The sequence below is a fragment of the Eublepharis macularius genome, chromosome 4 (assembly GCF_028583425.1).
Source record: "Eublepharis macularius isolate TG4126 chromosome 4, MPM_Emac_v1.0, whole genome shotgun sequence".
Classification (NCBI taxonomy): Eukaryota; Metazoa; Chordata; class Lepidosauria; order Squamata; family Eublepharidae; genus Eublepharis; species Eublepharis macularius.
In genome coordinates, this window is record NC_072793.1 from 139618184 (window position 1) to 139762362 (window position 144179).

Genomic DNA, 144179 nt, shown 5'->3' on the forward strand with positions numbered 1-144179 from the left:
AGGCCAAGCCTGTGAGCGGTGCTGGCCTCTGGGCCAAGTCCCACCTATTCTGCAACGGCAAGTGGACTGGCTTCCTGCGCACTAAACGGCTCCCTCCCCTTCTTCACCTTTCCCTTCCTTCCCTACTGCTCTCTCTCTCTCTCTTTCCCCTCCCTCCCTTTCTTCCCTGGGCAGTAAGAGCTGCAGCAGCTAGAGCAGAGCCCAGATTCCCTGAGCCATGTCTGTGGGAGACCAGCAGGCCAGAGCTGAGAAGAGATTTGTGTGCCCGGTCTTCAGTGGTGGAACAGCCAGCTTCCTAAGACTAGATTACTTACAGTGCCGTTCCAAGGAGAGCCACACACTTCTAAGTCAATGGATGGCACAGCTAGCAGGCTGCAGTCTCTCCTTGCCCTCTCCAATTTGTGGGGTCTTATTATCCAGAAGATCACACTCTTAACAAGCAAATGCCTTAATGCAAAATTCAAGAATGCCAGCACTAGAAGGAGCATCTTTCTACAACTTCCCCCAGTGACTGCTAGTAATAAGGAAAACCAGCTCCTGAATATATTGTCACATGTAGTTTAGACTAACATTTCATAAAAAATGCCCCTGCCACGTTAGAAGATAGAAATGATTCCTCATGAGCAATTAAAAAGAAGGCATTGTCTAAGAACGCATACTCGTCTTAGAAAAACTTCAGGGGTGGGGGGAATAGTACATTTGCCAAGGAAGCAAAAAGGCTTGGGTGAACGTTTATGGTTGTGTCAAACTCTGTGCACAAATACTGGCATTGATTCCTTATGTTTCATAGGAGTTTAAAATAGTCTATATAGATGGTCCAGGTGCAGGTAAATAATCCTGGGCTCTCGGTAGCCCCATGCTGGTGAGAATCCAGACACAACACAGAAGCAATTAGCTTCGTGTTTGCTTTGAGGAAACCACGTTTTGGAGGCAAAGAGAAACCCCCTGCCAGCTGCACTTTCCTGAGCCACAGACATTAGACTTGGGCAGGAGCCCATTTACTGAGCTGAAGCAGAGATGCCAGAGCAACTGTAGTTGTTATAGAGAATGAGGGAGAACATGCAAAGCATGTCTACATGCAGGCTTTGTTTGAGGGGAGGAATAGGAAGAGTTTTGGTGTTTCCTATTCCCACAATCTGCAAGGGACCTTGGCATAACGAGGCCCAAATAAATTGTATGCCTTGTTCACATGGCAACATTACCATGTGTAAATGAATTATATATGTGTTAGATTTTGCTTTCCTGAATTGGAACATTTTAAAAGAATGTAAGTTATTTAAGTATAACTACATAGTGATTAAAAGAAAACTTGGATTCTTTGCAAACTGTTACATGCACACAGAAAATTAACCACCTAGTAAACATGTGCCTGCCAGTAAAAAATGTGACCAATCAGTTGTTTGTATCATTTTCTTTGCTAACAAGTCACTAGATTCTCTAATTTATTCATTTAATTTGATTTTATAGCCCACCCACCCCAAGAGGTTAATTGATGTAATTAACATATTGTTAATTACCAAACCTCTTATTACATTAATTAAATCCCAGCCAATTTCCCTATCCCATCCTATCCCTAGCCACCAAAAATCTTGCATCACTTCCTGAATATGAGTTGAGGTAGCCACACAAAGTGCCTTTCACCATGTTATTTTGATCCAGACTTAACACAAATGTAGCAATCTTTAGACTCAACAGGGCAATACCCTCTTATCAGACAAACCAAACTATCATTATTTAATCACCACTACTTTTCAAGTTCTTTAGAAGTCTTCATCCAGACTGGATACCAAGCACAAAAAGAGCAGGGGAAGGGGAGATATTTCAAGGCATGTTGACAGAGTCCAGAAGTTTACAACTTGTACCTTTCTTAAAAAGGAAACTAGGGGATGTCATACCTACTTTTCACAGTAGGATTAAAGAGTATTGAGGTGGCTGGTGGGGAGTATCTATGAAGTGCAAATTGTTCATCCCAAGAGATTTTAGGAATTTCTTGAAATCTCATTTGCCACCAGTACTGTGTAATGAAATTAAGTCTGTGGCATCTCCTGGTCTCCATTTTAAGTAAGCTACAAACTACAGGCTTTTGGTGGTGTTGCCAGCTGCCTGCTGGTGGTGGAAGATGTCCTACCACCACCATTACCCACTACCACCACTCTGCTACCTGCTGCTGTTCAGCTGGGTGGTGGAAAAAAATTGGCAGGTGAAGTGAAGAGGTGTTGCTTGGCACAATGATGCTGTTTCCAGCATGACCTGGAAGTGATGTCATCATGCTGGCTGGTGCTCTAGTATTTACCCAAAACTCTATGGTTAAACCATAACGTTTTTGATCAGTGTTAGATTATCACTCCCAGTGCAATTATATCATTTCAGGTTCACACCAAAAGTGGCATCATCCCACCAGGTGACACCAATCCCCCCCCTCACTATATCCCCTCATTCCTCATCTCCTGCCAGTGACTGTGCCTAGCAACTCTTCTTTTAGGACTTTGCAACATCTCTCTGTCCCCTGCCCAATTTTTTGTACTTAACCTGAGGAATAATTAAAAGGTTTTTGCTTGTTAATTGTACTGGTGATTTTGGATTTTTTTTCACTGATCATTATGCCTGCCTATAACATTTGTCTATCTCAAGCGACTGTTCCCAGAAAATCTTAATGGTCACTATGGATTATAGGCAGTAGGAGATGTGGTCTCTTGGATATGCTGGGCCTTGGCTTTTTGGAGCTTTGCAAGTCATCACCAGCACTCAAACTTGAACAGAGAGACAATGGATAGAGAAGTGTGTGTGCATAAGAAAACAGGCAAATTCAGATACAGTACAAAGGCCAATGAGCATTTTTGTGAAGCTTGAGAAAGCACAGCTGCAGGGGCAGACTGGCCATTTTGGACTCTGGACTTTCCCTATGGGCTATGGTTGCAAGATACAGCCTGCAAAACTGTGAGAGAAGGGGGAGGTGGGGACTTCTGGTCTGAATGGGGTTTGATCTGCATCCTAGGCATGAAGTCACTTCCACTATGACCTGGAAATGCTTCATTGTTCTAAGGGTGACAGTCCAGCATTCACCTAAAACTCTATAGTTTCATCATAGAATTTTGGGTGAATGCTAGAGGTTCACCTAGCTTAATGACATCCCTTCTGGATTGTGACAGAAGCAACATAATGGCACCAGAGACATAAATTTTGCCCCGCTTTTTCCTGGCTTTTGTTCCTGCTACCTAGTAGAGCAGTGGCAGGCAATGGTAACTCTACTGTGGACCTATGGCCTTCCTCCATCTGCCCAGTGGCAGAAGGGTGGTGTCTGACCTGCCCGAGTCTCACATAGCAAGGACAGGAGGCATCTGGCCTTCAGACAGTAAGGTTGCCTCTCCCATCCTCTTTTGGGGTGGGCAGGCCCAGGCCAGAACCCTTTTCCAGGTCCATTTTTCCTTCTCGGCCCTTCCGATGTCCAGATAAACTCTAAAATATTATTAAAAAATATCTGCATCAAAACCATTCTCTTACGTGCCAGTGAACTTTGGGGTCAGTGATGTTGTGCCATTTGCCCTGAATATCACACATGAAGCTGCCTTATACTGGATCAGACCCTTGGTCTATCAAAGTCAGTATTTGTCTGCTCAGACTGGCAGTGGCTCTCCAGGATTTTAGGCAGAGTTCTTTCACAGATGGAGATGGCAGGGATTGCACACGGGATGTTCTGCATGATAAGCAGATGCTCTGCCACCAAGCCACAACCCCTCCTCTAGTGCCCTGGAAATGGCACTATGAGCTGACCGACTGTAATGTGGATAGTCTTGCTCACAATCACTGTTTTGATTTCACATAAAGTTATTGCACGGGTTGGAAAAGTTGTAGAGTAGCAGTTACAAGAAATGGTTCAGTTTTGTGTATTTTGACAACATTTTGGTGAACTCATTACCAGGAATCTGCTAGTAATCAAGAGTCCTGTGCCATTAGCCTAGCAAGTGATAGGCATCACAGCAGGATGGACTTGCTGCATATCCCAGGCACTGCAATCAGAAGCAATATTAGTACATATGCTTATGAACTGTGATGTCCAATCAAGATCTTGCCATTCCAAACCTATGCACTTACCTTCAGACATTGCTAGTATCTTACTGCCAAAAAACCTACGAAACTAGACTACTCTCTCACAGGTAAGAGGAAACAATTGTATGAACTTTGGCAGTATGAAGAGAAGGGGTTTAAAAGGTCAGAATAAATCAACAAGAATGACAATACTTTATAGTATCCCGTGGTAACTGAAAACGACTGATGCAGAACTGTGACCTTTGATAACGGACACATGAGATCAGACAGCGGATCCTACCAAATATGTCTCTAATGGCTGTTCTGACTATTGGAGTAAAAAAAATCAAAACTCCTGATGGATTTAAAGGTGCATGATTAAGTTGGCAGCTAAGAAAACCTATATTGAGTCCTCTGATGACTTGTTAAAGGAATATTTTATAAACGACATAATTACGATATGTAAGTGTGTGGCATTACATGAAAATCACACTGTGGCTGAATGAGTTGGCAAACTTTCAGTGTCTGCTCTTAACATTTGCTAAGAAACAAAGAAGTCCAAGGAAGCTACATAATTCATCTTGCAGATTTGAAGGAGAAAAGAGAAAACTGTGAATTTTGCTGAGGAAAACATTAACTTTGAGGGAATAAATTGTTCTTCTCACAGTCTGCCCAGGCAGCCTAGTGCTTCTCACAGTTATGCCATGTTTGTACAGATTGTCATTTAATATAGAGGAGGCTGTGAACTGTATTTTTAGCTAACTTCCACCTTCACCCAAATAAATAACTTTACGTTTTTATTGTTACAATAAGCTTGCCCAAATCAATTACTGGATGTACATTCACATTAGAGTTTCCTCTATACTGTTTTGTTCTTTCTTCACTGAGTGGTGGGAAAGTCAAGAGACTTTTCAGGAACAGTATTTTCAAAATGTTAGAACTGAGAGTCTCAGGCTACTTTGTAAAGAACAATTACCTTCCTTATTTACAGGCTTATTGGATGTTAAAAATAAATGGGTGGATAACCAACCAAAGAAGTGGGGTAGCCACATCAGGCACAACTAGAATTCCAAAAACAAATGAATTATTTTTCAGGGTCAGCTCCAAGTCCATCAAGGCCTGCATTCTGTTTCCAGCAGGGGCTGCCGCAAACACAGCATGGTCAGCCATCTCTTACTGGTTGTACAAGGTACAACCTAATGGAAAGGATGATTCCTCTTAATGCCTCAAATAATTTGGTACAATCTGCACATGTGGTTCATGTGCTGTTCATTCTGCCTCCAGATTATGTACAAATGAATTAAAGAGCACCAGTCCTGATGCAGAGTCTCTGTTTACCTCCCTTAATTGTGAAACTGTCCACGAATTTGGGTTCTCGACTTCTTTTGGTGACATTGTCAGAAGCTTTTTGAAAATCCCATATATTCTGTAGTGGAACAATATAGTTCAAGATTGTTCCTTATGCGAATCTGGGAAACATATAAATTCTAGGACTTGTTTACGTAAAATAGAGTTATAGGTTGTTCTGGTAAATGTATTGTATTATAGATATTATATTGACTGGATGGAACTATTGTCAGTTTTCAAATTGTATTGTAGTTGTAATTTTTCTAACTATAAAAAACACTTTAGAAATAGAATCCCATATAACTAACATCAACCATATCATTCTTATCTCTGGTTATTCTCAAGGTCAAGATTGTGTTGACATTTTTGCAGTATGGTTCTCCTTTAGCCAGGATTTTTTTATATTCATCTCTACCAAAGCTGCTGTAGCATACTGGTTAAGTTGCTGGGCTGTGAATCAGCACTCTGCTAGTTCAACTCCTGCTACTGCCATGAACTCTGCAGGTGACCTTGGGTAAGCCACTTCTCTCAGTCCCAGCTCCCTGGCTGTATTGTGGTTATAATCAGGGTGTTTTTTTTCCCTAAGAGGTGGTGGAACTCAAGTGGTGGAACTCAGGGCTGCACAATGACGCCACTTTGGGTCAGCTGGAACAAGGGGGGAATTTTTTTAAAGTTTAAATCACCCTCGGCGAAAATGGTCATATGGCTGGTGGCCCCAAACCCTGATCTCCAGACAGAAGGGAGTTTAGATTGCCCTCCGTGCCACCAGTGGCGTGGAGGGCAATCTAAACTCCCCTCTGTCTGGAGATCAGCGGGGGAAGCCACCGGCCATGTGACCATTTTCAAAAGGTGCCAGAACTCTGTTCCACCATGTTCCAGCTGAAAAAAAGCCCTGGTTATAATAACAACATTGACTTTATCATTCTGAGTGTGGCACTAATTTGTCCAGAAGGGTGGTATATAAGCATACTGTTGTTGTTGTTACTACAATTCCCTGCTCCTCGTCTCCACTTCATTCTCAATCTAACTTATTCCTTTATTTCTTATCAGCCTATATGAGGACACGATGCTGATACTTACTTACATGGGTTCTGGTGGGCCATTTGTCCTACAAGAACAATTCCTTCACTTGCCTGCACATGTCTGCAGAACAAATGCAGTGGGAGACTGAGCAGGCTCTACTCCTTTCCATCCTCACTTTTTTCTGTCCATCTTCCTCTGCCTCTCTCAACAGTTTAAAGGTACTATTTGGGTGATGCCTGCAAGGGAATTATCAGGACACAAAGCCTGTAAAATTCAGACCTATGCCATGTCACATGCACCATAAGTATGGAGATGAGACAAATGCGAATGAAACAATAGGTGCACTTCATGAACAGAATTCTAGACCATTTCTCTACCACGTGCTGAAGACTAGGGAAGGGATTTGGTGCCACTAGTTCACTCACATACACTTGCACTAATGGCTTGATGACAGCCATATCTCCTCTCCCTTCTTTTACAACAACCTTGATTTCTAGCTTTCCTGTACATAAATACGAGAATCAATTATACCTTGCAGATGAGGGAAATCCATCCACTGTGAAAATGGTCTTAGCTGTCTAACAGAAATTTGCACCACCCAACATTTTTCCCAAGAGGCAAATCATTTTGGTATCACAGCTGCACACAATCAAACTGCCTATCTCTTCCATACTCTCCTTCCTATTTCAATGAAAGTATGTAAGATATAGGTTACTTTGTTGTGGCAAGCCAACGCAGCTGAAAAATTTGGTTTTGGAACTGTCTTTCCTTCTTTACTGGCTGCATTCACTTTTGTGTTCACGAGGGAAAGAATATAGGATGCCCCCTCCCCTCAAAGATGTTATTGAAACATTACTTTTCTTATTTCCAGCTTGTCATGAGGTACTTACACATCTTTCACAAGAGACACTTAAGGCTGCAATCCTACACATATTTGGAGGTGCAAAGATATTTACTTGGATGTAAATTGACCTCAGAGTGGAGCCCTTCACAGGAAGTCATATGCCCCACTGTTATTCTTCTCTTCCCCTGGAGTGAATGCATGGAACACATCCTGGTGTGCAGGTAGAAATATATTCCTCAGACAGTTACTATGTCCAAGAACCAGTGGACACAACTGTTCTGTTTTTTGTGACTGCTTTTCTCTGCTGTTCATGATAGATCCTTTTACCTGAACAGCTGGATTCTGAAATGAGGATTAAACAATGATGTAAAAGACTGTGGGTTTTGCTTGTGGTGACTGAGTCAACCTATACTGTGAACAGAGGGTAATAGCAACTCCCACTAGCAGAGCAACTATGCACTTCAGCCCTCATTGCTTTTTGTTAAAGGAGAAAACAAGGTTAGTCAGTGCACATATTTCTTGCTGATTCAGGATCTAAAGAGGAATATGGTGTTTATGAAACACAAATATTCCCTCTTGAGTGTGGGTGCCTCAGAGCGCACTTACTGAGAGAACATTTTCTGAGGATAAGTAGCCAATTAAGAGGCACATTGGTGATGTCAGCCTTCCATTGGGCACCTGATAGATTTGCAAATACATTTGACTGGCAGCAGGAGACTTAGGGCCTAAGTACACATTCTGTTTTCCCTGGAGATATTCCTAGGTCAAGTTAACAGACATGTTCTGAAGTTTTGTGTTTCCATGGGCCTAATTAAGAAAGGGAAAGAGCATATGTGTGCGCGCATGTGTGCACACATGGATGGTTGTCAGTCCGCCTTTCCACACCACTTTGCTAACATGAAATAGCTTCAGGAAACCATTATATGCTCCATTGGGAGTCCCATATGTTCTGCTAGGCAATGTATTACATTTTCTCCAAAGGGTAAATAGCTCTCCAGAACCATTTCAGGTCAAGAAAAACCCCACCCCTTTGGTCCCAATCCAAATTGGGCCTACATACACTTGGGAAGCACAGTACTTCAAAACACATCTTTTGACACAGCCCAAGGAGAAACACACTGTGTAGCTAGGCCTTAAGTGGAACCATTTTACTGCTCTGAGCTAGTAACTTGACAACATATTTCACTTTTTATAGCGCTTTGTGAGGGTTAATCGGATAGGACAAATAAAACTAAGCAATTAAAAAAATCTCCCCTCAGACACACTATTATAAGAAGAATGCCTTGTTTCCTCCAGAGGAGTTAGCCGTGTTAGTCTGTAGTAGCAAAATAAAAGATTCCAGTAGCACCTTTAAGACTACCCAATTTTATTGTAGCATAAGCTTTCGAGAATCACGTTCTCTTCGTCAGATGCATGGAGGGCAGAAGGAAACTGGTCAAATATAGAGGAGGAGAGGGGAGGGGAGGGGGAGGAGGAGGAGAGGGGGGATGTAAACAACTCCTTTGATATGGAGATGCAGACAGCTCCTTTTGGTGTGGGGATCAGTTTGCTTGTGTAAAGGTTCAAAGGAATTTGCCTTGTTAGTCTGTAGTAGCAAAATCAAAAAGAGTTCAGCAGCACCACCTAGACTATCCAATTCCACTGCAGCACAAGCCTTCGATAACCACAGTCCTCCCCGCCAGATGCATCTGACAAAGAGAACTGTGGTCCTCGAAAGCCCACGCCAGGTTATTTGACCAGTTTCCTTCTGCCCTCCATGCATCTGACAAAGAGAACGTGATTCTCGAAAGCTTATGCTACAATAAAATTGGTTAGTCTTAAAGGTGCTACTGGTCTCTTTTTTATTTTGTTTCCTCCATTTACCCATATTTTAGTTATACCCTGATATCTTGGGTTATACTAGGCAAAGGACAGAAAAACACCAAAACCAATACATAAATGGTTTATTTCAGAATATTTAAAAGCATAATACATGTTTGTATGGATGGACATTTGTTATACAGATATACCATCTTATCACTTTCTTCAATATTTCTATAAGTTAAAGTAATAATTCCTATGCTACTTCTGTCAAATAGATTTCACATAACTGATTTCTCATTCTGCTGCACAGAGCCCTGAAGTCTTCCTTCTGTCCACACTCTTTTTAAACCCATTCTTTATCTTGAAAACAGCAGCAGAGCGGACACATGAAGCAAGCTGTTCCCTCAGGACCACTTGCTAAAGACACTGGAACGTGGACAAAAAGGCACAAAACCTAGAAAACTACACCTCTTCTTCAGGCAGCCCTCTCAGGCTTCTGTTCATCAAGCCTCCTTCTTCACTTCAGTCTCCCCTACCAGCTGCTTCTTTCAGAAAACCCTACTTCTGTTACCAACCCTTCCCATAGTCCAAGACTGAACTTTTATTTACGCCTGCTACAGCTTTCAATCAGGTAAAATTGACTAACTCTCAGGCTTCTTCTTATTGGTTCCAAGCTAAAGACCAATGAAAAGAGTTAAACCACCCATAAACTTGACCAAAGGCGATAGTTTGAAACCTTCCGTTCCACATAAAAATCAAAGAGGCTTACTTAAAGCCACTCCCTTAGTAACAGCTTAGTAACACACCAGTGGCACAGTTAAGCCTGTGTACTTTGTGGTTTTACTTCCTTCACAAAAGTAAAGTTCCCTTACCTTTACAGTATAATTTGGAATTTCTTAATACAAAATATTTCCTTTTTATTAGGGTGACCAACTTGAGGTTGGGAAATTCCTGGAGATTTTGGGGTAGAGCCTGGAGAGTTTAGAGTATGGGGAAGGAAGGAACTTCAGCCAGGTATAATGCCATAGAATCTACCCTCTAATGCAGCCATTTTCTCCAGGAGAACTGATCTCTGTTGTCTGGAGAGCAGTTGTAATTTTGGAAGATCTCCAGGCGTCACCTGAAGGTGGATAACCCTACTTTTTATACAGAATTATTAATTACAGTATATATGTATGATAGCTATTATGTAGTTCAATTGATTTCCAATAACTCTTATTGAAAGGAACATCACCACTGAAATGCACAAAACATCAAACGGCAGTTATAGAACACTCAACTCTGCCCCCCCAAGACACGCCCCCGCCCCCAAGACAGAATTAACCAGTAGCAGACATTCGGTATTCAGAAAGCCCATTGGCTAGTCCTCAGTCCAAAGGCGTGTCCTGATTGGCCAACTCCATGAATCCAGCCAATCTGATTGCAGCTTCCAGAAGCCTCTCTGCAAAGGCTTGTTCGCTTGAAGCTCTTGAAGCTCCCAATACACAATAGCTTTCTGCAAAATTTTTTAAATTGCTTTCATACAGGCCCCAGGGCATGGTTGAATGGCAAATGTGGCTATGAGATTATCAGTATCTGGACTGGGGTGGTGATGTCATCCTGGAAATCTCATGCAAACTGCTTTGAGTTCTATAATGGAAGAAATGTGGGATGCACACTTTCCACCCAGTAGGTGATAAGTGAATTCTTGACTTGGTGTGTATGACTTTTCCCATGTGTATACAGCCATAGTATTGTAGGCTAAGTGACTACTGCCTGCTTCCACGTTCACAACAGCTACTCCAAATTAGAATCCACTTTGCATTCAACCGTTGTTGAAGCAGTTCACACTGATGCGTAAACCTGAAGGTTCAGCTCAGGAGATGTCCACAGGCAAACAGCTTCTGCTGGCAGAACAATCTCCAAGCTAGACAGTTATGTGCACTTGCCCTGAAAGGATGGAAGGCCTGTTATTGCTCTTTAATGTATACTGTGAGTGTGACAAGATGCTCTGTTTTGAGAGGATAACTGATCCACATTAAGTAAACTTGAGAATCTGGCTAGATGACTGGCATGCTCCCCTCTTTTAGTCTGCGTTGAGAAACACAACTTCAATGATGTGGTGACTGACAGTGGGTGGCTATGCTGCCTTTGTGTCTACACGTGTCTACACATTCCCTTCTTTTTTTGTGGATGACGGTGTGAGGGTTTGTATTTCTTACAACATAGGAGGACAGCAGGCTAATGCAGGAGGGCATGTGCTGATTTCCATAGCTGGCAATCAGAAGCCTTGTACACATTACAGTGCTTTTACTTTAAAACCAGTACCTGGATGTGAAGTTTAAATCATGCACTCAACTACACATGTTGACTTCCATGGAGATAGATCAAGAAGGGTCGCCGTGTTTGTCTGTAGCCGCAGAAAAGAGCAAGCGTACAGTAGCACCTATAAGACTAACAAAATTTGTGGTAGGGTATGAGCTTTAGTGACTCACAAAAGCTCATAGCCTACCACAAATGTCGTTAGTCTTATAGGTGCTACTGGACTCTTGCTCTTTTTTACATGTTGACTGTAACACAAGAATGGGACAATGCACATATAAAAGATCATCATAGCCCATTGCAGTTGTTAGTTTTGAGGGTATTATTGCATGTGCCTGGACAGCAAGCTGCATACAATCCTATCATTACATGTGTGTGCCATTTTGTTTGAATGAGACTATGCACATATTTTCCTGCTTCGGTACTCATGAATGGGTACCTCAATAAATTGTGTTTCCGACTGTGCACCGAAGCTGGAAAATACTAACGTGCCCTATTCACACAAAAAGGGTGACCACGCATGTGGGGAGAGTGCTCTCCAGGTATGTGAGTTGGGAGCACCAAAATCGCAGCGACTGATGGGTACACGGGTGGACACAGACTGTATGCGTATTGACCGCAACTTGTGTACAGATCCTAGGCTGGGGACTTGTGAAGGAGAAGGGGAGGGCGGGATCCTGCGGGTGGGCCCATTCTTTACTTCAGTGAGGGTGACGTAGCTGCCCGCTGAAGAGGGAGCGGGTGACTAGGCGGGAAGGCGTCTCCGTGCGCGATTAACCGGCTGTGCGGGTCGCGAGGGGGACTCGAGGGTGACAGTTTGACGCGCGTTCTCCACTTGACGCGAGCGGCCGAACTTAGGCAGCGCCTCACGCCCTTTCCCTCCACGCGTGACTAACCCGCTCCTTTCTGCTTCTGGGGAAGGGGGGAGAGGGAAAAGCGCCCGTCCCCTGCTCCATCGGCGGGTGACCGTCGGAAGGGGGGAGGGGGAGTCGCTTCACGCTCGACGCGGGCTGCGGTGGGCGACTCCACTGAGGCAGGGTCACATGCTGGCCTTGTGGGTGGCCAGGCACCGCCCAACGGCGGCGGCGGCGGCGACGACGACGACACGCTCCTGCTCGCTCTCCTCTCGCGCGGCGCCCGAGGAAGCGGCGTCCCCCGTGCGCCCTGCTCGCCGAGGGACCCCCGTCCTTCCTCCGCCCCCGACCGGCGGGGCGGTGTGTGCGAGTGTGGGGGGTGCACGTCCCCCTTCCTTCGCCCCAGCGGAGCCCGAGGCCCGGCTGCCTGGATTGGCCGGGGAGGGCCGCGAGCTCCGCCCGCTGTAGCCGTGCTGCCTGGCTGGGAGGGGAAGAGGAGCGGGGCTGCGCTCCCTGCGCTGCCTAGTCTGGAGCGGGAGAGCCTGGCAGCGGCGGCGGCTGAGGAGCAGCCGGAGCCTGCTGGTCTGAGGCGTCAGCCCCGTAGCCTCTTCGCTCCCGGTGCGCAAGGCAAGGGGGCGCCCCCTCCACCGATCCATGACCATGGGCGACAAGAAGAGCCCGACCAGGTAAAGTGGCTGGCGGAAAAGCGAGCGAGGAGGAAGGGGAAGTCGGCGGTGTTCGGTGGAGCAGGCGAGGAAGAGAGCGGAGCTCTTTCCTAAGATGGAGGGAGCGTGCATAGGGGAGCAGAGAGGAGCGCGTGTGCCAGTCGGGGCCTTCCTCCCGCCCGCTTTATGCTCCGGGGCGGCGCAGAATGTGGAGCCTGGGCCCAGGGGGTAGGGGGTGCAGGAGTGGTGGTTAGAGGAGGGGGCTTTTAAGATGGAGGAAGTGGGTAAGGACGAGGGTTTGTTTGTCTGTCTCCTTCCCTCCCTCCCAGCCAGGTACAGAAAACTCCTTGTTTTCAATTGTGCTTGGAGGAGGAGTAACCCGGTTGGGGGGGGGGGGGGTCGGTGGGGTAGAAAAGCTGGGGCGCCTTGTGTGGCAAGCTGTAGTGGAGGGAAGGGGCGGGGGGCCCGTTGCTCTGTTTTGTGCCCGGAGTGGCTCTTAAGATGGAGGGAGTGTGTGAAGGCAAAGAGGAGGAGGGTGAAGTGTTTGTGTGTTTCTCTCTCTGTTGGTGCCAGGGCTAATCTGGTGTTGGAGCAGCCATGGCGGCTCCTCTCTTTCTCACACGCACGCATACATACTCCTCATCTCCTCACACTGACTTCTTCCAGACAAAGGGAGATTTAACAAGGTAAAGGAGACAGACAGACAGACGGAGGGGGCGCATGGAAGGACACGCCTACAATCCTTTAAAGTACAATCAACACTCCCCCCCCCCCCCCCGGGAGGGTAACAAGCCCTCTCAGATGTCTTCCACCAACCTCCTTTTCACTGCCCTTCTACATTCGGTGTGGGTGGTAGTCAATCGTCGTCGTTTTTGTGTGAAATCGATTGTCTTGGGATTGAAGACTGAGGGGAAACATACCCCTTTCCTTCTTTTACTAGGGGGCATGGTGTTGGGGAGGTTGGAAAGGCAGGATAGATTTTTTTTGGTGGCAAGGGATAAAGTGAGTATTTAGCTCCCCCCCCCACCTCTCCCTCCTCTATATCACCCCATCCCAAAATGTGATTACTTTTTTTTTGGTTAGGTGCAGAAAAAGAGGCAGGGAAAAGCAGAGCGGTGAACAGCATAAAACAGGCTTGCTTCATGATCTGGTTTCTAACGTGTGTTTTTCTTTCTTCTCTCTCCCGCCCCCATGCTTCTCAAGGCCAAAAAGGCAAGCAAAACCTGCAGCCGATGAAGGCTTTTGGGATTGTAGTGTCTGCACCTTTAGGAACAGTGCTGAAGCCTTTAAATGCAGCATATGTGATGTCAGGAAAGGCACCTCCACAAGGTACATTGGCATATTAAATATGAATATTTGTGTTCTCTCCTCCTTTCCTTCATTGTAATGATGCTGACTTGTTGATTTATCATGGTTGTTGAAGCAATGCTTTCCCATAAGAAGTAATAACTCCCTTTGAATACTTAAACCTGTGTTTGTGTTATGATCCTGTGTGCACGATAACATCAGATGGTTTGAAGACATATAGTAATGGCATGCATCAAGCAGCATGTTTATAAAAGATTGCTGGTTGTCTTTGCTCATTTATTTTGATTGCAAGTGGGGCACTTTTCTGTGACATTTTGGTATAGATTATTTTTCAAAGGTGGGTGGGGGTGGCTTTTCCCCCTAAAGGCTGAAGGCATGTAGAGAGCCACAATACAGAAAAGTCTTCAAAAATCCTATGTTCTTATTGCTCTGCAAATGCCTTGTTTGAAATGGAAGAGATTTGTAGAAATAGTGGAGATTTCTGAGAACTTGATGTCTTTTCTTTCAAATTATTAAATAAACAGAAATGTAATAGAAATCCTTTAAAAATGTTGACACTGTCATGAATGAGTTAGATACAGCTTTCTAAGGTATTAAGTTGACAAGTTGTCCTTAAGTATGCATTGGATTGTTTATATTGTATTTTCTCCACTATCTGGTTTCAAATTATCTTTGTATATGTGAGCACTTTGAAATGTCGTAATTGTTCCAAGTTTGTGATTTTTTTATGTTGATGAAATAGTGTGTGGTTTTTTGTATGAATTATCTTGTTTATATGAAGACTCTCTAGTATGTCAGGTAATGGCTTTATGTGGAGTGACTGGGAGCAATTGAGAGGACCCCTTTCCCTTTAAGCAAGTGAAGGGCTCTAACAAAGAGCTCTAAAAGATGTATATTTTTAAATCAGGAAAATCATAGGGGTTTTCTTTGACATGATTGCACCAATTAAGTGGCATATGGCAGCACTCCTGAAGGAAACTTGTATGTCTTTGCAAGTATGTGTATGGTTTAGGCTATTCCGAAGGACACTAACTAAGTGTAACTGTCTAATACAAAACACATAATTTGGGTGAAGAACAATTGTGTTCCTTTAGCCTGCAGTACTGACAGTTGTTTCAGTTGTGGCTCCTTGCTCTTGGATACAAACCTGTTGATTTCTTTAGGGACCATGATAATTTGTTAGAGCGCACTTGCAGGATAAGCATTCATGTAGATGGTGTATGACAGGGATAGACAACTGACAGATCATGGTTTTGATCTGGTATGTAGCCAGTTTTTATATGACCCATGCTGGTCCTACTGAACTTTAATTTGGGCAAGGTAAATGTCTCTTGCCCCATTTTACTCCTGTAGAAAGGTTATACTAAATAATGTTCATATCTCAATGTTGGGTTTTGGTATAGAACATATAAAATGTATGTATCAGTGTATAATATTCTGTGAGAACATGCATCCTCAATAGCTAGGGAGCCTTTACTGTGCCAGTTTTATCATGGATCCTCACTACTCATGAGGGGCTCAGTTTGAGAGGAAAGATAAATCCTTCCAGCTTGTGTATTATTATTGGGAGAATAGAGCCTTCACAGTGAATACAGAAGTTAGCTATCCCTGGCATACGAGCTAACTTTTTTGGAATCTTCACTTGTTAAACATCATTTTCTTGATTCCTTCCCCCCAAAGTTGTATCAATTCTGTAAAATGAAAAGATAAAATATAAGAAAGAATTTCAATAAATGAGTCTCAGTAAATGTGTATATTTAACTTTGTACTACATTAATTGAAAACTAATTTAGACATGGGTATATATGAACATATATGAAGTTGCCTTGTATTGAATCAGACCACAGGTCCATCAGTGTCACTATTGTCTATTCAGACTGGCAGTGGCTCTCCAGAGTTTTGGGTAGAGGTCTTTCACATTACCTTACTGCCTTGTCCTTTTAACAGGAGATGCCAGGAATTGAACTTGGGACCTTCTGCATTCAAAGCAGTGGCTCTTCCACTGACCCACAGCCCCTCCCCACATATATTATTTTGCAAGTGATTGTTAGCAATCTTTAAAGCAGAATTTTACATATTGTAGCTAAAATTATATTTATTAGATCTTATCACAAAGATGCATATTTATCTTTTATAAACTTAAATGGAGGATGTGTCTAATTTGTAAATGACTAAAATGGCAAGAACTGATGTGAAGTTTAGGTTGTGTTCTTGGTTAGAGTTTGAGCTTGAAAGTTACTGTATATGATGTATGTTAGTACCCAGGAGACGCGCTTTTTCTAAGATGCTTACTGAATGGAAATAACTATGGTTTATGGTTTGTTTTTCCCTGGAATATTTGTGAGATGACATAGTTCAACTGTTTCTATTACACAAAACCTATTTTGATAAAGCCTACCATGATAGACTAAAATCCATAGTTTAGTCCTCTAGAACATCAGAAGTAAGCTAGCATCTTCTGACTAATGTTTCTGAGATTGTAGGCAGGATGTGCAGTGCCTGACAATTGAATCTTTTCAGATTTGTTTAGTTACTATCTAAATGGAACAGGGAACGTAAAGGAATGTGTGAATAGGGGTAATATAACTTCTTGGTTTTAAAAAAAAGAGAGATTAACCCCACCTGGTTTGCAGGTTATTCAAATGCTCCTAATAGTGAATTGTAGGATGAAAGAATTCTTCATCTTGCATTATGTCCTGTTGTACTTCTCACTCTCCTTTATTATTCATAGGAGATTAGTGGCAGGTCATCTCATTGCTTAGCATTTGTCTAGGAGGTTCTGGTCAGGAGCTTAAAATAGGTCTTGAGCACTTATTAGTGGATTTTATGTGGTTTGTGCTTTAAATTAGGCAGACATTAAACTTTGTTATTGGGATGTATGACTGAAAGTAAACATCTCACTTTAGTTTACATCCTCTATAACTCCTCTTTCAGAATACCAAATAATATTTGTACAAAACAGTGATCCATTAACTGCTTACAACTGATACATTATAAAATTTAGACCCTTGCAAATTCAGACCCTTAAGAAATCAGTATAACAACTTTATACACATCAGTTCAGGAATTGCCTTTTTATTTAGAGTTTTTAAAAATTATATGTTAAGAACATATGATGAAACAGCTGTGACCCAATGAATAGAATAATAGAATCATAGGGTTGGAAGGGACCTCCAGGATCATCTAGTCTAACCCCCTGCACAATGCAGGAAATTCACAACTGCCTCCCCCCCACACACCCCTGCTCCATGCTCAGCATACATGCTCCATACAACATTGAGATGTCGTCCATAACCCTTATCATGTTGATTGCTATCACCTGTCCCTCCCTTGATATGCCATGTTTGTAGCTCCACTGATCAGGGAAAGAGATGGAAAAGAAAATCACGAAGAAGCCAGAGAAACATTATTGGTATAGGTTGGCTAAAAGGGAGTTGTGTGGGCTGTGGAGGTGTAAGGTGTTGCTTGTTACTTTAGACTTTCACCTTTGTATTACAGAAAATACAAAGCTTGCCATGCTATAAAAATATTTGACATTTTAAAGAACTGCTGTCAATGTTTAAAGAGACAGTCATGCACAGCATTTCTGATTCTGAAATTTCCAAGGGAAAAATTTCAGGCACCTGAGATTTCGCCCCACTTTGCTATTTTAATATTGAACAGTTTAGTCAAAACTTAACATCAAAGCTGTGGTGCATATAATAAGCTTCTTCATTGGAGCAACAGTCTGCATCATACAAAAAGAAATTGGGCCATCTATTTGTTATTTGCGTGTAGTTCCAGTCTGGAAAAGTTAAGTGCTGCTGCTATCCATGCAGTGGCAAGACAGTGTAAATTTGCTTTGATCACATTTCTATTGTTGCTAACAAATATTGCAAGTTATTGGTTTTAGAAGGGTTTGCTCTCTTTTTTGTGCTTTGCACGTGTTACTGTATTTTCCTACTACTTTTTCCCTTTCCAATTCATCTCTCATAAGTGAATCCTGTTCTGTGATATTTTCTTGACACCACCAGTATATAACTGAATAAGATCCTTGTGTTAATAATTAGTTTTAAATTACTGTTAGCACTCTAAGAAAAGTGGAATTTATAATTATATTAACTCTGTGAGATTTTTTCTTTCTTTGTTGAGGGCAAAACTAGATGTTTAAACCTGATTCTGCATAATGTTAATATAAATTGAGGGGTTGGGGGCCTGAAAGCACAACAGTAGTGTATGTGTACATGCACACACACACATGTACATTCCTCCCCTGCCTATGGCTTATCACCTCAGCTTAGCTGTTGTATTGGAAGTCCTCTCAGCTGGTAGATAACAACTTGAGGGAGGAAAGGCTGAGGTGAACAGCTAGCATTGGGAAATTTCAGCTCCCCTCACTAGTTCAAAACATTGGATCCCTGAGCTTCATGTAAAATTGAGGTTGAACTTTTAAAATGCTTCTGCTGCCCTTGTATTCAGTTTATTAGCTATGACTGTGGGACAGTTGGAAGGGACATGGAAGAACACAATATGACTGGTTTTCTGGTATTAATGTATCCTTTTATGAAGACTAGAAAAAATAATCTGCCTCTAATATTTCTCATATATGAATATGTGGCTCTTTATTCATGAATGGAATGAACTTCCTTCAAGTTGGCTATACCAGCAGCTCTACTGAATATGTCTAAGCTGAATTAGTAAATTTAGACTGTGATTAGGGCTGTGCACGGGTGGGGATATTTAGTATTCCTGCTTCGGAATACCCCCAGATCCGAAGTGGCAAGCTGCTTCAGATTTGGGGTTCGGGAATTACTTCGGTATGCTCTGTAAAGATTCGGGGGATACTGAAGCGAGGGGGGAACTCCCCACCACCACCACCCACCCTCCCTGGGGCAACCCCTCTACCCCCCCCACCCCCTAGGGAGACCCCTCCAACCCCCACCGACTTACCTGGTGGCGGGAGGGGCATCAGCTGGGCAGCGGGCCGCCACCGCCATGCTGGCGGCAGCGGCAGCACAAGGCAGCGCAGCCTGGAGCCAGCCAGCTCCTCTGCCGCCGCTGTGCCACCGCCCGAGCCTGCGGGGTGGTGGGGAAGGCTGGAGCCGCCGCCTCCAGCTCTTCCTGCCCCTCAAATGGCTGCGACATGCTGGTGGCTGGTGGCCATTTGAGGGGCAGGAAGGGCCAAAGGAGGCAGAGTAAGCCCTTCCTGCCCCTCAAATGGCTGCCAGCCACCAGCACGCCGCGGCCATTTGAGGGGCAGGAAGGGCTTACTCTGCCTCCTTTGGCCCTTCCTGCCCCTCAAATGGCCGCGGCGTGCTGGTGGCTGGCAGCCATTTGAGGGGCAGGAAGGGCTTACTCTGCCTCCTTTGGCCCTTCCTGCCCCTCAAATGGCCACCAGCCACCAGCATGTCGCAGCCATTTGAGGGGCAGGAAGAGCTGGAGGCGGCGGCTCCGGCCTTCCCCACCACCCCGCAGGCTCGGGCGGCGGCGCGGTGGCAGCGGCAGAGGAGCCAGCTCAGAGCCACCGCAAGGGAGGTGGGGGGGAGGTGGGGGGGGTTGATGTTTAAAGGGCCCTGCCGCTGCTTTCAAGCAGCGGTGGGGCCCTTTAAACAAGCCCCAAAGCTTTCCGAAGCATCAGAAAGCTTTGCTTCGGTATTCCAAAGCGGGGCATGCTGGTCCCGCTTCGGGAATACTGAAGCTTTCTGAATTGGGTCCGCTTCGGGTATCTTTACCCAAAGTGAAACCCGAATAGCACAGCCTGAACTATGATCTTTGGTATATCTAGTCAGGGCTTAGCCTTTTGTGCGTGTTGGAGAGATGTGCTTGTGGATTTGGATGGGGGTGGGCAATTGGTATCATTATTTCACTGTGGTCACTGTAGATAGATAATAATAATATAATAATATATTTTAATATAATATAGCGAATATTATTATTAATATTATTAACTTAACTGCTTTGAGTGTGTGTTAAGTTATCCTGAAGGGCGGTATATAAATAAAATATTATTATTGTTATAGGCATGTGGTAGAAAGTGGATGAGCTGGAATATAAGAAGGGGGCTAGGCTTGTATAGGCTTGTCTCCTTTCTAGTCTTCTGCATAATTTTATATTTATAAGGTTTTAAATTATGTGAATTGTATTTTGTATTTTGTAGCTCATGTATTTCTCCATGAGCTACCCTAAGTTCTATGGCATTGCCGCAGTTAGTATCTGTTCTCACATATATGATAGGACAAATGCTTGATCTAGTTTGCTGTGCTCAGTGTGAAGGTGAATGAAGAAAGTAAAATGGTGGTGCAGTGCAGTGAGTATTTTGTTAAGGGGTGGTTCCTGTGATCTTACATCTGTTTTTTGCTTTTGGTAAGATGGGTCAGTTCCAGGTGTTTGTATAGGAGAAAAATTATCTGAATCCCTTAATTTCTGAATTGGATAGAAAATGCCTCTGAATGTATCCTGTTGATGTTCTTAAACCTCTCAATTGCTGGGATGAGGATGGTGGATTATTTTTTTTTGCAGGGGTTCTAGTTATTGTTTGTTTGACAAACTGAGAAACTAATGATGTGAGACTCCTACTTGACCTGTGGTTATTGGCCTATGACGTTTCTCAGCATTCTTTTTTGCCTTTTATTATTATGAAATAATAATAAGTGTTATCATGTAGATAACACTGAGTTTTCAGTCAGATTCTGGAAGGCAGTTGGAACCATAAATTGTTGTCTAAAATCAGTGATGTGTTGAATATGGACACCTAAGTGGTGTTAGATTTGGATATCAGAAGGATATGAATGTACCTGTGATCTTATGCTGAGGTCCTGCTTTCCATGTCTGTCTGTGTTGACTGAGAGTAGTAGCCATTAGGGATGTGTGCTTTGGGTTTCAGCAACCCGAAGCAAACCCAGATCTGTGTTTCCCGAATCAACCCCAGCAGAGCTGCCCCAATTTGGGAAACCCGAAGCTGAGCAACCCAAAGCGATTCGGGTTGCTTTGGGTTGCTCTGTGTTGCCTTTTCCCCTTGCCGCGCCAAGGAAAAAGGCTTTAAACGGCTCTTCCATTCCCTCTTTCCTCCCCTGTGGTCAGGAGAGGGAGGGGGACATCAGGGAAGGGACTTGAGATTGGATGACATAACAAGCCAATCACCACAGCAGCCAGCAGCTCTTTATTTCCTGACTGGTGATTCTCTGGGAGGACATTGTTTTTTTTGAATTTTTTTTTTAATGCTGCTGCAGTGAGTGGCTGGTTTGAATTGGGGGCTTGTGCAACTTAAGCCATAAATTGGCCAGCTTGCCCTGCTTAAGCCATGTGCTTGCCTCTCTCTGGGCTGGGTGTGCTGCTACTGAGTGACCTGCTGCTTCTGCTGCTTGACCAACTGGATTTTACAGGGCTACCCTGGTGGACCTAGACTGGACTGTCTGCAGCAGGTTTGAGAGTCACTAATTCACTTTTTTTTTCTATTTGGGGGGAGAGGGTGGTGGTTGGCAGCTTGAAGGAGGGGAAATTGTGGGTAAATCTTCTGTTTGATTATTGCTTCTTATTGCTTCCTAAATATTGCTTCTGTTTAATCATTGCTGTGTGTGTGCTGGAGAGGGGGGGCTGACTTTTGGCCTTGTTCTGTGCCTTGATTCTCCTGTTGCTGCATTTTAATCCAACTTTGCTGGGCAACTGGGAGGGAAGCACACTGTTTTACTGCTGCTGTGCTGATTTTGGTGCTGCCTTTGTTGTGTGTGGGCTGGAGAGGGTGGCTGAGTTTTGGGCTTGTTCTGTGCCTTGATTCTTCTGTTGCTGCATTTTAATCCAGCTTTGCTGAGCAACTAGGGAAGCACACTTTTTACTGCTGCTGTGAGGAATTTGGTGCTGCCTTTAGTGTGTGGGCTTCTTTGGTGCAGTTTTGCTTCTGGGGTCCACTGAGACTGACTGCAGGAAATGACAGTGGTTCTGCTGGACTAAGTTGCAGGAGTGTCCCCGGGTTGACTTTGGTTTGGATGGAATGCACTATGGTGCAGTTCTTGTTGAGCCATTTCAGTTCTATTAGGTGAGGGTATAATAAATGTTGTACTGATGCTGTTGTTGTATGCTGTTACCCGCGCTCAGCCCACTTGTGGGGAGGGTGGGGCAGAAATCCAAGAAATAAAATTTTAAAAAATTATTTTTGGTGTATTTTTGGTTGTGTTTTTGGTGGGTTTTTGATTCTCTGGTGTGATGGTGGGGGTTGGTTTAATCTAGGACTGTAGATTGTGATTAAACATTGATATGATGTTTTTAATGAAACTTGGGAGGCTGTGGGAGGAGGGTTGGGAGAGGGTCCCCTGAAGGTTTGGTGATTTTTGCTTCCAAAATGCCACCCCCAGCCTCCCAGAATTGCCCATTTGGTTTAGGCTGAATTCAGTGGATGATTCTCTGGAGTGAAGTTGATCCCCTTTCATCAGTTTGGCTGTATCGAGGGAGGCTGATCATTTGTTCACTTCTAGCTGCTCACTCACTTGCTTCATGTGGTTTTGTGTAGTTTTAATCAATTTTTTCTTATTGTGATTCTCTGGTGTGAAGTTAGTCCTCATAGGGAATAATGCGGCTGGGAGGACTTTCTTTGGGGGGCCATAACTTGGCCCCCCAAGTCCAATCTCCCTGAAACTTGGGAGGCCATGGGAGGAGGGTTGGGAGAGGGTTCCCTGAAGGTTTGGTGCATTTTGCTTCCAAAATGCCACCCCCAGCCTCCTGGGAACCTTCCCCTGGTTTTTCCCATAGGAAACAATGGAGATAGGCGGTGGCTGGGGGGGACCATCTTTGGGGGGCATAACATGGTCCCCCAAAGTCCAATCTCCCTGAAACTCGGGTGGCCATGAGAGGAGGGTTGGGAGAGGGTCCTCTGAAAATTTGGTGCAAATAGGGAAGAAAATGCCCCCTCCAGGTGCACAGGGAGCAGTGTTTCCCATTGGAAACAATGGCCAAATCTTTCCTAATAAACCCGAATCTGCTTGAATACCTGAACCCAAAGCAGCTTGCTGCTTCGGGTTTCAGGTTTACCCAAATTTTTTTCCTGCTCTGGGTAACCAGAAGCAGGAAACCCAAATCTTTTGGGGGTGCACACCCATAGTAGCCATGTGAGATCGACTTTTCAGATGTTGCACCCAGATGGTACAACTGATAGCTTATAGCTCCAGTGGGTGTGCAGGGCCCTCTTTTGTAGCTTTTTTCTTCTGTCTCAGAAAGGATTTGGGTAAGGTGTATTTATTTTCCTGCTCTTTTTTTTTTTTTTAAAAACCCTGGTTTTGTTCTGCTTTTAGTATAAGCATTGCATTTTGATGCAATATTTATCAATTTTTAACCATCTTTTAGAGGGCTTGGTGTTATACATATAGCAATAAGGCAAGATATAAATATTTCCAAGTGACCTGCCAGTTTCATGGTTCTAATAGACTAGTCAGGAAACTATAAAATAGAGAACTGTTACCCACACTTTTTTTTTTACACAAGTCCTTTAAAAGAAAGGGAACCCTGCCATTCTGTTTGAAAGACAAAAGTTTTATGCTATGCTGTGTGGTTAGAGAACAGCAAGATCATGGCATGTGGTGATCTCTGTAACCTATTTTTTTTGTACTGTGTGATGTGTGGTTTGTCTTTAAACTTAGTCATAATGTCACACTGTAAGAGTGTAATGCTTGAAAACAGTGAAACCCAGTGACCTACTTTGTGAGCTTTCAAATCGTTCTGTAGGTCAGTGGGTCTCTTTCCTAGAATGTAGGTCATTTGAAAAGGTATGCATTTCTTTCATAACGAGTAGCTTTTGACTTACTGTGGAATTTGCCTTGGTTACCTATGTACTGACCATTTTCTCCTCCCCCAAACAGCTAGATCTTGATATTTTCTGATGTACATCAAATAGTTTGAACATCAGGTAATTATTTTTTTAAATGCATATTTTAAAAAGTAGGCATATTCTAAACAAAAAAGGACAGCCTTTTCTTATTGCTGACATGTCTGAATGATAAGCTGAAAAAAATCAGTTTATTTCTTATGCAGTATCCTAAGCGACTTTCCAATATATCTGAAGGAAAACACCTTGTGAGGTTTGGGACTTGTCACATTTACTGTTGTATGACTGTGTGCTTTCTATGTTTGTCATATTTCCTGAGCAAGCAAAATGTTTGTACTTTATATTCACATATACCCAAAAGTCTACTTGTATTGCTTCGCAACATTTTTAACCAAATACAAATGTTTCAGTTAGTTCCCTTAGCAGCTGCAAACTTGATATGCAGTTAATAAACTTATGCTGATAAGTTTAGGGACGAACAAGATGAAAAGCCAGGAGACCCACGATTGGTTCTTCTGTAACTGCTAGGGAAGGATGAGTTAAGTTTTTTCTTTGCACGGCTGAATTTGATCTCAGCCATGCCTCCCAAAGATGCTATTTGCCTGCCTCTGCCCCAGCATGGTTGCTTTTAAATCTGTAGGTGATCTCATAATAGACTGTTTGTCATATTGTGTAGTTTGGTACTAATTTTTTTTAGTATTAATTACATTTTTAATCTTCTTTCCTTTAAGTTGGAGTACCTAATTCTCTCTTTATCTCCACAATCCTGGGGTATTTGAACTGAGAGAGAATGGCTGGCCTAAGGTCATTAAGGAGTCATGGAGGTTTAAGGATTTGAATCTGAATCTCCCTGTCATAGTTCAAATTCTAACTACTACACTGATTTTCTTTCCATTGGAAACTTTTTAGTCCCCAACCCGTAGTCTAGAGGTTTAAAAGAAGAAATAAGATATTGTGCATTTGCTTGGCTTTCTCTTCCCCGACTGCTGAATCTGACATTGTATCTGTTTGGAATGTCATTGTACCTATTGTGAAATGTTAGAATTCAATTATTGTCGAAGGAAATCTTGTACTGAAGCAGTCCCTGTTTGTCTGCTGTGTGTCTCTGCGTGATTGGGCTACGCATTATTTTTATAAATTGCAGGATAATATTTAATGCGAAGGATCACTCTAAGAAGACTGCATTTAGTCTAATTTTTCCACCACTGTTACCTTTATACTGCTAGAGCTTGAACTAGAAACTTACTTTGTTTATATTCCACTTTTCTCCCTAATGGGGCCTCCCTAATAGGGGCCCTCATGACACCCTTGTGAGGTAGGTTAGGCTGAGAGTGTGTGATTGGTCCAGAGTCACCCAGCAAGCTTCCATGGCAGAGTAGGATTCAAACAATTTACTGTTGTAGATTCTGTTGTTCCATTCTGGCTGCAGGCTTGGTCCAACAGGAGGCACTAACATTAGCTACATGTATAAGTTGCATGGCTCTGTCCCAAAGCAGGTCATTGTTTCTTGCTGTGACTTTGTGGCATATAATACTTTGACGTCTCTTGCCTGATGCATTCATAAGCTTTGCTGTTCAAGCATTACTGAATTCTTGCCTGAACCGCTTCCTACGTCCACTGAACCTTGCCGTTCTGCATCCATTTCAGTCTATCATCTACTTAGATTTTGTTATCTGTGTTTGCACCCATACCTTTGGTTTATCCCATGCCACTTTGGTCAGTTTTTGCTTATTCACCAACGTTTTCCCTAATAATGGGATGGATCCCACCTGAAATTTCCATGTGCCTGGGGATGGTGGTGATGATTTTTATCAGTTCCTCCCTACTAAAATAGATGTCTGATATCCCCCTCCCAGCTGTTTCTGGGGGGCTCCCTGCTCCTCAGACCATTTCAGGCTATAGGAAGGAGGGACAGAGGAGTTGTGCTTCTTTGAATAGAAATTGTTCCATCCATGGACATTTTAGGTGGAATCCAAGCCAATACTTGCTCCAAGCCCCAGTGCAGCCTTGCTCCATCCCTCCACCGTCTGAAATCCTGGTTTGGATGGCAAGTGTAAACTGTAGTTCACACTTTTGTCATAATGGGGAAAAAGCTTTATTATATGAACCTTTCAGTAATACATTTATTAAAACAAAATATAGGAATTGTATCTTCCTTCAACATCCAGGATCTAGTTGCATTGATACATTAAAAAAGAGACGCTTTTTTAGGTGATAAGGAAAACTGTGGCTTTCTACACAAATGGAAATAGTTCACTGCACATAAACAAATTTATTTGAATTCTGTCTTTTATCACTGGAAAAGGCCTTTAGGATGCTGACCCATAACTGCACAGGTCATACCTTGCACCTTTTCTCAGATGGGTTAATGCCCCTAAGAAAAAAAGAAAACTGTTTTCAGATTTTATTGGTGCATATAAGAGGTTTAAGTTGTGCTCAGTGCCATGGAGTTCCTCCATAACATGACTCCCTATGGTGAAATGCATTACACCCCTGGATTTCTTCCAATGTTCACCACTCAAAAGTGTAATAATTGGATCCATATTCTGTACAAGAGTTTATAAAATACCTTTTGTTGGCTGGCAGAGGGGAAAGAGAAAGGGGGATGAGGATGACTCCCCTCCCAAGTGCAGAGCTGTTCACTACTATAGAAATGTAGATGATTCTAGCCAGGAGAAAACTATTAGGCAGCCAGTGTCCCATCCAAAGTCATATGTGATGGTGAATACGTGACCACTGCACCGTTATTGTCACTATTTTAAAATGTTCTTTAAATGCATGGCACAGAGCTCTTTCCTTCCCCCGCTGTGCCTTTTATGGCGCTGAAACACCTTAAGCTGTTTTGGCACTTTAAGCTGTTTTGGCAGCTTAAAGATGTGGAATGAACGGGGGAGGTTCTGATCACAACATTTGGAACCACTTTTAAATGGTGACCATGCGTTTACTGTCACGCTTAGTTTGGCTTATAGTCCCAACTAAGTGGTAGAGCTTTGGAAGGACAAGAGAGATAGTGGACACAAATGCAAACAGGAAAAGATGGAGATTCTGCCAGGGTGAGGACCAGTAAACCCCCTGAGCACATTGAGGAAGTTCTCTTAGATGTCTTAACCTTTTAGCCCTTTTTACCCCTGAACTCCGTATTAACTTCAGAGCATGGCTATGTGTAAATATTATTGCCAAGACCACACCCGGGGTGGGGGTGGGCGCGGGCGCAAAAATCTGAAAAAGGTAATGGGTGATTTCTAAATGCTTGCAACTTCAAGAATTAAACAGCATATCCTTATTTACTGTTTGAGGTGATATGTACAGAGGTAGAATTGGAAGACGGAAATGTATTCACATTTCTTACCTTTCAGTCTATGCTTACATAGTCTTTGTGCATTTTTTATTTTATTAAATGTCTTGCCATATTTAGTGCACCTAGTGTGATTTCTTTGACCCACGGTACCAAGAGCTGAAGGGTTAGGGGCCAGGGATTAACTCTGCATACGAAAAGTATTCAGCTAAGCATGTTATTCCCCTCTTCAGGCAATATGAAAGGAGGAGAATCCAAAATACAAATGGGGCAGGGCCTTTAATGTCAGAGCAGCAGAGAGTGCCTGAGCTTAAGCCCTCAGGTGAAATGCTCCTTAATAATTGGCTTGATAGGGCTAGTGATACAGAGAGGGAGAGAGAATTCTGTAGTGGAAAAAGAGAAGCCTTGATGGGCAGAAGACCCGGGTTAGCTAAGTGATTTTCCACATCCTCCACCTCGTTTCCTTCTGTACCTTATTTCTGTATACTCAAGTAAAACAGTATTTTGTAATCATGTAATATGTTCTTTAAGAAGTCTCAATTTCCTAGGAGCCATGCTCGGACACTTCTGAGCTTTTTCAGCCAAGTGCTTGAGATTGTTTCAAGCCTGATGTAATTCTGGCTGGCAATATCCTTTGCATCCCACATAAAGACAAGTCCTGTTTAATGGTTAGATTGCTATCCTCTATTTACATTTTCCTCCAGTATTTAAGATTGGAGGTGTTGTAGTTGAATTAAATAAATTTTGCCCATGATACTTACTGCTTTCTTGGATTTTTAAAGGTTTAAAAATGATAATGTAGTAAAATCTATACTAATAAAAGTAAGCACTTATTCATTTGTCATCTGTGGCACACGTATTTCATCAAAACATTAAGGTAGGAGTCTCTGTTATGGTTATGCCAATAAAGGTTCTGCCTGCCTGAGTCTCAAAATTGGCCATTGGCTTCACGGTGATTCTGGGAGTTGCAGTATCAAACATAAAGGGAATTAGAATGTCCCAGCCCACCTCAAACCACCCCCCTGCTTTTTGCATTGGAAGCTATGGCTGTCTCTTGCAGGCATAATTCATCAGAAAATGAAGGTAGGCATTTGAAAACTGGCCACTGCCTTGAGGATGTAGTGGGAGTTGCAGTGGCAAACATGAAGGGAATCAGAACCTCTTGGCTCACATCACAGCAAACTCTGTCCCCTTTGCTATTTGCTATGGAGGGTAAGGTACTCTGTGGCAGGCATCACTCATCAGAAAATAAAGCTACAAGTCTCAGAATTGGCCACTAGCTTTAGGGTGGTGGTGGGACTTGCAGTGCCAAAAATGGTATTGAAACATCCTAGTGCAGATTAGCTCCTTCTGATATTTGCAAGGGAAGTAAAGATCTCCTCATGACAAGCCAGAAAAATGCAAGCAGCAGACCCAGGGAGGATGAAAAATATCCCCTCTGTGAAAAAACAAAGGGAGTTAACCAGTTTCCCTGACCTAGCAGAGCCTGTGTGGTGGATCTAAGAGACTCAGGTTGCAATCTTGTTTCTTCCCCACCGGGTGATCTCAAGCCAGTCACACCCTCTCACATGACATACCTTGCAGGCGATGGATGTCATGATAAAATGACAGGAGAACGATGTGCCACTTTGGGTCCATATTGAGAAGAAAGGAAATACTGACTGGAAGGGGAGCTGTGTCTGCTCTTTTAAAAAAGAAAGAGCGTTTAAGAATCTTCATGAGCTATTGGACCTAGTGTGGTATAATGGTTAGAAGTGATTTATATTCTGTTACAGTAATTTGGGGCTGGGGCTGGAAGAGAAAGGGACAAATATTTTGTAGTTGGATATGTGGGCATCAAAATTAGAGTTACCACATGTTGGCTGCTAAACACACAAGTGGTACTAACCAGTTCCTCCCAATTTCTGTGAGAAAATTCCCACCAAATTTGAGTGTAGGATGAATTCTGTTTTTATTACATTCTTGGTGGCAATTAAAAATGGAGATGAAAGATTTAATCAGCCTTTTGGGTTGTAAAAAAAGAACATAGCTTTTAAAAAAAATGCCAAGAGACCAACTGCCCTTCCACAATTATTCTTAAATTGCTTTTACCTGATCAACTAAGCTATGCTGTTAAAGAGGAACATGAAATTACATATGAAGCTGTGTTATACTCAGACCATCGGTCTGTCAAGGTCAGTGCTGTCTCCTCTGATTGACAGCAACTGTCCAGGATCTCAGGATCTTTTGCATCATCTAGTAACTGATCCTTTTAATTAGAGAGCCTGAGGATTGACCTTCTGCATATATAGCAGATGCTCCACTACTGGGCCAAAATGCCATCCCACCTCAAGGGGATCAGTCTGTCAGCACTGTAGCACAGTGCTGTATAGATGGATAGTTTGCTTCCCATGCACAGTTGTATATTTGTAATTATATGAAATCCAAATGTCAACTTTGTAATAATCACTTCTTGGTCTTTAAGTATGTGACTTCTGCACGTGACCATGAGAGGTATGCTTTCAGGCACTGCTTTTTATTTTCTCCTTGTTATTTGACCCAGCTGTACTGAAGAACTCAATTGTGAAAGTGCTTGCTATGCTGAGCACTTTCTCTTCCTGAGATTTCAATAGAAGAGGCGATAGTTGATGGACGATGGCCCCATGATGGAGTCAATCAGCCAGCAAAGTCATTTGTCTCCTGGGGTTACTCAAATGGAGCACATCATTAGCTCAGAAAGGGAGACTTTCCGACTTTCCTCTGTAATGTTAATATAGCTCTCTTGCCCTTGTGCTACTCATACTGAGTCATTAGAGGTGCTTTGGGGGTGGGGATGGAAAGCAAGTAAATAACTTTTCTCTGGAGTCTTATTCATTTGGGTGTTGCTGTATAATTGTACTTAACAAACCATATGTAAGTTGCCATTATATTCCATACTCAGAAGTGGAATGAAAGTGGAAAACATTAGTAGTTATGATTAATCTATTTGTTAATTGTCAGCTTTTGATAGGATATTAATTGGTGCAAACAGTGCAGATTTCTTGGTTTGGACAGTGCATTTAAGGTTATAGACATTGGATTTGTACAGACTCTGCAGGTGAATAAGTGTCAGCTTTTGATAGGATATTAATTGGTGCTATTGCATTGTGGTATGCAAACAGTACAGATTTCTTCGTTTGGGCAGTGCATTTAAGGTCATATTCTAGAGATTAGATTTGCACAAACTCTGCAGGTGAATAAAATTGTTTTCAGTACACGTATGCATCAGAGGTTGCTTGAGAGATGTTTTGGCAAGCTCTTTGTCTGTAAGGAGTTGCTGCATGTTTAATAAGTTGGCAAGGGGCTAACTGCAAGACTAGGCTTGACTGGTTTTTAGGAGTAGTCACCGTTTTTAAGTCATCTGTATTCAAAGTATTCTCTGTAGTAACTCATAACAGTTTGACATTGTAAGTCCAGGAGACTTTTAAAGAGTTGAAAGTTCTAAAAGTAAAGGGCTAAATGTCTGTTTTACTGTGCAGAAGTGCTTCAGTTCCCAACTAACTCATATGTTTATAGACTGAGGATTCATATTTTATTTTTTTATTAAAAAGTTCTCTCTCTTTTTCATCCACAAGAGACCAGCAAAGTTGGTTTAGTGTTTAAAATATTATTACAGAAAATTCATTGTATGACAAAATGTGATATGAAATATTCTTTGTGTACCATGCTTTTAAGAACTGTGTGAAATATATAGTTTTTTATTTTATTTTTTTTAAACTATTTATTGGTGCAACCCCCCCCCCCCCCAAGAAAAACAATGCTGGGAACAAAAATGAAAACGCTGCCGGCAAAACTATACATATGCTGCTATAAAAGGTTTCCAAATATCAAAAAACAAGTCCATACGCAATTGCTGCGTAAATGCGATTATGTTCAAATAGATATAATAGTTTTGTTCTGAATAGCATTGGATTTCTATATAACATCTTAGTTAGCAATTGAAAACTAAGAATTTCAGTGTCAATTGTAGTTTATATGCTGTTTTCAGTGAAACATCCATCTACTAAATTTATAATATCAATAAAATTTTAAAGTCTAAGAGGAAACAGTTACAAGTTGCATTTTGTCATTGAACAATTCTTCGTTGCATTACTCTGCTAATCTATAGTCAGTAGTTTCTCACTGGACCATAGCATGTTCTAGTTAAACAAAATTTGACATACTCTATTAAGTAATAAAGTTACATTCCTGAAACATCTCCCTTTTTCACTAGTAATTGTTGGAGTATTGTATATAATCTGTGGATTTTAATTGATACTATGTCATAAATTGAGAAATCTATAAGATATTTTTTTATAAGAAGTTTTAGGTTTTGTGCTGCAGTTTGCAGTTTTAACTTAAAGAAAGACATCTCTGCTGACATGGACCAGGAAGAGACTTCGGCTTATTGAACGTTAGTGCAGATAGAGAAGTGAGAGCCAGAATTTTTGCTGAATTCTAACATGTCCTTAGAGAACAATGCAGACAGTGGTGGAATAAATGGACATGATTTGGTGAATGACAACTGCGTGGAAGATTTGAGAACAGGGTCTCCATCATATTTCCATATTGCTTCTTTATACATTAGATCAGTGATTCAACATTATCTGGTGAGAAAACTATTACTTGGAAGCAAATACTGCTTAATCCTTAGGTATTTATTTATGTAAGAACTTGCTAGATACAATGTCAATAGGTTTAGCAATTTTTCTGAGAGTAAACTAAGTCTCAGACATTAATGTATGCCACTTTTCAGTTTTTGTTTGGAATATATATTTTTTAAAAATCACACCGAACTGCTGTTTTGGTGACTTGAAGTATGCAATTAATACTTTCCTGAGCTGGAGATGCTCATAAAAATTGAGAAATAGGCTTCGTCATTTTACCATATCATAAATGACATTTTATTGTAGAAGCTCGTATTGCCATTTAGATCTGGAGTAGAATTTACTTTGCTTAATAGGTCAAGATTGGACCTTTGTAGTATTGTTGGTGGTTGATAGAATTTAATGTTTGATTTGGATTTGTAATCAAATTGAAGAATCCGAAAACTTAAAATACTAGTAATCTTCGTGGTTTCATTCAACTGTGATGAATCTTGCTCTTATTCCTAGCTTGCAAATACAGGTCAAAAGTTGCTGCTCATCCCTACTTCATTTATTTCTATTCTGTGCTCCTCTCTGCATCACCTTTCCCTCCCATTCACAGAAGAAGGCAATGCTGGCAGCCTCTTATCTATCCTGTAAAGAGCCTCCAGAATGCAGCTTTGTGTTGTGAAGGCCCACTGTGGACAAGGTTCTTTAATCTTTAAAACTCGGATCTGTGCTAGGGTTGTGACAATTCCAAACAAAGAATCCATGATGCTTTTTAACCTAGGAGAGTTTGCTGGTGATCTTTATTGCTTAATTCCAGAATTGGAGCTCGTTAAACTTTTGGGATGGAGGGCTACAAACACCTTAAATTACTTTAGGGCTTCATTTCCCAATAACTTTAGAATCAATACACTTTTGTTGTGGGTTTCTGCTCGGGTGCTGTTTTTATTCATGAGTGACTGACTTGCCTTGAAGTATTTATTTAACGTGAGTAGTCTTTATCCTCCCCATTTTAAAGATGAGCAGCTAGGACTGAGAGTATATATCTTGCTGAAGACCACATAGTGATGGCTACAAAGAGATGGGATTTTGTAACAGGTGTCTAAACTCTCGGCTGTATTGCACTGGCTGGCTCTTACTGTAGTTTTATTTTACTTTTTTAATATTTAGGATATCATTGAACATATCAAGAGTCTTTAACTAGGGCTAATTTCCTTTTTCCCCAACGTAATAGAAATCTCCTCCATAAAAGCTATTCTGAACCTTAGTGTCAAGGTTATATAAGCTACAAACAGAAAGTTGCTTATTTATAACTAATATCAATAATAATTGTTATTGTGTTTAAAGTGGAGCCATACACAATTCAGAATTAATCTTTCATTGAGCTGAGTGAGGTTCCTGAGAGCTGCTGCCAAAGCAGTTAAGCTGGATCTTTGTCCCAATTGTGTGATACGTTGAAGGACTAACTCTGTAGTTGAGTATAGCAGTAGTCTTGTCAGCTTCTTTCAACAAAGTCAGGTATCCCAGCATGACATGAAGTTTTCATGTCACATAGTATGAACCTTTATACTACCAGGTTTATGATGAAACATCAACTAAAGGTCTGAGCAACCTATATCCCACAGCAATTCCCTCCTCGTAGCACTTCAAAGTAAGTCTCAAAATCTTTTTGCTTGTTCTGCAAGTAGCTCAGGGTGGTATACATTGACCTGCCATTTTATCCTCACAATGAATCTGTGAGGTTTATTAGGCTGAGAGAAAAAGTGGCTAGTCCAAGATCACTGAGATAGCTTCATGGCACAGTGACATTTGAATATGGATCTCTTCAGAACAGTATTCTATCTACTATCCTGCCCTGAACTTCTGAGTTATATTTAATTCTTTTTCTAAATATTCTCAAGCAATTTGGAAATTGATAACAACAATGATTTCTTCTCAGTGTTGCTTTGCTGCTAAGTGGTAATTCTAGTCATTAAGAAATTTGTTGTTTGGCCCACTTCCGGTGTCCTGTTCCTACAGCTCTGTCGCCATGATGCTGCGGGGGCTCCTGGCTTCCCTGGGTCTCGTCTCCGCCCTCCTCAGTGGCCGTTTCCTGGCCTTGCCGCTCTCGACCACACCGGCATGCGTCCACAAATCCCACACAGATCCCCCCCAGCCAAGTTCAAGGCTGGCCAGATTAAAGCACTGCCGCCCATCGACCTGGTCGAACTGCTGGTGGTGCGGGCACGGTACCAGCAGTATGGGTGCCTCATGAAAGCGATATGGCCTGCATTCAAACAGGAGCTGATGCAGCAGCGCTACGACAAAAAGTTTGGTGAGATGGGCAGGTAGAGGCAGGAAGTGATGGCCAATGAGCATCAGCAGCTCATGACCTGGAATGACGCAGAGAACCAGCATCTCTGGCAACAGAGGGAGGAGCATCTTAAAGGAAGAAGCTAAAGAGGAGCAACGCCAGCTTCTTAGAGCCCAGAAAGAGGCTGCCCTTCCACAGGAATTTCTCAAGGAGAAGGAGAGAGAGGTGCTCTGGCTACAGGAGGAAGCCAAAAGCTTCGTCATGCCTGACAACCCGGACCAGCGGATCGAGGTATATTTGAACAATCCATGCAACTATAATTTTGCCATTGACAAGGACAGGTGGATTGCCAAGCGGAGTGTTTTGCCTTAGAAGGATATCTTGGAGAGGCCTCTCCAGAGTGTTGGTGCAGTCCCTTCTGCCCAGGCTCGGTGAACAACGAAAAGCGTTTCCTCAACCAAATTAATAAGCCTGTCTTCGGATCACCAGATGGGTTGGTGTTGATTTTGGACTTTGTGCCGAGAGAACTTTGTGGCTCCTCTTGATAAAGAGCTGCTACTTTGCAGGAATAAAGGAAGGAGTTTTGCTTAAAAGAAAAGAAATTGGTTGTTTGTATGCCATATAGGTTGTGTGGGTGTTACTCAAAAATTGTAGAAATTAACCAAACTGTTGTTTTCGCAGTATAGTTTTCTACGCTACATACATGATCACAAGATTCATAAATATGGAAAAGCTTGTCACTTAATATTTGTAACATACCTTATTCTCTAATTTACAGACGTGTTGCTCCCAACTTCAGCATTTATTTAGATAATTTATTTGCTGCTTTTTGAGAAACTTGCTGAACTTCAACATAAACTGTAGGTAGTTAACCTGCTTTGAGAGTTAATTTGACACTCTTACAAGCAATTTAGCTGTTGTCATTCTGCACACTTTTAGCACACAAATTTGTATAAATTATTAGAGGTCTTTAGACTGTCCTCTGATCTAAAAGCTTATTGTTCTTCTCTTTTCCCACTCTCAAAAAATTGACAGTGCATCAGTGATTTTATCTTCTAATTCTATAACGCTAGTGTAATAATTTTCTCTTTTTTTTGCTTTTAAACCAAGGTGGATTTGATTTAAATAGAATTGATTTAAATCACTAGTCAGTAAGACTATATTTAAATCATTGTTTTCTACATAAAGACTCATTCTTTTCTTCATAATGATTCCTCATACCTAGCTTCTTGTGCAGATCGGTTCTACTCCCAACAGTCTTCGATTCATTGAATTTTTTGAAACTTAGCACTTACAAGGTAAGGGGTTGGTTCTGTGTACAAAGATTTGCAAAGGAACAATGGAATTAAGGTCTTTTCTTCAACTGTGTATGTTTATTTTATAACCTTTTTGCTGTGAAGAAGAGATGTGATCTCTGCAGACACAAATTCACAGTTTTGAGAACTGTAAAACCAAGCATCTGTACTAATATCTTCTAGATAGAAAAACTGCCCAATAATCTTACAGAAACCTCTGGAAAAGTATGACATTATGAATGGATTAATTTAATTCATTTACCGAAAAATTTAAACATTGCATGAATATACAGTCTCATGCTACATAATTAAAAACTAATCCTTATTTCATGATGATAACCTTTGGACTATGATGTATCTTAAATAGAAAACTATCTTTAGATAGATTTTTTCCCTCAAAACACATTTTATTTTTAAAAAATCTAATTTAAATTTTTAAAAATCCTATTTTTTTTTAAATCATTGATTTTTATCCACCCTGTTTTAAACCTTTTTAATTCAGCTCTTTATGTTACCTTAAACTTGTACCTCAGGAAGGCTCTGATTACAACCAACACTCTTTTTTCCCACACAAACAGAGCTTCAGATGTTCACAACTTTACCCAGTCTTTTACTCTGAGAACACCTTCCCTTTGTTTTTGTTTGTGTGACCTTTATGTTGCTGCCTCCCTGACTTTATCCTCCCTCTTTTAAAGATGGGCCTCCATCTGTTTAAAGACCTTATCTATTCAACTGGTGTTGTAGGAAGGCTTTATTATAGTTGGTAGCATGAAGGTGGTTGTGAGGTAAAAAAGTGTAAGTACATAAGTGTGATGGAGAGTGTTTTTTTATATATATATATATATTTATTCTTTTTAACATCTAAAAACAATAGACTACAAAAAACTACAATAATACAAGGAAAGGGAAAGAAGGGAGAATAAAAAAGGGGGGAAGGAGGGAGTGGAAAAAAGGGGAAGGCAACTTACAAACACTAAACACTACACTTCAATGCTTTCCCTTCATACTGCCATAATTTAAAAAATAGCTTAATAAAGTAATGATGGAATGGTTGATCTTACAAAATACAAATTATAATTCAAATTAAATCTTTTCCCCCCCTCTGGGCCTCGGACGCAGTTCTCTCTGAGCAGCTACAGCCACAGCGCTCGTTTCCTCCCCCCTCCCTTCAGGCTTCGAATCTTCTTCTTTTTGCTTGATGTCTGGCCCAAATTCTGGATTTTTGTCCACAAAATCCCTTAGCTGATCTTCCGAATTAATCTTGTAAGCTTGATCTTTGTAACTAAACCCGATTCCTTCCGGAAGTAGCCATTTGTACTTTATGTCACGTTCCCTCAAAAGAGCGGCCAGCTTTTTATATTTAAATCTTCTCTTCCGAACTAAAAATGGAACGTCCTTCAGTATCTTGACTTTATTTCCCAGAAAGTCCAACTCCGCATTATATGAGTTATATAGGATATTGTCCCGGACCCTCCTGGATGAGAACTCAATAACGATTTCGCGAGGCAGCTGCCGCTTCATTGCATATTTTGAAGATGCCCGACGGACTCCCAAAATGGCGCTTCTTTCTTCTTCTTTAGTTGCCCTCGCGGGTGATGCTAAAAGTTCCGAGGCAAGATCCCACAAATCCTCGTTTTCCTCCTCTTTAACATTCTGGAGACGCAAAATGGTCTGTGTTCGTTCCACTTGCAGCCCAATCAGCTGATTTTCCACCAACTTTAGGTCCTTGTTCGTTGCTCTCGTAAGTCACGCATTTTCCCGAGCAGACTTCTCTGCCCCACCCACTACTTCCTTAATGGCTTTCACATCGCTTTCAATTAAGCCCACCCTTTGATCTGTTTCATTCAGCTTGTCAACAAAGGGTTTTATGGCCTCAGTAACCGATCTTTTCACCAGTTCCTCGAGCGACTCGGCTCTTCCCTGCAGGGCAGCCGAAACTGACTTGCCCAAAGCAGGGCTCTGTTTTTTTGCTGCCATTTTAGGGGGGGGGGACCGCAAATCTTCCGAGACTCTGCGAGGGGGGAAAAATCCGAATCTTCTAAGCTTCAGATCCCACCACTCCTTCACATGCGCTTGTAGTAACAGAAGGGATTCGCTTACTTACAGGCTTCCGCCTAATCCTGTTCTTTGCTGTTTTCCATAGCTCGGCAGCACACAAGGTGCTGCGCACGTCTGCCAGCCTCCATAGGGACAAACGGGCAATTTACCCTCTGCCTCGATCTGCCAGAGGGCTCTTCCCGTCGCGTCCCGGACCCAAACTCCCTCCCTGGGAGCCCTGGGGGCTAACCTTTGCAGATCAGCCGCCCGGTCAGGGTGCTCGGCCGCTTCTTCTCGGACCTGCCGAGAGGAGCGTCCGACATGGCTGCGAAAACGAAAACGAATCAGTGTGATGGAGAGTGTTGATAAGTGTATTGGTTTCAGAATAGCTCTTAAATTTGGTGGTTTCAAAAACAGTTACATATTCACAGACCCAGGAACAAAGACTGATTTTTCACATAGGCCTTCACTACCAAAAGAAACACTACTCTCATCCACACAGATACAGATTCACTCAGGCTTTTCCACACAGTTTGCATGACTTAGAATGAATAATTTCTCTGAGATACATGCAGGCCAGCTCAGGCGCCACACAAATTTCCTGACTTAACCAGAATCTCCTGGGTGGTTAATGTTCTCTAAGAAATTCACAAACGTAGAGACTCTCTCAGGCGCCACATGGTTTGCCTTACTCAACTAGGATGAATACTTTCTCTCAGCACATTGACTAAAAACTGCAGTTCACTCCACCCCTTAGGATACAGCTGCTATCCAATTGGAGCAGACTCTGTTCACCTATCCAGCCCTGCTCCTTTCCTCATAGGCCTATGTTTAAATAAACTGTAACAAATAATAAAAACCCCACATTAACCAGCAGAAATAAAATACTCAAACTTAATTACATGCAGAACATTACAGTTAGCCATATAGTTCGTGCAAACACCATTAACTGATTAACAGTGGAATCCTAGCAGAGTTGCACAATTCTAAACCCACTGATAATTTAGGACTGCTCTGTAAGTAAATTGGGAAGCCTAAAAAATGGTGTAAGGATTGTAATTTGATTTATAAGTAGACTTTCAACAATGTCTATAAATGATCATTGCAATTCCAATAGATTCTGCCTCTGATAGTATTTGAAATATATGGTTCTCAAACACTAGCCCTCCATGGTGTATAACAGTTTATATTTGATACTAGGTAGTTTCAAAAAGCACTTTGTTATATGAAATTACAAGTCTTCTGTTGAAATAAATTTTTACAAAATTCAGCTACTTTAGAGAGGCTTTTCAGAATCCTGGTTTACATCACCCTTGTTTTTCCTTTGAATTATAAGGTTCCCACTTTCTTTTGCATTTGTATATTTAAAGTCTAAATCACCTATCTTGCAATTTTACTTAAACCTTTTAATTTGAAATAACGGAGCTAGAATATTCACAACATACATAGTCTCTTCCACAGTATAACTTGCAGTTTGATTTAGAAATTTAACCTAAATATTGGCCGATAATCAAAGAGCAGAAAAATAGAAAACAGTATACAGAACTAAATCAATTCTTTTCATTTATTTCTAGTACTCTGTTGTGCCATCACTCAGCTTAATCCCAAGGATGATGATGCTATTTTTAGCATGCTTAAATCTAAAGACTGAAAGCCCACTAGCTTTCTTGCTTGACTCCCAGTAATTCTCAACATGAAGTAAATCAAGAATAGTTTTAAGCATATAGTATTAAGTATATACCTTTCATGACTGAACTTTGCAGTAATATTTAAATACTGTCTATTAGACTTCTCTGCAGTCCTTTTCTAGTTACGTTTATTTTCTTTAACTGCCAAATAAGCATGTAAACAGTAATTTTTCCCATGAATAGGAAATAAGTACAGCCTTATGGCATTGTCTGTGATAAAACTGTCAAGCAGACTCTTCTGATTAAAAATACATTGAAAATGCTACAGGATTGGCAAATATAACATGGTAAGTTTTCAAAACAAACCGTAATGTAGGTAGAAGAAAACAACTGCAGAAATGAAATGAAATCACCAGAAATGAATGAAATCTAGCCCTCAAGTCATAGTTGACTTATAGCGATCCCTGGTGGGTTTTTCATGGTATGCCATCAGAGCATGATCTGGGCAGGGTCAACTAATAGCATATTACATTATGAAAATGAAACCAGAAAAAAGTCTAACTGACCACTGCTCTGGTATAGTATCATCATCAATATACCTAATTCCTCACAGGCCCCATTTGTGGATACTTAAATCCAAAGATTGGAGCCATGAACAAACAAGACATACTTGTCTTGAGGAAACCTGAGGAAAAACGTCAACTTTGCAGAAAAATCTGAAAAAAGTGAGGAGGGGACCCCACCTAAATAATAGAAGCATTGCCTCGCTTAGATTAAAAAAATAAAGAAATAAATGACCTGAAACCTCAGTAGCCGTTGTGGGGGTTGCTATACAACCACAACAATATTGCCAGACTACCTTCTCTCAATAAAAGGTGCGGGGAGGGCTCTTTCCAGGGCTATTTTGGCCTCCCAGTGCACCCCTCCTCCCTGCCCCAGAGGAAGGACTCATCAAAGCAAGGGCCAGCAGCAACCATTGGGCTACTTGCTGTCATGTCAATTGTGTGACTCATTCAGGTGTAGCAGTGGCTGCCAGACTAGCTGATGCCATGCAGTTCAAGAGAAGAGAATGTTGTAAGCTGGTTTGGGTTTCCCACTGGGGAGAAAGGTGGGGTATAAATGAAGTAAACAAATAAAGCTGGAGGGAGCAGATAAAATAAAGGTTGGTTGGTGAGTTGCAAGGACAGAAGGAAGCAGGGATAGGGGAGAGGATATGCGGGCTGCCAGGAGGAGAGCAAGAAGAAATATAGTGGGAAATGAAGAGAAACCCACAAGACAGATATTTCTACAAACCTGAGAAAAGCCCGAGGTTTGCAACATCCCTCCCCCGGAATCTAAAGAGAAATACAATGGGTAGTTAAACCAACCTCCAGCAGATGGAAGGAGCACCTGCTGTGGTTTGAGAAACAAAAAGCTGTTGCTAGGAAACCACAATAGTATTGCCAATCTTCAAGCCTTGGTTTCTGTCAGGAGAGGGGGAAGGGAGCTTTCCAAGGCTGTTTTGGCCTTAAATGGAAGATCCTTTAACGCCAGGCCTGCTAGCAACCACTGGGTAACTTGCTACCAAGGTTGGTTGGTTGACAGCTGTGAAGGCGAAAAGCAGGCAGGAAAAGGTGAGAATATGGGGGTTGTCAGGAGGAGGGAAAGAAGAAATGATGTAGGGAGGGGCTGCAGGGAAAAGTAAGCCCCCCCCCCAGTTCATGCGGATTCACTATTGCACAAGTGGGACTAGAATGGTGCAACTCGACCAGATTTCTCCCAGGGAGAGGCTGTTATAATGAGGGAAGGAGGGAAAGCTGAAGATGAGGGCGGTGTGGGGGATAAAGTCATGTTGGCTAGTGGAGTGAAGGAGATACAGAAGAGGGAGATGGGGAAGGGCCATGGGGGCTTTCATGGAATGGGAAGAAGAAATAGGGGAGGGGAAAATGAGATGCCCCTCACAAGTTCTTGTGGGCCCTCTTGTAGAGTATTAATATTGTGGGACCATTTGTGAATAATGGCTGTAGGCAAACTGCAGTGAGAAAAGGACAAATCTCACCCTCCTCCTTCCATCAGTGTTGTTCCTTGCATGAGCACATCGATGGTTTCAGCTCTTCACATGTATTACTTGGTCTTGACTGGTAATATGAGACAGCAGTAGTGTTAGTTAATCTGAATTCATTTAAGTTGCTAAAATCTTAATAATGATCTATTGGCCGTTTTCAGAACCTCCATTGTTTCTGAATTGGTTTGCTTAAAGCATGGCAATCGCAAAAATGACCAAAATATGTATTTTGAGAGAATTTTATAATGCATCAACTATGGAAGCCATTTGTTTGACTATATGCTACAATATGGATTAAAGTGTGTTTTAGTTAGCATCTTTTTGAAGTGTTACTTGTGTAAACAAATTTTTGTCACCATTTTCCCCTTTAGTTTTGTATCATTAAAAAACGAAAGTTTAAGTAAAATGCTTATGTAATATGTACATAATCTGTGCAGTTAGGACTTGGAATGGCGGTACTTCTGCAGGACCACAGCTGAAAAGATCCCGACACAAGTTCTAATCATAGATCCAGAGGAGTTAGCTATGTTAGTCTGTAGTCGCAAAATAGTAAAGAGTCCAGTAGTACCTTTAAGACTAACCAACTTTATTGTAGCATAAGCTTTCGAGAACCACAGTTCTCCTTGTCTGTGGTTCTCAAAAGCTTATGCTACAATAAAGTTGGTTAGTCTTAAAGGAGCTACTGGACTCTTTACAAGTTCTAATCAGTCTTTCTCCTTGATTGGAAAGGTCTTTGAAGATGGCAAGAAATTTACTTAATGGTGAATAACACCTAGCCTAGAGGTCAGTGGTGGAAAAGCTTTCAAACTGCTCGCAGAAATATAAAAAGTCAGTGTCGCACAACCCCTAAACCGGTTGTGTGTGTGTTATGTGCCATCTTGTTGCCTCTGACCTATGGTGACCCTATGAATGAAAGACCTCTGAAATGTCCTATCATTATCAGACTTGCTCAGATCCTGCAGACTGGAGGATGTGGCTTTTATTGAGTCAAGCCATCTCCTTCTAGGTCTTCCTCTTTTCCTATTGCCTCCCGCTTTTCCTAGCATTATTGACTTTTCCAGAGAATCTTGTCTTATGATGTGACCAAAATACGATAGCCTCAGTTTTGTCATTTTAGCTTCTAGGGAGAATTCAGGCTTGAAATGATCGAACCTGTCATATTCAGCTGGAAACTGCAATTGGCTGTTACTGGCTAAGAATGCAGAGTGGCATCTTTCCCTAGGTTGAAATAATTCTGCAATAGAAAATAAAATGAGAAGCCGTTAAATTTTATATTACAAGTAACTATGATGAGGACTGCAACGATTGTGTCTCATTGTGCCACTCAACCAATTAGGGCTTCTAGGATTGAGCTATTGGTTCCTGGCCTTTAATCAGTGTGTTCTATGGCAGGTGCTGTGAGGTAATCTTGAAGCTAGGTGATTGTGGGTAGTAGAAGTTATCTGAGGTCTTGCTCTTTTAACGTGGGTAAAGTCAATTCTGTCACCATCTTTCCTAATGCAGACAGTCCCTGTTCCCATTCCGAGAAAATTGAGAAGGTCCCATCTCCTTGTTAGTCGCATGTAGTCCCTTTTTCCTTAAAACTTGTGGACCTTTCAGGGGTTCTTGGTCTTTAAACTGAGAAATGTTAATGTAAGACATTTCTGGTTTTGAAATATTTTAATAACAGAGGCAGTCACAGTTTGGGAGGACATACAGTACAGTGAGAGGGAACATGAATGGTGTACTTAAGGTCTCATATTTTATATGTAGCACCTCTAGTTTGAAGGACCTCTGGCAGCAGGCCATAGAAAGATCGCTGCCTATGAGATGCTGTCATACAGATGATATACTAGATTAGAGTTCAAATGTTCATAATTTGTCTTGAAAAGACTTAGACCATTAAACCAGTAGGGCCTATCCTGTCTTAACAGGAGCTCTCCAAGGTGTTAGGCAGATGTTCTATTTGCTGCCTAAGAACTCTGTTGGAGATATCAGGAATTGAAATTGATAGTTTGCGTACAGAAGGAATGTGCTCTATCACATATCCATGTTGAACTTCAGTGGGTTTTCTATCATAGCCTCATTAAAATTTTGTTGACAAAATATGTCAGAATAAACATGCTAAATCAGATCATGCTATATTTAGGGCACTGGACAAGTTTCCAGAAATTTTTGCAATTCATGTTTTTCAGCCAAACCCGCATCACCAGTGTATTACCAAAAAAGAGAGTTCCCAGTGTTCAATAAAATTCTTTTACATCACTAATCTAGAAAAAGAAATTGTTTGAAATCTTACCTTGCAGAATAAATAAAATACAGCGCCTTACGTCCTGAGGCATATATAACTTTCACTCTGTGTAGGTTTCTGGAACTGTTGCCAACCGTTATGTGTATTAACACACAATAGCTGAGAAAGTAATCTGCCACCTTCTTGTGTATACCAAAAATTGTACTTCCACTTGCTTAGGACATAGTTTACGGGACCTATGTTCTGTGCTTTATTATCAATGAGATATATGTGGCCATCCATGGACTTCATTGGGGTGGATCCTGAAATCTGCAGAGATAAGGACGGTGGCTTTTTCCTGAGTTCCCTTTTCCCGGTAGCCTTTTCCAACCTTGGCTGTTACACTGCGTAGGTCTGGAGTCTGCAGTGAGGCAGGTGAAGGGGATTGTGCCATTCTTTCGATTCACAGAGCAGCACGCAGGGAAGAGACACAGGGATTTCATCCCCACTGCTGTCTCCCAATCTATATTGCTGTTATTCCATGTGGGTCATGATTCCATGGGAATAAACTTTCACAGGGTCAGAAAGAACTGCTGGGGGGAGGGGGATGTGAAAAAGATTTGTAAACATCAGCAACTTCCACTGATGGATCGTGGGACCCCATCTGTGGAATTAAACTTGCCTTCATTCCCCTCCTGCTGCTGCCCACTGAGACCCTTGAAATTTTGTTGAGGTGGGGCTCAGTGAACCCTGAAGAATGGGATAAGGAACAAAGTGGGTCTGCAGCAGGAGGAGGAATTGGTAGGCATCGCCACGACCTTTTCTGCCCTTCTGTTGGAGCAACTACATGGTTGGATATATTCCAGTGGATATATTCACTTGTCAAACTGAGACATAGGCTGCATTCAGTTCTCAGAGCAGACCTGTTTGTGATGGGCACAAACACCACCCCTTTATTGTGAAGAGGATGCAAATTCCACTTTGCTCAGTCAGCTGCACCCAGATGTCAAGGCATGTTGGAATTTGATTAAAGGATGGCAAAGAAGTCTTTAGATGCACTCCCATGTATGAGTGGAGGGGCAGAGAAATTTGGCAGCACAAGAGCATGGTGGTAAAGATGAGTTTAGACTAGTCCTAAACAAACAGATTTGTTTTAATGTCTGTATGCAGCCATGATGACACCATAACTTCACATTACTAACTTTAGTTTTAAGCAGAAACTGTCACAACAATTAGAGGAGGTTAATTTGTTCATATAGTTGATGTGTGCCTAGAACATACCTGCTGTTTTTATTGTTACTTGCTTTGTAGATATAAAGTCTTAAGCTGCAAGATTAATAGAGCACAGCAAATAAACCTGGAAAGACTGCAATCCTGTGCACATTTACTTAGGAATAAATGCCACTGAACTTTGGGGGGCTTGCTTCTGAGTAAACATGACTAGGATCATCTGGTGCACTTAACTAACTCATCTGTCTAAACATCCCATTGTGATTTGCTATAAAAAGTTAGATCCTTTTGTAAAGGTTATTTATCATCTGTGTGGCTGGGGTGGGTGTGTCAAATTTGAAGTCTGATCCTGCTTTAAAAACCTGAATTTGATTCTTTAATATCAAGAAAATAAAGCTGGTTTTAATAGGAAATCATATTGATAAGCATTAGTGTATATGAGTGATGCTGCCCAACTGAAAAACTTCCTAATGAGCAGAATACTTCCATCTTGTTTTGGCTAAACTGTGAAGGGTAGCACTTGATTTGGATGAAAAATACTGCTTGGCACTTTAACAAAAAGGAGGTATTCTGGTTTGGCTGTTGTTCAGGAACAGGGGGGTGGGGGGCGGGGAGTGAATGAACAGAGCACATGTGGAATAAAAGGGGAACAAAGCAGTAATTTTGGAGTTGCAGTTTTTATTTCATCTTACCCCTACTGTTGTGCTGTATGGTTTTCTTTAAAATATTTATAATTTTACCTTTATTAAATGTAAATTACTAAGCTATGAACATGTGATAATCTGCAGTGTAGACTTGCAGCAATATACAACGTAAATATAGTTAAACAGATTTATAAACTACCTTAAAATTTCTAAGCTAGTTATAAGGAATTTCAAAAGAAGTTGACTTGTAACAAGACTTTCTGTGTATATTGAAGTTAACTTCTACAAACAGATACATACACATGTTGACGTAGAAAGCTGTATTTTTGTTAAGTTTAAGCAACTATATTCTTTAGGTATTTTTAATAACTTTTAATGTGTTGTGCATAGTAACATCTTGTATGTAGCAATACATTGTGTGGTTGAAAATTATCTGCATAAATCCTTTTAGTAGATTTACTAAAGGAAATTATGTTTGTTGTTCTAACCTGAACCTTTATATAAGGGTGGATACATGCAAGTATCAAAATAAATGAATCCCAGTTTAGTTAACAGTTCTTCACACTTACAAATGTTTGTTTGTTTGTTTGTTTGATAGATAGATAGATAGATAGATAGATAGATAGATAGATAGATAGATAGATAGATAGATAGATAGATAGATAGATAGATAGATAGATAGATAGATAGATAGATAGATATGGGAAATCATAATTCATTGCGCAGCTGCTGGGGGAAAAGTTGTGTTTGATTGCTGATAGTGGAAAGTGCTGTCAAGTCATAGCTGACTTATGGAGACCTTCTAGGGTTTTCAAGGCAAGAGACCTTCAGAGGTGGTTTGCTGTTGTGTGCTGCTGCATAGTAACCCCAGTCTTCTTAGAACGACTTCTATCCAGGTAATAGCCAGGTCTGACCCTGCTTAGCTTCCAAGATATGACAAGATCAGGCTAACCTGTCCATGCAGATTAGGGTGCGTATGAGAATATATATGCAAATACCTTATGAATTTATACTGTGCTCTGAGAGTCATTGTTTTGCACAAAGTGAAGAATCAGTTAAATATTTTGTTTTAGGATAAATAGTTGATGTATGCTTGTTAGCAGTATTATGTTGCATAAACTAAAGAAGTGAAAAAAAGTTACTTTTCCTCCTTAGTACATTTAACATAGTGTGGAGACTTGTTTCCTCAAGATATTCAGCTTTTCCCTCCTGTTAAGTGGTAGAATCCTACCACTTGTGGTATGTCTCCAGATGTTTTAAGATATAAACTGTGGGGTGGGGAGATTGGTATATTCCTTTTCCTTTTTGTAAATATCTGTTTAAATAGAATATTAAAATATTGTGTAAGTAACAGGAGTGCTGAGTGTATTTTATTGTATTTTGTAAAGAAACCAGCAGGCATCAGGGAGAAATCATTGAAGCTATTGAAGTAAATTAGTATTGCTTTATGTAGCTGGTATGTTATTTGTGGTTTCAAAAGATCACAGTATGTTTTCTGTGGTATTCTAATGGACTTCTAGGCCAGTTCAGACATGGATTAAAAACACCATGCAGTAAGAACTGTCCTTGGAGATACATTCACATGGAGAACATAATGTGTGATATCCATGGATAGCTTGATGGAAGCTATCCCCGTGATAATGATGGCTAAAAAAGATGCAATTGTGATAGCAGTATCTTGAAGCTGTGTCTGTATTTGTGGACAGCACACATCTTGCATGATCCCTTTAGATGCTTTCTTAGGAGCAGTCTAAGGGATGTGGCTAATGAATCATTATTTATATCCAACCAACTGTACTTAAGAACTTTTACCAGGCCACTAAAAGGACATATTGAGCCCTAAGCAGCACGAATTTGTTTATTTATTGATTTGATTTGATTTGATTTGATTTATACCGCGCCCTCCCCACAAATAGGCTCAGGGTGGCTAACAACATTAAAATATATATTAAAAGTCACAAAACCATAAAATCAATAATAATTTTTAAAAAGTCATTAAAATAGTCCAGGAGCAGGCTATTTAAACAAATTTTGGGTCAGTATATGGGCATAGCAGATGGCCGAGGGCAGTCGCAGAAAAAGTGGTAGTCTTAGATGAAAGGAGGAGGACACCCGCTGGCACTCAGCCAAAGGCCTGACAGAACATCTCCGTTTTACAGGTCCTGTGGAACTGTAACAGGGCCCGCAGGGCCCGGATCTCCAGTGGAAGAGCGTTCCACCAGGCTGGGGCCTGGGCAGAAAAAGCCCTGGCCCTGGCTGAGGCCGGACGGATGTCCTTTGGGCCGGGGACCACAAGGAGTTGCTTGTCTGCAGAGCATAACACCCTATAGAGGACGTAATGGAAGAGAGGGTCCCACAGGTATGCAGGTTCCAGTCCGTGAAGGGCTTTAAACACCAACACCTTGAACTGGATCTGAAACTCCACTGGGAGCCAGTGCAGCTGACACAGCACATGATGAATGTGTGCTCGGATTGGCGTTCCAGTAAGGACGCATGCCACTGCATTCTGGACCAGCTGTAACTTCCGGGTCAGGCCCAAGGGCAGCCCAGCATAGAGTGAGTTGCAGTAGTCTAGCCTGGAGGTGACCTTTGTGTGGATTACTGTGGCCAGGTCCCGGGGCGAAAGATAGGGCACCAGTTGCCTGGCCTGTTGAAGATGAAAAAAGGCAGACCTGGCAAAGGTCATGACCTGGGCTTTCATTGAAAGTGTGGCATCCAAGGTCACACCCAGGCTCCTCACCATCGGCGAAGATTTCAGTTGTACCCCGTTGAGGGCTGGGAGCCGAGTCCCCAGCTCGATTGCCCCACAACCCGGACACAGAACCTCCATCTTCAGGGGATTCAATTTCAGGAGACTCTGATGTAACCATACTGTCACAGCCTCAAGACCCTTGGCTAAGGAATCCAGAGCGAGATCAGACTGGCTGTCCATCAGCAGATAGAGCTGAGTGTCATCCACATACTGGTGACAACCCAGCCCAAAGCTGTGGGCTAACCAGGCAAGGGGGCGCATATAGATGTTAAATAGCATCGGGGAAAGAATTGCCCCTGAGGGACACCGCATACCAAAGAATGGCGAGCAGACATCTGTTCCCTGAGTGCCACCCTCTGTCCCCGATTACAAAGGAAGGAGTTCAGCCATTGCAGGGCTGTTCCACGAATCCCCACATTGGCAAGGTGGTGGGTCAGAAGATTATGATCGACCGTGTCGAACGCTGCTGTAAGATCTATAAGTATCACCAGTGCTGACCCGCCCCGGTCCAGGTGTCACTGCAGATCATCTATGAGGGCACCAGCACCGTCTCTGTACCATGGCCAGGCCTGAAGCTTGAATGGATCCAGGATAGAGGCATCATCCAGGTATAACTGCAACTGTTCCGCTACCGCCCTCTCAATTACGTTACCCAGGAATGGAAAATTCGAAACTGGGCGGTAATTGGCTGGATCAACAGGATCCAGTGATGGTTTCTTTAATAAGGGCCGCACCTCTGCCTCCTTCAGTGAGTCTGGAAAAAACCCAGAACTCAGAGAAAGATTAATGATGTCAGCGAATGGTGCCTGAATCCCATCACCGCCAGTTTTCACCAGCCATGATGGGCACGGGTCCAGTGGGCATGTGGTAGGTTTCACAGCATGCAGGACCTTGCCTACCTCCTCCTGGGAGAGTGGCCTGAATTGATCTAAAATCAACCCTGAGGATGACCAAGGGGCCTCCAGTACACATACTGCATCAACCGTGGTGGACAGATTCCGGTGGAGTAACAAGATCTTATCCGCGAAATAGTCTCCAAAAACCTCACAGCTTATTACCGAATTTACATTTTTATTTGTCCCATGTGTGAGGGACATTAAAGACCAAATCACTCTGGAAAGTTGTGCTGGGCGAGAACTAGCGAACGCAATGGAAGCTGCATAGTAATCTCTCTTTGCAGCTTTCACTGGCATCTCATAGGCTGTCATAAACATCTTATAAGATAAGATGTTGTCATGGAGTCGCAGCCACACTAACTCTAGGCATCTCAGCTCCCGTTTCATTTGTTGTAGCTCATCAGTATACCAAGGAGCTACTCTAGTTCAGGGGCGGAGAGGGCAACAGGGAGCGATCTCATCGATAGCTTCAGAGAGACGGGCATTCCAGTCCTCTATCAGCTCATCCAACGAGCCACCAGAGGGCATCGAATCCTGCAGAGCGTTCTGGGATTCAGTTGGATCCATTTGACTCCTCAGGTGAGCATAAATCATCTCGTTGCCCAAGTGGGGGGGGGGGCATGGTGCCCAGACAAGCCCTCAGGACGAGGTGGTCTGACTATGGCACTGCTATAGGTTCATCCAGATCCACCTGAATCCCCACCCTAAGATCAAATACAGCGTGTGTCCTGCTCGATATGTGGGCATCGATACAAACTGGGAGAGTCTTAATGCCGCCATGGAGGCTATCAGGTCAATGGCCCGTGAGGAGGTAGTATCGTCGGCATGGACATTGAAGTCCCCCAAGACCAGAAGCCTGGGGTACTCCAAGGCCCATCCAGCCACCATCTTCAACAGGCCAGGCACAGCATCTGCTGGTGCGCTGGGCGATCGGTACACCAGACAGATGGCTGTACTCTCCTCGGCATCCCACACCAGGCCCACACAATCAATGCCGGCATGGAGAGTGGCCTGATGGAGAAAGACACTTGAATGAACACCGCCACCCCCCGGCCACTGTCCCGTGACTGGTGAAGGACTGAGAAAACGGGGGGGGGGGGTCTTTCAGGCTGACAGTTTCACCTTCCCGGTCCACCTCTTCCATCGCAAAATATTGCTGAAGGGTTGCGGTCTTGTTATTAATGGATCTGGCGTTGCATAGCAGCAGTGACAGGAGAGGGCGTTGAGTCCTAGCCCCACTACCAGCATCCCTTAGGATGGGGCAATGGTTGGAAGGAACCCAAGCATAACCATATCTCTGGCTCCTTCCCTTATAATACCTAGCCCCACCGCCATACCTCCCTTGTCCCATAACCACTGGGATCCTCGACCTCATATCGACCACCAATTCAAATGACTGCCGCCCTTGGCCACTAATCCCACAACACTTATTGCACAGTAACCTGAGTCTGGAGATGTGCTAGAGGAATTAAACTTCCCCTCTTCTTCTCTCACACTGCAGCTTTCTTTACCCCTCCCTCATGTCCGTGGACCCAAAGAACTGGTAGGGAGGGGCAAATTGGGCAACTGCGCAGGAGGGGGGAATTGGCAAAAGTCACTCTTGCCTTCCCTGTGAGGAGCAGCTGCTATGCTGATGGAATGATGCCATGGGATTCAAGCCATTGTGATTGTTTTTCTCACTTCTTCATTTCTATTTCTAGCTGTTAATGCTTTATTTGACATTATGTTGCATGTTTATTAATCCTTATAGCAATCTTGTGAGGTAGGTGGGGTTAGGTGAGAGTGTCTATCCAGTGCCATCCATGGTGCCACAGAATCTCAGTTTTTTCCCCTATGGTCTTGGAAACTAAAACACTCCAGACTAAATTTTCTGTCAGTGGAATGGAACTTCCTTGCCTCCTCCCTCCCGCTGTAGCTCACTGATCTTCACGAAGTGCTGCTCCTGGGGGATAGGAAACTCTGGAGAATTACATGAGAGAGATCTGTTGTGAGAAGGTTGAAATCAGTGGAAATTGCCAGTTTAGTCTAGATCTATCTCCTTGCTGTATTCTAGAGTTACGTTAAAACTTGAGACAAATTTGTAGAGTTTTACTTCCTTCATCTCCTGTGGCTGATAGAAATGTTAGTTCTTCTCTTAACTGCTAGGGAGAACATTGCCCTTCTTGGTCTAACTGGAACTGGAATAAGTAAAGGAACTGTGTTTATCTGAGAACTTTTTAAAAAGGATTTCCTCTTTAAAAATTAATGTTTACATAAGTCCCTGACTCTAAATAAAAGAGAGGTATTCAAAAAGTGTTGTTTTCAGTCTGAGTGAAAATAGCGTAACAACTACAGGCTATTGTATTTGTCAACTACAGGGTACAGTAGTAAGAGGTTTCACACTCTTCTTATAAATATAATCTTGATCACATTTTTACCAGTGTTAATAAACTTGTAACAGCTAAAAATTTTAGAAGCACAAAGGTGTTGCTAACCAGGCATTGTTTAGTTCTTGCTCTGAGTGGGTGGGCATCTTGACATGGGTGATTCCTATTCATCAGTCAGGGAGGCAGAATTATAGTTCTTTCAGACTTTGTCTCTTGAGAGAAATCACTGGTTTCCTCAGTTCATTTCCTGCCATGTCAAGGAGAGCAAGCTTTTTATAGGAGCTGCTCTGCAAGGATACGACAACTCAGCAGAAGACTGTTAATACCTCTATTAATACTTCTTTACTTATTTCCTCCTGCTATACCTTTTTCATCCTTTTTTGCCTACTCTTCCTCCCCCCCCCCACACACACACTTCTTAGGGCGGTGTGGCTGAGGCAGTGGAGAACACAGAATTTCAGTGAAGCCTTGAATAGCTTCATTTCCAAGAAGATGGGGATCCCTTGTTCACCCAAAAGTAAGAGGAAGTGACTATTCCCTGGTGCAGTCAGGCAGGCACAGATCTGCCAAAGAGTGGCCAATGGAAGAAAAGCAGAGGTGGTGAGACGAGCATGCCACACAAATTGACTGTGCCTCAGAGGATGCCTGTTCAGCAGCAGCCAATTTTTGTGGGAAATCATCTGCTCCATTTAAGATGGCAGACACTCGGGCTTGGGACTTACGGCCAGTGGAGCAGTCAGAGAGGTGGAGTGCCACTGTAGAACAAAGTAGAGATACCTCCTCCCGGCTAATCCCCATTTTCTGAATGCCCGCTGAATATGGTCAGGCATCAGCCCCGGTTGATTAAGGTGGCACAAGTGAAAATCCTTCCTTCTTTTTTGCTTACTCCCCTCACTCCTGAGGGCAGTGTGTTGAGGCAGTGGAGAATTTCAACAGAGAATTTCAACAAAGCCTCAGATGACTTCATCTCTGAGGAGGATGGAGATATCCCCACTTCTCTTCTCTCAAACAGTTGGTCTCAGACCAACCCAGATACCTCTTTAACCAAGAAAACTATTGCGGTTGCTAGCCAAGGCTGTGTTGGTGTGGATCTCTCAGAGCCCCCAGGGATGAGGAAGAAGATAACAATCCTAAATCCAAACTCAAAGGAAATAGATACTTTTTCCCGAGATTACTTAGTGGGAAAAAGTGCCTCTCCTGGAATTGTTTGATGCTCAAATGAAAGCGGAATGGGCGAACCCTCTTTCCAGTTAAAATTTTTATTCTTTGCCTAACCACACTGTGGATTTTTGACAGGTACCATTAGCAGATGCTTCTTTTACAGCTCTTCTCTCAGGGGACTTGGTTATTAAAGATGGGGAAGGATCCCTATATGACTAACTGAACCATAAGTCAAATTATACTCTCAGAAAAACCCATGTGGCCTCATTCCTTATTATTAGGACATCCACCATATCATATCCCTTTGTAAGGGGTGACCAAAGACACTCCAACTGGAACAGAAACAGTCAAGAGAGTAGACAAGGATTTTACCAATTTAAAAAAAAACACCTCAGTCCTTTAACTCCAATAAAGGGAACAAGCCCCAGCAAAGAGACACCCAGTCCCCACAAGTGGAAGGAAGATTAACACATTTTTTCTTCTAGTGGAATCGGTCCAGCATGGACTAATGAGTAGTGGGCATGATAAAAATGGGATACTCAGTAGGGTTTAAATGTCTCCCACCAGACAGATTTCTCCTATCTCAAAAACCCAAATGGAGTGAGAAATACCTGCAGACCATGGAAGCCATTTGACGCCTGTAATAATAATAACATTCGATTTCTATACCATCCTTCAGGACAACTTAAGGCCCACTCAGAGTGCTTTACAAAGTATGTTGTTATTATTATCCCTACAACAAACACCCTGTGAGGTGGGTGGGGCTGCAATAGCCCCTAGAAGCAGTGACTGACCCAAGGTCACCCAGCTGTGACAGACCCAAGTTCTCGACTGTGAAGTGTCATCAGGGGTTTACTTGATTTTCTTCACCATTCCCTAGAGAAACGGAGACTTAAGGATGATACTAGACCTGAAATACTGAAAGAAGTTTGTGGTTCACAAACACTTCAAGATGGATATACTCAGATTTATCACAGAAGCACTTTGCCCATGGGACATCTGGCTTCCATAGATCTCACTGATATGTCTCCATATTCCCATTCTCTCGGTCCACTGCAGGTTCCTGAGATTTGTCTACAACAGCCTACACTTCCAATTCAAATCCTTACCCTTTAGGCTAGCCATGGCCCCAGGGGTTTTTCTCCAAGATGATGGTGGCTTTGGTAGTGTTTCTTTTTTATCAGGTAATCCATGTCCACCCATACTTGGACGACTTGTTGATCAGATCTCCAAGCCTAGAACAGGCGCGCACAGAATTATCTCTACCACTCAATGCCTTGCCTGCCACAGATTTCTTATCAGCTCTGCTAAGAGAAACCTGAATCCATCACAACAGATTGAACACCTGGGGTCATAATAGAGTCCCCCAGGAAGAGGCTATACCTGTCAGAGGAGAAGGTCCAGGAAATCTCTGGCATGTCAAGGCAACTGATAAATTCCAGGTCATCAACACTAATGACTCTGGTAAGGCTTAATGATTGCTTGTCTGTGTCCGGTTCCTTTTCCTTTTCAGTGGTTCCTAATATGATTCCAGTTACAGATCCTTGGATCTGAACTGCTCACTGCAACAGGGCCTCATCTGGTGGACTCAGGAGTCCAACCAGACTAAGGGCAAGAATACATCAAGTCCAGCATAATCCAGATATTTACAGATGTGAACCTGAGAGGTTGGGGAGAAACCTGTCAACAGACAAGCACAAGAAACCGGAGGCTGTGCAGATAGGAAGATGAGCATCAACCCTCTTGAGATCAGAGCAATGAGAGTGGCTCTTGCCAGGTTCTGGAATGTGATCATAAACAAGCTTGTCTTAATAAGAATAGACAGTGTCTCAGTGAGTGTGTGCATAAACAAACTGGACTGGTCCAAGCCTTCAATTCTACACACACACACATAGTGCAGGCCATGTGTTGGTCAGAGCAGAACCTCAAGTCCACCAGAGACCAGGGGACAATCTCTTCACCGTTGACCGCTATCACTGTGTGCCCAGGTCCTTCTCTAGGTTCCAGCTGGCGAGAGCACAGCAAACAGATGGCCTTATGTCCCCTTGCCTCCTCTGTGCCTTTCCATCTCTTCTACTAATACCAAAGGTGCTGAGAAAAGTGAGAAAAAAGACTACATGTAGTCTGGTCAGCACTTACACAACATGGGAGAAGTTCAACTAAATGGTTAAGAATGAAGGTCCTATTCTTGATAGCTGTAACTTCAACCAAAAGAGTCTCACAATGAGGAGTCCTATCTCCCAGAAAAGGTCTCTGTGTCTTTCACAAGGAAAAGAGGTCCTAAGAACGGATCCAGTGTTCAATCCAAAGGTTAACAACACTGTTCTCAGGAAGTATTGTTGCTATCATTCTGTCCAAAACAGTCCCACCCGAAAGAAAAGGAGTGACACATATTAATTCTTCACAAAGCCTTGAGGATTCCCATCAGGTACACAGCAGCAATATGTAAAATGGACTGTCCTTTCATTCCAGTGAGTTTGCCCAACAAGGGACAGAAAATGTCCACATCAGTAATAAGCAAGACTCTGTGATTGTGCATTTCACTTACCTAACTAGTAAGACTTGGTTTCCACTTGGACTTACAGACCACTCCGTTTGTAAGTGCTGCAACTAATATGGCATTGGACATTGAACCTTCTGTTGAAGAGAAGCCACAGGTCACTTCTATTGATGTTTGTCAGACACTACAAATGAATACTATAACCTCAACTGATGTAGCCTTTGGAAGGAGGGTATTTCAGCAAGTGATATTGGTGGACTGATTTCCTCTCCTGCATGAGATTCAACTGCTTTTGGAGGTCCTATGTCAAGATGCCCTCCCCCTCAGAGTGAGACAGGAATATTGGCACTTACCATGAAGATTACTTCTGCTCTGAGGAAGGGAGGGCATCTTGTTTTACCTTGACTTGCAAGAGGGATGGCAAACTTTTTTTTCTGTGTTGTTGCCCTCCAGCGTTTCTGTCTTAGTACATTTATTAAAATGGTCAGTGTAGTTTTTTTAGCTTAGGTACTGCTTCAGGAGATACCACGCCAAGGAAATGGGTGACTCCCAGAAGACAGGAAGTCTGGAAGAACTTTAGTCCTGCCTCCTTAATTGATGGATGGGTATCACCCATGTCAAGATGCCCTCTCTTCCTCAAAGCAGAAGGAACTCTTATGGTAAGTGCCAGTGTTCCTTTCTGCTTCAGTCTGAGGCTCTCCAAATGTCATATTGTATTAGGCTGACAATTCCACACGATTTGTGGGTCGGGCACACTGCCAAGTGCTTACAACTTAACCAGCAGGGGAAAAAGCATTAGGAATCCCAATAATCCACACATCAGCCTTGGTCAGTCGAGATGCAGAACAAGTGAGCTATGGAGAGATTGTGGGGATTAAGTGGATTGGATAATGAAAGGCTATACCAGCATTCGTTGAAAAGGAAGAGTTTTTGAGATTCTTTGAAAGGGAAAATGACTTTAACTGGCAGAATGGTTAGTGTAATATATAGTTGGCCCAGCTTCACAGTAGAATTATGAATTCTTATCAAGAACTTACCTTGGCTACTAACACCTAGGTTGAACACTAGAACTGAAGAATGTGGATTTCCCCACAAGATTAGGACACGGGCTGGGATAAAGATCAAAATGTGTACATTCTATCTGATATGTGGCGATTTATGAATAGTGAATCTGCTGGATTGCTTTGGTTAGTTACAGTTGTTTTCCATCTGGCCTCAAACTAAAAATTGGTATGTCAGTCAACTAATACACGTTCATTTGCTGATCTATGAAGAACTACTGGCTCTCATGGCAAACATTCCCATGCACAAAAGGAGGAAAAGGTTTTTTTGCTGACCTACCCCCCAATAGCTGCCTTCTAATTCCCCCCTCATGTGCTCCTGTGAGGGTCATGCTCCACCAGAAGAAGCATTTCAGGGAGCATTTCAGGTTTCAGTGGGAGGGGAGAAGTCAGGAAGCTGTGCTTCCATGCGTGGAATTTAGAGAGAGTCCAACCCAATGATTTTCCTTCCTAATATAAAGCTTGTTTTACTTATATGTAGATAATTAACATTAATACATGTGTAACTGTTTGGCAACTAAATACATTTCTACTGAAGTTTCTTAATTACAGGAAAGCAAAGCCAGGGGGGAGGGGGGAAGAGCTATTAGCATTATTGTAAGGCCATTTTAATTTCACTACAAATACAGCAAATGCAGGATAAAATTACAATTAATAAAAATTGCCACTCGAGTAGGAGAAGACTTAACAGACCTGTAACTTAGTTTTAATCCTAATCAACCTTTTCTTCCTTCCAAGAAACTGGATTGGAAGCTGTTTCATTCCCTGAATAAAAATGTTTGATCCATTGCTCTTGATCAACCACATTTTTATGAGACTTCACTTCAGCAGTGCTTTACATTTGTGTCAAGGAACTAGCAAACAATGCTTTTTGTAATAGGGAATTCCATATGCATCCAAAACAAACTAGAAGTATAGCAGTATTACTATGGAGTATTCAAAACTACAAGTACAACTAAGTGAGTTTATGCTTATTTATGAATACCGCAAGTTCAAACTCAAAGTGGTTTGTCTTAAAAGGGCAATACGAGAATTCTGTTCTTATACCATAGTGTTTTATACAGATGGTTCAGGTTTTTTTTCCTTTGAGCCCTCAAGTTAAAAAGAAATGATTATCATCTGTCACATTTATATTAAGAAGTTACCTTCTGCAGTTGTCACAAAAATTCTGTTTCTAATTAGTTACTTTGCTTTGGTACCTCCAGCCTTGAGTTGTGATTGGATGTGTTGAGTGTTGTGCAGAAACTTAGAGGAACCCAGATTGATTGGGAAAGAGAGGCTTAAAGCCAGAGGAGGAAGGTGGGAAAAGCGGCATGCTGCTTTATTTATCCCTCCTGTAAACAGGCTCCCGTGGCTGAGGGTTAAGTGGTGAATGGCTGTTTCCAAACTGTCTGGCTTCTCTCCATGCATTCACAGCTGCTCCAATACAAGCTGCTGCTGGAGGATTTCACATGTGCGCCACAGGCTCTGACAGCAGCCTGCCAAGCTTCTCTTCTCTGCTCCCACAACATTCATCACAGTCATTAAAACACATGCAGCCCTGCCCAAGTTATCACGAGTAAATAGTGCCAGTCCTCCACAAGTATGCAGCAAGTGGCTATCTTTCTAGTTGTGACAGCAGGAAAGGTATGAGAGGAGAGAAAAGGGGAAGCAGAGCTGAAGCCAAGTAAAGCAGGAGCCTTAAAATGAATTTCATTTATTCCCCCAAAAACAAAGGAAGGAGAGGGCATGATGTACATCACTTAACGTACACACACAAGCACAAAAGCTTTCATTTTATTATCAACAGGGAGATTGGGATATACTGTAGTGTGCTGGCAAGTCATAGTTTGTTTTTGAGGTCCCAAAATACTGGAACAGTGTCCATGTAGTGATTTAAGAAGTGCTGCCTGTCCTGTGTTACTCATTACCAGTGGTTAAATTAATCATTAAGATGTAAGACTGTGAAGTCTGCCTCCTTAGAAAGACATGCCAAATCTACTGTTCTATTAAAATGCCTAAATCTCTGGGGCCCCCATTGGAAGCTGCATTATAAAGACATTTCTTCCACCGATTCAACTACTGTGATTCACAGCAAATTATAACCAGTAGTACAGCCTTAAACATAAAAATCACTAGCAATGAGATAGTGACATGTATCCAGTCATGCAGTTCCTCCAATGGAGCAACATTTCCTCCTTTGAAAGAGGTGGCACTAATTCCCCCTCACTACAAACCTCCTCTTTGCCCCTTGTTCTGTTCTCAAGGGCTTGCTGATCCCCAGAAGCACATTTAAGTGGGCGTGGGTTGGTGGGTGGTGGTGCAGTGTACTGCAAGAGGAAGGGAGCAGGTAAATCCTGCTGTGTAAAGTGTAGACAGTTGGATATGTATGAGTTTGCAGTATGTGCATTTGTTTATTTTTGATTTGTTGTTTAAATGGAAAATTTTCAGTGGTTGGTTTTTAAAAAGTTATTTTTAAATGTATATGGCTTTTAAAGTTTCTCAGAGAAGCCATGTTCTTATCTGGGTTAAAAGGTTTTAAAAAGGATGCCTAAGATTCAGGAAGCTGGAGGAAGAGTGCAGAAGTAGGCCCTAGAATGAGGATGAAGAAAGAAGATTCAGAGATAAGAATATGCTTCGTTTATGTGTTAAAAAGCAAAGCTGTAGGGGAAGGGAAGGAAGCTTAATATTTTTTCCGCCCACTTTTTCCTCTCTCCTGACAACTTTTTCCCTGTAAAGTTTCAAACGTGTGGATCATTCATTCATTAAAATATTCCCCCACCCCAGTTTTGACCCTGTGAGTAAAAAGTCTTCAGGAGGCAGGAGAGTGGCGATATATCACAATGCCCTTGCAAGTATATTCCTTGTATTAGTGAAGAAAGAGGCCCAAAATAGTATCTGATCTAAGTTCAAAGGCAAGTAAAATCACATCTGTTTTCTGTGTGGTAATAATCACAGTCCTGATGGAAAGCAATTATACTCTGAACCCAATTTTTTTCAGAATTTATTGCCAGATGCAGGCCACATTAAAGTGCTGTCTGTGTGATCTGAAATAAATCTCTTACTCATGCACTGAGAATGATGTTCTGTTTAGGGATATAGTTAAATGTAAACTTTTAAAAATATTACAAATAGCATATCAGTTCTATTCATCTTTGCAAAAGTTTGCAAAATACTGATTTGAAGCATTATTGCATTGATTTAGTTGCTATCAGAAAGCCAAATAGTAGTGTCTTTGTGGCATATATATTGCAAGTGTTAGCTCTTTTTATAATATAAAAAGATTTCAGAGCAGTTCACAAATATGAGATAAAACAGTAATTGATAAAATTGATAATCATGTTATTATAAAACTATAAAAATTAGGTGGCAGAACAAGAATTTCCCAGTCTTTGTAATGGATTTAAATATTGAGTTGGATCCAGTGCAAAATTTCCAGTTGTGCTAGAACTCTTGAAAAGGTTGAAATGAAAGAAAAAGATTTCAGAAAGATCACTTTCTTTCAAACATAGCCATGAAGTAAGAACATGGAATGTGAAAACGGTGACTTTCTGAAAGAGCCCATCTTGTTTTTCTTTAAGGAGAGAATCCAGATATTTAGGTAAACTGTCACTGTCTTAATCTGCTTCTGGTTTTGTTGATTCAGTGGTTGTTATACTTTTTAACTTCATACTCTTAGAATGTCGAAAGCTGCTTTGAGAAATGTGTTTCCTTCAAATTGCCCCCCTTGCTTGTATTGTATAAATATTTTAAATAAATAGTGACCTGGTTTGAAGGTTATACAGGTAATCTGTGCCTTGATAAGAAGCTTTTCAAGAGTTTGGAAGGGAAAACAAATATCACTGCAACCACTTTAAGATTACAGTGGAAACTTTTCCATCATATTGTTAGCAGTAAGTAGGGTAGAGTTGGATTTTTTAAATTAAGCTAGAAGGGCTACAGCCTGGTAGACTATCTGGGACAAGTGTGTAGACTGTGGTAGAACTGCATATTTTAATTTTATTTGCTTATTTTTACCTTGTTCTGCTTTTTTATTTAGACCTGGTCTTTTGAGTGGAAGCAGAGCAGCTACCAGTCTGACACTGGTTGTTCGTAATTTAATAAAATTAACAATCCCAGCTTCACAATTATTCTTCTGAAGCCAAGCAAAACAATCCTGGAAGGAGCTCTGTTCAGTTTGGGAACTAACTTTTCAATAACATGCTTTCTTGGGGTCAAAATAATAACAGAAAATAAAATTACATACACGTTTTCTAACTTCTACCTTATGCCAAAGTAATATTTTTATTTGTCTGTGTTCTGTTGGTTATTTTTTCTCTTTCAAGATGTAGTTTAGTTTTTTTAGAAAAATTCTTTTATTCTGTGATGTTAACATTTCTTTGAACATGCTTGTACTTTGAAAAAGATAAGAGTAAATCAACAAGCTAGGATAAAAGGGAAGTCCCTCTGAAAAAGCGGTTTTAGAAGTTGATTTCTAATCTTTTCACAGGGTTAACTGCATCTCCATATGTAACTTAAATAAACTGATAGTTAAGGTACTAATGGTATATATTTGATCAGAACAAGGGAGAGTAATCATCTGAAACCAATTTAGATTGTTTACTATGAAAGCTAAATTGGGACCACATCATTTATTTTAGAATTTCTACTAACAAAAGAAGAGACTGCAATAGAAAATTTCAGGTAAATGAAAGTCATTTAACAATGCAGTACAAGCCTAAGGGAAAAGCTGGTCACGCACCCACATGATACATTCAGCATACTTTATAGTGAAAAGAAGTATGTACTCGCCAGAGATAAATGGATCTCAATACACATCCAGAAGTGGGGGACGTATTTCGAAACAAGTAGTTACAAAGCTTTTAGCTGATACTGACCCAAGTGTAACTCCTGATGTGACAATTTTTATCTATGGTTTTTAATGATTTTTTCCTAATTACATATTTTATACTTTGTATTTAGCATTCTTGGTTATTTGGTTAACCATTATTATTGAACTGTATCGTTCTGTACTTTGAATTACTGAACCTGTATGCTTATGACCTGTTGGTCTGTGAGCATGAAATAAAAGACTCAAGGATAGTGGAAAGGAGACCATTCTCCCTCTGAGGCGGAGGACATCTTGGGTTGTTCTCTTTGCCCAATCAGGGAGGCAGGAAATTCAAAGTTGTTCCTCCTCTTCCTGTTGGCGCCCAGGATTGCCTCTTCCCTTCCAGTTCTTTCCTGCCTCCAGGGAGAGCAGTCGTGGTTTTCCAGCTATCTGCTGGCCCACTGCACTTTCTTCTTATCTCTTACTTGTTTTGTCTTCTTAGTGTTTCTGACTTATTTCTCTTCCTAAATTCTCATTACTTATCTGCCCCTAAATTAATTCCCATTCTGTCCTCTTCTGCTGTTTCCCCTTCTATCTCGCTGTTTTCTCCTACACCTTCCTCCATCCACGCGTTCGAAGCTGTGATGGTGGACAAAGAGTCCAGAGACTCAGAAGGCAGCTTCATGGACGAGGAGGAACAGCAAACACCAACAGCCGCCAAGATGGCTTTGACGCCACATCCTACCGGTACCGTCCTGCCCTTGCGGCAGGAACGGAATCCCGGCACCTTTCCGGCCCATAGGCCGCGTACGTCATCAAAGAGGCCGCGTCAGAAGCGTGCAGAGTCGGGATCGACGTCCCACACCAACGCCGGAGAAGGGAGTCGTGTTGGATCGGAGGCCGAAGATCAGGCGGGAAACAACAATGGCGCTCGCGCCAAATCCCGCGTGGTTCCAGGCGTCCTGCTGGCCAACCTCCCAGCGGGAGAATGCGCCTCACTATCTTCCGGTCCGACAGGAGACGCTCAAGCGCCTAGTACTAGCACTCAGGCGGCCGGTAAGGGCATAAGTGATCTCGGCCCCATGTTACCAGGCGAGTTCATCTCATTCCTTCGCCAAACTATGAGAGAGGAAATCCATAGTTATTGTCAATCCTCTCTTGAGGCAGCAAGCGAATCCACCTCCACCCCCCCCATCCCCCCCGAGAAAATTACGCCGTTCCACTCTTCAGTGGCCCACCAAGGCTGCGCAGAAGTCTGTCCCAGGGGTGGCCCATAGTTACGATCTAGGAGGGGGGACCAGCTCGGAGAGCGAAGAGGGGGTAGAAGGGGAATTCCTCTCTGAAGAGGAAGAGGAGGAAGTCTCCATGCCCGATCAATCTGAGAGACTTTTTAAGCCTGAAGATTACCAATTCCTTTTGGCTAAGGCACTTGCTGCTCTAGACCTGCAAGAGAAATGTAAAGGGGAGGAGGATGATCCCATTAGGACGGGCAAGGCTTCCAGACCTAGAGGGAGTAAGGAGTTTTTTCCAAGGGCTGACAACCCCAAGAAGGTTTTTCCTTTTCCCGAATACTTTGAGAGGCAATTAAAAGCAGAGTGGGTATCACCAGTTGCTACCAAACAATACTCTTCTATTGCCAAAAAATTGTATGCTGTGCTAACTATGCCAATGAGTTATTGCAGGTACCGAAAATAGATGCTCCAGTTGCTGCCATTCAATCCGCCGGCCTCCTGTCAGAGGACGGCCAGGGGTCAGTGAGAGACAATATGGACAGAAAAGCAGAAGCAGCTCTGCGTAGAGCCCACGAGGCGGCGGCTATGGCCATCAGAGCTTCTTCAACTGCTTCTATTGTGTCAAGAGTGGCGGTCGTCTGGCTCCGCAAGCTGATACAACTACTGCCTAGCAATCAAAGACGCCTACTAGAAGGAACAAGCCGCATTCTGAAAGCGACCACGTTCACAGCAGACGCCACCCTCGACGCAATAACCTTTTCTTCTCGAGCCATAGCCTCGGCGACAGTTGCCAGAAGACTCCTCTGGCTGAGAGCTTGGCCTGCGGACTTACGCTCCAAGTTTATTATGATGGCTTACCCCTTCCATGGTGACAAGCTCTTCGGAGAAGCCCTTGACAGGGTCCTGGTAGAAACAAGGGACAAGAAAAAAGCTCTTCCTAAAGCGGTCAGAAAATTGGACAGACGTCTTTTCAATTCCCAGCCCTTTCGGGCCCACCATTCCTTACCCAGATTCCGTCAGGACCACAAGCGCTCCTCCTGGAACAACAACAGGACCAACTTTAAGAAAAACAACTTTGGATCCAGGAACAACAGATTTCACCAGCCTAGGAGCGAAAGACAGGAATTCGAAGGCAAGAGCCAGAAGTCCTGACTCGCCTCCGGATCCGGTGGGATGAAGACTACAATATTTCCAACAGACCTGGCGGGCATCCCGAGCAGACGCATGGACTTTAGAAGTAGTCTCAAAAGGTTATTTAATAGAGTTCAAATCCTACCCACCGGATCGTTTCCTATCGTCCCCTCTCAGAAAAAATCACCAAAAAAGACTGATTACGCTACAAGCGGTACAACATCTTCAAAACATCAGAGCGATAGAGCGGGTGCCCCTCCGAGAGCAAAGCTTGGGGGTTTATTCACTGTTCTTCGTGGTGCCCAAGCGAAACGGAGGCTGGAGATCCATCCTGGACTTAAAGTTTGTCAGTTGTTTCATAAAGCTAAGGCACTTTCGCATGGAGACACTGAGGACTATCTCGGAGGCCCTCAGACAGGGAGAATTCCTCACGTCCATAGACCTTACCGAGGCGTACCTACACATTCCAATCCACCCTGCTCATCGTCGTTATCTAAGGTTCCATCTGGACAACTGCAACTACCAGTTCAAGGCCTTACCCTTTGGTCTGGCAACGGCCCCGCGCGTTTTCTCCAAGGTCCTCATAAACCCCATTGTCCGTCTCAGAGAACAAGGGATTCATATCCATCCTTACCTAGACGACCTGCTTCTCAGGGCAGACTCCAGAGAAAAGGCCGTACAGAACACCAAGACCACAATTCTTCTCCTCCAAGAACACGGCTTTCTAATAAATATGTCCAAGTGTTCCTTGGTCCCTTCTCAGAGTCTGTGTCACCTCGACCTGATTATCGATACATCAACAGGCTGATTCTACCTTCCACCGGAAAAGATTCAAAAAACAAAAGATCTGGCCAACCTGGCCATCAGGAACCTCCACTCCTCATTAACGTCTCTGTCCAAACTGATGGGAACACTAGTGGTCAACTGCAAAGCCTTGGACTGGGGTCGTCTTCATTCACGAGAGCTCCTATCGTTCCTCAGACCCTTTCAGTCTCTTATAGTTGCGGGAGTGGACAGGCAACTCAAGATCCCATCGAGAGTCAAAACCAGCCTCAGGTGGTGGACCAAAAAATCCAATCTATCCCGGGGCAAGTTGTTTCTCAACCCTCCCAGGATACAACTATTTACAGATGCCAGTCTGTCGGGCTGGGGAGCGGTCTTGGCGGGTCACCCTGCTCAGGGCGTCTGGTCACCCGAGGAATCACGACTACCCATCAACCTCTTGGAGATACGTGCGATCCGGCTGGCTCTTGTTCACTTCTCCAAGGAAGTCACCAATATGGACATTTTGATTCGCACAGACAACATTGCTGCCAAAGCGTACATCAGCCACCAAGGGGGAACTCGATCCTCTCAGCTTCACAGGGAGGTGACGAGGATTCTGTTCTGGGCCGAGTCTCATCTGACATCTCTACAAGCAGAACACGTGAAAGGCACAGCCAACTTCCAAGCCGACTGGCTGAGCAGACAATCCATACACCCGGGGGAGTGGGCCCTCAAGCGGGAGATTTTCCTGGACATATCCAGCAAGTTCGGATTCCCAATTCTGGACCTGTTTGCGACGGCCAACAACCATCAAGTTCCGAGATTCTTCTCTCGATATCTGTCCTCTCAAGCCGAACAGACAGATTCCCTATCTTCCCCATGGCCCAGGGGGTTGCTGTACGCCTTTCCGCCCATCCCCCTGATCCCCAGAGTACTCAGAAGAATCTTGGATCAAAAGGCACAAATTATTCTGGTGGCACCATGGTGGCCTCGGAAATCATGGTTCTCCATGATCCAATCGCTGTCAACCACTCCTCCCATGTGTCTCCCATCTATACCGGACCTACTGCATCAGGGCCCGATCTGGCATCCTCATCCAGACTGGATGTGCTTGATCGCTTGGAGGTTGAGCGGCGAGCTTTAGCCAGTCTAGACTATCTTCCTCAAGTAATCAACACGCTACTTGCTTCTAGGAGGAAGTCGACGATCAGAATCTATAACGCATCCTGGAAGGCCTTCATTCGATGGACCAGAAGAAAGCATCTCGACTCCATGCATCCCTCGTTGACAACGATTTTAGGTTTTCTGCAGGAGGGCCTTGACTCTGGTCTTAAACCAGCCACGTTACGCAAGCAGGTAGCAGCTCTGACCACGGTCCTTCCTCCACTAGAGGGCATCAAGGTCTCTAGACACCCGCACATCCAGCGATTTCTAAGGGGCGCCTCAATCCTGAGTCCCCCTACTCTGCATCGTTTTCCCACCTGGAGACTTCACGTCGTTCTGTCAGCATTAACGGGACCTCCCTTCGAACCACTCCAACGAGTCTCTATGAAATGGCTGAAACTGAAGACCGTATTCTTAGTGGCAATTACATCAGCCAGAAGGATTTCAGAGCTAGCAGCATTGTCTATTAAACCTACTCTTTGCATCTTCCATTGAGACAAAGTAATTCTTCGCACTGACCCTACCTTTTTACCAAAGGTTAACTCCAGATTTCATAGAATGCAAGAAATCTTATCTTCCATCCTTCTGCCCCAACCCAGCTCACCCTAGAGAGCGAGACTGGCACACTCTGGATGTTAGGCGAGCTCTCAAGACCTACCTGTCCAGGACAGAGACATTCAGAAAGACAGACTCTCTTTTCATCAATGTATCTCCTCCTAACCAGGGGGAGAAGATGTCTTCTTCCACAATAGGCCGAAGCATTAGATCGTGCATATCAGAAGCTTATAAGGCATGCAACAGGGAGGTTCCACCTGGAATAACTGCACACTCGGCCAGGAGCACGGCTGCCAATGCAGCTTTGTTTAACAATGCTTCCATAGATGAAGTTTGCAGAGCAGCTACCTGGTCCTCAGTTTCAACATTCGTCAAGCACTATAAGCTACATAGCTTCAACTCAGCAGACGCAGCGTTTGGAGGGAGAGTTCTTCAACACGTAGTTCAAGACGAGGAACTCTTCCCACCCTCCTTGGGATAACTGCTTTGGGAGCACCCAAGATGTCCTCCGCCTCAGAGGGAGAACGGACCTTTGGCTACTCACCGTGAAGGGTCCTTCTCCTCTGACGGCAGGAGGACATCTTGCCCCTCCCGAATTCCTCGTCTGTACTTTCATTACCTTCCTGCTAGTCTGCTATTACTGCTTGCCTCAGTTTAACTACTTATCTTGTTTTTTCCTGTTATCGATGTTCCACACTTCTATACATCAAATGCTCTGGGCAGCATTTCTTGTCTTGTCCCAATGGTTTGTTAATGTGTTCTTCTCTGCATTTATTTCATTAAGGAGAATAGAGTTAACGTTATAGTTTCACTGCTTGTGGAGTCCCCAGAACTGGAAGGGAAGAGGCAATCCTGGGCGCCAACAGGAAGAGGAGGAACAACTTTGAATTTCCTGCCTCCCTGATTGGGCAAAGGGAACAACCAAGATGTCCTCCTGCCGTCAGAGGAGAAGGACCCTTCACGGTGAGTAGCCAAAGGTCCGTTTACATGGATGAGTACAACCACTCAGGGTACATAGTGATTGGGATTGTAACGAAATGGGTACCAAGGGTGAGATGAGTGCTGGTTGCAGTTAATCTGTTTTAAAGGGGAAAAAGTTCCTCATGAGGTTTAATGGGCTGTAGGGCCAAGGAGGGCCTGCAGGAGTCTTGATATGGGACGCCCTTCTTCCTGGACTACAGCTCCCAGCTGCCCCGGGCCAAGAAAGTGCGGGAAAAATAAGGGGTGCAGCAGCCTCCACAAAAAGACCCAGCCCATCCTGAGGGGGGAAGTTAGTCGCCTTCTTGGTTGAAGAAGGAGAGGCTCCTGCTGCTGGGTGAAACCAGGGTGTCTAGGCCCTAAATGTTGGAGGGCCTGGGAGGCAGCAGAAAGGAAAGAAAGGGGGAACCTTCCCTGAGACCACTACCCCCTTAAGGTAGAGTAGGGAGCAGTGTGGTAGGGAAAGCCGACGGCGGTTCTCTTCTGTTTAATTTTCTGCCCTATGGGTTCTGAAAAGGAGGGGTCTACCCCTATGTGTTGTGCCTTTACCTGCTTTGTATATAGTACTCTGTATAGAGTTATTAAATTATACTTTTTGAATATAAAGAACCTTGTGGTGCTCTGACTACAGAACCTCCCCCACATGGCACACTACACGAAAGGAGGGAGCCCGGGAGAAACAGATACAGCTAGACCTTGGTGGGTTGCCAATTCTCCAGGGCCCAACCGAAGATTGGGTAATTCATTTCCCAGTAAGGAAATTCAGCCGGAGGGGTCTCACAGCCCCTCAGTCAGGCAGTGTACAAATCAGTTGCATTGAGTAGATATCTGATGTTCTCTCTCATATATCGTTTTGGAACAAATCCGGTTTGATCTTCATGAATTAAATTTGGAATGCATTTTCTTTATCCCTCTGCCATTATTGTTGTGAAAATTTTATAATCCGCATTTAATAATGAGATTGGTCTATATGATTGTGGTAATAATGGATCATTCCCTTCTTTATATATTAAGGTTATTATATTCGTTTCTTGCCAAGTTGGTGTTATGTGCTTTTTCTCTTGTATTTCATTCATTTTTTGTAAGGCTATTACTAATATATCTTCAAAACATTTATAATGTGTTGCCATCAGTCCATCTGGACCAGGTGCTTTGCCTGTTTTTAGTTTGTTAATAGCATGATTAATTTCTTGTATTGTTATCACTTGATTCAAAAATTTTCTATGTTTAGATGCTGGAACCAATATAACCCCATGGTTCTTAACCAAGTCTGTCAGGGTCAGCTGTACCCCATTGAAAGTGGGAAGTCTTTCAAGATCTCCACCTTCCCAACCATCATCACTTCCATCTTGTACAGGTGCAGTTTTAATTTGTTCACTGTCAGCCATTTGAGTACAGCAATCAGGCAATGACTGAAAATCTCTACAGCATTTCCAGGGGATCTGTTTAGCAAGATATAGAACTTTGTGTCATCCATATATTGATGATGTCCAGTTCCAAAACAAATGATTTATCCTAAAGGCTTTACATAGACGTTGAATAACATGGGTGATAAAATTGTGACCTGTGGAACCCTGCCAGATAATTCCCACTCTGAGGATAGCTGGTCTTCAACAGCAACCCTTTGGTCCTTTCTATGAGAAACAATTTAAACCAGTTCAAGGCACATCCTTTGATACTTACTTCTGTCTTCAAATGCCTCAACAGGATAGAGTGATCTTAGTGTATCAAAGGCTGCAGATATATCCAGAAAGAGTAACAGAGAAGCATGGTCTCTGTCTACATTCAGACGGAGGTTGTCAGCTGAAGCCATCGGAGCTGTCTCCGTCCCATAGCCCGATCTGAAACCAGACTCAAAGGGGTCTAGAGCATTCAGTTTTGTCATTTTTACTAGACCAACAGCAGCAAGAATTTGCATCTTTGCTCTACATCTTTTAACAACTTCAGTCGCTGCAGTCTCTGCCCCAGTCGAGTGCCTGAATGACATGGTCAAGTAGGTGAGAACAAACATGCTCAAATTAAAATTCAGACAAGACTGAGGTAATGTTGCTGGGGATATTGTGGCTGGGGGTTAGATTTTGTTTTGTTAGATGGAGTTAAGTTCTTGTCTGTTTATCTAACGAACTTACTCTTTGATCATGCTGTGTTATTGGAGAAACAGTTTTATGTGGTGACTAAAGCACCTTTTCTTATCTGCATATGTTGTGTTGACCTCAACTTAGACTCTGCTAACCTTGCCACACTTGCCCACACATGCATCTGTAACCTGTTAGTTGGGTTACTATAATGTTCTTTGTGAGATTGCCCTTGGAGATACCTGTGGAATTTCAGTGAGTGGCCTGCTTTTTATTGAGAGCTTTGTTCCTGTGTGCTTTACCCTACTATTAAAACAACATCACTGCCTATTGACTTTTTTGTAAGTTCAATACAAGATGGTGACTCTTACCCATAAAGCACTTTGTGGCCTCGACCCACATACTTGAAGGGATGTTTCTCCCTATGTATGTCTCCTTGCCTGCTTATATCAGCCTTCAGATCCCATTGGTGATCTTTTTCTATCAGTCACGTGCCGATGGTTTCAGTGAGGTTTCATTCTTCTCTGTTAACAGCTCCACAGCCTTCCAGAAAAGTGGGTTCTCTATGGTTCTAAAAAGCAGGCAAGATAATACTGTTACAACCCTTTCTTTCTCTTGGGTAGATTTTGCCTTTAATCTTTCTCTTACACCCTCTGGGTAGATTGCTGACACCAGGAATATTAAATTCCAAGACATTTTGTTTAAATTTCCCCTTTAGTGATGTGCCCTCATCAGGCTCCTTTGTGGTACCATGTGGCCATGAGGATAGGAATGGGATATAGGAATGACTGATACTCTGGGATATATATATAAAAAAGGAAACTTTTATTTTTATAAGAAGTGTACCGGTTTCATATTATTTTTTAAGTGTGAAGGTTTCAAAGAGATATTGGTTCTTAAAATTTCTTTTCATAGACACAGTCACACAGATCTCTCAGACTTCACACAGTTTGCCTGCTTCAGATATCAACCTCTCACTCAAATACACATAGACTTTCTCTCACAGGCGCACACACAGTTTGCCTGCTTCAAATAGAATGAATATATAGTCTCACAGACACACCCAGTTGAGGCTTCCACACAGGTTGCCTTTCTCTCAAAATACATGGACACTCTCATGCTGCACACAGCTCTCCTCTCTTTCCCTGACTAAAACTGCATTCACTCTGCCCACACTCTCAGTCATCAACCAACCATATCACTCACTCATCCCTCTCTTTCATCCCCACACTTCATCTGTACCACACCAAGCATTTAAAGACACACACACACACACAAAAAAATCATTACAAATACTTTTTCAGATGGCATTTAATTGGTGTTACTTTAAGATCACAGCTGGTTTTCTCAGTTGAATTAGATATTAGTCTGTATTATGTTTGTGTTTTTTAACAGATTTTTGTTTCTGCTTTTCTGCACTCATTTGTTATAAGTCACTTTAAACACTTTCAGTGGCTACTATCCATTGATTACTAAAGGGAACTTCCATATCCAGAGGCAGCAAATCTTTGAATATCAGTGCTAGGAGGAAGCAGCAGAGGACAGCCTTGTCTTCTATGCCTTGTTTGGTGTAGTGGTTAAGAGCGTGGGACTCTAATCTGGAGAAGCGGGTTTGATTCCCCACTCCTCCACTTGAAGCCAGCTGGGTGACCTTGGGTCAGTCACAGCTTCTAGAAGCTCTCTCAGCCCCACCCACCTCACAGGGTGTTTTGTTGTGGGGCTAATAGTAACATACTTTGTAAACCGCTCTGCGTGGGTGTTAAGTTATCCTGAAGGGTGGTGCAGTATATAAATCGAATGCTGTTGTTTACCCATCAGGGCTGCTGTTTGGTTGCTCTGTGAAACGGGATGTTGGAGTAGCTGGATCACTGGTAGGGTTGCTAGGTCCTCTCTGGTTACTGGTGGGAGGGGGAGTGGGGGATGGGATGGGTAGTGCAACAAGTTTCCTACTTTTGCACACGTGCTCCACTGCACTGATTGTGATGTCACTTCCAGTGCAATAAGGAAGGGTTGGTGTCACACACAGGCTGTTTCTTTAGGCTGTTTCTTGGTGTGACGCTGTTGCTTCTGTGTCACAGCAGAAGTGATGTCATTGACTGGGGATGCAGGAGCCATACCCATTTCCTCTGATCAACCTGCACCCTGCCTCTTCTCTCTAATTGCCAGTCATCAGAGGGCAGAGGCAGGAATCATCAAAAGATTACCTGCTGCTGGCAGGCACCTGGGAACCTTAACCACTGGCCTGGTTCAGCAAACTTTTCTTACATTTTTTAAGTGTAGGAATAGTTCTCAGAGTTGCATCTCTCTGATGAGGCCATTACTTAGTGATAGGTTCAATCTATGGCTTCTCCAGTCAAAAGAAACCAGTATTGGGCAATGTGGATGACCCTGGAGAGCTGCTGCAAGTCAGAGTACCCAATATTGACCTTGGTAAACCAGTAGTCTCATTAAGTGTAAGGCAGCTTCATGTACTTTGTCTAGAACTATTGAATGCCCAGTTATATACAGACGTATATTTTTGATTGCTGCCCATTGCTGTTAAAGAGTGCCTGATGTTTCAGTTGGTTCTTTGGGGATTGTTTTGCAGTCTCTCTTTTCCCCCTGTATTTTGAATAAACAGAAATAGCAGATTAGGTGCGGTCCTGTTCATTTCATTACCCCTCAGTCCTTTGATGTGCTTATGACTGGGAACTCTTTATGTGACTAGCTGACAAAATGGTTCCACATTCTCAAGATGGTAAGGGAAACGCTAACAAAAATGCAATCAATAGTAATTGTGCTCACAAATACAAGTTAATTGCTTAACCATTTGGTCTGATCTAATTTAATCAGTATATGCCCCCTTTTAAGGTTCAGAATCCCATTTGTCAAACATGTATATTCTGTATTGAATCAGCATCAATTTTAACTTTCTAAGTTTTTGAAGAATTGCTTAAGTCTTCAGTGTTTTGAAGTAGATGATATAATTAATCAGTAATCAGTGTTGATGTTAATCATATTCTCACTATTTACTGCAGCCAAATTTGACATAAATAGGAAGTTGAAAATTTAGGCATACAGTGGAGGTCCTGAGGGTGTGCTTTTCTGAAAGTATATGAAGAGGTTGCTTTGATTTCACAGAACAAGGTTTTGAATATTTGAACAGCACTGAATTTCTTGTTAGTGTTCCTTTTCACTCTGTGGCAATGCTAAACTTGAAATCAAGTAAAAGATAATTGCAGATTTCTGCAAGCTCTTTTTAAAATAGTTTTAAAACAATTAGTCATAAAATGGCAGATAAGGACAAAGTTATGTCTTGGAAATTTCCATAGACACTAAGAAATTTGCAGTATGAGTAGCAGTCCAGTTTTATGATTTAAGGTTGTGCCATGTTATACTGTTGTGTGTTATAGTGATTTAGGGTGTCATATTTTTATAGTGTGTGTGTGTTGCAGTCTTGGGCATGTTTACTGGCAGAAAATAAATTTCCTAAATAAACAACTATAAAGTTGTAACTTTGTGGAGTCCTATTTGGTGCTTTCATTGAGCAATGGAATTAACTATATACAATAAAATTCTGTTGGACGCTCAGTTTATGTAGACCTTGAGAAGGTGGGTAGGTTTGGTTTCAGATGGCCAAAATGTTGGCTGATTCCGCTTGGTCAGGTTCTGGCAATTCTGATTCCATTCGCTTTCACTCAATTTCCAGATTTCCACACGTGAGGGCGACTCTTGATTCTGTTCTGCTTCCCTCAATCTCCAGATTTCCACACAAGGAAAGGAGGCGAAAGATGCAGAACTGCCCTTTCCCTGGCTTTCCCCAGACTTTTTCCATGCACCCTTACAGTGACTTTTTAAAAACCCGCTGTTGAGTTGCCGCTGATGCGTCCTGTCTGTGTGTGGAATTCTGAGTCCCTAACTACGTCTCCCCCCCTTTTCCTTTCCCTGAGTGCTGATTGGCTGGCCACCCGGTGGAAACCGCTCCCTCCCTTGATGTGCACACACTTCCTGGGTTTTTCCCCCTGAAGTCAGAGGTTCCTAATGCCAGCAGAAATTAGTGCTGCAAACACCACACTTCCTGGTTTGTTTGTTTTTCTGAAGCCAGGGACGTTTGTAATGCCTCTCCCCAGTGGTGCACAGACATCAACAGCCCCACAAAAGGGCTTCAAACACACACATCTAGAAAATCAGAAAGCAGACACCAAATCGCCTTGAGGTTGTGCAGTGCAGGTAGGAGCCCAAGTCGATTCAGCACCAATCGACATGAGTACACAGCAGTGCCGGCTTAAAGTGTGCCATGCAGAATTGGCTGTTAAGTGGAGAGAATCTACCTGATAATGTTAGAGTTGAACATGCATGCTATTTTCAGCTGTGCCCAGACCTCATACAATGTTCCAGGCCTTCACGTATGTTACATTATTACCAGTTTTAATAAGATTAAAGATCAATGCATCTTTGGGTACCTAATCAGATGAGTATAAAGGATTGAGTAGGAGACATTGGGAAATCATAGTGTGTCTGAAATAATTAAGCTGAAAGTGTCTATGGAAGCATGTAGTTCATATTGGGGATTTACACTGTTTCTGAAGTTTAGCCACTAGAGTGAGGCATTGCATGACTCTTGAGTAATTAAGCTGCTGTTTTCTATCAGAGGGTACTAGAATTAACACTGTTGCTTGATAACTGATATTGTAGTCAACTGCACTAGAATCCTGGACCTCAATCCAGCTCTAGTCATGGATAACCAGTTCAGTGGGGCCCACTGGTGATGAGAAAGTCCGTGCAAATAAGGATGAACACCAGCTGCAGAGGTCTAACTCCTACATGTGTTACTAATTCTACAAATTTGAAGAAACCTAGTTTATGTAAAGTTCAGAAAGTAAATGCAGCATTGACGCTTAGGTACCTTTGGTCTCTACCTCCCCCCCCCCCGCCCCCCGTGACTGTTAATACAGTTCCTAGAAAGCAGCTGTTTAGTTTAGTTGATCAGTAAATAGTCATTTTGTGAAAGATGCTGCCTTTTGTCCTGGTACAATAGTATATGTTTAGGTTGGAAATAATACTGATGTATGCCCCCCCCCAAAAAATCTAGTCAAGTTAATGGTCACATGAAATAAAAGGAATCTGCCCTGCAGTTCTGCAAGCTGAGTTGTTTCCTTTATTATCTGGTTCATTATATTGTTGATGTAAAGGTATTAACAGTTTTTATGCATAACTAAATATATCTGTCATGTGGGGCCTTCTGTCAGCAGCTTTTGCTGTAATATATTGTGCCATCTTGCTTTATCATTTTGAACAGCAGGTTGGAATATGTAGGATGGTATTATATTGGTTTTGATATTTTCTGTGTGATAGGATACAGAGAATAAAAGAGAGCATGAAAAGTTAGCATACAAAATAACAACAACAACATTAGACTTATGTACCGCCCTTCAGGATGAAAGCGGTTTACAAAGTATATCATTATTATCCCCACAACAACAAACACCCTATGAGGTGAGTGGGGCTGAGAGAGCTCCTAGAAGCTGTGACTGACTCAAGGTTACCCAGCTGGCTTCAAGTGGAGGAGTGGGGAATCAAACCCGGTTTTCCAGATTAGAGTCTCGCGCTCTTAACCACTACACCAAACTGGTTTTGGTTGCCTATGTTAGATAAGGTGTCACTGAAACTATAGAGAACTTGGGGATATTCCTGAATCTGCCCCTGTCCATGAAGAAGTAGGTCAGTGTCATTGCTAGGAGTACCTTCTATTTATCTATTTTTGGACAGGCCACACTTAGCCATGCTACTGTAACTTTGAGACTGGATTATGGTAATATGCTCTACTTGGAGTTGCCCAAGAGGACAACTCAGAAGCTGACAGTCCAGAATGCAGTGTTAATCAGACTACCCATATGACAGTAATATTATAGCAGCGCTCTGATATAGCAGCTGCCTCCGGATCCAATTCAGAGTGCTAGTTTTGACCTTTGAAGACCTTGTCGGAGCTCCAATCCTTCCAATGTTTGCGCTCTTACGATGTAATATCTGTTTCTATTGTGGCTTCATTCTTGTGGAATGGGCTGGCGATTAAAGCAGGGACTGCCTCTTCTCTCATCCAGTTTAGATGGCACTATAAGGCTATATTGTTAGGTGGCCATTTTCATTAAGTGATTTCAGTTATGTTCAATTAACGTTTTTAACATGTTAGTTTTGACCAGCTTTAATCTGTTTGTTTTATTGTTAAACTGCTTTGAGCAAGGAGTAGTATAGAAATATGGCAAATAAATTGCTATAGACCATGAGAGTGTGAAAACACTTTAATGGGCTTATAAAATTTGTAGACACACTTCTGCATTCAAATTATAACAGAAGTTGTCCTAAAATAGAGTATGTGGGAGATAGATAAAATATTTGGCAGTATGCATGGGTTGAGCATAAGACTTCTAATAGAGTTAGGTAAGTAAAAATTTTATTGAACAGAATGCTATATAAGACTTAATGTATATATCTTCATGGGGCAATGCAAGAAATGGCAATTCTAGTGAATATTCATGATAAGATGATTATTACTAAGTTTTGTTAACATAAGAACAATAAAGATCCAAAAACATTATCAAATGGTATTGGGGTGGGGAGTCCTCCCTAAGACTGCCAGGGAGGGCTATTCCCTCGGTAATAAGATATTGAGAGGTCTGGAGATAATGGCTAAGGAAGAAACTTCACCTAGTTCTTTCACTCATGGTCTCTGCTTACATATGATCTAGACAATTTATGAAGGGGTTTCTTTAACTTTTGGAACCTATTCACAAGGCTGGTTTATTGTCCTTTGTATGTTAATTCAAACAGGTTCCGACATTGTGCTAATTGTTTTCATTCTGGGTTCGATCTAATGACTCCCTTCTGCTTCTTCACCTTCTGACTGAGAGAGACATAGCAGATGGTAGTAATTGGATCCCACCTGTTCCAATCAACAAGCTGAGAGATGGCTCAGAGGAGAACTGTGAACATCAAACAAATTACACCAAGGTCTGACTCCTTCTCCCCAACTTTCCTCCATAAGATTTCCCAGTGTGATTTTTCATCACATACCAATCTGACAAAGTGGGCTGTGACTCACAGGAGCTCATATTGAAATATATGTCTGTAATGATTTTAAGTGTGTGTGTGTGTGTGTCTTTAAATGCTTGGTGTGGTACAGATGAAGTGTGGGGGTGAAAGAGTGAGCGATATGATTGGTTGATGACTTAGAGTGCAGGCGGAGTGAATGCAGTTTTTAGTTACTGAGGGAGAGAAAAGATTCAGTCAGGGCTAGAGAGGTGAGCTGTGTGCAGTAGGGGTGTGCGTTTCGGGTTCCTGGTTCGGGAAAAAAACCCAAACCGGACCCGATTTGTAAAGATTCGGCATTTCCAAAACGGGGCCAGTATGATGGCCCTTATTCGGAAATACTGAATCAAAGCTTAAAGGGTGCCCGGCCTCCCACCCTCCCACCACCACCCCACTTATCTGGGGCAGTCTTCTGGTGGCGGGCGGCAGTGAATGCGGTGGTGCCAGCGTTCGCTGCCACCTTGCCAGCCGCCACAGAGGCTGAAGTGGCAGCGCGGGCGGCAGTGGCGTTCGCTGCTGCAGAGGCTGAAGCAGCAGTGCGGGCAGCACAGGCACCGGCTGCAGTCTTCCCCGCCGCCCTACTGGTGGCGGCAGAAGGCCTGCTCCGGCCTTCAAGGTAAGTGGAGTTGGGGGAAGGGGGGCTCAGGGGGGAGGTGGGAATCTCGGTATGCTCCGAATCATTTCGAAGCATAGCAAAGTGATTTCCAAAAACCCGAACCCAAAGCGGCTTACTGCTTCAGGTTTTGGGTTATTCCGAATCGTTTCCCCCGCTGCACACCCCTAGTGTGCAGCCTTAGCATGTTTAAGCATTTCTGAGAAAAATACTAAGTCTGGTTTTAGCAGGCAAACTGTGTGCAGCCTGAGTATGTGTAAGCAGAGAAATATTGAGTCAGGGCAAGAGAAGCGAGTACAGCCTGAGAGTGTCCATGTATTTTGAGAGAAAGGCAACCTGTGTGGAAGCCTCAACTGGGTGTGTCTGTGAGACTATATATTCATTCTATTTGAAGCAGGCAAACTGTGTGTGCGCCTGAGAGAGAAAGTCTATGTGTATTTGAGTGAGAGGTTGATATCTGAAGCAGGCAAACTGTGTGTGAAGCCTGAGAGATCTGTGTGACTGTGTCTATGAAAAGAAATTTTAAGAACCAATATCTCTTTGAAACCTTCACACTTAAAAAATAATATGAAACCAGTACGCTTCTTATAAAAATAAAAGTTTCCTTTTTTATATATATATCCCAGAGTATCAGTCATTCCTATATCCCATTCCTATCCTCAGGGCCACATGGTACCACAAAGGAGCCTGGTGCGGGCACATCACTAAAGGGGAAATTTAAATAAAATGTCTTGGAATTTAATATTCCTGGTGTCAGCAATCTACCCAGAGGGTGTAAGAGAAAGATTAAAGGGAAAATCTACTCAAGAGAAAGAAAGGGTCATAACAATGTCCTTTAAGGTGCTACTGGTATTTTGAACTGTATTACTGTTTGGAAAAAAGTTTGAGATACAAGGCCTGTATAGACCAAGAAAAGATAATATGATGCAGGGAAGTAACATAATTAAGCACAAGCTTAAGTGAAATAGTAGGTTTTGTTATGTTGAATCTAGAATAATGTTTTTAAAAGTTCAAATAGTTTTTTTAAAGGTTAGGATAACAGTAGAGAGAGTTGGTAGTTAATAATAGCCTTGCCTATCGTGTCTGTGCCATGCTGTTTCTGTACTCATAAGAGCTAGAAACTTTTTAAGAAACCATACCTGAGGTTTTTAGCATACCAAATTCTGTATTGAATTTCTTGCTTTGGCCTCAATTTAATATGTATAAAATTGTGCATGTGTGTGTAAATGTCTCTAGTATTTTATTAGCCAGAAGCAAAAAAAACTCTCTAAATAATAGTTTTGTTGTCAACAGAACCTCCTCTGCTTGTCAGTAATGATCCTTTCCCTAATGATAGCAGGTAGTCATGACAATGAGGGGTGTAGGCAAAGACAATCTGTTAGGACTGTAGCATGACAGACTGACAGTTATTCCCATTTCTCAGCATTTTCACCTGTGCGGTATGATGAAGCTGTTTTTGCCGCTTTGTGTAGATTGGTTGTGGTGGCTTGTCCTTTGCTGAAGAGTGCCTTCTTGTGAATTGCTCAAATAAAAACTTTTTGAAGGCTAAGTAACAATTGTGTTTGTGCAACAGAAAGAATTTGAGACTTTGAAAAGGTGTCTATTGATTGCAGAGGGTGAAGAAAGCATTTAGAGATTGGTTGGTAACGATCACACCGGAGACGGTGGTTTGAAAACTGTTTATTACAAGGAACTAAATATTGGCTGGAAGAAAACCGCTTTCACAACGAGCTGAAAGAGATGGGATCAGTAAAGCTCATAGCCAATTTCTTGAAAATGCCGCCTCTGTTTTTATTCACTGGTACAAGTGGCTGTGCTAGGCGGTACACCGAAGGACTCTGTTTGCTCCATAAAAGGCAATCTATACAACAAGAGTATAAACGGAATCAATTTTGTGAATGGAATGTTGTAATATTTTTTTGTGAATGGGACTTTCTATGTTATTGGTACTGGATATGATGTCTCTGTAATAAACTGGAAAATAATTGAATTAGTGAACCATTGAGAAGGAAATAGGTGTTCTATTGTAACCCTGGTTGTGCCTCCTTGAGCTTAGGCTCTAAGTATTGATCTTGGTACTTGGTACAACCATACAACTGCTTGAAAACATTGCTTTTGGCCATAACATTTCAAGATTGTTTCTCCAACCATAAGAAGAAGAAAAAATCCCTGTGATTCTTAGGTTGCCATATTTTGCAACATATGTCAGTTTGCATGAAAAATTCATACATTCATGGTATAAAGATTGACTTTAAATTCTCTGTGAAAGAGCAGGTCATAGACTGCCTGTAGATGATGTCTACGATATTTTCTGTGCCTAAACAAGTATGCTTATACAACATGGAGCTTTGTTCATGAGCTAAGATGATTCTTCTTATTTAGGAAAGCAGTTCTAGAGCATTGGCTATTGAGAGTATGTAACTGGAAGTTTTAGTGTTCCTAGGATCTTGTGAGGAAAAGAGGTGCAGAATTCATCTTGACACAGAATTAGAAGCAGAGATGGCAAAAACCCCTTCCCCCCCAAAAATTATAGGGGGCAAATGAAAGGATGCGTGTTCTTTCACACAGACTTGCCTGCCCATACGCCCAGTGCTTGCAATTTAGAACGGTTACCTTGGTGCAAAGTCTTTTGAAATAATTTTGAAATACCTCTTTCAAAAATAAGTACAATGCTTCTTAAGATATAAGGCTTTAAAATTATTTTAACTGTCTTTTACTGCCCCAAATACTTTATGAAAGCTATGCTATTTGTAGTATTGGGTCATTACAATTCCTGTATGCTCTAGACTTGTACAACTCTCAGATCCTCTTCTGCAGTATGTGAAAGAAACTGGTCTGTCTTTTAAAATAAGATTATAGCAGTAACAAATAACTAGAGAAGATTGCTTCTTGAGTTCTCTGAAATTCATTGAAAGGAAATTTTGGAATTTAAAGCTATTGATAATTCAAAAACTGATTCCGATGAGAAAAAGTTCATATGATAGTATTTTTAGGGATATATTTTTGTTTAAGGGAATGATACAGGTTTCCTGTGGCCAACTATGTCCACTGTTTCTGTGATAGTTTGCATGAAGATGATACATTATCAAAAAGTTCAGTGTGTTAAATTCAATATGTAGGTTTGCTGATAGTGCTTAATAACTTTATTTATTGCCCTGGAAGCAAACAGTCCCCTTCACCATGAAGAAGTTTGAAAAAATGTAATTTGTGGTATGAACAGTCAGCCTTGTAGCTTCTCATGAACAGGTGCTGTAGGTTTTTTAAGAGATTTCAAGATAATGCTTTCTATGCATCTTAGCTTAGATAGTAAAAACTCTTATTTACTGCAGCAGCTTCTATTTCTGACTCTTATTTTACCCTAAGATAAGCTTTGGTACCTGTTACTACATAACGAACATGAAGCATATTTATAATTATTGATTGTATAACATTGGGGCATTTTAATGCATAATGTGCCAGGTTATAATATGTTGATGCATTTTCCCCCTGTCCCCCTCCCCCAGCAGCGCTTCTCCAAGCAGAAGTTTATTTCTAGGTTCACTGGATACAAGTGGACCAGTAGCTGCATGGGTCAAGAAGCTCCAGAGAGAGGAGGAAGGGAGGGAATTATCCATTCTGCCTCTTCCAGGAACCCTTAATAAACTTTACTGGGGTCCGAAAGGACTGCTTGGAGGAGAGGAATACAGGAATGATGCGTGACCATCAGCACCTTCCATTCATTGATGGATAGCAGCATCCACTCATGCTTGTATGTTCTTAAAATAGAGGAAACAAGTATAGATTGCTAAAGAAATTGTATGTGTTTCAGTTTTTCCCAACATTTCCACTTTTTTTACATACAGCTTTATAACTTGCAGACATTTTTCATTTCTGTGAGGACAAATAGCATAATGCCAATGTTTAACTTGCACTGAAGGAAAAAATGGTAGCGTGGATATAGCCTTGCTTATGTTTTTAATTCTTACGTTAAAATCTATATAAATATGTGTGTTTATCCTCGTTTCTAAGAAATACCGTCTTCTACCTGCTATAACTTTAGCAATATAATCAGGAAGTTCATGATTAAAAGGTGTGTTAAGCAGGGTTGGCCCTAGTTAGTACTTGGATGGGAAAACTCCGAGAAAGACTAGGGTTGCTAAAGGGAAGAAGGCAATGGCAAACCATCTCTGCTTCCCTGATGCCTTGAACATCCCATGGATGGGGATGGGGGTCACCATGAGTTGATCACAACTCCAGGGTACATTTTTGTTATTACTTTAGCTTAGAAGGCTTTTTTATTTAACTTACTCTCTTGGGATTTTTTTCCTTATTTTCAAGTAATGTGGTCTAAGTTTTCTAAAATAAGAATGAACTACTGCTTTTTAGTTTTATTGCACAATCTGCCACTTTCGTGGGCTACCCAGTTAAACAGTTTGCTTTTGTTCTTTTAAAGAAACGAGATCACTACTTCTGCCTGGGTTTATTCAGGCAGTTTTCCTCCTGGTTTCTTTTAGTAGCATTCCTGCATACTCTCCCTCCAATTCCAGATATACTGATAACATTACTATGCCCTATTCAGACTTCTAACACTAAGCTATCAAGTACAAAGAGCAGGGAGGAGGGAGAAGGGTGATCTGTTTGTCAGTATCTGCAGATTAATGTAGTCTTTTGCAATGTAAGTTAATTTGCTTGTAAGCCCACAGCTATTGCTACTCTGCAAAGAAATTTACTAGTCTGTCTGGCTATTCATCTGTGGTCTAAAGAGGGGGAGAAAGAATTCAGTTTTAGAAAGCTGGGAGTACTTCTTACTTTTTTGTAGGCAAAACAGTTTGCAAGCCAGACTTAAATAAATATTGGCTCACAGTATTCCACAGCAGTTGTACATTTGGGTTGCTGTAATGCTTCATTTTACTATTTTTTCCATGCCTTTGTTTCTATAGACTGATCTATGTTCATATTTTGAAGACTACAAAAGAAAGCAGATACTGTGCCTGGCATTTTGTGGATGTCTGCAGAATAGAATGGTTTTATAATTTTAAAAATTTCCCTGGATTTTATAGCAAGTTTGGTGTGTGTATTTCAAATTGTCTTGAAAACAATGCAGTCTGTGTGACACCAGAGAAGGAAAAAATGCTTGAGAAAGTTGGTGATAGGCTGATTACAGATTGGAATCTTACTTTCCTACTTTGCTATTAACATCAGCAGATTACACCCCAAAGCACCTATTTTTAAGCTAAGGCTCTACCTGTGCGGTTAGGAAAAGGAGTGGTATCAACTGTTCAGTGATTTCTCATTTATTGCATATTGCCTTATGGGCATAAGCTGCGTGATCAAGCTGTAGTGCCCAATCAATTGGCTTTGTAAAAGACGACAGCTAATTATCTTTGCTGCCAGCAAATGAAAGTTTTTGTGTGTGCTTCTCTTTGTCACTGTGCAAATGCAAAGGCTTTGTCTTTTATAGCTGATAATTAGTAAAGGTCCTAGTGCGATGGCAAGTAGGACCTAATCCAGGACTCATGAAAATCAGAGGGGGTAATCATCTACTAATTGCATTATCGGCTCTATCAGTCTTTTGAATGAGCATAACTTTGCAAACCTGAACTCTGTAAACCCAGCTCTAATTGTGTTGGATTTGAATCACCTCTTGGAAGATTTGTATGGCCCAGATCAGCTTCTCTGGCCCTTCTTTTGTGAATCTAATTAAAGGAGGATGGTGCGGCCATCCTAATCCTTGGCAGCAACATTGTCATGCAGTATCTCTCCTTCCCTTGCATACCCTTAGCCATCCAGTCATAGCCCATCTACGAAACCACTGACTCTATCTCCTCCAAAGTATGGGTTGATTCAGTTTACTTTACTCAAGGGATGGCCCATGGTCTTCAGTGAGGATTATTTACATTTATTTATGTAAAAGAAAACCTTTAGATAAAATTCCTAAGATGGTGAGTTTAGTTATGTAAGTTTAGGATTGTGGTTTAGATGAAAAAGGGATGTAGTGCAAAAGCCCCTTAAAAAGGAAGAAAATAGCAGAGTTAGGGGAGCATAGGGAAGAATGCTGGAAACATGATTTTGAATGTTGTTAATGTCGAAGGCTTTCACGGCCGGAGAACGATGGTTGTTGGGGGTTTTCCGGGCTGTATTGCCGTGGTCTTGGCATTGTAGTTCCTGACGTTTCGCCAGCAGCTGTGGCTGGCATCTTCAGAGGTGTAGCACCAAAAGACAGAGATCTCTCAGTGTCACAGTGTGGAAAAGATGTAGGTCATTTGTATCTACTCAGGAGGGGTGGGGTTGAGCTGAGTCATTCTGTAAGAGTTTCCCAGGGTGTGGAATGCTAATGGCGGGAGGCTTCACTGTATCCTGAGGAGGTTCTTTTGCATATGGATTGGTGCTTGATGTGCTAATCTTCTCTGCAGGGCTATTGGAGAAAGAAAGTGAGGGAAAACTCTCATTCCTGGATACCATGGTCATCCGCAAAGTAAACTTTCAGTTAGGTCACAAGGTCTACAGGAAACCAACTCACACTGATCGGTACTTACACAAAAACTCCAATCACCACCCCCGACAGAAAAGAGGCATAATGAAAACATTAGTGGATCGTGCAAGATGGATATGTGAGCCGCGCTTTCTCAATGAGGAAATTAATCATCTAAACCACGCACTTCAGGCAAATGGCTACTCCAGAAATGAAATCCGAAGAGCAATCAAACCCAGGATGAATCAAACAACCAAGGAAAAACAGTCACCTACAGGAAAAGTGTTTTTGCCATATATCAAAGGAATTACTGATCAGATGGGAAAGCTTATGGAAAAGCATAACCTTCAAGCAGTATTCAGACCCACCCGAAAAATACAACAGATGCTACGATCAGCAAAAGACAGCAGAGACCCCCTCACCTCTGCAGGAGTATACCGTATACCCTGCAGCTGTGGATAAGTTTACATCGGGACCACAAAGCGTAGCATCCAGACAAGAATAAAAGAACATGAAAGACACTGCAGACTTGGACAGCCTGAAAAATCAGCAGTGGCTGAACATAGCCTAACTCAAACAGGGCACAGTATCTTATTCCGGGACACCAAAATACTGGACAACACTTCCAACTACTTTGTCAGACTGCACAGGGAAGCCATTGAAATTCACAAGCATAAGCAAAACTTCAACAGGAAAGAAGAAACCTTAAGAATGAACAGAGCATGGGCTCCAGTTCTGAAAAACACCAGGCCAACAAAACACTCCACACCTGACAATAGCCCTGCAGAGAAGATTAGCACATCAAGCACCAATCCATATGCAAAAGAACCTCCTCAGGATACAGTGAAGCCTCCCGCCATTAGCATTCCACACCCTGGGAAACTCTTACAGAATGACTCAGCTCAACCCCACCCCTCCTGAGTAGATACAAATGACCTACATCTTTTCCACACTGTGACACTGAGAGATCTCTGTCTTTTGGTGCTACACCTCTGAAGATGCCAGCCACAGCTGCTGGCGAAACGTCAGGAACTACAATGCCAAGACCACGGCAATACAGCCCGGAAAACCCCCAACAACCAATGTTGTTAATGTTTGAATACCAATTAGGAGAAAATTGCCAGTGAAAATAAGTTTGAATGAAAAAAGGGATCTTCTCTTGTGCTCCATTTCTGCACATCTCCAAATACCTTAATGTTAAAAAGATATAGAAATCTCTGAGTTAATCTTGGGTCTAGTACTTCTAGAATTGGAAGGGCAGTAGCAAAAAAATAATGATTGTTAATTACCAGTATTTCATGTGTTGCTTTAAACTAGGTGTAAAGCTAAAGGGCCCTTTTAAAAAGTCGTGTCTGCTATCTTGCCTTTCTTGAAAATGTGTTTTGCTTCCAAGTAGATGACAGACACACTCTTAGTGCACCTTACTTAAATGATGCTCTGTTCTGCAGCACATGCTGTTCATGTGTGTGTGCCATCAAGTCACACCCATGGGATTTTCAATGCAATAGATATTCAGAGGTGGTTTGCCCTTGCCTGCCTCTGCATAGCAACCCCTGAACTTCCTTGGTGGTCTGTTATCCAAATGCTGACCAGGGGCTGACCCTGCTTAGCTTTTAAGATCTGATAAGATCAGGCTGGTGAGACCATCCAAGTCAAGGTGTGTCTAGTTGTTAGAAACTACCAGTGTCATATCCAGGTATTTTTTGGCCTGGTCATAAATTGGATCAAAGCTGCTTTGGGTTACACTGCCTGCCTAGCCACTCTCAGTTTTAAGTTCATCTTTTAATAAGTTCATCTTTTAATTCAGCACTTACGTTCCTGTTTTGCTGCTTTCTTTTTACTCTTGCCGATTTGTAATTGTGGAAGGTTTCAGGCAGCAGTATTGAGAAGTAGTGCCAGTGGGAGTCTGACACAGAGAAAACTGCTAGCGTCACACTGAATGTACCACTTGTTTTAGATTTGCTCTGATTGACAGTCTTTATGTTGTGAATGTCAGACTTGCATTGCTAGGGAAGAAGAATTTATTCTGGATAATTACAGTTGAATGAGACATTACTAACTCTGTTTTCTGTATTTAACAATTTACCAGTGTCCATTTGATGAAACAGTACAAGCAGCCTGGGTCAGTTAGCATAACACTTCAAAGTACAGACAGTGTGTGAGTTTCATGTCTTTCATTGGCCTCTTCAGCATGTTTTCATGTCCAGACTTTTAAAATTGTACTTTATTTGAAAATGAGAAGGTTAGTTTCTTGGATTACTATGTGCTAGGTTTCAGTTCCTGAGTTGTGATGTTCAGTCCTAAAGAAAGAGACTTTCTTTAAAAGAAATGATTGCAGAATTTCTAATTTTACATACAAGAATAATACAGAAAGTAATTGAGTGGTATGAATGGACATAGTTAAAATTTGTGAGAGAGTACCGTTTTAAAATTGTGGACAACACATTTGCTGGTTAACACCAGACATTCCTTGTTTGATGAAATACTTGTTTAACTAATGCTTCTGCTGCAGTGAGCCATTTGTTTTAATAAAGTCACTGACAATGAGTATCCCTTTTTTATTTCTTCTCACATCTTAGGAAACCTAGGATAAATTCTCAGCTTGTTGCACAACAAGTTGCTCAGCAATATGCTACCCCACCACCTCCTAAAAAGGAGAAGAAAGAGAAGGTGGAAAAGCAGGAAGAGAAAAAGCCAGACAAAGAAAAAGAAATTAGTCAAAGTGTTATAAAGAAGAGTACCAACAAGAAGACTAAGTATGTTTCTGGGCCATCCATCCAAATTAGGCATTCCTAACCTCTTAGATTGTATCCCTTTGCAAATGATCTAATCTGATATGCCCCCTAATTTCCCTAGTTAAATCCCTACCAGTTTTAGGTGCCTCAAACATCAAGTGACTCCTTAGTCCCTCCTGATCCCCAGTCACTCTCCTCTCTTACCACCACCAGTTCTTGATTCATGTGACTTGGCTCTTTCTGTGCTGCTGCATCAATTTTAAATTTTTATTGCTTTTTATCCTTTTCCCAGAGTAGTTGAGAGTGGAGAAGCACATTGATACTATGTAGAATTGTATAAGAAATTTCCCTTCGCCTAGTATTCCTGTGGTTTTATTGATGGGTGTGAGGGTTGTAATCGGTAGAAGTTTTTTTTCTTTGTGTGTGTATAAACACACACACACCCTCCATGGTATTAGTTATCCCAATTTCAGAAATGATTTTCTTAAAAATACAGGACCCTCCTAGTATTCAGTTTTCTCTTCTCTTTCAGGCCAAAGTCAGATATTGTGAAAGATCCACCAAGTGAAGCAAACAGCATACAGTCTGGAAATACAACAACAAAGACCAGTGATTCAAATCACACCTCAAGGTAATTCAGTATCGAATTTCCTGCATACAATCTTCCTGAATTAGCATCTTGGTCTGACTGATTGTGTGTGTGTGATATGGGAAGAAATTTCCTTCCAGGGTAGTAATCTTGGGCATTTAACCTTTCTGTCGGGGTGGAGGGGGGAATCAGATGTTTTTTTTTCATTTCTATATTTCTAAATCTAGTGGAAAGTACTTTTTAGCCCCTTCCTTTTCAAATGTGTAATGAATATAGACTCAAGAATTTGCCTAATGCTAAATGCTGTCCTTTTTCTACAATAACATTGCATTGTAATCAGTTCAGATACATAAGAATTAATCATCCGATTGTCTGTTGGGTAATAAATATAGAGTCAGAATTTAATTACCGGGTAGCCTGGGCCTATTGTCTTCAAGTTATCACCAGGGTCTAGAGGCTACCAGGTTTGCATTATGGAGACAGGCAGCCCTTCTATTCCTGCCAGGCCATCCCTTCTGTGTAATCCCTCCTGTAGCGTACTTGCAGGCTTTGGATCTAACAGCAAAATGATAAACAAGAGTTGGTTTTTTTGTGAGGGTTTTTTGCAGTTTGATCTATGTACCAAAAATACAAAATATATACAAGGCTCATCAAATACGAAGTGTGCATATTCTTGTGTTTAATACACCCAGCTGAGGGTCATGTAACGTTGGTGGCTGGTAACCCTCCTTTCAGTTGACCTGCACTTTGGGCAAACAGTGAGCTACCACTGCCCAGTTACTATCTCAGCATGCTTGACTGGCACCACTGCATGCAGTTGAGAGGGATAAGAGCAGGGGAAAGTAGCTTCTAGCCTCCATTGAAGAGATCAAGAAGGTAGAATCACCATTTACAGCAGCTTCCCTGTTTGTTCTGGCCTTTTCTTCTTTGTGAAACAGGCAGTCTGAATTGTAGCAACTCCACCAATGAGTTTACGTCATTTAAAGGTTGCCATTGGTAAACTGTAGTTTTCCTGCCTTTGATTTCCTGTGCGTGGCTACTGTTGCAGTTTATCTTTAATGGAAACCTACTGTGCTGGCAATTGTAGAGTAATAGGATGAAAACATATTTAGCAGTATGTAGCACTGGATGTTCCTTCTGTTTATAATTTTTTTAGAACTGAATAACTCATCAAGACCTTGAAGGGAAATGGAGTTGTGTGTCTTTCTAGTTTGGTCTGTGGCTTCTGCTTGTTTGACAACTACTTTTTGATATCATGTGTGCATTAAGTGTAGCACATGCCCAGGTCACGCATCTCTCATTATCCTTCCCATGAACTGTGATTGCTGAAAAACGTCTAGGAAATTTATAGCTAGGATTTAAGCCAAGAGACAGTGGAAACTAAACAGAAGTCCAGAACATCTAGAAGCTCCTGCGTAGATATACTGAGTCTATTGTTACATGATGTTTTTGTAATTTTCTACCCTGCTATGACAGATGTGATAAAAAGTAGATCTGAAGGTTAGAGACGCAAAGCAATTTGTGAAGTTGTCTTCCAAGTAGCAGGGACCAGTCGAAGAAACTGAACTGTCTCTCTCATTGGTTGTTGTGTTGTTGTGGGTTGAAAATTGGGGATGAAGGAGTGTCCTTTGGCTGCTTATTTACCTTGACAGTGTTAAAAAGTATTAGGAGAGAGGAGGGATTTCCCATTACATTTTAGTTTTCTGATAAAAAAGTAATGTGCAGCTCTTCCTGTTTCCTCATTTCTCCCAAGAAACATTAAGAGGAAGTTGCAGACCAAAATTATTCTTGTAGCTAGCACCCAGAGTGTGGCTCTGTATGCTGCTGACCCTGTACATTTGTGTTTTGAAGGTGATGACCTAGCTGATGCTCTCTTGCAGGAGAGAGGTTGCCAGATCTACCATCATTTCTTGGACTGAGGAGGTCAAAAGGCCAGTTCTGGGTCCTAAAGATTAGCCAGTGTTGAACAAAACTGCTGTTGAATTACCTTTTTGGCATTCCTACAAAAATAAACCCTCTTTATATAATGTTACTGATCCCAGCTACATTATCTCGTTATACCTCTCAGCCAGCTGATTGTTCAAAGTTTGGCCTTGGAAGTACAACCCCTTAATCTCCCCGTGGAGTGAATGCTATTTGTTTTCTTAAGGTATTTCTTCTTTGTTGTGCCATTTTGGATCTTTGGGTGCGACACCGGGGAATCCCCCCCCCCCCCCCCGGGCTACTAAACTGATTTGGCATTCTCCACTGCCCAGAGCTGATGTGGCTAAAGAACGCTTGGCAGTTGCAGACTGTTTCAAGTTTTTCTTGAAATCAGTTCTCCTCTATTGCGTGTGTCTTGATAGTACAGTCTGAGCACATGCACGTGAGTGTCAGCCTGTGCTTTGTTTGCTAACTTAATGACTGCACAAAAGCTTGACATGAAACGTTAAAAGGATTTAAATTAAAATATTTCTTTTTATTGGTCTGCTTCTGTATAATGACTGTGTACATTTCTTGGGCTTGTTTTCAGTAGCCATATTCAGAAGAGACTGAACAATTTTCTACATGAGTTGCTTGGACTGCTTCTTTCTATAAATTCCCAGCAGTTGCAAAGAGATCCAAAGCTGTGCTGGTGCCTGTGGTGTTTGCAATGGTAGAAATTCCCTATGCAAATGATGGCGCCTCTTTCAGATGCTTTTTTGTGGCTTAGGATTGCAGAGTCACAGCTTTGGGGCACATGAGAAGATGATAAATTTCAAATATGAAATGCTTGCATCCAGGAAGGTACCCTGAGGCTTTCTTGATACTTGTGTAGCTCTGTCATTACTATTCTTTCTGGCTGGGTGGAATAGAGGATAACTTCCTACCTCTGCAAAGTTCTAAGAATTTATTCCCGAGCCACATGTGTACTCTGGAGATTGAACAAGCTAATAGACTGAGCATTTTAAAACAGCAGAAGGTCAGTCATGGGGGAAGGAGGAACAGTGATGTGGTTCAATATGTGTTCATTCATCGGTGGGCTGGCAGTCAGCTCTCTTTAGAAGGGATTCTTGTAAGTAAGCTGAGAAAAATGTCTTAAGTGAAGGCTCATCTGTTATTTATAATGGGTCTCTCACTCTTTATTTTTTTAATTTAAGGCCCAGACTGAAAAACGTGGACAGAAGTACCGCCCAGCAGCTGGCAGTCACAGTGGGAAATGTCACAGTAATTATCACAGACTTTAAAGAAAAGACTCGCTCTTCTTCCACATCATCATCCACAGTGACCTCCAGTGCAGGATCAGAACAGCAGAATCAGAGCAGCTCGGGATCCGAGAGCACAGACAAGGGTTCATCCCGCTCCTCTACGCCAAAGGGCGACATGTCCGCAGTCAATGATGAATCTTTCTGAAATTGCACATGGAATTGTGGGAAACTTATGAAATCAGGGTATGAAATTCAAATACTCCACTTGTCCACTAGGCTCTAATCCAGGAAAAACCCCAGTGCCACTTCCTTCTCTTCTGCCTCTTCTTGAGCTTCGACGTGTGTTTTTGGACATCATCTCTTAACAGATGGCACCAAGATCATTTGTACTGGCTGTGGGCATCTGGCCATCAAGGAATTTCGCACCCTGACAATAACTTTTTGACACTTATGTATTCCATTGTTTTATATGATTTTCCTAACAATCATTTATAATTGGATGTGCTCTTGACTCTACTTTTTTATAAATCTGCTGTGCACAATTTTTCCATGAACATTGCAACATTTTTGTTTGTTTTTTGGGGTGAGGGAATATGAGGTAAGTGGGAGGGAGAGGGCTATAGGAGAGTTTTTTATTTATTGCGTTCACAGACTCCATCCTCTTGTTCTTGTTTTTTCAGCATATCCTGTTTTGACTTCAGGTCCCCTTCTTCCAGTTATACTGTGTACTATCAGTTTTGATATAAATTATATATAAATATATAAATATATATATATATATATAAATAAAAATATATATATAGGGTTATTTGAAACCAATACATGGAAACGCTGGTGCTTAAAACACTGTGAAGCGAAACAATTTAAGATCTGGGACAGTGAGTGCCCTTTGGAAAGTGCTGAAACGGAACCGGAACCAGTCATAAAGAGTGATCCTGGAGGTTCAAACCGAAACAGGACCTGGCTTCCTTCTTGTGCTTTGGCTGAAGAGTACTGGACAAAGATAGATGTCTATTTTCTTATTTTCTGTTCTGTTTTGAAATCTAAAAGGTGCTCCAGTCACTTGCATTCATAGTAGAATATCTAAAAACAGTAAATCTCCAGCCTTGTCCTATGGCAATGTACACATTTTAATGGCTATGAGCCACATTTGTTTCAGAATGCCTAGTATTAATGTACAGGATGGCTACACATTACCTTTGCCTAGTTTTGCATAACCTGCCTCATGCAAGTATGGTGTTCTGTAACTTTAGCCATGGTCCAGATCTGTATTGGTTATAAGGGTAACATTTCAATATTGGCAGGGAGGAGGTATTGTCAGTTTTTATGACTCAGTGAAAGAGACGGAGGCTGCTCTCCACCCAGCTCTTGTTATAACAAAGCTACAACATGATCTGATGTCACATGTCTCGTTCTCAATGCAAATCTTTCATGTCTGTCTCTGTGCAATTCTGGTTTTGATTAATTCATTGTGTATCCTCAGAGTGGTCTTTTTTTAAAGCAGCCTGTCGTCCAGTGATGATGTGTTGGGATTATTGGTATTTAGACATGTCTAGATAACCTGCCATGGGAGCTGAAGTTGTGAAGAACTTTTTCAAACTGGTAAGGGAGCAACAGGATGACCAGTAGTTCTAATTCTTGCTAGACAGCTATTCTAATGTAAGCTTCCTCCAGCCCCATCAGAGTTGTGTTACAGTTTTACCTAGCTTGTGTGTTACCCTGCTTAAAACACTAGAATGAAGAAATGGAACACTTTCTTTTCTTTAAAAAAAAATATCTTCAAGTTCTCATTGTGTATGCTTTTTAGGCGACCCAGAGTGCTTTGCTGTAATTTCAGCAACTTTTTTTTCTTCTTCTATCAAAATGGATACTGTGTGGGTGTTTATGCGCAAAGGGCCACTTGCCAGAACTTGGTGCTAGACAATTACTGTACTAATTACTTGCTTGAAAAATATAAATTATTTCTGTTGTGTGGAGGCAATGAAATTGTTGCATTTTATCAGCTCAGATTCAAGTAACAGACACAAGCTCCTTTCACATTGATTTTAAATTTTAGGCTATGCTTAACTGAATAAACCAACTCTGCTCAACGCAGTGGAGTAGCAGAGCAGTGCCTTTGCAGCTGCAGTTTGATTCTGAACATGGTGCGTTCCTTATTAAATTGTTCTTGTATCTAATTTTTTTTTGTTCTTTGAAATCCTATTAAAGTATTTATTGAAAAAGAAAAAAAGAACCAAAGGAAAAACCAGATGATTCTCATAAGCTCTAAAATACAATGTTATCCGTAGTTTTTAGTAGTCCACATTGGTCCACCTTTTAAACATTGATATGATATTGTAAAGACATTCCTTTTCCAAGTTTTACTGTTCCTTTACGGGATCTCAGGGAGGGTAAATTGGTCAGCCATATTTATTTTTTGGAGAAAATTTTAATTTTTAAAGAGATATTTGAACTTAGTCCCAGATGTGTGTATTTTGCACAGTTTTTTAAATGAATGAACCAGAATAAATTAGGCCTGTGTGCATTTGGACACTTTCCAGCAGACCTATTTTGTGGGCATGGAAAGTGCACCTGTGTAGACAAACGGTGTCTTTCCTTTAGTGGTTCTCTAAAATAAGGCCTTGATGCAGAGGGGGAAATGCAGTGTGGTGTGTTGAGAAAATTATTTTATGTGGCAAGCACCACACACCAAGCACTGTTGCTCTGCATCTTCCATTCCTCTTCATGTGTAGCTTTTTCTGGGCTACCATTCAAATGGTTCACAGCAGCAGGGGTGGTAGGGTTGCACCCAGTGAAACATAACCCTTAGATTAGGTGATAAAAGCTTTAACAGAAATGAGCTGCTCATTGGCTTACCAATTCAGTGGAATCCTCTTTGGGTTTTCTTTTCTTTTTCTTAACGTGTGCCTCTGTGATATATTAGCTTGTTAGGTGAAAAGTATGCAAATCTATCTTTGGCACAAGTGGACTGACTGAAGCTGCATTTGGTTGAAATTGTCAGCTAAGCATTCGAACTTTCTTGGGCCGCATTTTTAGCTATTGCGTTGTCAATCTGCTTTTCTTCTTAGCCCCTGTGATGGACAATACCCTTAAAAGTAGCCTGATGGCTTAAAATGGAATTCCCTTCACTTACCTGCATTTCAGTTTGCCATATGGTAGTTGGAGAGCATGTTTGAAATCCTAGTGTAGAGGAAGGGCCAGAAACGCTCGGTAGCCAGTGGCACAGAGAGCAGGCGAAGGAAAAGCACAGTGTTAACATTTGCGAGTTTCAATTTTTACACTTCACATACACACATGTGCGTGCACACCCATACACACAACAGCTTGCCTGACTTGCTCAGTTTGACATAGTCATGCAAAGGGAACAGTAAAAAGCATTTAAGATGGGAAATTTTAATTGATAGCATTTTGCTTACTAAAAAAAACAATTTAAAATTGGGCAGTAGCTATATTCATTGAGAGATACTTCCACCTGCCTTATGAATATCATTCTCAGTCTACTTTTTAAACAGTAAACGTAAATTATTGAAAATTATTAATTGCTGACTATAATAACCTTTGCTTGTATGTAACCGAAAAAATGGTTTAAGAGCCAACATTTAGAATATGACAATGGAGCTGAACAGTTTTTAATGCGCAAGCAGTTCTGTTCTTGTGTATGACTTGTAACCTTAATTTACTGTGTAAAGATGGTTACATTATTTCTTTAGCTTTGTTTGTTTGGAGACAAATAGAGAATGCTTGTTTAAGTATGTCAAGACATAATTTTATCTTGTGAATTTTTATGTTAATGTATTATACGAGCTATATTTTTCATTTGCCCAGAAAGACAGCTTGTATAACGCTTTTGAAAGTTTTCTGCTCTGTAAAGTCTTTAGAGCTGACAGTCCTGTTAGGTTTGTTTTTAATCTTCATGCTAAAAGTGTCAATGGTGGTTTTGTGAACTGGTCAGAAAAAATTCACAGGTCTTAAATGTTTTCGGGAAATTTATATTGGACACTGCTCTTTGTCTAGCAAATAAAAGATGTTAATATATTCCTGTTACCGGCATGTGCACGACTGTTATTAGAAGCCACTTTATCATTTTCCTGCTTTAAATAGAAATGTCTATTTATGAATTCTGCTTGTAGTTTTTTCACAAATAAAATAGTAACATTTAATTAAAGCTGAATTTCTATTCTTTGGTTTTTAACATTAGTGTTGAGGAAAGGGATAGTCAGTTTTTTAAACTAGGATTTTTCAATATAACTTCTATGCCGGGATGTATTTGCAAGTGTTCACTAGGATTTCAAAAAAGCAAGTTCACATAATTTTTTAAAAGAAATCTTCCCCTGCTTTTAATAATTGAAGTGACATGCTAAGGACCCTGAAATGAATACTTCTTTCTGATTTTGCAGCTGCAGAAAGCTGACTCTTAAGATGTAGAATGTTAACATGCATCTGACAAAGTGTGATTTGGCTCTTGAAAGCTTATGCCACGATAAATACGTTCTTTAAGGTCCCACAAGACTTAACACCAGTTACCTCCTGATTTTAAGACATGTAACAAACAAATTCCCCGGAGGATTTCAACTTGAAAATCTGTATTGCTTTTTCTCTTTTTAAAAAAAGGAACAAGAATTTGCCTACTGTAGAGGATATTTACTATGTGCTGCCTGATTTTTTAAAAAATGGAACAATATTTACTACTAGGCATTCTGTGGAGGGTGGACAACTTTCCTCTCTTGCACAGAGCAAAATTCTTACAGTGCAATCCTAAACAGAATTATACCTTGAAGTCAATGGTCTTAGGAAAATGTAACTGTTTAGGATTGCACTGTTAACCTAATTTATAATACAATTTGCATAGGACTTGCTGAAAGAGTCTTAAAGACTTGGCACAGTTAGATATGGATCACTGAAAACATTTTAAGGTGCCATATATTAAAAGTATTGCATTCTCTGAAATACTACTTTGTGGTTCTTTTATTTCAATTAAAACCGAAACTTTTTCTGTTCTTCTAGCACTTGAAAATAATTAAATGCAGGCAGTTTAGATTGACCAGTCGGGATGGTAAGAGCCAGGCAACAAGTGTTTTTAAGTGGGTAGTTTTTACAATTGACATTGGTTTTGCAGACTGCTTGCTGCTACCTATTTGGTACCTGTCACGGGTGCTATCTTGATCTTTCTTCTAGTAGGAGCAAATCATTAAGTCTCAGATGTGAAAACTGCACAATGGTCCCCATCAGCATCAAAAGACAGAGGTGGAAGAGAGACTCCTCATTTTACTTACACATCTGCACCAGATGTAAAGGTTTCCTTGCCACTTGGCAGGATGATTCAGATAGCAAAGCTGACAGCTCACCTAAGTGGTTTGTAACATGCTCAATGTGGGAAATTAGTTGTGTCTATCCAACCTGAGCTTGCTTGATTTTTTAAGGAGAGAAAGGTGACCAAGCAGACCCTGACTTCTCAGTGCTCAGTACCTGAGGTTTCCAGGAGCAGCCTTTTCTCAAAAAATAATTACTATTGTTGGCAAGGAAGACACATAGGAGAAAAGGTAGTTCATCTTCGTTCTTCTGTGCCTCCACACATGGGACTGCGCAGGCGCAGGCCAGCCGCCGGAAGATTTTTCATCGCTTTGCTCAGCTCTGAAGGGGCCGTTGGGCGCGCGCCTCAGCGACCGTTTCCCGCCCAAACGGTCACATGCCCCAACAGCGACCAACGGCCCCTTCCCTCAGTTCTCTTCTTGCCGCCGCTAGAAGTGAACATCTGCTTCGCAGCTCCGTGCTTGATAGTATATGATTGATTATTTCAGTATTGACTTGGATTTCGGACTTGACTCTTACTCTTCTTCTGATTTGGAGGGAGGTGCCGGATCCGGGTGCATATGTCGTGGTCTCGAGTGAGCATCGTTCCCCGTCACTGGAACCGAGCCCGGCTGCCCCTCGTCAGATCCGACGCACACCTAGGGAGCACTCGTCCGCGTCTCCGGCTTCCTCCACTCGGAGTCGACGCCCTTTCTCCGATGTGGAAAGCATCGGTTCCGAGCGTTCCTTGGCATCACGACACCGGCAGGCCTCCTATATTCCACCTGCATACATTGCCAATGGAAGGGGGCCTCTGCGGGGTATGACTCCTCGGACCCGAGACCATCAACATCTAGACAGCGTGAGTGGCTACCTCCACCGTTTCCAGCTGATGAGGTGTTGGCTCCTGCTTCTGATGAGGAGGAAGCTGCTGTTGACTACGAGTATCACTCTGATTCATTGTCGGAACCGTCTCCAGATGACAATGTGGCCCCCAGTACGAGTTCCCCTTATGAGGATCTCCGTATCTACGCCGACCAGATGGCCCATATGGAAAAGGCGTTGGAAATTGATATCTCTTCAGCCATGCCTAAGACGAAGGACAAGCTCCTGTGTCGCATCTATGGTGACAACCCAGCTACGGTGGGTTTCCCTATGTTGGAGGGCGTGGAGGAAATAGTGGAGAAGGTGTGGAAGGTGCCTTCGGATCTGCCAGCTACATCAAAGCGGATTGAGCAGATGTACAAAATCAAGCAAGGCACGTGGCAATCGCTTGTCAAACATCCTCCATCGTCATCCCTGATTGCTGAGGAAATCCAGCACCGACGGTCAGGTTCCTCTTCCGTCCCGCCAGATAAAGAGGGGAAGAAGATGGACGCCCTGGGCAGACGCCAATACTCCATCTCGGCCCTGGCCCTCCGTATAGCCAACTACCAAACCATCATGGCTGGCTATCAGCTGTACCTGTGGGAGAAGCTGGCGTCTTATGTCTCTGACTTGCCTGCAGATAAGAAGGCAGTGGTGTCCCTGCTGCAGAATGAAGCCATTCGCCTTTCTAAGCAGCAGATGAATGCGGGGAGCCATGCAGCTGATACTGCGGCCCGTGGTATGTCTTTAGCAGTGATCCTGAGAAGGCACTCTTGGCTCCGGTCAATGGCTCTCCCACAAGAGGTGAAAACCAGAGTTGAGAATCTGCCATTTGAAGGGGATTCCCTCTTCTCAAGCACCACGGATGAAGCGCTGAAGAAGAAGAAGGAGGATAGGCAGACGGCTCAGTCGTTGGGAGTGACCTCGGCAGACAGGTCTGCTTTGAAGCCACGGTACCCTACGAGATACAACCCGTATCAGTACCATGGAAGATACCAGCAACGTCCTTACTTCCAACAATATCCTGCTTCTCAGCGCCATTACACTCCTGCGCAGCAACCCAAGAAGCGTAGGCCTTTCAAGCCCCGTCCATCTCAGCCTCCTGCTCAGCAAAAAGATCCTCAAGGAGCAGGGAGGCAATTCTGACGGAATGAACCAATCACAGCCCTGACTTTCTCGGACAGGCTGAAGCCTTTCCTGTTTGAATGGGAGTCAATAACATCTGACTCATGGGTCTTAACAATTGTGAATAAAGGATATGGGCTGGAATTCACTGAGCTGCCTATGTGTGTCTCGCCATCAAGGGCTGTGAATAATACCATGGCTGAGCTAGAGGATGAGATCATATCTCTCTTGGCCAGGGGTGCTGTGGAGGAGGTGGCATACGAGAAGTCTGAGAGAGGCTTTTTTTCTCGTTTCTTTCTGGTCCCCAAAAAGGATGGGGGTTTACGTCCCATTCTAGATTTAAGGGGTCTTAATGCTTTTCTAAAATTGACAAAGTTTAAGTGACCACCGATGCGTCCCTGCAGGGATGGGGATGCCTTCCAATTTACGTGGACCCACAAGTTGCACTATATGTTTCCACCATTCCTGCTAATACCAAGGGTGTTATGCAAAATAGAGAACGACAATGCAGATTGCATTCTGGTAGCACCCTTCTGGCCAAGGCAGGTGTGGTTCCCCAAACTGTTACAGATGTCCGATCAGACATATGTGAGTCTCTTTCCCAGGCAGGATCTTCTGCTGAACGGGAGCTTGTTCCACCACGAGCCCAAGAAGTTGCACCTGTCTGTCTGGCGGATTCTACCCCGCCTGTAACTTATTCTAAGCAAGTGGAGAAAGTCATACTAAATGCAAGGAAACTCTCCACTAGACAGGCTTACAATGCTAAGTGGCGTTGATTTGAGACTTGGGCAGCTTCAAGAAATGTGCCTATTAGTAGCCCCTTGGGGTCCGTCTTTGACTAGTTATGTCATTTGAAGAACCGAGGGCTTACGGTTACCTCCCTAAAGGTACACCTTGCGGCAATTTCCGCATTTCACGATCAGGTTGACGGTTGTACGGTGTTCTCACACTATAAATCTTGTCAGTTTCTAAAGGGGATGTTTAATCTCTATCTTCCTGTGTCACCACCAGTGCCTCAATGGTCTCTCTCCCTAGTACTATCTAGGTTGATGCTGCCTCCTTTCGAACCGTTAGCTACATGCCCTTTGGACTTAATGTCCTACAAGGTAGCGTTTCTGGTGGCTGTGACATCTGCTAGAAGAGTTAGCGAGTTAGCAGCACTTAGGGCTGACCCCCCATTTCTTCTTTTCCATAAAAATAGGGTGGTCCTGCGACCATGCCTTAAGTTTCTACCCAAGGTGGTGTCTACCTTCCACCTGTCGCAGGAGATCACGTTACTTGTGTTCTTTCCGAATGCATCTACAAAGGGGGAAAAGGCCCTTCACACTTTAGATTTGAGGAGGGCCTTAGCCTTTTATTTGAACAGGACGAAGGACTTCCGTAGCAGTCCCCATCTTTTTGTCTGCTTTGGAAGTAAGGACAAGGGTCACAAGGCATCGTCCCAAACAGTGTCCCGATGGATAGTGTCGGCCATTACTAAGGCCTATGTTCTGGCCAGGGTGGATTGTCCACTGGGGGTCAGTGCTCACTCCACACGCTCTCAGGCTGCTTCGTCAGCACTTACCAGGGGTGTGCCGCTTGTTAACATCTGCAAAGCGGCTACATGGTCGTCTGCTGACACATTTGTCAGGCATTATGCTATGGATGTTAATGCAGGACAAGATGTTGCTGTGGCCAAGGCTGTCCTTCACTCCTTGTTTTCATAACAATACACTTGAAGGCTTTGCTCCAATGATGGAGAATGAAACTCTGTATTTGTATATACGTATATAGTTTATTGAACAACTTTGATGTTTTTTGTACGTTATTTATCTTGTGCTACTATTTTTGGTACATAATAAAATTGAGTTGGATTTCACCCCACCTTCCTTATTGCGTGAAGCTTGGTACTCTCCCATGTGTGGAGGCACAGAAGAACGAAGATGAAAACAGGGTTAACATACCTGTAACTTATGTTCATCAAGTTCTTCTGTGCTGACACACATCCCTCCCTCCTGCCTCGCTGTGAATTCCTATTAAAAAAAAAATTCTAATTGGTGATTATTGCAAAGGGGAATTAAGTTTGTGTATGGGATAGTGGCGGCAAGGCTGAACTGAGGGAAGGGGCCGTTGGTCGCTGTTGGGGCACGTGACTGTGTAGGCGGGAAACGGTCGCTGAGGCGCGTGCCCAATGGCCCCTTCGGAGCTGAGGAAAGCGATGAAAAATCTTCCGGCGGCTGGCCTGCGCCTGCGCAGTCCCATGTGTGTCAGCACAGAAGAACTCGATGAACATAAGTTACAGGTATGTTAACTCTGTTTTCTACCTATCTAGGCTTTGGGTTTCATTTCTAGGTAAGAAGGACAGTTTATAACTGATTACGAACTATTTTGGCAGGGATTATAAAGCTTAAGCTAAAATATCCTTAAAGCTACTATACAAAAATTCTCCTTTGGCTTAAAAATCGAAGTACATAGAAATTGCTTTCAGAAGTGCTGTAGAGGCATAAGGAGAAGCACAAGGCATTACATACTTTAATCTCTCTTGGAAGGTTGTCAAAAATGTTTGTTCCAAGAATAAGGAAATAGCTATTCCTTTTGGGAGCCCAAAGCACATGTTAGACTTCCCAGAATATACTGTGCAACATTGACAGGTACAAATAGAAACCCCTTGTATTGGACCAAGATTTTGCCAATATACATCTCCTGAGAACATTTTTATAAAAAATGTACATTCCTGCAACAAATTCTGCAAAACTTTTTTTTTTTTTGCATACAATGTAATTGCTGAACAAGGACAGCTTGATACTACGGGTGGAGGTGATTGTACAAAATGTTGTGGCTTAGACTACAGAATCTCTGTAGATCAATGGTTTTAGGGAAGTGGGGAGTACAGAAGGCTCCATTTTTTTGTTGTCCAAAAGTCAAGATGTGAAGAAGAGCCATCAGTCTGAGCCTTCTCCGGAATCTCATACAAAGTAAGGATGCAGACATTTTGCAAAGGTTGTAGAAAGACCTGCTGTTTTGATTTGCCCGTACTTGAGTGTTTAACAATGCAATATACTATGCAGAGTTACTCCAGTCTAAGCTCACTGAAATCAGTGGGTTTAGACTGGAGTAACTCTGCATAGAATTTTACTGTCAATCACGTTGAGGTCTAAAGACAATTATCTTGAATAGGATGATAGCACCAAGCTTAACTTTAAAGGTTATGTAGTATAATCTTCAATTGATACAGAACTAATGTGGATCTTAATGTAAGTAGAGGATGTAAATCACTGCATCAGAAAAGAACCATTTGCCTGCACTTGATAATCTTTGAAGGAATGATGGTAATATTAGGTGTGGCCATGTGGATAAGACAGTGTTATCCTTGAGGCTTTGAATTTTGCTCTGTATTTATGACAGCTGGATCCAGAGGCTTGTGGAAGTCTAAAGTGACTTACGGTGATATGTGACTATATGCCTTAACCATATAAATCAGGGACGGGTTGAAGACTTTTTTTCTAAAAAAAAAAGCATATTTTTGTCCCAAAGTACCATTCTTTCCAGGTTCCTCCCTGTGATAGCCCTATCCATGTGCTTTTACAGGTATGTGCTGACTTTATGGAGCAAGAAATCTGAACAATTAAACTCAAGTTCACCAAGCCTACTATGTATTTATACACAGAAACATTTTATTCTTTCCTTACTACCTCCACTCTTTCTCAACAACAAACTGTTATAAATCAGTTTAGCCCTTTCATGCCCCATCTTCCATCAAACAAAATGAGGTTTATTCTCATTTTGTCTCATGACATAAAAAATGGTAAGTAACATTTTACCAAGCTTCTATTCTTCAAACTGCCTCGGCCGTTGACACAATCACCCCTAAGCACTCTCCCTGCAGACAGTTCCCAAGCAGGGGAACTGATGGCAATGAAACAGGAGGGACAACCGCTAGAGTGCTGCTGGCGAAAAACTTGGAGTGAGACTGATCCAGCACCATATTAGAACCTATTCTGTGACAGTGATGATTGCAAAAAGGCAATATTTCTCCACCACAATTGTGTCTTCATGTAATTGTTCAGCTGAGCTGTTTCATGTAGTTTAGGGGCTTGTACATAGCACCAGTGAATTGGACTCTGAACACAAGATAACTCGCTGTGATCAATTTGCTACTTCCTTTGTGGACAAAATCACTCAGATCTGCTCTAAATTAGAGGCTGGATGCATGTTCAGATGCTGTACATTTGGCATCTGCTTGCCCAATTTATATGAATACCTTTCTGCTTGTCGAGTTTGAGGATAAGGACAAGATCCTTGGAGAAAGGAGGCCTACCGTCTGTGCTCTCAACCTTTGCCCTTCCTAGTTGATAAAAGCTGCTAGAGGGGAACTGCCCAAATGGGTAAGGGGAATGGTAAAGGCTTCCTTGAGAGTGGGAGTTCTCCCTTTGAGGCGGAGGACATCTTGGGTGATTTCTACCATCCAATCGGGGAGGCAGGAACTATTTTTCTTCCTCTTCTTGTCTGGCATGTGGGACACCCTCTCTTCAGTTCTGTTCCTGCCTCCAAAGAGAGCAGTCTAGTAGCAGACTAACTCTGCTACTTTCTTATTAGAACTTGTTTCATTTTCACTTTCCCATTCCTACTTTGCTTTTCTCTTCCTCTAATCTTTCCTTTGTCTTTCAAACTCTGTTGACTTAAATTTTCATAGTTCCTCCCTATCTTTGTGCTGTCCTCTCCTGTCTCTTACTACTCTCCCTGGCTGACAGACAGGATCATGGCAGCCATTTGGGGCAGCTGCCTACAAGTTGGATGCCAGGGATTCTGAGGACAGCTTCCTAGACAACAGAGAGGAACGCTTTCCAGTATTCGCATTGAATGCGATGGGGATTGATGAATCCGGTGCCGACATGCCTCTCGGCTTGTGCGGTCTCCTGGCCACAAGTCAGCCTCAGAACCACAGAAGAGCTTCAAATGGCCCATCCCACTGAGCGGGAGCCAGAAGCATCTGTGTGCTCCTGCTCTGCAGTTGGAGTTGGCGTGTTACCTCAGCCCAGGCTTTTGGCAGAAAAAAATACCAGGAATCTCCTCAGCTCCAGCGCCACAGTGAATGTGCCCATGCCAACCTCCTGGCTGGAGATTCAACAGCAGGCTTTTTCCCCTTCAGATTTCATCCTGTCTTTACAACAGGACTCTCCTTGTCAGATGGGTAACATATGAAGTACACAAACTTGCCTGTGTCTTTGAACCTTTTAATTTCCTAAGACTAACTATGAGGGAGGAAATATATACTCTCTGCTGGGCTGAAACCTCTGTTAATAATGATGTGGTATCTACCTCCTCCTCCTTCCTCCATGGGTGAGGCTGTGGCTCAATGGAAGATTTTCTTCTTTGCATGCAGAAGGATCCTGGTTCATTCCCTGTTAACTCCAGTTAAAAAGATAAGGTAGATGATGGGGGGGACCTCTTCCTGAGACACGAGACCTGCTGCCAGTCTTAGCAGACAACACTGGCCTTGATGGACCAATGGTCTGAGTCAGAATAAGGCAGCTTGCAATGTTTAACAGATAGGGATCCCCACTGAGCAGGGAGATCGTCCTCAGAGAGCATCTATAATGACAAGGAGAAGGAAGAATTCCTTCAGATGTGGAGGAAGAAATATCTCTGCCAGAACAGTCAGCCCAGCTGTCTGAATTTGAGGTCTACCAGTATTTACTACCTAAGACATTCTCAGCCTTAGGGCTGCAGGAATTACCCTCGGTGGGGGCGGGGGAGGACCCTTAGACAGGGAATACCAAATCCAGACCCAAGGAAACAAGAGTCTCTTCCTAGGTAAGGTCCCCCCATTTCCAGAATATTTTGGGAGACAGTTCAAGACTGAGTGGTCTAAACCATCAGCCAATAAGCAATCCCTGAACATGGTCAAAAAAACTGCACTCACTACCTTTCTTTGCTATGAGATGTTGCAGGTACCTGCGATTGACGCTCCAGTGGCTAAACTTCAGTCATCGGGGCTCCTGTCAAAGGACTGGAAAGGATCAGTCAGAGACATCTTAGACAAGGAGAGGCCATGCCGAAGAGAGGTCATGAGGCCATGGCCATGGCTATTAAAGCTACAGCCATTGCCTCCAGAGCGTCAGGAGTATGGATCAGAAAACTGATCCCACTTCTCCCATACAACAATAGATGCCCCCCTTGAAGGGGCAAAGAGAATTTTAAAGGCCAGTACCTTCAAGACAAACACCATCCTGGATGCACTTATCTTTTCTTCCAGGACTAGGGTCTCAGTAGCAGTAACAATAGTCACCCTTGACTAAGAGCATGGCCAGCAGATTTACACTCTAAAAATATCATCCTGGCTTACTACTTTCAGAGAGACAAGCTATTTGGGGATGCCCTGGGAAAGATCTGGGTTGAGACCCAGGACAAAGAAAATGTTGCCAAAAACACTCAAAACAATTTGAGTGGCAATCTCTTGGCCCTCAGCCATTTTATTCACAACACACTACTAAGGTCCAGACAGGATTCCAAGCAATCATTCTGGGGTTAATCTAGACAGCCCTTTAATAAGGGGGAGCGTCTTTCAAGAACCCACTTGTAGTATAGTGGTTAAGTAACTGATGCAGTACTCTGCCAGTTCAAATCTCACTACTGCCATGAACTTACCACATGGCCTTGGGTAAACCATTCCTCTCAGTCCCAGCTCCCCAGCTGTATTGTGGGGATAATGCTTACTTTGTCCCAAGATCAAACAGACAGTTCTTCACATGTGGAAAGAGATCTGACCTTGAAACCAAGCTCTCTAAGACAGGACTCGCAAGCCATCCCTGTGAGAGGCCAACTACTCCTTACCATCAAGCCTGGGTCGACACGCAGGTGGACACCTAGACTTTAGAAGTAGTCTCACACGGCTATTCCATACAATTCAAAAGCTATCCACCAGAATGTTTTGTCATCTCTCTCTGCAGCAAGAGTGTTCACAAAGCTCCTGATTAGCCCCATCATATGTCTCAGAGAGAGAGAGATTCATGTTCACTTGTACCCAGACGATCTCCTGATCAGATCAAGTTCACCACAACACTCAATTCACCATTCAGTTCCTACAAAGCTGAAATACCTGGGTATGATCATCAAAAGAGTGTTGTCTTTTCCTCACTGAAGGTCAAGATGACCAAACAGCTGGTCGAGACTGTCATCAGAGTGCAAAATCACTTCTCACAACATTACCCAAACTGATGGGTTTGCTACTGGCCAACAACAATGCAATACCTTGCATTGCAATACATGCAAGACCGTTTCAGACCTTTCTCAGACCTTATTAACAACAGATCATGGAGAAGACAGATCTTCCCATTCAGGTATCACTTCAGATCAAAAGATTCATGACACTTCGAGAACAACAAATATTTACAGATTCAAGTATCACATGTTAGGCACATCTTCCTATCAATGTCTTGGAAATGTGAGCGATTTGTCTGGCGCTGTTCCAGTTCAGAGATTAGATAGTGAACTCGCATATCCTGATCTGTATGGACAAGGTTGCAGACAAGATATATGTAAACAAGCAGAGGAGATCTAAGACCTCGAGGCAGCACAAGGAGGCAACACGGATACTTACCTGGAAGGAATGTCACTTAGCCTCGATCAGAACTGAACACATCAAAGGCATATCCAACGTCCATGCAGACTGGCTGAGCAGGTAGACCATTCAACAAGTGGAATAGTCCCTTAGGAAAGATATCATCTAATGGATAACATCACACTTCGCAACACCTCTCATGGACCTCCCAACACAACCATCAACTACCAAGGTACATGACAATGTTTGTTCCAACCACAAGCAGATGCCCTGGCATTGCAGTGGCCATTAAGCCTCCTCTACGCATTACCACCCTTACCAGTAATACCTAAACTCCTGAGAAGGATTAAGGAACAGGGAGCAAAGTGCTTGTGATTGCCTCTTGGTGGCCCCACAGACTGTGCTTTTCCACACTCCAACATATGGTGATATCTCCACCCCTCATCCTACCGACCTCTCTGGTCATGTTACAGCAGGGAATAATTTGGCACTTTCATTTAGACTCACTCTGTTTAGCTGTTTGGAAATAGAAAGGAAAATTTTCCTAAGGTGGGGATAGTCCATAGAGGTGGCAAACACTCTCCTAGCATCCATAAAACAGTTCACGGTCAGAATTTACAATTCCTCTTTGAAAGCCCTCACTCAGTGGGGTAGGAGGAAAGCACTCATTTTACACAGCCCTGACCAAACATCCATTTCAACTGGTCAAGGATATTCTCCTGAAAAGGCTGAGAATGAAGACCATCTTCCTCCTTGTGGTCGTGTCTGCCAGAAGAATCTCAGACCTAAGTGCACCATTAGTCAGACCTGAACTCTGTATCTTTGATGACAAAAAGGTGATACTTCGTACTGTCCCCACCTTTCTTCCAAAAGTCTATTCCAAATTCCATCGGTTGCAAGAGATAAGGCTACCATATTTTTACCTGTACTCTAAATATCCTAGGGAGAGGCTCTGACACAACCTGGACATCAAAAGGATGCTCAAGGCCTATCTGCCCCAAACAGTGCAAATCAGAAAGTCGGACTTAGTGTTCATCAATATATCTCCCCTCAATTTGGAGAAGAAAATGCCTTCAGCATTCATAGGTGCCAATAGCAAAACATACACTATCGAAGCTCACAACGCTCTCATCATAGAGGTTACTAATGGAATAACGGCTCACTCTGTGAGGAGTGCTGCTACCAATGCAGCATTACACAGGAACATTTCTGTAAAAGAAATCTGCAAGCCCGCAACATGGTCGTTGATTTCGACCTTGGTGAGATGCTACAAATTAAATCTATATGATTCAGTGGACACCACCTTCGGTAGAAAAGTACTGCAGTGCATGATCTCGGACGAAGACCACATCCCATCCAGAAAGTGGAAACTGCTTTGGGAGCACTCAAGATGTCCTCTGCCTCAGAGGGAGAACAGACCTTTGGACACTTACCATGAAGGGTCCTTCTCCTCTGAGGAAAGGAGGACATCTTGCCTTCCCCGGTCTTCGTCCTCCTCTACCCTGCTGCTTCATTCTTCTACCTCCTCCAGTTTATGCTTTATTTATAGTACATGTTAATGCAACATATGTTTTTTCTCTCAGTATTGACAGTTGCTGAATGATAAATTCAATGTTACTGCTTTGTAGAGTCATCCAAACTGAAGAGAGGGTGTCCCACACGCCAGACAGGAAGAGGAAGAAAATTAGTTCCTGCCTCTCTGAATGGATGGTGGGAATCACCCAAGATGTCCTCCTTTCCTCAGAGAAGAAGAACCCTTCACGGTAAGTGTTGAAAGGTCCGTTCTGCCATACATGCAGAAAGAGGCAGTGATTAGACCTGTTCTGAAAAAACCTTCCCTGACCTATGTTGAAGAACTTCCAGCTAGTCTCCAAACATCCATTCTTGTGTAAGATGCTAGAGTGGTTGCTTCTCAGCTCCAGGGATTCAAGGAAGACTGGTTTTTTGGACTTGTTTCAATCTGTCTTCAGGCCAGGATTTGGAACAGAAACTGCCACACTCATCTTGGTTGATGACCTCTACCAAGAATTAGACAGGGGGAATATGGCGCTGCTAGGTCTGCTGGATCTGTCAGTGGCCTGCAGTACTATCAGCCATAGTATCGTACTGAGCCACCTCTTTGCACTAAGTCTAAGTGTAACATGTTGCAGATCCATCACAGAAGGTGGTGCTGGGGGATTCCTATTCTGCCTCTTGGACATCTACCTCTGGGGTTCTACAGTGTTCAATCTCATCCCAGTTCAAGATATTGGTTTTGGCCTCTTAACGCCTTACATGGCTTCGGACTGGTGTATCTGAAGCATGCGTTCCTGTTCAGGTGTTAAGTTCAAAAGGGAGAGGCCCTCTTGACTGTCCCATCAACTAAAGAAGCTTTTGGTGGGTATTCACAACAAAGCCTTTTTGGTGGCAGTCTCACAATTATGGAACAGCCTCTCCAGGGAGGTGCAACTGGCCCCCTCAATATCGATTTTTAGCAGGCAGCTGAAGATGGTGTTATTTAGGACTGCTTTTAATTAACATAGTTTTTCCTAGTTACTGGTAATCTTACCCTGTGTTTTTAAATTCTGGGGGTTTTAAGTTTAACTTATTTTTATTGTTATTTATCTTGTAAGCCACCTTGAGTTCCTGCAAGGTAGAAAGGTGGCTAATACATGTTTTAAAATAAATAGATAAATAAATAAATACATTTTAATTTTATTATTTGATTTTATTTATGTTATTTATAGTCCGCCTTTCTCACTAAGACTCAAGGCAGATTACATAGCGTGAAATTAGTACAATCAGTATCAAGGACATTTCCATACAGTAATAAGGACATTTCAACAACAATGTCATAGGATTTTATAAAGACGCAGCATTAGCAAGGATCCCATACAGAGTTGAAGAATTGCTGAAGAATTGCTGAAGCAGAACATAATCAATTCTAGGACTGACATTAGATAACATGAAGCACAGGTAGTGTATAGGAGTACATATTCGAGCAACAGATAAAATGCAAGGAAACATAGTGGTGAAGTCTATGGTCCCTAGCTCATTAGCGAAGCATTTGAGACCCCCTCCCTACAATACTTCCCTCCTATCTGAGTAAAAAGCCTTTTTGAATAATTCAAGTTGGCATCATTTGCAGAAAGCCAGGAGAGTGGGGGCTCTCCTGACCTCCTCAGGCAGACCGTTCCATAGGGTAGGGGCCACCTCTGAGAAAGCCCGTATGCAGGCTGCAGTTGATTTCACCCGTGTGCAGGCCGGCACCTGCAGGAGACCCTGTTCAGATGAGCAAAGCTGCCATGGAGGGACATAATTGTGAGGCAATCTCGTAGGTATGCTGGGCCAAGGCCATGAAGAGCTTTGTATGTAATAACCAATACCTTGAATTGAGCATGGTAACTGATAGGTAGCCAATGGAGAGAAGGCCAGAGCTAAATTTGTTGCAGCAAATGATTGTGGTGCATGGATGAAAATGTTTTTACAAAGCCTTGATATGGGTATGGCTACTATGTTTTGGGTTTCTGCGCGAGCCCCTCTAGGTTAGATTGCTTTAGGCAGCTTTTGACTAACAACAATAATACTTAGTGTTTATAGAGTTTCTGAATGTTCAAGGAGCTTCATATTACCTTATCTCAAGAATCTTTATAACTGCTCCCTAAGAAAAGTCAGTGGCGTTATGGTGGTAGCCCATATTCAGATGGGGGCTTAGAGAGAAAGAATGTGTAAATAATAATAATAGAGACAGCTCAATCTCAAGGATGGTTGTGTGTGGAAAGCGCTCAGGGAGTGGACTAAGGATTATGCCAGCGCATCCTGGACTTAAGCAGAAAGGGGATAACCTGTCCAATCTGCCAATGGCTGCCCCCTCCCAGGAGGCTTGGCACTGCACAGGATGCCAACCACTCTGGGGACCAATCCACCAGTGCCCCTGCAGCGTCTGAGCCCCCTCCTCAGCAGCCAGTCATTCCCCCGCACACCCTATATCATCTCTGGTCATGGTAGAGGCCGCGTCGGGCCTTCCTGGGCTCAGGCGCCAGCAGAGCTCTCTCCCCAAAGTGCTTAGGGAGCAAACGAGTGGTGCCAAGACAGCTATTTGGATTGGGCTGCCTGTGATACTTAATTAGTTGAAAGATCCAGCAGGAGAAAAAAGGTCAGCTTCAGCCTGGTCAGTGTGACAGTCAATCAGGGTTTATGATGATTCAGTGCTGGTGGAAGAAACAAAAAGATCTAAGGAATTGCCATCTGAAAGAAGATGCCTATGAGCTGAAGAAGAGAGGGAGTCTTCCACACGCGCAGTCCCTATTCTATTTTCTTTTGAGAGTGTCCCAACCAGTGAAATCGCTAGCTTCGTACATATCTCCAAGGTACAGAACAAGCAAAGGAAGAGCCCGAAGAGAAGTAAAACTTCAGAGGAATGTAAGCAAGACTCAGTGAGTGCTAGCTTTGGGCTAGAAAAAGAGACGATTTGAAATCCATGAAAAGGGAGAACAGATATACAGATTGCCTGCTCCCTTAGTAGCAGTAAAGCTAAAGAAAACAGGTGTATCTGCATAACAAATGTCCAGTTAAACATTCACATATTAAGCATTCTTGAACATTGTTACATTTGGTTAATTTGGTTTTGTGTCACCCTGATCACTCATATACTCTGATGGGGTCTGATGATGGTGAGTGACGAGTAATGAGATCTTGGGTTTGTGGATATCTCAGTGAAAATGTTGGCTCTTGTGTACTGCAGTAGTGAAAAAGCAAATTCTGTGCGAGAAATAGGGAAGGGAATGAAAATTCATTAATGTTATACTGTTCATGTATAGATTTATGTGATACAGCAGCATTTACAATACAATACTGGTTGTAGATTGTTCCAGCTCAAAAAATACCATAAAAATGGGAAAATGCAACCCAAATAATGAAGAATTTGAAGCATTATCTGTACACTGGAAGACTGTGAAGTTCATGGTTTTCACTTTCAAAAATATTGGTAAGTGGAAGGGGGATGTGATGGGAGTTTGTTTGAAGTGGAGCGTGTGGATAGAGAGAACTTTTACCTCTTCTGGAATATTAAACTCAAGGGCAACCACTGAAATTGGCAGAGAGCAGATTAAGAGCCAACAAAAGGAAGTGCCAGGCAAATGAAACATAACTGGGGAACTGACTGCCCCATGATGTCGTCTGTGTGGAATTTGTGGATAACGCCACCTGCTCCATCATCTGCAACATTAAAGGCCCCATCCAGGAAGGAGATGCGCTGATGCTGCTGGAGTCAGGGAGGGAGGCTTGTTATTTGCACTAAAACCATGTCTGCCTGCCATATCCCCCTTCCCCGGGGCATCCAAACCCCTGAGCATGCCCTGTTGCTGAAGCCTGGATGAAGACCAATGAGACTTTGGATGTGATTTAATAAAGTTTCTATGCCCCTGCCTTAAACATATAGTTGCGGCCTTTGACAGCAGTAATGGATTTCCATTGGTCTTCCACAAACGGATTGCCCTTCCTTTCATTCAAAGGAATGCAGCGGTGCCCAGTTTGCAAAAGACGTGCCCTCAAGTTAATTACCTTCTTTGAAATGAAAAGTCTCCCAAGAGACATTTCAGAAAAACGATCTGGTCAGCGCTGCCGTAGCATGGAAAATTCTGATCGTTCTGCATACACTGTTCCTGTTGGCCTTCATTTCCTCCTGCAGGCAGGTGAGTCAGAAACGTCTGAAGCATGTAATGCTGACAGATTTCACTTAAGTACTATGAAATTCCCTGTGTAATACACATTTGTGTATAGCACAGCCTGTAGCTTTTAGGAAGTATTAATTGGCCACAGCCGCTAGAACTGGCTGGAGTTTAAAGGCAGGAAAGTTAGAACTAGTGGAATCCAGGTCTCTGCCAAAGAAAGCGAGAGAAGGAAGGAAAGGTGAATTTTTCTAGCAGGCTGTGAAAATGCAGCATATCTTGATACTCCAAGAGAGCCCACCCAACATGCTACAAAAAGAGAACATGTTGTTCCCTTGTCAAACTTGCACGGCTGTGTCTTGCCATCATCCCATGCTCTTCATATTACCTACTTAATAAAATCCTCCTGAGTACAAATGTGTGGACTGTATGTTCCCTGCAATTTTATTTCTGTTCCTTTGGTCATGCTGATCTGGCTGCGCCATCACTTGCTTACAAATAGAGTGTATTTTTTTGCAATAACAAAACCAGGTTGTATGGAACTTTATCTATAGTATTGACTGCTATACCACTTAAGGCTTCTAGCAGAACCCAAGCAAAGCTAGGAAAATAGCAAGTGCACCAAGATCTGTCCAGAGATATGCAACACAACCCCATTACAAAAGTGGGAGAAAATGAACTCTGGGGGAGGGGGGGATCAGAAAACAAACTGTAACCTGATAAGCCATCAGGTGTTCGTTCCCATTCATTCATTCTTCAGTATCTTTAAGGGACTGAGTTCACACTGAGCTTTGTCACGTTTCTTGGGGTATTTGCTACTGCTGTTTTCCTGTGCCTCCCCCCCCCCTTTGACTTGTGTCTTCAGCAGTTCTTCTTTTGTTTTATTCCATGGCAGGAAGGCATTTCTTCTTGACCAGGGGAAAACAAGAGAATTATCGACCAGGAGTAGATTTGTACCCACAAGTAGGTGTGCAATCTCGCAGCTTGAAACAGCAGGATGAAGCACTTTCTTTGAACCGGTCTATTCATTCATGTGCAGGAATATTCCATGGATTCTCTGTAACAAATTTGGAAGTGATCCCTGATCGGGACATAACACTTGGGATGAGACCAGATGATATTGGGACCAATCTTTGGAAAAGCAGATGGTGTGTTCACAGTGTCACTAAGCTCAGTTCAAGCACTGAATTAAGTGAATATCTTCAGTGCTTCTGTACTGGAAGCTGATAGGAAATAAGGATGTAATCCCCAACCAAAAGTGAGAGAAATGAATATTTAATATTTTACAAAATTTGTATGCCATCTTTCTGCCCAGTCATATAGCCACAAGACACCTAGCAGTTAAAAAAATTAAAAAAGTATTATAGAAACAATCAAAACCAAAACTAAAATGCATGTTAAAAGCATATTAAATGATAATTAAAACATAGGGCAGGAAGGAGGAGCCAGATAAAACAACAAAGTCTTCACTCGCTGGCAAAGACAGTGACAGAAAGGGACAGACAAATATCCCCAGTGAGAGATTTCTATAGTTTTGGTGCCATAACTGAGAAAGCCCTCTTTTTGGTTGCTCACCTAATCTCAGAATGTGAAGGCACCAAAAGGGCCACAGAAGGTTACTGTAATGATTGGGTAAAGTTTGTATGGGAGTTGGCATTGTTGCTCTGATATCTCTGTTGTGTGGGAAAGACTGGAAGAGAACTAGTTGAGTCACCACATGGACTTCACAGTTTAATAGACAGTGTACAAAATTCACTTTGGAACCATGATAGCCTACATGGTTTAGTTATTGGAGTGTCTGATTAGAATATGGGAGATACAGGTTGTATTCTCCACTTTGCCATGCAAACTTGCTGGATAAGTTGGGCCTATAATTCAGTCTAACTGATCTCATTCTAACACATCTCAAAGGGTGGTTGTTGTGAGGATAAAAGGAAGGAGAGAGTGATGTTGTAAACTGCTGTGGGTCTCCACTGGGGGGGGGGGAAGTAGAGTATAAATATCTAAATAAAATTAAATTTGTCTATATGGATGCACTCTTATTTGTGTCCAATTGAACAATCCTCGGATATGTGTGACAGTGAAAGAAGCAATCTTTGTTGTGTTGTGGCCACAGCCATTGATTGGCTGAGTTGGGGTGATGGGAGAATCTTGTTTACAAATATTTCAGTAACTCAGGATTAACTGAGGAAGAGGTAGGTGAAAGAAAAGTGTGAGCCCGTTGATGTTCAGGTAAAAAGGAGAGCGAAAGAAATCTCACATTGCTTGAGATCTGCAAAGGCTGAATACTGTGTGGATCAGGAGTGCTAAGAAAGCTTATCATAAAACAAGATGACTAAAAGCCATGGGGAGGGGAATAGTGGGGAAAACATGTCTAGGTGTATTGGAAGGGGCTGGACAGGAAGCAAGTGAGGGTCAGGGAACTCTGGGGGACTTGGTGACACGGCATTGTGACCTCTCAACCCAAAGCAAACATGGAGGTTGAGGGCTGAATTTCAAAATGAAGCAGCCAGTTCTTTAGTTCCTGGGCTGCAAATCCACAAGGATTGTGAAACAGCATCCCAGTGTTCAGTGTAGTTAGAAAAGGGGGGGGGGGACTTGGCACAAATAGGGGTTTGGAATCACTAGCGATGAAAAGTTTCAGATTTTGAAGCATGGGAGAAGAATGGGGTGAGGGATTTTTTGGAGGTGGGGGAACAAAAATGGAAGGCCCCTGAAATGCACCCAATAATTACTTCTTTATCAAACCTAAACTTATTTTACTGCTAAGAGTCTGTCTATTTCAAAGTAATATTTTAACCACTGGACCACAGAGCTCTATAGAAATAGTTGTTCTCTCCCTCAGTCTCTTTCTTACAGGTGGACAGCACTCTGAATGAAGAGAAGTCAGCAGTTTATTTATTTTCTAAGAGAAAACCATGTGTCAAAGCCGATAATCCCAAAGGCAGCCCCTTACCCTCATGCTGTCATTGGTATAATCTAGTCATCTTTTCAGTTGGTTAAAAAAAGGAGGGGGGGCTTTGACTACCTGAAATTGTCGTGATGGGGATCATGGGACCTGCCTGGACAAAAGTCATATAGGATGGGGCTTGTCGTAAGGAAGGGAATGGGCTGGTTCAGTTCAACCCATTGTGTCCCTTTTTGTGAGCTCTTCTCCCGAAAGATATAGGCTTGCTCCTGTGACTAGATTTTGCATGTGCATCATTCTGGCTGCAGTGCAGGTGGCTTCCTCTGCCACTATTACTTCCATTTGTGCAAGATCAAAGGTTTTCAGCAAAAACAGCAGAAGAGGCTAGCTGCACAGTAGCTGGAGTGAGGCAGTTGTGAGACACGGTCAAGCCATCAGCTGTATTCCTTGTCTGCCACTTTCAGCAGTGGTGTTTTTCCAAAAGCAAAACTGTCATTGGCATGATATGGGAGTGTGGAGACCCTAAGCTCAATGCTTCACCTTATTTCATATGCTTCACTGAACACCCTTCTGATATCACCCCAGTGATGTGCATGCTGCTGCAACATGTTGCCCTCACGTACAATTGAGGTAAATTCAGAAGCCTAAACACATATACCTCAGTTCCTACTGAATGAGTAATTTGTAGATTGAGCTATGAAATTCATTTTGAACAGGCAGTTTAAGCTCCTTATTAATCCGCTTGAAAAGCTTTCCTTGTATCCCTTCTCTGCGATGGGAGCTTGCTGGGTGACTTTTGCCAGTCACATACACTCACCAGGGCCGTATTAACCCATGGCTGGGCCCCTAGGCTTTAGGTATTTCAGGCCCCCTCTGGCACATCAATCTTTCATCTCACTACAGCTGACAGCCTGACCCTGGTACGGTAGGTACTAGACCGCAATACATAGTCCTATATCCGTTTTGAGGAACTCCTGAAGAATTCTATTCACAGTTTTTAAATATTTTTATTGCGCGAGTAGAACTCGTCTTCAGGAAAGCATATTATGGGGATGTAATTGTTCAATACTGTAATATTTTTGAAGTGAATAAAATTTTTATTACTTATTAAAATATATAATTTATGGATTACTGTTTTAATATAAGAGACAATTTGTTTCATTTCAATAAGGAAGCAGTGGATTATTTTATTAATAGAGGTTATATAAGAGAATCAATTAATTGTAATTGATGGGCCCCTAGTGCATGATGGGCCCCTAGTGCCTGCAGGGCCCCTAGGCTTCAGCCTAGTCAGCCTTATGAATAATACAGCCCTGACACTCAATATAGCCTACCTCACACGGCTGTTGTGAGGATAAAATGGTGGAGGCAAGGAGAATGAGGTAAACTACTTTGGATCCCCATTGGGGAGAAAGGTGGGGTATAAATGAAGTGAAATAAATGCATTTTTAAATCTAATCCATGTATTTTTATTATGTATTAAGCATCACCTACTTACTTTGGAAAGGGGAGAGATTAGACAAGAGTGTTTCTTAGTTCACTAGAAACATAGTTCAGAATAGTTCACTGACATGTTATTAAACTGAGAGGATGCAAAGCAGAAACTGAATTTACTATGCCAATGAACATTTTGAAAATTTGGTGGGACTTCTCCATTAGGTAAGTATTGAGAGCTGTGGAGTGTGTGTGTGCTCACAGCAACGTATGTGGGAGGACACAATGAAGCTGACTGTTAACAAAGCCGGGAGCTGTGTTTGTACCAACTTTTTTTTGGCAGTCTTCTTTCATCAAGTCCATCTCAGGTGAGGCAGTCATGTTCTAGCACGGGCTGTTGCCATATATAAGCTATGTTGAAAGAGAAAGTTCACATGACTTGAAACTTTGTTGAACAGCTGTTCTTGCCACTGATCCAGCTGGAAGAATATACAAAGTCCTTTGTGCTTTATTAAGTTACATTTAGAATAAACTACTACTCACAGTGGTCTTCAAACGCAGTTCTCCACAGAGTACATTACAGTAATCAAGAGCATGGGTAGCCGTAGCCAACTCTTTTCAGGAAACAGTGGAACTTATGCACCAACAGAGGTTGACTAAAAGGCATTTGAAATCATGGATGTGTGACCTGACCGCCCAATGATTAAGGCAGGATTAAAAAGCACACCCAAGCTGTGGACTTGCTCCTTAGAGGGTACTACCCCACCCCAGAGCAGATGATGTCACTATCCTAAGATGAACCCCCAATTAACAGCACCTGCATCTTGACAAAATTATAGTGCCTCTCTCTCATCCAGCCAGTTACTGTTTCCAGACACCTGTTCTCCACAGCCACTGTTCCATCAGGTGAAAGGGAAGAGAAGACCCAAGTGCTTCCATGGGAAACAGTGTATTCCAGCTAGGGCTGTGCCTAAGACACTGCAAGAATTTCTGTCTGGGAGGAGTGGCAGGGAGGACTGAGACCTGTCCTGCCTGAAAACATTATTCAGGGTCTAAAGTTAAGACATTACAGACATGTTTTCTGTGTTTGCACTCAGTTTCTCGACACGAGACATCTTGACACATGAAGAACATGTGTTGGGAAATGCAATGGTAGCTGGGAAGTGTAGTTTAAAAAGACAGAGCCAACGCCAGGTGCGCTCAGCCCTCCAGGCTGAGGAGCAAAAGAGCTGGCTTGGCATGTCTCAGCTGAGCCGGGGCTGGGTATGAGTCTGCTTGCCGCCCTACACAAAGGGAAGTCCTGCCTTACCCCTGAGAACAATGGGGTGAGTGGTTGAAGGGTGGATATGGGGGGGGGCTTGTCAGTCAGAAGATGTAATAATGTTGAAATGTTACTACGAATGCTCAAAGTTTTTTTTTTTTTAAGCCGGTGACATGCACTGCAGTGCCCCAAAAGCCCGAAACTGAACAGAGGCTTTGAGCAAGTCTGAAAGGAATCACAAGAGGCCAAATCAAAACTGCTGGGAACAGTGTGAAAGGAGTAGGTGCCAAGTCGAAGTCACTGTGATCGCCCCAACTGCTCAGAAATAGCATTTTAAACTGTAAGTGCAAAAGGGGCCCTGCGTAAGGGGACCTAATTAACAGATCAAGACACTTAGGATCTAACTCCTCATGAAATGGAAGCAAGTGTTCTTGTCCTCCTGACCATGGGAGGTCCCAGCTCAGTCACTTTAGCAAACCAGGAATGTAAACTGACGTATCCATTAGGCTACTGCAAGTGAATTATGCAGTTTGTATATATAAACCGGTAAGAAAAAAGAGGGCAGGTTTGCATGCAAAAGTTAGCACACCTATACATACTGAAAATAAAATTCCCTTTTCTGTTGTTTTCCTTTCATTTTATGGAACGTTCACATCTTGCCAGCAGACTAGAGAATCTAAAATGTAAAACAACAATGGGATTTGGAAATAATTTCTATGCTGCACTTGCCAATTCAAATGGAGTTTCATAGTAACAGACATGTCAAGTGTGATGGGTGCCTGACATGCTGTGACAATCATCTAATTTGGAGACTCTGGAGTACAATAGCAAGGAAGGTGGGGAATTGCTGATGTGAAATGTTCATGATGGCAAATGATCCTGAGATTATGACTGGAGGGAAAAGAGAGACAGGTAAGACACAGGTAGCAAGATGGCAATAGGGAAGGTTGCACGGTATGCCAGCATCGTTTAGTCCTTACAGTGTTGGACTAGGATCTGGGAGACCAAGGTTCAACCCTCTACTCTGCCATGGAAGCTTGACCTTGGCCCAGCCGCACACTCACCCTAACCTACCTCACAACATTGTTGTGAGGATAAAATGGAGGAGGAGAGAATGTTGTAAACCTCTTTGAGTTCTATTGGGGAGAAAAGCAGAGTGGAAAAGAAGCATAAAAAGAAACAAAACATGGATACTTTCATCTGGCTGTCTGAAAACTGAAAAGGAATTGATTTATCCTATACGTTTCATAGGACAGGCTAGTATTTCTTGATGCTGCACGTGTCCTTTGTTCTAAGGTTGGGACTTCTTCCACATTGTCCTTCACCGTGTGGGCAAGGTGGAGTCCCTACAAGGTGAAGACTGCATGGCTTTTGTTCATCCAGGGAGAAGAGCAAGATAGAAAACCACTTCTTTTGAACAAATAGGAAGCGTTTTTTATTATATAGTTGGAATTTAAGAAAAATTAAGAATAATTATCGCATAATGTTGATTATAAAATACTTAATATAAAACGTTCGATGTAAAGTAATGAGGGAGAGGAGATTATGTAGTTTAAGTACTTTGTTATATAGTCTGCCTTGGTTACTTTATGTATTGTTTATTGCTAATTTTCTCTTATTTCTATTTTTCTCTTTTAATAAAATATATGAAAAAACACTTCTTTCCGATATCTTGGGAATTTGATAATCTCCCCTCGGGGAAAGAGAGAGAGAGAGAGAGGAGTCTTTTTGATCTTCCTGCCTCAAGAGGAAGAAAAAACTACCTAGCCGTGTGGCTGTCCACACTCTGCCCACTGAGGTGTGACATTCTAGCAAGGTGTGTTAGATGGCAAACCCTTTGCCGCCCCTCTGTTCACATAACTAAGCGCTTGAGCGTTCTGTGCTTGGGGTGGTGGAGGATGGATCATTCCTGGTTCTTGTTCTCACTACCAACTACAGATTTTCAGAGGGGCTCCTATGACATGTATACAGTGTAATCCAAAATCCAATGGCTGAATTATTTGGGTGAATTTTAGGGTGGAGGGCATTTCTCCAAGCAAACTCTTTGTACTATTTTTGTAGTTGTTTGGATGGGTGGGATTCTTTACATTGAGGAAGAGCCATGGAACTTTCCAGCTTAGACTATGCAGTTAAGATTGTGGTGATGCCTTCTGTCAAAAGTATTCCTTAGAAACTCCCTCCCAATAACATGTTTGGCTCTGCAGGATTTGAATCCAGTGGCACCTTAGAAATGAACAACATTTTCAGAGTATGCGCTTTTGAGAGTCAAAGCTGCCTTCGTCAGAATCCTTCAGATAGCTTTGACTCTGGAAAGCTTATACCCTGAAAATCTTGTTGGTTTGGAAGGTGCCACTGGACTCAAATCCTGTTGTTCTACTGCAGACCGACACGGATACCCACCTAAAACTATCCTTGTGTTTGGATCTAACCAACATAGCCCAGCAATGTAGACTTTAAAAACCCAAATTGATAGCAGGTTCAGAAGTATTTCTAACACCACTGGCTTTCTTTCCCTATCATTTTTCTAGTTGACTCACAATGCACTATTGAAACATAATACACAAACAGTAGGTCCCAATTTGATTATTAGGGCTCTGTTTTCTTTTGAGGCACATGAAATAATGGTGCTTGCTCTCCCGTCATTAATGAAAGAGGCAAAGATTGCAAACTGATATCTGTGAGGAAACAAATTAAGATTGTAGCTGCTGGTCTATTGGGGGGGGGGGAATCTTCAAACAATAGCAGTATAACTTTTACCAGGACCAGCCCAAATGTTAAAAAAATGGTATGTAATCTTTTGATCTCCCCACTGTTTTTCATCAGGTTGAATGATTAGTACAAAAAGGGTGAGGGGAGAGAGAAAGATACTTTAGGGAATGATAGGAAAGGCTCATGTCTGCAGATTGTACCAGTCTTAAAATGGAGCGCAAGAGGTGCTGCAGACTAAATTAAATTAGATGTTGCTAGGTACAAAACAGATTTCAAGTTGCCCAAAGGCTAGTGGGACAGAGAAGCAAAACTTGCATATTTTCCCTTTGAAAATATAAAAAAGCAAATTTCTGATCTCCCACAAGTATTTTTATAAATGACATTTTACATTGCTTGTTAAAAATTTCTCTTGTGGTGGTAAATTAAATAACTATATTACATGCACGAAAAAGTACATGTATTTACAAATGATCCTTTCATTGAACAACATTCAGGCATTCTTATAAAAACACCCACCCTCATCAGGAAATGTTGGAATACCATCATACCTATTGGAATAAATGGTACTGATGGGATGTTCTCAGCAGCTTTCCACCCAACATATCACTTATCTGCTGCTCAGGATTAAATGTATTTTGTACCTATTACTTCGCCAAGTCTGTGTTGTGCTCAAAGCGGAACGGGAAATGATCTTATGCAGGAAAGATGAGTTGGAGGGCGGGTTGAAGTGTTGTGAAGTGCTGGGAACCCTATTGGTGCTAGATAAATGTTAAACTCACCACAGCTATTATATGAGGAAAGTTTCAACACACCCCTCCCAACAGATGCTGTCATCATGTTGAAACTTTGTGCATCTCCTCTCTCCTAAACTAGTTCTCTACTTCGGTCACTCCTGTTATTGGTAGGAGCAGGATTGTTCTGGGTGATGTGAGACTGCCTTTATATCTTTTCTCCCTCTGCAATGGTCTGTGAGTGCTTCCAGCCAAGCTTTAGGTTGGTGAAAGAAGGAAGGCAGCTTCATTTTATTTATTTAAAATATTCATTTCCTGCCTTATCTCTTTAGACTTGAAGGCTGCCACTAAAGCAGCAAGTCACAAACACATAAAAGCAATGTAACAGTCCATGTTACAGTTAAAAAAGGCATATTTGCTAACAGTTTACCAAAATCACCAAATGCCTTCAGAAATAAAAGTATTTTATGTTGGAATATATGTGTGTTGCAAGGTCTGAGATTCAGTCATTATGGGGTTAATGTGTTTACCTACCATGCTATTGTTTAGATTGACCTGGAAAGGGAACCTGGCACAAAGCCAATAATCTGCAAGCCCGGGAAACTTGAGAGTGTTTGTAAACTGTTATTGGTCAACAGGTCAGGTGACTGTCCTTTCAGGGTCAAGAAGAAGGAGGAGGAAGAAGATTCTCCACTTCCATTATCCCAGCTCTTTGTTGTAAGCAGTAGTGAGAAAATGTAGCTCCAGGCTTTGTTGTTTTGTAGGCAACCTGTGACCCTTTTCCTTTTAGAAGTAAATGTTTTTAAAAGCTAAACCCGTGTGCTGACTCTCTATTGATCCAAGATCCATTGCACCTATGATTTAAAGCTATTTTTAACCTTTTTTCCCAACAAAATGGTAGCAGAGAGGATGGTTGATTTTGGCGATTTTGGTTGGTGATTTTGTTATGGTGGTTTGTTTTGCCAAACAAGCAAATAATTTTTGAAATGGATCTTTAAAGAGAGACTAAGCTAGATAGGCACAAAGCCTCAGATTTTTTCTCTACCAAACCTTTTGCTGCATTCAGTTGTAACTGGGAAAAGGAGACTATTTTAAAGATCTTGTTGTCTTTAAAAGTTTCTTAAAACTGGTCTGCACTGAGAAAACTGCAGCTGAGAACTATTGGAAGTTTTTCTTTACCCTCGGAGCCGAGCAGAGACGGCAGAGAGAACAAAGGAGATCGTTAACTCCACGTGTGCCTGAATCTTCACAGCTGAAAAATGAGTTCCTCTGACCAGGGAGTCGTGAGTAATCCAAAGCCATTTCAAATTAGCCAAGGAAATTTCAATATGCCCCATTTAAATAAAAACAACTTTACTTGGTGGCTGGCATTATTAAAAAGCCAACTTGAAATGCATAATGCTGAGGACATTCTAACTGCAAACATACCAGATGATCCTCAAATAAAGCTTGAATTTACCAGGAAAAATGCTCTAGCCAAAACATTAATTATGACCTCAGTATCTCATTATGAAGTCCAGGACTTGCATACCTTTGATACTGCAAAAGAGATGCTTGAAGCTTTAAAGAAGCGTTTTGAAAAACAAACATGCACCAAAATAATCTATCTTAAAACAGAATTGTTTGATTTTAAAATTAAAGAAGGGGATTCCATACCAGCCCAATTGCAAAGATTTATGAAATTGCATAGAGAGTTGGAAGAACTCGGAGAGGCCCCAAAAGAGCGGGATGTTGTTGTTGCCTTGCTGAAAAGTTTACCAAGTAGCTATGAAAATTTAGCACTTCTCTTGAGACACAAAGAGAATTTAACACTGGAGCAATTGCTGACAAGTTTAAGAGAGGAACTGGATTCAAGAGAGGGAAGGAATTTACAGGCTGTGTCTGATGGAATGACTGTTTTGAATTTGGGAAATGGATATAGAGGCAGACAGACTAACTGCTTTTCTTGTGGTGGAAGGAGCCACATGGCCAGAGACTGTGCATTAAACCGAATGAATAATGGAGTGACCATTGCTAGCCAATCAAATGCACGTTACCCTAGTACAGAGACTCATGTTGAAAGAGCGTCTTCTCGTGGCAGAAGAGATTATAGCAGAAAAGGGAATTTCAGAGCCAGAAGCAGAGGGAGTGTGTCTAGAGGCAGATTTCAGAGAAATGGCAGGAGTGATTGTACACAAAGAGTTTTTGATGATGAAGATATTCAGGATAGGAAATTATTCCTCATTGATTCAGGAAGCTGCTGGCATATTTGCAAATATCGTGAATTGTTTTCTGAAATTGATACTGATGATAAACCCAGACTGTTCCAAGCAAATAAACAACCACTTAATGTGCTAGGAACTGGAAAGGTGCCAATTAAGCTATGCACAACAAGAGGGGAAATAGTAAATGTTACCCTTCAAGATGTGGCACTTGTTCCTGAAGCAGCAGAGAATTTAATCTCAACTAAGAAACTTGTGGAAAAGGACTGTGTGGTGGTTCTTCAGAAGAGAATGGGTAGTAGAAGTGTAATTGTTGAAAGGAAATCTGGAGTTAAGTTTGCTGTTGAAGAGAGAAATGGACTGCATTATTTTGTGGATGTTAGTGAAAGACCAGAAGTTGCTGATGCTGGTGAAGGACAGATTTATCAAACTAGCCAAGGTGCTTGTGATCACAGGAAATGCTTGTATTCATGGCATGTAAAAACAGGCCATAGAGGCATACAAAGTGTTGAAAAGTTGTTAGAGGACTGTGGAATTTTTGTTCCTGTTTGTGATAAAGCAAGAGAGAAATGTGAAACCTGTCTTAAAGCAAAGGGAACTAGCCCAAGCTACACAGGAAAGTCCACTACTCATAATGAGGAACTTCTAGAGACTGTATACTCTGATCTTGTTGGTCCACTAGCGCCATCTCTTGGCGGCAACAGATATTTTGCAACTTTTACTGAAAGCAAAATGAGGTATAGCATTGTATATCTGATGAAGAGCAAAGATGAAACGCTTGAGAAATTTAAATCTTTTGTTGCCACAGTTAAGAATAAGTTTGGAAAAGCTCCTCAAAGCCTACGTACTGATGGTGGTGGAGAATATTGCAATGCAGAACTTAAGAAATTTTTGCAATTTGAAGGCATTGAACATAAAGTCACTATACATCACTCTCCACAACAAAATGGTTGTTCTGAGAGACTGAATCGGACTATACAGGAAATGTGCAGATCTATGCTTATACATTCTGGATTACCCAATGCATTATGGGCCGAAGCTGTGAACACAGCAGTTTATCTACACAACAGAGTACCTTCAAAGGTGACAGGCATTACTCCATTTGAAGCCTGGTTTGGCAAGAAGCCAGCTCTGAAGCACATCAAAGCATTTGGTTCCAAGGCCTATGCTTTTATACCAAAGGAAAGGAGAGGAAAGCTTGATCCTCAAGCTGAAGTTGGCCTAATTGTAGGGTATGCCACTGGTGGAAGAGGATACAGAATTTACAATCCTCAAGAGCACAGAGTCAAAGAACAGAACGTGGTGTATGTGGATGAGAGCCATTTATTACATGCTTCTAATGCAACTGAATCCACAGTGACAACTGATCCAAGTGATACAGAAACTGCTCCTGTAGAATTGGTCGATTGGTTACCTGCAGTGACACCCGGGAAACCGGCAAGTCCACCTTCTCAAGAGATTACCCAAACAGAAGGGGAAGCAGGGACTGGACCAGAGGAGACAGAAGCAGCAACCACTGTGAGACGATCGGAAAGAAGCAACAAAGGAAACCCACCAGAGAAGTATGGATTCTGTGAAACTGTGCAACTTATCCAAGAACCTAAGAACTGGAAAGATATATGCAAACTACCTGCAGATGAAAGAGACAAATGGATTGAAGCAATGGAAGAAGAACTGCAATCCATAAATACAAAACAAGTATGGACTCTCACAAATTTACCCCCAGACAGAAGACCTGTTGGATGCAAATGGGTGTTCAAAATCAAGCACAATGCTTATGGGACTGTTGAGAAATACAAAGCACGTTTAGTAGCTAAAGGATTCTCCCAGGAATATGGAACTGACTACTTTGAGACTTTTGCACCAGTTATCAACCATGCAACGTTCAGGACACTACTCAGTGTTGCAGCATCAAGAAACATGATAGTAGAGCATCTGGATATAAAGACAGCCTTTCTCAACGGAGAATTATCTGAAGAAATCTATATGGAGCAACCTGATGGATTCCAGATCAAGGGAATGGAAGATCATGTGTACAAGCTCAACAAAGGTCTATATGGCTTAAAGCAAGCAGCAAAAGCCTAGTATGACAAAATATCAGGGCTACTACAAAAGCAAGGATTCAAGCAAGGAAAAGCTGAACCATGTCTGTACACCAGAGTTAAAAATGGACAATACCAGTACATTCTTATTTATGTTGATGACTTGATAATATCTTGCCAAGACAGACAAGACATCAAAGAAATAGTTGATGGACTGAACAAAGAGGTAGAGGTGAAGCAACTTGGAGATGCACAACATTACCTCGGAATACAGCTAGAAAGACTTGAAGATGGAACCTTTCTTCTAAGTCAGAAAAGAAAAACATTGGACTTTATAGAATCTATTGGCATGAAAAACTGCAATGCGACAAGTATACCACTTGAACCTGATTACTTGAGAGAAAGAGATGGAAAACCACTTAGGAATATTGGTGAATACAGAGAAGCAATTGGAAAACTTCTGTACTTGAGCAAAACCACAAGACCTGATATAGCAGTAGCTGTTAGCATCTTATGCAGAAAAGTAAGTTCTCCTAATCATCATGACTGGAACGCGATAAAGAAAATAGCAAGATACCTGAAAGGAACAGCAGACCTAAAGCTGAGAATCTCGCCATCTGAGAAACCAAGACTGGTTGGATATATGGATGCCAATTGGGGAGAAGAATCAAGTGACTACAGATCAACCAGCGGATATCTATTCTTTTATGGAAATGGACTGATAGACTGGACTAGTAGAAAACAAACTATTGTAGCACAATCTACAGCAGAAGCTGAATGTGTGTCAGCGGCGAGTGCCTGCAGTGAACTAGAGTGGATCTTCAACCTGCTAAAAGACTTTGGAATAAACGAACCTATACCTGTAGTTATGTTTGAGGACAATCAAGCGTGTATTACTATATGCCAAGGAGAAAGTACTAAAGCAAGAAGCAGATCTATTGGACTTAAATGTGAACTTGTGAAAGATATGTACCAGAAGGGACTAATAGAAATTGAACATTGTCGTACTGAAGAAATGGTGGCTGATATTCTGACTAAACCATTGTCTAAAACTAAGTTTGAGTATCTTCGTGAAATGTTGAATATGTTTGATCCTAATGCTGAAAGAAAAGTTGAATGATGTTTGTTAAATATGAATGCATAATGACTTCCATGCTAGACCTTGAGAAGGGGTGTTGGAATATATGTGTGTTGCAAGGTCTGAGATTCAGTCATTATGGGGTTAATGTGTTTACCTACCATGCTATTGTTTAGATTGACCTGGAAAGGGAACCTGGCACAAAGCCAATAATCTGCAAGCCCGGGAAACTTGAGAGTGTTTGTAAACTGTTATTGGTCAACAGGTCAGGTGACTGTCCTTTCAGGGTCAAGAAGAAGGAGGAAGAAGAAGATTCTCCACTTCCATTATCCCAGCTCTTTGTTGTAAGCAGTAGTGAGAAAATGTAGCTCCAGGCTTTGTTGTTTTGTAGGCAACCTGTGACCCTTTTCCCTTTAGAAGTAAATGTTTTTAAAAGCTAAACTCGTGTGCTGACTCTCTATTGATCCAAGATCCATTGCACCTATGATTTAAAGCTATTTTTAACCTTTTTTCCCCAACATTTTACACACCCTCCTGAATGCAGAAAGCAAAGCACAAAGACTTCCCTGGCCTGCTACTAAGGTTGCAAACTGGCAACTATAACAGAGGTTTAATGGGAGGTTATTTAGCTCTATGCCGCAAAAAGCTTCAACTACCCATTTCGAAAGGATCATGATTAGAAGTAGGCATGAACAGAGAAAGCAAACAAACATGATGTTCATTGTTCGTTGCCATCCACAAACAGGGACTCACGAACAACCACAAACATGACTCTGTTCATGGACATGTTCATGGTTGGCTGTTCGTAGGGGCCAGCAGGCTCTCCTCCAGCCATCGTCCAAGTTTGGTCAAGATCCCAACTGCACCATTCCCAGAAACCTGACCTGAGCAGGCAGCAGGAAAGGTACCAATAATAAATAATAGCTTGGCCCCAGAGCCTGGCAGCAGCCCTGGAACTTGAGGGTGCGTAGATCCCTACCGCACCACTCCTAAAAACCCTACCTGAGCAGGCAGCAGGAAAGGTACCAATAATAACTAATAGCTTGGCCCCAGAGCCTGGCAGCAGCCCTGGAACCTGAAGGGGTAGATCCCTATCCCACCACACACACAGGAAATTCAAGCTCCAATGCACTCTCCCTGTCTATCAAAATGCCAACAGCAGCTGTCTCTCCCTCTCCACTATCTGCAACGACTAGCCAGAGCTGGGAGCCCCCCTCCCCCATGGTCTTTGCTCTCTTGTAACAAATTTGGAGCTCCACACCTGGAAGGAAGACCTGCCTATCAAGCTAAATTGGGCTTAGATTGGGGTTTCCAGGGCAACAGCAGGAGTTCAGACAGAGTTCAGACAATCCCTGCCTACGTTGCCAAGGGAATTGATTGCAGGTGCCAGACTGTCTGTGTCAGACTATGGATTCCCAGTTATCTGAGTTCGTCTCCCCCCTTCTGCAAGAAGCACAAGGTCTCTTGATTCCAAAAGGTTTATTGAAAGACTATGCTCAGGATACAGGTGTCCATAATCCAAAGGCTGTAGAGGCCCTTGGCTGAACGAAAGCTTTGTTGAGAATGGCATGCAAAGTGAAAGTTACAATACTTCAAACACCCATTCCCAGCCTCCCCCCAGTTCCGTCTGCGAAGGCATGAGAAGACGAAGACATCAAGGTTGTTGGCTGGACTGGATAGATAAGGACTCTTCGCTCCCATGGGTATGAGCAGCCTGGACGACACCTGGGCCTGGAGGGAGGAAAACTACACAACTACTGATTATAGCACAAGTTAATATGGTGTAACTCTGATTAGAGAACTGACATCCTGACAGTATGGCTTGATGAACAGCAATGAACGAGGCTTGCAATGACCACCTGTTCATTTAGAATGGGGCCTCACAAACAGTTTGTTCTCGAATAGCAGATTGGGCTGTTCGTGGCTTTTTTTTTTGTTTGTATTGCTGTTCGTGCCCATCTCTAGTCATGATTAGAGGTGGGCATGGATCAGGAAAACCCCGTGGTCTTGATTTTCATGGACCAATGGCTGCAGAACATCCACCCCTCGATTTTCCCTCCCTCGATTTTCCATCCCTCAATTTTCATGGACCAATGGCTGCAGAACGTCCACCCCTCCATTGCAGAATGAGAGCTCTTTGGTTGGCCGGCAGAGCTGCCTATCAAGGTTTTGAGGGCTAAGATTGGCAGCAGAACATCCACTCCTCTGTTGCCTAGGGAATTCATTCTTGCTTCTTTCTCAATAGAGGAGAATTGGAGCTTTCTTCTCAGCAGGCAGAGCTGCCTATTAAGTTTTTAAGGGCTGCAAAAGGTGTGCGGACGTCCTCCCCATTGCCTAGGGAATTTCTAGATCAGCACCAGGATGTCTGGACTCACAGACAATGGACCAGCCCAAACGGACCAAAAGGTGAGTCCCACGAACTTTGTGTTCGCAAACCACGAATCAGGCTGGATCAAAATTTTGGCCTGTTTTCTGGAACGTGCCTACCTCTAGTCGTGATCTTTTTTGTCCAGGATAGTTGACAGCCCTGCCTGCTACAGTGGCTTCTTCCACTCAGCCTGGAGTCCTCCATGACTAGCAAGAGGAGAGGGGAAAGAAGACTTTGAGAAAAATTAGGTGTTGGAGTATGAGAGAGAGGTGTGGAGAAACTCAGTTATAGTACAATTGTTTGGTTCAATCCTCTCTTTATTATGAAGCTTGCTACCTTTGTCTGATCATTTGCTAGTCTACCTTACAGGATTGTTGAGAGGATAAAATGGAGGAGAATGATGTATGCAGCCCTAAACTTCTTGGAGGAAGGGGGGCGTGGTATGAATGATATGAATATAAAAGGAAAAGACTTCACCATTCAACTTCCTTTATGCTATCTGACATATTGGTGGCTCCTTAACTTGTTTACAATAAATAGCATAGGAATCCTTCACCTTCTGAACTCTGCTGTGGATTGAAGCCAATCCAAGCTGATTCACAGCTGCATCAGCCCATGCGACAAGGCTATTTTGAGACTATGCTGGCACATGCTAGAGTCAACTGGCTTTGCTTCTTGGCATGCCGGTCTCTTTCCAAGGGTTTGTACTGCTTGCCTTTTTGTAACATTTGTACCAGCATGCCAAAAGTCCAAGCCGGCTGCTTGCACGTGCCAGTGGATTCTCACAAAAGCCTTGCCGTGGGTTGACACAGCTGTAGGTCAGCCCAAGCTGGCTTATTCCCACAAAAGTCTCATAGTTTCTAAAATGCCACAATGCTTCTTTTTGTCATCTAGCTTGAACCGGCTACTGTTTAGAAGGACACAAAGCACACTTTTTCTACCATCCCAAATTACAAAAATGCCACAGACATAAAAGGTAATTCAACTTCTCCACATAGCTAAACAAAAGTCTATTAAGATTAATGGGGTGGTGAGACTGAGGCGAGGGGAAAGCTGATTCTTTGGCGAAATGGAATTCAATTCTATGTAGATCAGTTTTCAAGCAAGGTGCCCCTCAGCATGTTCAATACAATGAGGGAAAGGCTAGCAGAGAGCCGCGAACGAGGAAGTCAGCTCAGTATCGTGAGCCATCAAGTAGCAGTTTTCACACAGCACATCTGGCATTGCTCAAATCAAGTCAGGAATGCAGATTCCTAATAGCACATCTAGGCCAGCAGCCTTACTTCTATTCCATTCCAAACTGTTCATTTTTGCCGTGTGCTTTCTGTATTCAAGAGGAGGAAAGAAAGATCAGATAATGAAGTAAGAGTGATACAGTGGCCACAACAGTGTGAGATTTCAGTCCAGACCATTCGCACAAAAGTTTGCCTCTCTTTCACAAGGTAAAAGTTTTTGCCCATTTTAAATTCTGGATGCTGTTGAATTTAGAATTTTAGGAGGTAGGAGATACTGTATAAAAGTACTAAATTTGGTGAATTAATATTTAATAGCCTTAAAAAGTAATAAAGTTTAAGACAGATTTCTTTAAAAGTGTGGTGGATGAGGGACAGATGTGGCATGACAGTTATGATGATAGACCAGTTCGGAAGAGACGTTCAGGCTGGGAAAAGCTTTATCAAACTGGATAGGCTTGATTTACAGCCAGGAGGGAAAACCTGGAATCTCTTTGGTATGTTAACACTTCTCTATTGGCCAGCTGGGCCTAGCAGGCTTGGCTGGGGCGGGGGTGGGGTGGGGTTGCAGAACCTGAGGCCTAGATTCATTAAGGCCTTTTTGACACATGTGAGGGGAAGCCTGAATAGGAGCTCTCCCTTCTTTGTGGGACTGTGCAGAGTGACAGAATTAACTCTACACAGACACCCATTTGCAACTCCTGGCAAGGAGGAGTGAACTGATGATCTGCGGTTGCGTATGTCTCAAATAGACTAGCCATCTTTCTTTGTTTTATTTTCTTAGTCTGTATCCTAGTCCTGGAATTACTTACTCTAGAGCTGTGTATTGCAGTATTAAAGTTGATTCGGTTAAGACACATTACCTGGATTCCTGCCCATGGCCTGGCTGCCAGTTCATGCTATGAAAATGCACTTGTAGGTCACTGTATTTCCTGGCAGCAAACCAATGGAAGGGAGAATGTCAGAATTAGGAGGTTGTGTGACAAGCTATCTGAAGGAGGGTTCCAGATACCACTTAATGGGGAGTTGGGAAGTACAAGGGAGTAAGGGACTTCTGCTAAGATGGGTAGATTTCCCTCATCCAAAATAAGGATTTCTGTCCTAGCCTCTGAGCAGGGCTTTCTCTCTCTGTCTTGCTCCAAGGCCAGTTGCCTGACTGGGGAATGAGAGCATCCCTCTGGACAGCCTGTCAGAAGTGTCACAAAAAGTACTCCTGAAATTCCAATTTCAACGAGATCTTTCCCCAAACTTCAATAATTCAAATTCTGAACTCTAGACTAGAGATGGGCACGAACAGCAATACGAAGTAAAAAAAAGCCACGAACAGCCCAATTTGCTGTACGCGAACAAGCTGTTCGTGAGGCCCCATTCTAAACGAACAGGTGGTCGTTGCGAGCCTCTTTTGTTGCTGTTTCTTGCTGTTGGTCAAGCCAGACAGTCGGGCACCTGCAATCAATTCCCATGGCAACTCAGGCAGGGATTGTCTGAACTCTGTCTGAACTCCTGCTGTTGCCCTGGAAACCCCAATCTAAGCCCAATTTAGCTTGATAGGCAGGTCTTCCTTCCAAGTGTGGACTGGAGCTCCAAATGTGTTACAAGAGGGAAAGACCGGGTGGGAGGGGGCTTCCAGCCCTGGCTTTCAGGAGAGACAGCTGCTGTTAGAGAGACAGGGTGAGTACACTGGAGCTTGCATTTTCTTTGTGTGTGGAGGGATAGAGATCTACCCCTTCAGGTTCCAGGGCTACACCATGTTCGGGTTTTTTTCTGTTCATGCCCATGGCTACTCTAGACCTGCACTAAGTATTGTTTCATCTCTAATTCGCTTCTAGTATTTTATTTTTTTTCTTGTTCCTGGAAAAAAAATCAGAACAGATGTAGGGCAAGTCCCTGGAGTTTCTGTTGCTTCCTAGAGCTACTCTGCATTACTTCTGGGTAAAACCAAGTACCCCACATCATTTCTGAGTAAGAATGGTGCAATAGAGCCAATGCCATTGTTTTATTTTTAAAAGTTTTCACTGCTGCTTCCTCCCTCAGTGGGTGGTCTAGCATCCCCACATTAAGTGTGTGTGGTTTGGCCAAGCCACCAAAAGAGGTAATGAGCTAAGTACATTTTGAACCCAGGTGTTTCATAAAAATCCAGGCTGATTTAAGCTGAATTTGCTGGTTATCAGGGTGGGAAGCATACATCAATAAAGAGACAGCTTTATTTATACCTATTTTTCTTTTTGTTAGTAATTCTTCACACTACCCCAGTTCCATGATGTAATTATTGTGGAATTAAACTCAAATAGCACAAAAAATAATTCTGCTAAAAATCTCAGGCAGAACCCTAACAAATGGAACTTGCAGTCTGAAGTCTTGCAGGCCCTTCTATCACTTCCGTACTCTGTCACCTCATCACCATCTCTTTCTGTTGATCTGTGTAGACCAGGCCCCCAAACCAACTTGATTTACAGTTTCTTTAAACTTTATCCAGCTGAATTATGTCTCTATATAATGAAGGGTATGGATGAAATGAGGCTTGCCCCAATGAAACAACATCTGTATTCTCCTCTAGGTTTCCAAAGGTAACCAACAATTCATCTAAACACCTTTCTCTTTAAAATAAAACAAACAAAAAACATGATGCAGAATTAAGTCCCATAGTAATACAAAGTACTTTCCTCCCCAAAATGACAGTTTGGGTCAAGAAGGAAAGCAGTACCTTTCAAGCAATGAGTCGAGTCTGACGGCTCTTTTATATGTGCGTGGCCTGCCGTGTCAGAAGCTTATCCTGCAGCTGTTGCCATCTGAAGAGTTTTATTGAAGAGGGGAAATTCCACAGAGGCTTTGAGTCAGCAGAAGAGTACGACAAATTAACCTCTCCTTTCAACGGGGTGTTCTGGGGGAAAGCCCTAGTTGCTCTGGTGACATGATTGGGACACTCAAAACGGAGAAGTTGTAGAGTTATTTACAAAGAAAAATACCACCCCCTCAGACCTCTCCATTTTAAAGTGAGAAAGTCACTGAAATAGAGATATTTACTCTCAGCGTCGAAAGCTCGTGTAGTATGATTCCCAAATGAAAGAGATGGGAAAGCCCCAGTTCAGCTTAAAGCCAAACAAGATATTAGACACAAGCTGGGTCAGGGTTCTCCAACATGTTTTACAGAAAGACATGATGTCAGGGAACTAATGTCCCCAAGCATCCTGAGGGTGGATTCAGAGAGGGAGTGTGGCACAATGGAGGAAGAGCTTCCCTACCATGCCATGGTTGGAGCATTTTTCTGTATTAAAAAATACCATGTGTCATGGGGGCAGGGCTATGGCACGAAGGAGAAATCACTCCCTACTTTGGGGGAGCTTGTAGGGGAATCTCAAGGGAGCAAACTCTTCAGAAAGAGTTGTGAATTCTTGCAGCCATCCAGACCAGATGGCATTTTGTTCACATGTACAGTTGCCAACTAGCCTGAAAAAAAATTATCTAACCCTTCAATAGACACTTATGGGCAGCAGAAGCTTTTTGTGGCATGGAAGTAAATAACACTCCCTGAAACATTTATTAAAGGAACAGGTCATTTATCTTCAGGTCAGTTGGCGACTCTGTCTACAAGGTCCTCCAAATCCGAACACAGGCTTTTCACAGCACATAGGGGAGCTTTTGGGGAAAGGAGAACACAAGGAAGATATGCTTGTGTAAAATTCTTTTTATTATGCATGGTAAGAGCCAACCATGTATCTGACACACTTTGAAAATGGTTTCAAGTGGATAGCTGTGTTGGTCTCCAATTGAGGAACAAGATCCAGGTTCAATAGCACCTAAAAGATCAGCTAGATTTCCAAGGTATGACTTTTGAGAGTCAAAGCTCCTATCTTGAAAGCTCATACCTTGGAAATCTAGTTGGTCTTTAAGGCGCTATTGGACCTGATCTTCCACTTTGAAAATGGTACCCCAGACCAGCTAAAGTTAATCACAATTAATTTGCTCCATGGGTTTCAGTGAAATGTGTGACACACACTGTGTGTCTACTCAGAAACAAATTCCACTGCATTTGTTGGAGACAAACTCTCAGGTAAGAGTGCATAAGATTGTATCCTTAGACATGCCTAACTTTAGCTGGATCAAGTCCAGTGCAAATTTTCCCAACATGATATATATTACCATTACTGTTACAACTACTCTTACCCACGATTAGCTCTTCCTTTCTGCGCAGTCCTCAATTAAAGCATAGCCACAATGTAAAAGTAATTTGCTGAACATATGGAGCCTGAATGAAACCTGTTTCCTTTGCAACAGTAATAATTAATAATAATAATATCGCGATTACCTTCTTAGTGGGATTGAAGCAGTTCAGGGAACAGCAAGAATGGAAGCTGTGAAAATGGTAAGCTTTTGATTTGAATGGTTGTGGCTGATAGCAATCAAGAGAGTGCTCCAGCCGGAGTGCCCTGCCTACAACTTACTTATTTATTTATTTAGATTGGCTTGATTTATGGGCTTATGATTGTCTAGGTGGTGGCTAATGCCATCACTCACTTCTGCTTTTCTGATTTACATTGGATTGAAGCAGGGGAGTGCTGAGGCTGGGGGCGGGGGGGAAGGGAAAAGCTGAGACTTAGGGTCTGCAAGCTTCGAGCTTGTAGTATGGATGAACCCTCTGAAATGGGACTAATAGTGAAATCCTAAACAGAGTCACTCTAGTCTAAGCCCATTGAGGATTGCCTGGCCAACTCCTCCAACAGCTGGATGGCACTATTTTCCCTTCACAATTCTTCCAGTTGCGAGCCTCAGATATGCAACCTCCCATCCCCAACCAGAAAGTTCCCCCCACTATTTTCACTTTCGTAGCTGTAGAATGGAGACATCTCATTGTTCTTTCTGCTGCATGACTTGCAATGTGCTCTCTCCATTCAGTAGTTTTCTGTACAATTGTGCCTCTTCTTGGTAGCAGGGACTGCTTACTGCTGTGGACCCTGTTTGGTCAATCACAAGATATCCCGCCTATCTGGGAATTATAACGCCGCTGCATCTCTTTCGTCATTCATTTGCTGTTTGATTTTTTGACAAAAAGAAGCAGCTTTGTTCCTCCTTTGACTGCTTCCAACAGGGATCCAATTGGTGCCCTCACCTGAATGCAATTAAGAGGGTTAGATATGATCTTTAAGGGTGACTGGGGTAACCCTTGCCAACTCCTGGCCCTGACCATCCTTAGGCATCTATAACAGGACTACTCTCTGACTCAATTTTTCATTATTAGAATTTAAAAATAATTAACTTTGCCAACACTGGATTGCTTGTCAATGTAGCTGAATTTAAGGAGCGCCCATTGGCTGGGCATACAAGAAATGGAGAGCAAAAACACCAAAACAAATAAAAACAAACACTAAGCCTGATTTCAATATAAGCAGCCAGCTGGCACCTCATCTGCCTCCCAAGGTGTGTTTACTCATCACAACCATTCTTGAGAGTACTCCTGTTTATTTTTGAAAATCGGTTCCTTCCTCAAAGTACTTTGGATCCATTACTAAATTCTACTTAATCCTTCATTCAGTTTTCAGATTTTTTTTTTTTACAGGCATGCCATATCCCATTATGTATTTAAACTATCAGACTCTGCAATTTTAAAAAAAGGTCAGAGTATGTGACAATGTGATATGCAATAGCATAAAAATCAGGACGCAGAAAAGAATTCAAGTTTTTTGTACATTTTATTTTTACTTTTTAAATTATGCATGCAAAAAAGTAAAAAGGCTTCATCTCTACAACAAGCTAGCTCTCAATCCACTTTTTTGAGGGGCTGGTCTAGAATTAATGTCTAATATTTGAATTTGAGTCCAGTGGCACCTTAGGGACCAACAAGATTTTCAGAGTGTAAAATTTCAAGAGTCAAAGCTCCCTTCTTCAGACACAAGCAGCTTTGCTTATCATGTCTGAAGAAGAGAGCTCTGACTCTAAGATGCCACTGGACTCAAATCCTGCCATTCTACTGCAGACCAACATGGCCTGCCTACCTAAAACTGCCTGATATTTGTTACCAAAACATATACATGTGCGGGGCCCATAACATGCAAAGCATCCTCTACATGTGTAGGGTCAGACTGTGTCACTGAGGTAATTATTTCAAGGTTGAGCAGTTGGTGTATGCCTGAATGCCAATTTAACACACCTCTCCAATTAGGAAGGAAAAATGAGAAAAAGAGAGGAAAAAATCTCAAAAAGAAATAATCTTTATTCCCCTAGCAAGATAAAAGGCTAGAAAGATGAAGTGCAAAAGAAAACAAATATGTGAAAAAACGTTGTAATATAGTAACACAGTCCTAGCAATTTGATCCTTGGTTGTTGCCTGATTGGGTTGAATGGGGAATATAAGGAGAAATAACGGATCAAAAGAAAAAACGTATGTTGTCTTATCCTGAAGAGAGGAATATGTGGGGCTATGATACAGGGCAGAAAAGAATGGAAGCTTGTCTGAGGCAAAGGAAAAATCAAAAAGAAACCAACTGAAGGCACAACTAGACGTGACAGTGTCCTCGGGTTTGACTGGGGGATACTGCCGCTATTTTGTTCCCTAACAGGATATTTTAAAAAGTCATGAGAGCTCAGGCCCAAATCAGGCCCACAACATAGCCGGACTAGGCACTTTGGTGTCCTCCTGCCAGGGGTTGCCAGATGGTTTCAACAAAAATGCTAGACACACTTGATAAACATTTGTCAACTATACGGGGACCACTAGGATTGGCAATGTGGCCCACCAAACAGGATGCAGAGAAAGAGGCAAGCCTTAAAATATCATCACTGCTGTGTGCTTTTCATGCCACGTCAATGCTGACAGACTGATCTTTACCCAGAATGGGGCAGTTTAATGATTCTGGGACCCTGGGCAAAAGTCAAGGATGGCTCTCCAATATTTCCTTTATTCCCATCCAACTCACTGATTTTAACCTACCTCACAGCATTATTGTGAGGATAAAATGGATTTGGGTGAGAATTATGTAAGTGATTTTGGGCCCTCATTAAGGAGAAAACTGGGATGTAAATGAGGTAAATCAACATTTACACCATTGAAACACATAAACCAAGGTGACTCCTCTTTATCCTACACATATCACCTGTGGAGTCAGGGAAGCAGGGACTTTAGGAGAAAATCTACAGCCACTGGTTGCCAAGAAGGGAGGGAGGTAAGGGGAGGAGTGGTAAAAACAAGACTAGTGCTCAGGGGGCAAAAATGCAGTCAGGTGATTTGGGGAACTACTGCACTGATTTTGGAATAGTGACAACTCTCTACTCTCCCACTCCCACCATCTGGTCAGCCACGAAAGTCACCATGGTTGGGCTGACTGTTATGGGGCAAAATGGGAATTTAAGTTCTTCATGCCCACTCCCAGCACTTGCTTGGACTGTCTCTGCCACTCATTTTTGCCACTGCCTCCCAGTGCAATGAGAAAAAGAAAGAAGTTGTCTGCTTTTTACTAGATGGGAGCCAGAAGAGGCAGCCAGCTTGGAGAAGTGGGGGGAGGCACAGCTGCTCCCCAAGTGAGAAGGGGAAAGGGGAAAAAATACAACAGGAATGATCAAAAGTGAATTGCCACCTTGCAGCACAGGAACAAGTTAGAAAACCAGTTCTTCTTACACATAAAATTGCCTGTTTCTTGGAACTCTTTATTAGAAAATACCAGGCATTTGTATGTTCAGTGTTTTCTCAGTTTAGTTCCTGAACAGTAAAAACAAGTCTGGTTCAAAACTGGACATCTGGCAACCCTCCCCTCCCATGTCTTTTGAAGATCCCCAACAGCCACGGTGTGTGTACATGCGTGTGTGTGTGTGCACACGCACGCATGTGTGTAGTATGGCTGTTTAAGCACTTGAAAAGGTGTGGAGGAAAACAAGAGTGCCAGGTCCTGCACCTGTCACACACTAAAATGATGGCAGTATCCCCAGAGCCAACCCAGGGATGACATCATGTGTGTGCCCTGCGAGGCTGAGAAGCCAAAGTGAGGGATTCAGCGGTTCAGCCAAGGGCAACAGGTCCAGGAAGCAAGCCAGCCACAAAGCTGGAGAAGCTGGCTTGGGTATGAAGCCTGATGTGAAGTTGGAGGGGCTTGAAATGCCCTTTTTAATGGCTTTGGGAAGGATGAAATTGGGATCCTACAAGAGTGTGGGATACTGAACTCATGAAGAAGTCTTTGTGTTTTAGGTGAATGGTTGAGAACCTAACCAGATCTGACGGTATCCTTGTGTCTGACGCAGAGACACTGCAGCCGTTTTCAAGCCTAAAACAATTTAAAAATGCTGTAAGGGACTGATCCTGAGTGGGCTCAGAGGGAAGTGAGATATGGTGCTCTTCCCACTCACCCCCATGAAATGGCTCAGAGAGGGGAGAAGAGCACCTTATCCCACCGTACTGTGAGCCCGATGTTTCAAACTCCCATGGCATTTTTAGATCATTCTTTTAGGCTTTAAAATGACAATGGTTTCCCTGTGCTGGATACGAGGATGCCATCAGATCTAGTTTGGCTTTGAGTTACCAGAGTGGGGGACTGGCTTGGGCTGGTCCAAGAATGGCTAAGCAGTAGCTTGAGGTCATTTCCCTATATTTGGGATTGAATTAGTAGAGCAAATTAAATGAGGAGGAGACTTCTATAGCCTTAGATTATTAACCAGCAAACTGGAGTCAATCAGTCTTGGGTGTGAGGGAGTTTCTGGAGGCTGAGGACAAAAAGCCTTCTATCAGCGTGTTGTTTAGAGCATTCCAGAAGGCGGTACAGTCCTATCTGGGAGCATCCAGAGGAAATTCCTACTAGTTCAGAGGTCTTTGTTCTAATATCAGTTTGGATTATTTTATTCAGGCCTCTGGCAGCAGAATCAGAGGTTCTTTTGGGGTGTGCAAATATGGAGATCCACCTTGCTAGCGATATCTTTGCCCCTACTACTTTTGAAACATACCTGTTGTCCATTTGTTCATTTTTGTTGTAATCAGTTCGTTTCTCCACTGTCTTTATGCTTGCACAAACTGATCCTAGGTGAAACAGAAGTGATGCTCACAGAAAACCTTGCAGGACTTATCCTGCAGTTAAGGTGCATAAAATAGACTTGTAAAGAAAGTCACTACGAGTTATTAATATTAATTAATTATTAATATTAATGAATATGAAAACATAAAAGAGCAGAAAGTCACATGTGCATGTACACATATTTCCCAAATGTATCATTTGATCTTCTGTGCACTATTTGCACATTTATCCACAAAGTTGCATCACTACACGCTTGTTTCTAGAATGTGTGTAGAACACTGAATGGCAGACAGTGTGTGAGAACACAAAGGTCTGTTGGGTGTTTACAGCTAAATATTCTGCTTTTATATGATGATATGATATTTATTTATTTTATGTCATTATTAATGTCATTTATAGTCTGCCTGTCTCACGGAAACTCAAGGCAGATTACACAGCGTGAGATTAGTACAGTCAATATCAAGAACATTTCCATAAACAATGCCATAGAGTGAATAGATACAAGTTCACATTAGCAGTAATTCAATAAAACATAGTGGTGAAGTCTATGGTTCCTAACTTATTAGTGGATCATCTGAGATCCCCCTCCCTACAATACAGCCCTCCTATATGCGTAAAAAAGCTTTTTTGAATTATTCAGTTTTGCATCATTTGCGGAAAGCCAGATGAGTAGGGGCTCTCTTGACCTCCTCAGGCAGGCCATTCCACAGGGCAGGGGGGGGGCGTAAATAATCATTGCTTTGAAAAGGACAAGATGAATATCTGCAAGCAAGCCATCAAATGATCGGGGGGGGGGAATTCTCGTGACCACCATGCCATGGAAAGCCAACATGGTGGAGTGGTTAGTGTCACACCAAGATCTTGGAGACCCAGGTTCAAATCCCCACTCAACCAGGAAAACTCACTGGGTGATCTTGGGCCAGTCACACACTCTCAGCCTAACCTACCGGACAGGGTTGCTGTGTGGATAAAACAGAAAAAAGAATGATAGAAGATGCTTTGGGTTCTCGTTAGGGAGAAAAGAAGTGTATGTCTGTCATATATCTATGGGTATCAGTGCAATCCTAAGAAGAGTTACTCCAGTGTATAATTCACCACCCCCCACACCCCAGTGAATGCAAACATAGCTTAGTAATAGGTGGGATTAATAGAAACTCAACCTCCAGAAGAATTCAAAAAGAATCAGGAATCCACTAATTAGCTAGCATAGCAAAGTACTCTGCCCATCTTTTTTAACCCTAATTATTTCTGTAATTTTCTTCAAAGAACCCAGCTAGGCCTCAGGCACCAAGTAACAGAGAAGGTTATTACTGTTATTACAATATCTGGCAGAGCAGTAACTCTTTCCTTCTCTTGTGCTGTGTCTGTTTCACAATTAACCTTAACAACTGGGATTGGTTGTTTTGCTGTGTAGCCGATACGGTATGGAAATGTCATCTTATTAACAGCTGGGTTAGAGACCAGTGACTTCTCTTGTTCAGTGCCTCAAACGAGAGGATGTTGTAGCAGGCTGCAAGTGTCACCATTCCCATAATTAGAGAACCCCCCCTGCTGCTTGCTGTGATGCTTGTGGATTTAAAGCAGCTTATTAATGTCCCTTAATCATGGCATTATTTTTAGCAGCTTTGTAAGCAAGGGCAGCATAGAAAGGGTCAGAGATCTAGGTGAACTTTCTTTGTAACAAATGGAGGTGCAAAACTGACAGGAAAGTCTGCAAAAGGAATTTTTTTAAGTAGTTGAGGACATTGTTGTTGTTGTTTTTAATCAGTTTTTTGAAACAGTGAAAAGGGGTGAATACTAAGTTCAGGCATTTGTTCTAGGTCAACATTCATCCATATTCATCTCTCATCATATTTAGTGTCCTGACCTAAGCAGAGTTGCACCCTTCTAAGCTCACTGGCTACTGTGGTGTGTCTTCTAAAACGACCCCATTAAAGTCTGTGATCTTTTGTTCATTGCAACTGATCCTCTTCTGCGTTCTTTTTGGAACTGGTTAACAGATAGGCTCTGACATTATAATTTCTGTCTCATCTTTTTAGAGGGCAAAAAATTGCTGGAAAAGCACATTTTTGACACATTTCAAAATTAGGTCTGAGTTGGACCCATGTATTTTGTAATCACAAGATAAATGTGTTAGACTTATTTGTCCAGCACGACATATACTTGAATACCTACATATGCACGAAGCTGCCTCATATGCAATCAGACCTTAATTATTTATTTTATAAAATGTATACCTCACCCTCCCCATGAACCGGTCAGGGCAGCTAACAACATATATTATATAATTAAAACCATACACGTATCTAAAAACCATTAAAACAATACAAAACAACTGCCACCACAATCAACGCAGGCAACCTTAGGTTTGTTGAGGCCGGTCACATTTACTCAGACTGACCCTTTTAACTGGTTCTTCTAACTAGGGGTTGGTGGAGATTTAATCAGGGACCTTCTGCATGCAAAGCAGATGCTCTACCACTGAGCCACGGTCCTATCCCCACAGTGGCATCTCCAGTCATTTGTTTGTCACGTCCCTGTACTCCCATCTTCAAACATGAGTACAGCAGATTCAGCATGGCACTCATTCCTCACATTCCTTTTACTTTTATAATGCAATGAGCACAGGCACCAGATTTTATCTAGAAAATTGACCAGGCAATCAAAGTATCTTATATTCTTATTTACTTAAATCCAGAGACTACAGCCATGAATGGACAAGACACATTTGAAAAATGCCCCAGATTTACAGAAAAATATGAAATCTAAAAAAAAGTACATGGGTTTTTGTTTTTGTTTTGATAAAAGGAGCACCTGTTACTTTAACCAGATGCCCTGAGTGGCTATTGCTAGGCAACCACAACCTTCTAGCCAGTATTCCAGGCTTGGTTTCTGTCAGTAAAAGGTGGGGCAGGGGGGAGAGTTTTTTTCAGGGCTGTTTTGGCCTTTGAGGGAGGACTCATCGGGACTGGGCCCAGAAGAAACCAATGGACAACTTGATACCACATAACTTGCATGACTCATGCAGGCCTGGCTGCTTGCTACTGTTCAACAGCAGCCTCCCCACAAAAGTCTGTGTGATGTAGTGGTTAGAGTTTCAGAGTAGGATCTGAGAGACCAAGGTACGAATCACCTCTCTGTTGTTGAAGCTCACTGAGTGACTTTGATCCATCACACACTCTCAGCCCAACCTACCTCACAGGGTTGTTATGAGGATAATATGGAGGCAAAGAGAATTATGTAAGCTGCTTTGGAATGCCACTGTGGGCAAATGCAGTATATAAATGAATTAAGAAATATAGGTGAAGATTGGGGGGGGGGTGAAGATAGAAGATAGGTTGCTTAGTGGATTTGAAGGAGAGAAAGACTTAGGGGAAAGTGTGCATAAGGAGGCCGCCAGCAGGAGTGAAAGAGGGAATAGTGTGAGAAAGGGGATACAGGGAAAAATGAAGTACCATCTGCCAATCCTTGCAGGTTCCCCACCATCCAACTGGGTCATAAAGGTGAGTGAAAAGAAGGAAGCAGAAAAAGGGGAGAGACTATGGGAGGAAGGGAAGGGAAAGAGGACATGGTTAGAGAGGAGAAAATGAGATGCCCCCGCAAGTCCTTGCGGATCCCTACTTCTATGGGATGATACCCACATGGACAACCAAGGTCATTAAAGGTGATATATTAGCTGTATTAGTACTAGGGCCACTTGGCAGCAATATGTAAGGAGGCTAGAGATGGTTGTTTTCTCAACATGGTGTCAAGACCATGTATTAACTGTATATGGTGGAGTCTTTTGGAACTTCTTTTGGGCTTGACAAGGCAATCAGTGGACAGAAATAAATACACAAAGAACCCTTAACTTTTATAACCATAGTGTGCATATGACTGCATATCATGGCTTCAGCATCAGGCAAAGGAGAGGCCTAGACCTGAAAGATGAGATACCGCCTCTCCCGCACCCTCCATAAAAACATATCCTGATAGAGACAGATGACCATCAGCATCCTTGAGGCATATAACATTTGGAGCTAGAAAGACAGAAGGTATTAGTAGCTGAATGTCAAGAGGGCAAAATTATCCCTGTTAAGAAGATGAAAGCTCAGGAAGTCTCACTTGACCATTACAGACTGTTATGATATTCAGTAGAGAAAAACATATTATTGTTTAATATTTTGGTTTACTGTGTTTTGTTGTTATCCATTCTCCTCAGGAAGTGGATCAATCCAGGGATATATCACACAGTCAGGCCTCTAACAAGCTGTGAGGATAAACATCCTAGGAGGAAAAGAAGGCAAGGACAGCATTTCTGTGTGGAGTGCCCTTGCATGCCCGCACAGCCAGTCTCTGTAGCTGTGAAAGGTTATTATTGTTGTTAGCCTTTTCTTTCTAACTTTTGACCCAAGGGTCATTATATACAATTAGCTGACTCACAGACAGGATGCATCTGTGGTATTTGGGCCTAGAGAGTCCTCACAGCCTCTTGATGTCTGAGGTCAGAGGTAAGGAACTTCAAGTATTCTGTTGTGGTATTGTGATCTCTAACTGTTCCCTGTGTGATTATTTCTACTAGGGTTGCCAGCCTCCAGGTAGTGGCCGGAGATCTCCCAGAATTACAGCTGGTCTCCAGGCCACAGAGATCAATTCACCTGGAGAAAATGGCTACTTTGGGGGGTGGGGGTGGACTCTATGGAATTATGCCACGCCAAGGTCTTTTCCCTCCCCAAACCCCATTTTCTCCAGGTTTCTCCAGGTTTCACCCCCCCCCCCCCCAGATCTCCAGGAATTTCCCAACTTGGAGCTGGCAACCCTAATTTCTACACACTAACTATAATTGATGGTTTACTACTTGGCTGTTTTCAGGTCTCTGGTTTTAAAATTTAAATGTAAAAAAAGGAAAAGTTTTCATTTCTTGCATGTTTCATACCACATGCAACTGACTTAAGTGCAGCAAATCAGCCTCGTTAGCTTCCTCCACTCTCATCCTGCAAATCAGCATTGTAATGGGAATATTGACATTTTAGCAGGTGAACGAGAAGTGAATATTGACCCCCCCCCAACTTTACCCCCTTTCCATTCTCTATTCTGTGTCCTTCTGAGTCTCCTCATGTTGTATTTGGCTCAGTTTTCAATCTGCTATCTCTGGAATTCCCCCACAGTTCTGATAAAGGCTCCTGTGATTCACATTTGTTTGAGGGATGTTCAAATGCCCACCAGTTCAGCTTGTGTCCTTTTGTGAACTGGGAGCAGATTTTTCAACAGGTTGCCAGCCTGTTCATAGCAATTGGGTAGATTGCTTCTAGCCCTGGGCATACCAAGAGGGACTGGTCTATATTCTCCTTAAGTCCCAAATCCCAAGCTAGGGGAAAACCCACCCCCAACCCCTCAGTTTGGGACCCAGTCCTCCTGTTGTCATGGCCACTTCCAGAAAACCTTGTCCTTCTCCTCCCTTTAGCCATCCCTGGGTGCTTCTAGTCCTCCAAAGAACTGGGATTTGTATCTATCTGTCTACGTGTGTGAGAGAGACGTGGTCCTGGGGCTGGGTTTTCTTCCCCCTTTTCTTAACTCTCTGACTCCCTCTGTTACCCAACCCAGTGCTGTCTGATCAGCACTAGTTCTGGGTTGCATGATCCAAACAGCCAGCACATAAGTGAGCTTCTCTAAACTGTCAAGTCACACAGCCAGTCAATTAACAAAAATGGATCTGTAGTACATAAGCATAAAACCCTACTAACTTCAAGTAACTGGGTAATATTCAGGATACAGCTGCTAGACTCAGAACGAGAAGCAAAATAACAGAAAGATATAATGCTAAATCTAAGCCTGTTCTTACAATGGAGACTTTATCTTTTCCTCCTGGAAAGTGAACACAAGAAAGCCAAAGCTTTTGGACCAAAACTTGCAACTTGCCTTTGTGGCCTCCCTGTGTGACAAAAGCTACACCAAGCCTCCTATTTTTTATACTCTCCTTACAACCAGGGATTGTCTGCTTGGGACCAATGAAAGTGTTGGGGAGCTGGAAGGATCCTTCCAGCTAAAACCAGTTTTGCCCAATCCTCCAAAGCCTCAGATCAATGATTTTTAAAATTTCAGGACCAGATATTGAAAACCATCTATCCTGGCCTTGTAAAAGCATTGCTGAATGGCTGGAGCCAACTGTGGAACTCCTCGTTCCCCTGCCAGGCATAACTTGAGCTTTCTATGGCCCGTCCAGGAAATTAGACCTCTGGCTCATTTAGAGCATCTTTCATCTCTTCCACCACACAGGTCATCTCTGATTATCACAGCTATACATGGAAAGTTCAACAGTTGAAAGTGTTTGTGGGGAAATTCACCAAATCCCTAATTTAGTTTTGTACTCATTTGAGCCTTCCATTTTCTTTAACTTAAGGCTGGGAAGGCCCATGGATGGCTGTGGTGTCTAGGACGGCTTAGCCCATGGAATCCTACTCCTATCATAAATGCCAGTTTCCATGCCAGCATCCTGATGAGGCCTCCAGAAGAATCCATCCCTGGAATGGAAACTCCACACAACCCCATGAGACCCAGCTGATTTTCTTGCATCTCTCTTTTACATGTCCATTTTCAAAGCAAGCCCTGTTGGCCTCAATGGTACAGCCAGGGGTCATTTCACAGAAAAAGAGCGGGAGGAACTCATTAGCATAACTCATTAGCATATGCCATGCCCCTTGCCATCGCCAGAACTGTGTCATTAGCATAACTGATTTACATATGCCACTCCCCTGACATCACCTATCCTGGCTGTTTTGGACCCAATCCTGGTCATTCAGGGCCGAAATTGGGCCCAAAATGGCAAAAAGGGGCTGAAAATGGCCAAAAAGGGGCCCAAAATGGTCAGGATCGCACGGCTGCTGAGTGGGAGAGTAATCCACCACCCGTCAGAGGCCTGATCCGGGCTGTTTCGGCCCCAATCCAGACTGAAATGGACCCAAAATGGCCGAGAGTCAGGTGGGCAGGGCCACCTGACATGTGACCTCTTTGGGGAACTGCTGGAACTGCGTTCCAGCATGTTCCCCCTTGAAATGAGCCCTGGGTACAGCTGTGTTATCACACACATACCCATCCTCAGCTTTTGGACCATAAGCTGCTGTGAGATCAAGCATGAAAATTAACCAAAATGTCCTCTGAAATCTGATAAACCAGAAAATACATATACTCCAAGTAAAAGAAATTTCTGACATTGAAAGCAATCCTAAGTAGGTCAACAAAGAACCCAACTGAGGTGATCAATGGACCTTGCTTAAAGAAGTGTCCTTAGGATTGCTGTATGCTTCTTTTATGGATTTTTATGAAAGACATATGGCTGTACATAGGTGGTTTTCATTTTTAAAGGTTTTTCCTTACAGGTATTTCTTCTGGTTTTTGAATTTTGATTTTCATTGTAAATTTGCCAACTTTGAGTGCAAAATTCTATCCCCTCCTTTAAAAAACATCTGTGAGATTGAAATATATGTGCATGTGTGTATTTGGTTGATTT

At 42.4% G+C, this 144179-nt stretch overlaps 1 protein-coding gene across 1 annotated transcript; it reads left to right on the forward strand.

The window, feature by feature from the left end:
- Nucleotides 1-12420: 12420 nt before the first annotated feature.
- On the forward strand, nucleotides 12421-93429 carry RYBP (RING1 and YY1 binding protein). Its single transcript, XM_054977242.1, has 5 exons — nucleotides 12421-12884; nucleotides 14067-14192; nucleotides 85359-85535; nucleotides 86047-86145; nucleotides 89223-93429. The coding sequence occupies exons 1-5, from the start codon at nucleotides 12853-12855 to the stop codon at nucleotides 89473-89475; spliced, it is 687 nt and encodes a 228-aa protein (XP_054833217.1). The 5' UTR covers nucleotides 12421-12852; the 3' UTR covers nucleotides 89476-93429.
- Nucleotides 93430-144179: the final 50750 nt, after the last annotated feature.

Coding starts and splice junctions, on each gene's coding strand:
- RYBP (XM_054977242.1), top strand. CDS start 12,853: ATGACCATGGGCGACAAGAAGAGCCCGACCAG. Junction 85,536..86,046: donor AGTACCAACAAGAAGACTAA/GTATGTTTCTGG, acceptor CTTCTCTTTCAG/GCCAAAGTCAGATATTGTGA. Junction 86,146..89,222: donor GATTCAAATCACACCTCAAG/GTAATTCAGTAT, acceptor TTTTAATTTAAG/GCCCAGACTGAAAAACGTGG.